At 47.8% G+C, this 139,613-nt stretch overlaps 1 protein-coding gene across 4 annotated transcripts; it reads right to left on the reverse strand.

The window, feature by feature from the left end:
• Positions 1–13,828: 13,828 nt before the first annotated feature.
• SEMA3F (semaphorin 3F) lies at positions 13,829–111,913 on the reverse strand. Of its 4 annotated transcripts, none has more exons than XM_040358776.1 (18): positions 111,780–111,913; positions 54,451–54,611; positions 52,354–52,416; positions 51,889–52,008; positions 45,140–45,223; positions 41,962–42,055; positions 36,067–36,186; positions 35,804–35,943; positions 32,385–32,499; positions 32,231–32,300; positions 32,004–32,148; positions 29,271–29,493; positions 25,750–25,838; positions 24,726–24,767; positions 19,576–19,733; positions 19,322–19,389; positions 16,938–17,071; positions 13,829–14,915 (listed from the first exon to the last, which is right to left on the reverse strand). In XM_040358776.1, the coding sequence occupies exons 1-18, from the start codon at positions 111,886–111,888 to the stop codon at positions 14,514–14,516; spliced, it is 2,337 nt and encodes a 778-aa protein (XP_040214710.1). In that variant the 5' UTR covers positions 111,889–111,913; the 3' UTR covers positions 13,829–14,513. The 4 variants fall into 4 exon arrangements, with proteins under 4 accessions (XP_040214710.1, XP_040214709.1, XP_040214712.1 ...); XM_040358775.1 differs by having other exon boundaries at positions 19,564–19,733; XM_040358778.1 differs by lacking the exon at positions 45,140–45,223.
• Between the last annotated feature and the right edge of the window lie 27,700 nt (positions 111,914–139,613).

The raw sequence follows: 139,613 nt of genomic DNA on the forward strand, positions 1-139,613 counted from the left end.
ATTACAGGGGGGGGGGGCTCCATCAATGGGGGCAAAATATGCAAGAAGTAGCCAAGGGATTTAAAAATCGATAAAAAAGAAATTGTATACAATATGTATTTAGAAGGTTGAATCCAATCATCTCAAAAATCACCGGATATATACATTTGTAACTTTTCTGGCAATTGCTACTAATGAAGGGCTACATTTTATAAATACCTCTGTCACTTAGTTTCCGGTAATGTTGACATTCTAAAATAAAAAAATAAATAAAAAACAAAGCAAAAAAAACATTTATTTCTTCAATATTGAAACAAAAATACTGTGATGAATCCTCTTTTACTTCAGAGTTAGCGCCGGTTTCTCGCACTGCATTCCGGTGTTGAGGGGCCCTAACAGCCCAAAAGGGAGCAAATAATGAGAAGTCCGTCATTGGCGTTTACAATCGGCCATGGCTACACCCCGCACAGCGCGGTAGAATAGAAGAACAATGAAATGTGGCCCTAATAATAATAATTCATTACTAAAGATCCAGGGGCAGATCCACAAAGATCTGCCCCGGCGCATCGTATCAGAGATACGCTACGCCGCCGTACCTTACCTGGCTTTAAATCAAATCCATAAAGAATTTGCGCCGTAAGTTACGACGGCGTAGTGTATCTCAAGCGGCGTAACGGCGCGGATTTCAAATCGCGATTAGGGTGTGTGTTTCATTTAAATGAAGCGCATCCCCGCGCCGAATGAACTGCGCATGCGCCGTCCCTAAATTTCCCGCCGTGCATTGCGCTAAATGACGTCGCAAGGAACTCATTTTTTTTAACATAGTGAATTACGTCCATCCCGATTCACAGACGACTTACGCAAACAAAAAAAAATAATTCAAAATAAACGCGGGAACGACGGCCATACTTAACATGGCAGGTCTAACTATACGCCACGAAATACCAGCTTTAACTATACGCCGGAAAAAGCCGACTAGAGACGACGTAAAGGAATGCGCCGGCCACTCGTACATTCGTGGATCGTCGGAAATAGCTAATTTGCATACTCGACGCGGAAAACGACGTGAACGCCACCCAGCGGACGCCGAAGAATTGCATCTTAGATCCGTAGGCGTACGAAGACGTAAGCCTGTCGGATCTAACCCAGATGCCGTCGTATCTTGTTTTGAGGATTCAAAACAACGATACGACGCGGGTGGATCTGCCCCTGTATCTGCGGAATTCTCGATGTATTTTCCGCCTCTCACGTCTGATAGATTCATCCATTTCCCGTCTCCCTTCCATAAAAAACGAGAACGTGACGGACACAAAGTTACTTTCCTTAGGTAATAGTTTACATTTTGTCAGCATATGGAAATCTGCGGCCAATATGTTTCCCTCCGGGGCGCCCGCGTTACTTTCTGCGTTTGATGTTCCAGATTTCCCTTCTTTCACCTCTTCCAAATCTGCTTCCCAACTGTCCGGAGGCGGTCCTCCTCCTTCGCCGGTGACTCGGCGCTCGGCGCTCGGCTTTGATGTGTGACGTGTACGGAGGGGCTTCATTCTCCTCTATTCCGAATCAGTCAGCTGTCAGAGCTTGCGGCATCTGTGGCCCCGCCGTTCCCCCGATCCCAGGGCGATCGTCAGGCTTTGTAGGACATCGTTTATAATTATCTCTTGTTGACCTTTTTGTTAATTAAAGTCAAGTTACCTCCCAAGGGGCATTGTGAAGGAACGCAGCGGTGGCACTGCGTCTATTGTTAGACGCCAGACTCTGCCGCTCGAGGACAGAAAATAATGATACAGAGATTCTTCAAGGGCCCGATTATTAGATACAGAGATTCTTCAAGGGCCCGATTATTAGATACAATACAGAGATTCTTCAAGGGCCCGATTATTAGATACAGAGATTCTTCAAGGGCCCGATTATTAGATCCGTTACAGAGATTCTTCAAGGGACCGATTATTAGATACAATACAGAGATTCTTCAAGGGCCCGATTATTAGATACAGAGATTCGTCAAGGGACCGATTATTAGATACAATACAGAGATTCTTCAAGGGGCCCGATTATTAGATACAATACAGAGATTCTTCAAGGGCCCGATTATTAGATACAATACAGAGATTCTTCAAGGGCCCGATTCTTAGATACAATACAGAGATTCTTCAAGGGCCCGATTATTAGATACAATACAGAGATTCTTCAAGGGCCCGATTATTAGATACAGAGATTCTTCAAGGGCCCGATTCTTAGATACAAGACAGAGATTCTTCAAGGGCCCGATTATTAGATACAGAGATTCTTCAAAGGGCCCGATTATTAGATACAATACAGAGATTCTTCAAGGGCCCGATTATTAGATACAATACAGAGATTCTTCAAGGGCCCGATTATTAGATACAATACAGAGATTCTTCAAGGGCCCGATTATTAGATACAATACAGAGATTCTTCAAGGGCCCGATTATTAGATACAATACAGAGATTCCTCAAGGGCCCGATTATTAGATACAATACAGAGATTCCTCAAGGGCCCGATTATAAGATACAATACAGAGATTCTTCAAGGGCCCAATTATTAGATACAATACAGAGATTCTTCAAGGGCCCGATTATTAGATACAATACAGAGATTCTTCAAGGGCCCGATTATTAGATACAGAGATTCTTCAAGGGCCCGATTCTTAGATACAAGACAGAGATTCTTCAAGGGCCCGATTATTAGATACAGAGATTCTTCAAAGGGCCCGATTATTAGATACAATACAGAGATTCTTCAAGGGCCCGATTATTAGATACAATACAGAGATTCTTCAAGGGCCCGATTATTAGATACAATACAGAGATTCTTCAAGGGCCCGATTATTAGATACAATACAGAGATTCTTCAAGGGCCCGATTATTAGATACAATACAGAGATTCCTCAAGGGCCCGATTATTAGATACAATACAGAGATTCCTCAAGGGCCCGATTATAAGATACAATACAGAGATTCTTCAAGGGCCCAATTATTAGATACAATACAGAGATTCTTCAAGGGCCCGATTATTAGATACAATACAGAGATTCTTCAAGGGCCCGATTATTAGATACAATACAGAGATTCTTCAAGGGCCCGATTATTAGATACAATACAAAGATTCTTTAAGGGCCCAATTATTAGATACAATACAGAGATTGTATTGTATTACAGAGTCACGTGACCACGGAAAAAAACCTTTGAAATGGTAGTTTGGTGGTTTGATTTGATTTTTATTATTATTCTCCTTTACACCTCAGCTCAATAAATTCCCACAGCGATAGGGTTTGCTGATCATATGGCGGACTCCGAGGATCAAAGAGTGGAGGTTTATTATGGAGATACACATGGGCACAGTATGGAGATCAGAGCCGTATTGTGGACACCGGGGCTCTCCGCACCTCATCCGCACTCCCAGCTGGTTATAATATATCCACAAAGCACAGACCTTCCGGCTATGACAAACATGTCCATTAGAGGTGACGGTGTGGGGGGGAGGGGGGGGGGTGGTTATGTCTCCAGTCCCTTATGACTCTCCTTGCTGGGGAGAAATGTGCCATAACTGGTTAGCAGTGATGGGTGAAGGGGGCGTACAATGGGAAAGGTGGTCACACTGATCCGGTACCGAGCCCCTATTCTTATACAGAATTTATATAGAGAGAGACAACGGTTTGCACAGCATTAACAAAGCAAAGGGATACAGTACAGTTGCAATACAAGACAGGGGGGGGCTGCTCCCAAGAGCTTACAACCAGATGGCGGTGAAGACCGGGACCCCCCCCCCCCGGCAGAAGACGTCGAAGAAACCCGGGCCCCCCCTCGCTAAAGAAGAGAGGGGGGTCCCGGCGGAAGAGAACGAGATGGCGGTGAAGACCGGGACCCCCCCCCCCCGGCAGAAGACGTCGAAGAAGCCCGGACCCCCCCTCGTAAAAGAGCTAAAGAGAGGGGGTTCCGGTGGAAGAGAACCAGACAGTGGTGAAGACCGGGACCCCCCCCCCCCCCCGGCAGAAGACGTCGAAGAAGCCCGGGCCCCCCTCGTAAAAGAGCTAAAGAAGAGAGGGGGGTCCCGGCGGAAGAGAACCAGACGGTGGTGAAGACCGGGCAGGAGACGTCGAAAAAGCCCGGGGGGGGGGGCGCTTGCACCTACCTCCCCATGTTGAGGGCATGCGGCCTGGCACGAGGCTCCGTCTTGGTGCTGCCTTCTGTACTGGTTCTAGTATACCATCTTGCCTGGCTGTTGCTGACCCAGCCTTTTCTGGACTCTGTCTTGGTACTGCCCACCATATTGGTATTAATATACCATCTTGGTTCTGACAACCATTAGTATACCGTCTTGCTTGGCTATTGCTGACCCTGGCCTGTCCTGAACTCTGTCTTGGTCCTTTCCATCATATTTGTATTAGTATACCATCTTGCCTGACTGTTGCTGACCCTGGCCTTTCCTGAACTCTGTGATGGTTCTGCCAACCATCAGTATACCATCTTGCTTGGCGGTTGCTGATGCGGCCTAGCCTGGTCTCTGTCTTGGTACTCCCTACTATATTGGTATTAGTATACCATCTTGCCTGGCTGTTGCTGACCCCGGCCTGTCCTGAACTCTGTCTTGGTTCTGACAACCATTAGTATACCATCTTGCCTGACTGTTGCTGACCCCGGTCTTTCCTGAACTCCGTCTTGGTTCTGCCAACCATTAGAATACCATCTTGCTTGGCAGTTGCTGATTCCGCCTAGCTTGGTCTCTGTCTTGGTACTCCCTACTGTATTGGTATTAGTATACCGTCTTGCCTGGCTGTTGCTGACCCCGGCCTGTCCTGAACTCTATCTTGACTCTGCCAACTATTAGTATACCATCTTGCCTGGCTATTGCTGATCCAGCCTAGAATGGTCTCCATCTTGGTACTGCCTAAAACATCGGTATTAGTATTTTATGACGCCAGCGGTGCTAGCAAGGGGGATCCAGCACAGCAGAATGGTGGGTGACGGGTCCAGACTGGGCTGTCAGTTGGTAGGGGGTGGGCATACTTCAAGGCACTGTAGCTGTGATGATGGGTGTGGCTGTTACTCAGCTCTGCCAGCACAGAGCCCTACAAGGGGAGGGCAGGAAAAAGTGTTTTCATTCCCGGCAAGAATCATCCACAGACAAGTAAGGTTAGTGGACTATATGTAGATAAAAAGGTCTAGGGGTTCACCCATACCGGAGACTACTGAGCCAATCTTTAAGCACTGAGAAGTGGAGAATGTCAGAGGTCCAGCCTATATAATGGTGATAATAGTGGAGGATCAGTTAAATCGGCGTCCTGATCCCGATAATTGCAACCTCAAATCCTTCCTTGAGTTGGAGCAAAATCCCGGAACTTTCATAAATAAGACGAAGGAAACAAAGTATCTGATGTCATATAGAGAGCTATGATTAGGGATACATTGTATATGTATTACATGATGATTAGGGATACATTGTATATATATTACATGATATATGATTAGGGATACACTGCAGTGGCGGCTGGTGCTCAAAATGTTTGGGAGGGGGGGGGGGGGGTGCAAACAAACTGAAAAAAAACATAAATTGCAGCCACTGAGCCCATCAAACGCAGCCACTGTGCCATCAATTTCTGCTACTGTGCCCATCAAACGCAGCCACTGTACCCATCAATTGCTGCCAGTGTGCTCATTAATTGCTGCCCGTGTGCCCATCAATTGCCACCACTGTGCCCATCAATTGCCACCACTGTGCCCATCAATTGCTGCCAGTGTGCCCATCAATTGCCACCACTGTAAGCATAAATTGCCGCCACTGTGCCATCAAACGCAGCCACTGTACCCATCAATTGCTGCCAGTGTGCTCATTAATTGCTGCCAGTGTGCCCATCAATTGCCGCCACTGTGCCCATCAATTGCCGCCACTGTGCCCATCAATTGCCGCCACTGTGCCCATCAATTGCTGACACTGTGCCCATCAATTGCCGGTACTGTGCCATCAATTGCTGACACTGTGCCCATCAATTGCCGCCACTGTACCCATAAATTGCCGCCACTGTGCTATAAAACGCAGCTACTGTACCCATCAATTGCTGCCAGTGTGCCCATCAATTGCCGCCACTTTGCCCATCAATTGCTGCCACTGTGCCTATCAATTGCCGCTACTGTGCCCATCAATTGCTGGCAGCGTGCCCATCAATTGCTGACACTGTGCCCATCAATTGCTGAAACTGTGCCCATCAATTGCTGCCAGTGTGCTCATCAATTGCCACTACTGTGCCCATCAGTTGCTGCCAGTTTGCCAATCAATTGCCACTACTGTGCCAATCAAATGCTGCCAGTGTGCATCCCCCGCCCGCCCGGCACTTTCCTGTCTCGGTGGGAAAGCGGGTCACGGCGGTGATGTCCTTCACGCTCCTCGATGTCTTCTCCCGTCCTCTCTTCCCGTCTTCTGCTATGATTGGACGCCTGATAGTCATTTCAGCCAATCAGGTGACAGGTAACACACCAGGGCACCTGATTGGCTGAGAGGTGGTTCAGTGTTATTCATTCACAACGCTCAGTGAACAGCGAACGCCCAGCATGGACCTTTTTGGGCGCCTACGACTCTAATCAGGTGCTTCCAAAAAATACCCTGCTGCTGTAATTCAGGTGCCCGGCGCCCGAAAAGGGGTTGGGCACCTGAATAGGGGTGGCAGCAGCGACCATAGAGAGATTCATGCAATGCATGAATCTATCTATGGTGATAGACAGGTGGGAGGAGAGAGGGGGCGGCGCCCTTGCGCCCTTTATGGATTCACCACCACTGATACACAGTATATATATATTGTATATAATTAGGGATACACTGTATATATTATATGATGTATGATTAGGAGGAATGGTTAATAATAATGGTTAATGATGGGTTAAGCCCCGCTTAAACAAAAGCAAATCGCCGCTAAAAGGCTATGGCTATACAGATACTTGAGGCGGATTGTTTGCCGTATTTCCTCAGATGCTCTTTAGAGTTATTTAAGTCCTAACCGTCCGTCCGCGCTCGGCTTTCAATGACGGCAGCAGATTGTTTGCGACTGCGATGACATGCGATGGCGCCCATACAAGCGCTGCCATATGTGTGAGTTCTTACATCCTACAAACGGCTTCCTCTCTACTATAATAAGGGCGATGAACGTTTTCCCCGCGTCTTATTCATCGGGTCGCACCCGTAGGATGTATATATATCTCCTTATGGCTGCAATAGAATTCTCCTCCCATCGCCCCGGCATGGCGTGTGACAACCTGGAGACTTTCCGTGGTCACCGATCTTCAGAGTCCAATTTCCTCTTTTTTGATCGTTTTCTTATAAAGGAAAGATTTCTAATTCAAATGAGCCGGGTAGGGGGCGTGGATCATTTAAAACCCTTGTTTTTCAGGGTTGGCCCCTTAGTTCCAGTGAAGGGAACTCTTGAGGCGTCGGCATAACAAGACATTTTGGACCATTTCATGCTCCCAACTTTGTGGGAGGAGTTTGGGGACGGCTCCTTCCTGTTCCAACATGACTGCGCACCAGTGCACAAAGCAAGGTCCATAAAGATTGGGCGCTCGCTGTTCACTCAGCATTGTGTTAGGAAAGCGAAGGAATTCGCTTTGCTATCACTGAACCGCCTCTCAGCCAATCAGGTGCTCGGGTCTGTTACCTGTCACCTTAAGGGCTGAAACGACAGGCGCTGTGATTGGACACCTTAGAGGTTGGGAGAAGACATCGAGGAGTGTGGAGGACACCACCGTGACCCGCTGCGAGACAGGTAAGTGCTGGGCGATGCACACTGGCAGCATTTGATGGGGCACAGTAGCGGCAATTAATGGGCACAGTAGCGGCAATTGATGGGCACACTGGCAGAAATTGATGGGTACACTGGCAGCAATTGATGGGTACACTGGCAGCAATTGATGGGTACAGTAGCTGCGTTTGATGGCACAGTGGCTGCAATTTATGGGTACAGTGGCTGTGCTTGATGGCACAGTGGCTGCGCTTGATGGCACAGGGGCTGCGCTTGATGGCACAGGGGCTGCGCTTGATGGCACAGTGGCTGCGCTCGATGGCAAAGGGGCTGCGCTTGATGGCACAGTGGCTGCGCTCAGGGCCGCTATCAGGGGGGTACAGGCAGTACACCTGTAAGGGGCCCGGAGGCCCCCAGGGGCCTGGAAGGCAACCCCCCTTTTTTTTTATAAATTTTATTTTTTTTTAATTATTTTTTTCTATATATTTTTTTATTTTATTTATTTTTTTTATTAAAGGGCCCGGAGGTCCCCAGGGCCCCGAATGCAACCCCCCCTTTTTTTATGAAAAAAATGTAATTACATTTTTTTAAATATTTTTTTTATATATATATATATAAATATATACCCGCCCCCCCCCGCCCAGGTTCTCTGCTCCAAGGGGCCATGCCTGAAGCTGTGTAAGGGGCCCCATAATTCCTAATGGCGGCCTTGGCTGCGCTTGATGGCACAGAGGCTGCGCTTGATGGCACAGGGGCTGCGCTTGATGGCACAGGGGCTGCGCTTGATGGCACAGGGGCTGCAATTGATGGTTTCTTTTTGGTTTGCGCCCCCCTCCCAAAAATTTTGGATCCCGCTGGTCTGGGATGATATGAAGAATCAGAAGGATTTGAGGCAACCACATCCACAGAAGATCTGTGCTTAGTTATCAGAGATGTCCATAGAACAACCTACCTGCCGAGTTCCTTCACCAACTGTGTGCAAGTCTACCTAGAAGAATTGATGCTGGTCTGAAGGCAAAGGATGGTCACCCCAAATATTAATTGGATTTCTCGTCTGTTTATTTACTTTTCATTTTGTTAATTGATAAAATTAAACTATTACCACTTTTTTTAGGTGGGGTTTTGTGCTACAGCTTGTTTGTAATTCTAAAGAAGATCAGCCGGAGATTGTACAATCCAAATGAATTCCATATTGTGTCTGTCCCTCCCTATTACAATCAAATCTTCGTCAACTCAACGCAACATTGTTTCCACTGAAACCAACTCGTCATTCTCTGACTTCCTGACTTCCTGGCCCTTCTCTGCTCTCACTAAGTCACGTTGGTGTGGTTTGTATGTTTAATTATTTTCTTTTATCTTTGAATGCCATTCGGGAACTGGAACTTCTCATTTTTATTTTTATTCTTTCTGTGGAAAAAAAAAACCGAGGCCAGCGAGGGGCCATTTTCTGGCACAATAACAGGACCAGGATAGGTCAGAGGAGCTTCCGCAACCCTCTCGAAATATTTTAAAGGCCAATGTACCATTGAGAACCACCCAATGCCAACCTAATTTCACCTTCTTTTTTTACTTCAATGAATTTTATCTAAATGGTGTAATCTTCTGATTTTTGCAAAAATTTGGGGGGAAGTGAAAACTCTCAATGTCGCTCATCCAACCAAGGGGGGGCTTCCAAACATTCCATAAGGAATGATCAAATCATGAGATGTAGATGAGGTGAGTAAATTTGCTTGAATTCATTATGAGAAGCCAAAGGGCCGGATTCACAGAAGAAGTACGCCGGCGTATCTACTGATACGCCGGCGTACTTTCAAATTTGCCGCGTCGTATCTTTAGTTTGAATCCTCAAACCAAGATACGACGGCTTCTGGCTTCGATCGGACAGGCGTACGGCTTCGTACGCCTTAGGATCGTAGGTGCAATACTTCGGCGCCCGCTGGGTGGAGTTTGCGTTGTTTTCCGCGTCAGGTATGCTAATTAGCTTTTTACAGCGATCCACGAAGCTACGCATGTCCGTCGCATTCTCTTACGTCGTCTCTAGTCGGCTTTTCCTGGCGTATAGTTAAACCTGCTATTCTGTGGCGTATAGATACACATGCCATGTTAAAGTATGGTCGTCGTTCCCGCGTCAAATTTCACATTTTTTTTTTTGCGTAAGTCGTCCGTGAATAGGAATGTACATAAGTCACGTCGAAGTTAAAAAAATTACGTCATTGCGACGTAATTTAGCGCAATGCACTGCGGGAAATTTAGGAACGACGCATGCGCAGTACGTTCAGCGCGGGAACGCACATAATTTAAATGATCCACGCCCCCTCCCCGGATCATTTGAATTAGACGGGCTTGCGCCGGGGGAATTTACGCTACGCCGCCGTAAATTTACAGGCAAGTGCTTTGTGAATCAAGCACTTGCCCGTAAAACTTGCGGCGGTGTAACGTAAATGCGATAAGTTACGCCGCCGCAGATTTGCACGATTTTACGTGAATCCGGCCCAAAGTCTTTTTTTCAGAATCCCCCTACATCAGGGTCTCCCATCGGAGTGTCCCCTTACATCATGTGCTCCTACCAGAGTGCCCCCATGCATCAGATTCCCCCCATCACAGTCTCATTATAGCTTAGCAGAGTCCATTAGAGCCATGTAGGCAGGGGACAGTAGCTGGTAGGAGAAGCGTTCTGCAGGAGGCAGGGCACGCACGTGACATCATTGGTTGCTATGACGCCGGCGGTCCTAGCAACCAATGACTGAAGCTTAGTGAGGATCCACCACCACAGAATGGTGGGCTGACCCCCCTACATTAGGGACCCCATTCGAGTCCACCCTTAGATCAGAAGTGGAGACCATAGATAGCCTCTGCTGACCATAACACTTAATCTGTGCACATTGAGACTACACCACTGACCCTAGCTATGGGCCAGATAAAATCTTAGACCCCTTTCACACTGGGGCGTTTTTCAGTCGCTTTAGCGCTAAAAAAAGTGCCTGTAAAGTGCCTGAAAGAAGCCTCATCTGCAATCCCAATGTGAAAGCACCGACAGCGGCCGAAAAAAAAACTAGCGGCGCTTTATCTGCGTTTTTCGAGCGCTAGCAGGGTGCTTTTATGAATAAAGGGTTAAAAGTGCCCACAAAGCGCTGCTGCCAAGGCGTTTTGCAGTCGCTTCCCATTGATTTCAATGGGAAGGGGCGCTTTAGGGGCTGTCCTGGAAGCTGCAAAGAAGCTGCTTGCAGGACTTTTTTTGACGCCCTGCCAGTGCAGCGCCTCAGCGTGCTTTCACATTGGGATTGCAGATGCGGCTTATTTGAGGCGTTTTACTTGCGCTTTTTTTAACGCTAAAGCGCCTGAAAAATGCCCCAGTGTGAAAGAGGCCTTATGGTAGGCTAGATGTGCCCACGGGTGGTAGTTTGGAGACCCCTGCCCTAGACTATATGTACTTTGCTTTTGAAAGTCATGGCCAACCCCTATTTGCAGGTTTTACACATTACTCTTTTATTTATGTTGTCTTCCAGCCCCGATGAAGGAGGAACTTCTGTTATCCCCGGAAACGTGTTGGATCTTTATCAGCCTTCCATTGGTTAATATAGGAACTTTTTATGTCCTGGGGAACGCAGCACTCCCATGCCGGCTGAAGTGTAGAAATAAGTGTAGGATGGCCTCAGCCAGCTCTGCTCCGCAAAGCACGCCCCCTGACGAGTTTCGCTCACCGAGGCCTAGTCATGACCTTGTTGGCTAAGCCCCTGGTGGGTGGGATAAAATGCATCAGGGGGGGCGCGGTTTGTGGAGGAGGCCGTCCTACTTCTGGATCTACACTTCAGTCGGGCTGGGAGAGCAGTGTTCCCCAGGCACATCGATCTTGTCAGTGCTGGATAGAGAGCCTCAATGCCGGCACCCCTAGGCCAAGCTGACCAATAATACTCCACCTGTTTAGTACATAGGGGGCTCGGAGCCAGCTCCATGTGACATTTTACCGGAGTCGGTATTAGGAAAATGATTAGGAACTTGCATGAAATAACGGAAGACAAAACACAACTTCTTCTCTCATAAAATAAATTAATTTTGGAAAAAAACGTTTCAGTGAATCAAAAGTAATAAAACAAAAATGGCGATAAATCAGATTTCACGTTCAGCATTGATAATGTAATAACAGAGGCCTGTCCCATTGTCTCCACACATGGAGCCATCCTACATTCCCCCTACAATGGCCGGAGCGCCGCGCAGAAGAGATCAGACGCTTCCGCGCTCCTCATACAGAAATCCCCCGAGTCACAATGTATAAAACAGGCCAGTGTTTATTATATCGATTCATCCACAGGAGAGAATTCACTGCACGTTTTGGGCGTAAACGCAGAGAGAAACATAGTTATATTGTCATTTACAGGTATATACAGGCGGACAATTTCTCTATATATGGGAAGAGCAAGTGGGCGACTTCCTAGTGATTTGGTTATTGATCTTATTTATTTCAGTTCTTCCTTATAGAGAGAGATCACCACAGAAAGCACTGAGTCCCCGGGGTGCAGAGACAGGGGAGCGGAGACAGGGGCGCAGAGACAGAAGTGCAGAGACATGGGGCGCAGAGACAGGAGCGCAGAGACAGGAGCGTAGGCACAGGGGCACTGCAGGAATGGGTGTAGAGATGGGCACAGTGGCACGGAGACAGGAGCACAAAGACAGGGGTGCAGATACAGGGGTGCAGAGACAGGGGCACAGGCACAGGGGCGCAGAGATGGGCACAGAGGCAGGGGTACAGAGACAGGGTCGCAGAGACAGGGTCGCAGAGACAGGGGCGCAGGCACAGGGGCACTGCAGGAATGGGTGCAGAGATGGGCACAGTGGCAGGGGTACGGAGACAGGAGCACAAAGACAGGGGTGCAGAGACAGGGGCGCAGATACAGGGGCGCAGAGACAGGGGCACTGCAGGAATGGGTGCAGAGATGGGCACGGAGGCAGGAGTACAGAGACAGGGGTGCAGAGACAGAAGTGCAGAGACAGGAGCGCAGAGACAAGGGGTGCATTTATGGGTGCAGAGGCAGGGGTGCAAAGACAGGGGTTCAGAGACAGAAGTGCAGAGACAGATACACAAAGACAGGGGTTCAGAGATGGGCGCAGAGGCCGGGGTGCAGAGACAGGAGCACAGAGACAAGGGTGCAGAGACAGAAGTGCAGAGACAGGAGCGCAAAGACGGGTGCGGGAATGGGTGCCGAAAAAGGGGCGCAGAGACATGGGTGCAGAGAGAGGGGAATAGAGACAGGAGTGCAGAGAAATGGACGCAGAGACAGGGGTACAGAGACAGGAGCACAGAGGCAGGGGTGCGGAGACAGGGGGACTGGAAGCACACAGACTCAATCCTCTATAAGTCCTCCCACATTATGGACTTCAGTACATGCTGGTCCCTTCTAATACACAGAGATAGAGATGCACTGACCTCTCCTCCTATAACACAGACATCAGAACATGCTGACCTCTCCTCCCCTCCTCCTTATACACAATATCACGACACACTTACCTCTCCTCCCCTCTTCCTAATATACAAATAGCATGACACACTTTCCTCTCCCCCTAATACACAGATATCAGGACTCACTGACCTCACTTACTGCTGTGGCAATCATGACCGGAACCCCCTCGCCCCCTTCCCTGACCCATATTAGAAATGTGTATCTTCTCCCTTGTACTATCCAAGCATAAAACTCAGTACATAGTCAATGCTTTTAAAGATCCAGCTATATATAAGAAAGGAAGACTGGTCTTGCGTAAGATTCCCCCCCCCATATTGCTCCTCCCACATAATGCACAGTCCCAGACGCACGCGCCCAGTCCGAGATTGGGCGCGTCCAGACGCCATGTAGCAGAAAACATCCAATTTTTGATAAAGTGCAGGCGCTCATCCATGCAACACTGACATCTGTAGCACATTTGCACAACGGCAGATCTTTTTTTTTTTTTAGGTAGGCCATTGAAAATATGTATTTTTTTTTACATGAATAATTCCTCTAAAACAAAATAAAATAATGGAAGCTTTCAAAATATGATATTTGTCACAAATGTCTGGAGCCGGGTCCGCGGCTCAGTCCGCTCAGTGCAGCTATCGTCCTTCCTTTTTCTTCGCAGTGCTGTCAGATATTCCGTCTAGTTCGGGAATTTATGTACAGAAAAACAGACGCAACTTTCTACCGCGTAAAAAGGGGCGTGGTAAAACTCACCAGGCGGGGTCATGATCTAACCACAGAATGTTTGTCAGCAATTTTTTTTTTTTTTTTTAAGGAATGTCCTGCAGAGCAGTGGTGATGGTGGTCAGCACGCTATGCAGTAGTTATAGGCGATGCTCTGCAGCGGTCACACCGCTGGTCATTCAGTCCGAAGTGGGTAGTAAAAGGTGCAGTGCGCAGCAGAGTATGGAAGCGGAGATGTTCTGCAGGCCGGTCAATCCATCGGGGGATGGGGTAATGAGCTCTCGGACTTGGGATACAGTATACAAGAGAGAAATTTGAAGAATAGCAAATACCCCCCGGAGAAGTCAGTCCTCGTCTTCTCCAAAACTGGGCATTTCCGCGCCTCCCAATAAATAAAGTCTGAGAGACCCGTGAAAAGGCAACCTCTCCATCTTTCCTTATATATATATTTATATATAAATTTATATTTATATATTTATAGTTTTTTTTCTCCTTGATAAAAACAAAAAAAAGGTTCAGGTGAAAATAAAATAGGGGTTAGTCTGAAGGAGATGCGATGTGTTTTGGAAGTAAGGGAATGGTAGAAAGGAAGTCCCAATTTGCCAAGGGGGGGTTCTCATGTCTGTAGCTCCTCTGTGGGTGGGTGGTTCCTTCGGTTCCTCGCTCGTTTCTGATCCTGAAGGTCTTTTGCTTCGCTGAGGGCGGACCCGGAGGGGCGCCAGTATCCCTGGCAGTACTGGTTGATGAGTCCCATCTCTGGCTGGGAGAGAAGTTGCACTAACTCGTCGTAAGCGCCCGGTGGCCCGGCGGGGTGGGACGCCAGGGCAGAGGGATTGTCCGAGTGAAGAAGAGCTGCCGTCACGGCCTCGCTGCTGAGGACATGGAGCCGCACTCTTATGACCGTGTGTTTGAAGCTGTTCTCGGTAGCCGTGCAGTGGTATACGCCGGTGTCGGAGAGCTGGAGGGAGCGGATGAGTAGACCCTGGTCGGTCTTCAAGAAGCGTCCTTCCGATCGCAACTAGAGGAATAAAAAAGGGTACTGTATCAGAATGAATGTCTAACTCATTTTTCCTGGCGTAATATTAGACTGTGCTATAACTGCATTCATGTGATATTGCTTTGATGACTGCTGGAATTTATTATTACAGATCCCGGACGAGCCCCCATTTGTTATGCTAATTCTTGCTTCTTCAAGGAAACAAACCAGGAGTATATTAATGAGCCTTCACTAAACAAGAATGCTGCATCTACAAACTATTTACAATAACAGGAATACAAAACAAGACATTTTCCTGCGGTCGCTTGAAATACCGCAGGTCCTGCTTGCCATGGTAATTTCAGACCAGCTATAACAGAATCAAACTGACTTTTAGTGTATCCCTGTTGCATACAGACTAGTGCATTTGTTAGAAAAGGAAAAGTAGCATGTCCATGTGCGTATGTGTGCACATTTGTAGCACTCTGTATGTCTTCTATAGTATTCCTGTAACCAGGGCTTTTTTTCTAAGAGAATAGGTGCAGGAACTCCCTACTTCTGAGTCACCTGCTGTGTCCACCCCCTACCCACCTCCGAGCACCATTCGTTGGTTCCACTTCCTTCACACCTCCGAGCACCATTCCCTGGTTCCACCCCCTACCTACCTTTGAGCACCATTTCTTGGTTCCTTTCCCTACCCACCTCCAAGTACCATTCCCTGGTTGCACTCCCTACCCACCTCTGAGCACCATTCTTTGTTTACACTTCCTACCCACTTCCGAGCACCATTTCTTGGTTCCACTCCCTACCCACCTCCGAGCACCACTCTTTGGTTGCACTCCCTACACACCTCCGAGCACCATTCCCTGGTTCCACCCCCTACCTACCTCTGAGCACCATTCCTTGGTTCCACTCCCTACCAAACTCTGAGCATCATTTTTTGTTTTCACTCCCTACCCAAATCCGAGCACCAATTCTTGGTTCCATTCCCTACCCACCTCTGAGCACCATTCCCTGTTTCCACTCCCTACCCACCTCTGAGCACCATTCTTGGGATCCACTCCCTACCCACCTCCTAACACCATTTCTTGCTTCCACTCCCTACCCACCTCCGATCATCATTCTTTGTTTCCACTCCCTACTCACCTCCGAGTACCAATTCTTGGTTCCACTCCCTACCCACCTCCGAGCACCACTCTTTGGTTCCACTCCCTAAACACCTCCGAGCACCATTCCCTGGTCCCACCCCCTACCTACCTCTGAGCATCGTTCCTTGGTTCCACTCCCTACCAAACTCTGAGCATCATTCTTTGTTTTCACTCCCTACCCACCTCCGAGCACCAATTCTTGGTTCCATTCCCTACCCACCTCCGAGCACCATTCCCTGTTTCCACTCCCTACCCACCTCTGAGCACCATTCTTTGGTTCCACTCCCTACCCTATACAGATGTCACCAGCACAGGGGCTTCCGCAGATTTTGAAGATTCCCCCTCACCTCTTGCTTTGATGACTGTTGGAATTTATTACAGATCCCGGACGAGCCCCCATTTGTTATGCTAATTCTTGCTTTTTCAAGGAAACAAACCAGGAGTATATTAAATGAGCCTTCACTAAACAAGAATGCTGCATCTACAAACTATTTACAATTACAGGAATACAAAACAAGACATTTTCATGCGGTAACTTGAAAAATACCTCAGGTCCTGTTTGCCACGGTCATTTCAGACCAGCTATAACAGAATCAAATTGACTTTTAGTGTATCCCTGTTGCATACAGACTAGTGCACTTGTTAGAAAAGGAAAAGTAGCGTGCCCGTGTGTGTATGTGTGCACATTTGCAGCACTTTGTATGCCTTGTATAGTATTCCTGCAACTGTAGTTTGTAGACACAGCAGTCTTGTTTACTCAAGGGACGCTAATATACTGGGTTGTTTCCTTATCTTTAGAGCTAGACAAAATAGCAAGAATTAGCAAAATTATTTGAATTTCCCCTTCACCCTTCTCAAATCAAGGTGTGAATCTCCCCAATACCATTTGCACCCTTTGATACAAGATGTGTCTCACCTCTTTCTTTCGGTCCGAGTTGTCTTTCTGGAAGATCCATTTTACGATGGCCTGGGGTGAGCGTGGTTGACATTCCAGGAAGGCAGAACTACCTTCCACTCCATACTGTGCCGAATCCATCCCATTCTTATTGGCTGTAACAAGCAATTAAGATAGTTGATGAGTTACATAGGCACCTTATACAAAAGCTGCATAGTAGGTTAGCTGAAAGCCGGTATTAGGCTTGCGGTGGAGTGCCTGCTTTTCAAGGTAATGGTTAGAAAAGGGGGTGGATGGAGGCTTACCAGAAAGCTGAAGGTGGGTGTAGCTAGTGAAGTGTTGGATCATTATTAGTAAAACATACAGGAAACGGGGCAGTGACACAAACTGCAGGACTGCTCAACTATGAATTTATTTACATCAACTTTTCCTCCAGAAAAGAAAAATAACAATCTGATAGTGAAAGATGTACAGCGGAATCTTGGATCCGTTCCAGGAGAATGCTCGTAATCCAAATCAAAGCGAGTTTCCCCAAAGAAGTCAATGGAAACCAAAATAATTTGTTCCCGCATTGACTTCTATGGCATGCAATACCGCATGTGGCCAGAGGTGGGGGGAGGGCGCCGGAGAGCCTTGGAAATACAGTGGAACCTTCGGATTACGAGCATAATCCGTTCCAGGAGAACGCTCGTAATCCAAGGTACTCGCATATCAAAGCGAGTTTCCCCATAGAAGTCAATGGAAAAGAAAATAATTTGTTCCGCATTGACTTCAATGGCATGCAATCAGGCCCGTCGCTACAGGACAGGCAAAACAAACAATTGCTTGGGGCCCCGAGCTGGCCTGGGGCCTCCAACTTCCCCTTCCCAGGCTGTAGCATGGCCGAGCTCCTCTTCCTTCTGACAGGAAGTGCACACTGAGTGCTCACTTCCATTCAGTCCGGCCGGGAATACAGGAAACTGAATCTCCTGTACCACGCGCGGTACCCGGCCCGACCCTGGCACTATCTGATAGGGGACTGGGGACCCATAATAATAGTACACCGGACTGACAGGAGGAAGAGGAGCTCAGCCACGCTACAGCTTGGGGCCCCCAAATTCCTTCAAACGGCCCTGCATGCAATACCGCATGTGGGGGGGGGGGGGCGCGGGAGAGCATCGGAAATGGCTGAAAAAGGCCAGAGGACAGTTCGGCTGACCTTGGCAAACCTCAGAAAGACTCAGTTCCCGAGCCTTTCCTAGGTTTGCTGAGGTCAGCCGAGCTCTCCTCGGGCCTTTCCGAATGGCGCCCCCCTACCTCAGGCCAAAAGCGGTACTGCGCACGGCTTTAGCCTGAATCCTGCTCGTTTTGCGAGAAAACTTTTGCAAACCAAGTTAGGATATTTTAAAATACAATGCTCGTATTACGAAACGCTCGTTAACCGCATTACTCTACGCAATCCGAGGTTCCACTGTACTCGGGACAGCTTGGCTGAACTCGGAAACCCTCTGAAAGGCACGGGAACAGAGTATTTCTGAACGGCTCCGGCACCCCCCCACCACCTCTGGCCAAATGCGGTACTGCACACCGCTGTGGCTTGAATCCTGCTTGTATTGTGAGACAACACTCGCAAACCCAAAAAAGGGGGGGGAGGGGGAATAACATATAAGCACTCACATTGGCCCACATCCGAAATAGTAGTTCAACATCACCAGGAGATTCTTTTTTCTCCTCTCATTGGGGTAGGTTTCCTGTCCAAGCCAGCACACTAGCATGCATCTATATATGCACATAATACCTGTATACATATATATACTTTATGATTATGTTTTTGGTTATTTATATTTGTCTTAACAGCTTACCAACGCATCACCTGGTACCTTTTTTACCTGTGATTCCAATGATTCGTGATGAACTGGATGGCCACCAACCTTTTGGTATTTTTTGAGTCTTTCGTTGCATGTTGGCTCTCAATATTTTTATTGGATTATGTTTCTATGTTGTTTGTATGTTAAAAATGTATATTTCTGTTCAGACATACAAGTAGCAATATCTTCTTGTCATAAAATCTCAAAGCTCGTCCCGAAGAAGCCGAAAGGCGAAACGCGTTGGCGAGATAAATATATTGCTTTATATGTATTTATGTATTTTTCTTAACATATATTGAAATTTATTTGTATATTTGTATTTTTGTAATTAAATTTATTTTTTATGAACTCTAAATGTCCCTGTGATTGCCCTTGAAAGTCCGCCATGTCACTACCTAGTGTAGTACAACCCCCTTCTTCTTGAACACTCGCAAACCGAGTCAGGGTTTAAAGAAAATAAACTCGCCGTGCATCGCAATATTAGCGAGTGGCAAAGAAAAGTGTTGTGGCCGATGATTTGATTTCTTAATTTCTGGTACTTTAATACCAAGACCTTACCATTGGAATTGTACCCTCTGCACTGCCTTATGGGGTTTCCATGTCTGACATCCTGACGGCGGCTTCGTCTGTTCAGGGTAAAAGAGCCGGAAGCAGACAGAGGAGAAGAAGAAGACGTGGCGGGGGGGGAGGGAAGAAAAATGGAGCAAGAGAAGATAAAAGATACATATGTTAGACTGGTAATTAAGAACGGGAGCTCTGTATATCATATTCTTCCCTGCCAGCCAATCCCCCTGGCTCACCCCTCTGCGTACCGCTTGGAGGATGCTGAATAGCGGGAGCACGTCTTCCCATCCCAGGCGCAGTACGGGTCTCTGGCGAGGCAACAATCGGCGCAAGCTTCTCCGTAGACGTCGCAGCGATGGAGGGCCAGGTGCGTCACGCCGGACTCGGATGACACATAGAGCTGTTGCTGTAAGATGAATAAAGAGGGTTCTAAGTGAGGTACAAAACAGCAGATTGGACTCGGCTACAACTAGTTATCAATTTCACTGATATACGTTACATTTGTGCTAGAAACGCCTAAATATCAAATAAAATTGCAAAACAGAGGAGCGCTCACCGATGTTCAAACAGAAAAAAAAAACATCTAAATACATGTACAGTGGAACCTCGGTTTACGAGTAACGCGGTTAACGAGCATTTTGAAAGACGAGCAACTTTTTTTTTTAACCACTTAAGACCCGGACCAAAAAATACCACCAAAAGAAAGCTCTATTTGTGAGAAAAAAAGGACGCCAATTTTATTTGGGAGCCACATCGCACGACCACGCAATTGTCAGTTAAAGCGACGCAGTGTCGATTCGTCACTGCGTCGCTTTAACTGACAATTGCGTGGTCGTGCGATGTGGCTCCCAAATAAAATTGGCGTCCTTTTTTTCTCACAAATAGAGCTTTCTTTTGGTGGTATTTGATCACCTCTGCGGTTTTTATTTTTTTTGCGCTATAAACAAAAATAGAAGCAAAATTTTTGAAAAAAATGCAATATTTTTTACTTTTAGCTGTAGTAAAATATCCCCAAAAAAATTAATAAAAAAAATGTTTTTTTTCCCTCAGTTTAGGCCGATACGTATTCTTCTACCTATTTTTGGTAAAAAATAAAAGCAATAAGCGTTTAACGATTGGTTTGCGCAAAATTTATAGCGTTTACAATATAGGGGATAGTTTTATGGCATTTTTATAAATATTTTTTTTTTACTAATAATGGCGGCGATCAGCGATTTTTTTTTCGTGACTGCGACATTATGGTGGACACATCGGACAATTTTGACAAATTTTTGGGACCATTGATATTTTCACAGCAAAAAGTGTTATAAAAATGCACTGATTACTGTAAACATGTCAATTGCAGTTCAGGAGTTAACCACTAGGGGGCGCTGTAGGGGTTAGGTGTGACCTCATATGTGTTCCTAACTGTAGGGGGCGGGGCTGGACTTGTGACGTCACTGATTGTCTTTCCCTATATCAGGGAACAGACGATCAGTGACACTGCCACTGAAGAACGGGGAAGCTGTGTTTACACTCCCCTCTTACCGTTCTTCAGCTCCTGTGACCGATCGCGGGACACCGGCGGTGATCGGGTCCCGCGGCCGCGGTCACGGAGCTTCGGACCAGGTCGCGGGTGCACGGGTTTGAAAAGTCGGTGCTCCCAAGGCCGTAGGTCCCCCAAACAGAAAACTTTGCACACTTATAAAGTGGGGCTACATGTGTGCCAAGTCTGGGGTCCAGGAGACTTACGGCCGGCCGGTACCGCGTCCCCAAATTTACCGGAGAAATTACCATTTAACATGGGAGTCTATGGAAGGGGTTTCCGGATTTGAAAAATGGGTGCTCCCCGGCCGTAGGTACCCCAAACAGAAAACTCTGCACACTTATAAAGGAAGAGTGGGGCTACGTGTGTACCACGTTTGGGGTCCAGGGGACCTACGGCCGGCTGGTACCGGATCCCCAAACTTACTGGAGAAATTACCATTTAACATGGGAGTCTATGGAAGGGGTTTCCAGATTTGAAAAATGGGTGCTCCCCGGCTGTAGGTCCCCCAAACAGAAAACTCTGCACACTTATAAAAAAAGAGTGGAGCTACGTGTGTGCCAAGTTTGGGGTCCAGGGGACCTACGGTCGGCCGGTACTGGATCCCCAAAGTTACAGGAGAAATTACCATTTAACATGGGAGTCTATGGAAGGGGTGCCGGCTTTGAAAAATCGGTGCTCCCCAGTCGTAGGTACCGGGTCCCCAAAGTCTGGGAGATCAGGCATAAAAAGGTGACTCGAGTATAAGGCCGAGGGGGGGCATTTTCAGCACCAAAAAATGTGCTGAAAAACTCAGCGTATACTCGAGTATATACGATAATTGCTACCTAGTCATTCCATAGTTTCATGGGACAATAAAAGTATCAATAATTCATCATATATAGACCAACAAAAATAAAAAAAATTTAACATCTGAAAATCGACAGACTTTAATTTCTGTTCACATAAAAGAATATTTAAATGAAATCCAAGTATAGAGAATGGCGTCCGTGTTACAAAGTTCTCGCTTTTCTGTACATATGTTTATCCCAAAATCCAGTGACCTCCAATCGTCCCAAACACCTCCGAGTCCCGCACATGAAGATTATCCATATATTACTGACAATAAACTTTCCCAGCTGACGGCCGCCGAGGGAATTGTCCTGGAATCAGATTCCATCACAACAGGAAGTATAATGTTCGGAGACGTTGGAACGTCGCTCCTTCTAAAATGAGGCTTAGAATAGAACTTCACCTTTGTATGAGTTTTGGTGGTAAATATATACAGGGAAATTCGGCTTTTCATTACATTTGTCCTCTTTCTTCAGACACTGATGGATTTCCTTTTTTTTTTGCATTTAGGAATTTTTAATATAGAGAATGTGTCTACTGAAGAAAGGTTTCCACCAATGGTTTCCTCAGAGATCACACTTCTTACTCCTGTCCACTATAGAGATTACTCCTGTCTGCTATAGAGATTACTATTGTCCACTATAGAGATTACTTCTGTCCGCTATAGAGATTACTCCTGTCTGCTATAGAGAGTACTCCTGTCCACTATAGAGATTACTCCTGTCCACTATAGAGAGTACTCCTGTCCACTATAGAGAGTACTCTTGTCCACTATAGAGAGTACTCCTGTCCACTATAGAGATTACTCCTGTCCACTATAGAGATTACTCCTGTCCACTATAGAGATTACTCCTGTCCACTATAGAGAGTACTCCTGTCCACTATAGAGAGTACTCCTGTCCACTATAGAGATTACTCCTGTCCACTATAGAGATAGCTCCTGTCCACTATAGAGATTACTCCTGTCCACTATAGAGATTACTCCTGTCCACTATAGAGATAGCTCCTGTCCACTATAGAGATAACTCCTGTCCACTATAGAGATAGCTCCTGCCCACTATAGAGATAACTCCTGTCCACTATAGAGATTACTCCTGTCCACTATAGAGATAACTCCTGTCCACTATAGAGATTACTCCTGTCCACTATAGAGATTACTCCTGTCCACTATAGAGAGTACTCCTGTCCACTATAGAGATTACTCCTGTCCACTATAGAGATTACTCCTGTCCACTATAGAGATTGCTCCTGTCCACTATAGAGAGTACTCCTGTCCACTATAGAGAGTACTCCTGTCCACTATAGAGATTACTCCTGTCCACTATAGAGATAGCTCCTGTCCACTATAGAGATTACTCCTGTCCACTATAGAGATTACTCCTGTCCACTATAGAGATAGCTCCTGTCCACTATAGAGATAACTCCTGTCCACTATAGAGATAGCTCCTGCCCACTATAGAGATAACTCCTGTCCACTATAGAGATTACTCCTGTCCACTATAGAGATTACTCCTGTCCACTATAGAGATTACTCCTGTCCACTATAGAGATTACTCCTGTCCACTATAGAGATTACTCCTGTCCACTATAGAGATAGCTCCTGTCCACTATAGAGATTACTCCTGTCCACTATAGAGATAGCTCCTGTCCACTATAGAGATAACTCCTGTCCACTATAGAGATAGCTCCTGCCCACTATAGAGATAACTCCTGTCCACTATAGAGATTACTCCTGTCCACTATAGAGATTGCTCCTGTCTACTATAGAGAGTACTCCTGTCCACTATAGAGAGTACTCCTGTCCACTATAGAGATTGCTCCTGTCCACTATATAGATTACTCCTGTCCACTATAGAGATTACTCCTGTCCACTATAGAGATAACTCCTGTCCACTATAGAGATTACTCCTGTCCACTATAGAGAGTACTCCTGTCCACTATAGAGATAACTCCTGTCCACTATAGAGATTACTCCTGTCCACTATAGAGAGTACTCCTGTCCACTATAGAGATTGCTCCTGTCTACTATAGAGAGTACTCCTGTCCACTATAGAGAGTACTCCTGTCCACTATAGAGATTGCTCCTGTCCACTATATAGATTACTCCTGTCCACTATAGAGAGTACTCCTGTCCACTATAGAGAGTACTCCTGTCCACTATAGAGAGTACTCCTGTCCACTATAGAGAGTACTCCTGTCCACTATAGAGAGTACTCCTGTCCACTATAGAGATTACTCCTGTCCACTATAGAGATTACTCCTGTCCACTATAGAGATAACTCCTGTCCACTATAGAGATTACTCCTGTCCACTATAGAGATAACTCCTGCCCACTATAGAGATAACTCCTGTCCACTATAGAGATTACTCCTGTCCACTATAGAGATTACTCCTGTCCACTATAGAGATTACTCCTGTCCACTATAGAGATTACTCCTGTCCACTATAGAGATTACTCCTGTCCACTATAGAGATAGCTCCTGTCCACTATAGAGATTACTCCTGTCCACTATAGAGAGTACTCCTGTCCACTATAGAGAGTACTCCTGTCCACTATAGAGAGTACTCCTGTCCACTATAGAGAGTACTCCTGTCCACTATAGAGAGTACTCCTGTCCACTATAGAGAGTACTCCTGTCCACTATAGAGAGTACTCCTGTCCACTATAGAGATTACTCCTGTCCACTAATTCTGGATGAGCACTTGGCTGTTGGTACATAAAGGAATGACGGCTCTGCCCGCGGTCCCCGAAATGCGGACTAATCCTCCTATTTTCGGCTATGAGATGGAATGCGACTTGTGAATATCTTTAGTTCTACGAAGCCTTGGATTTGGTTGGAGGACTTTTTGATTTCATTGGTCTCTTCCCACCATAAACTGTCTGGTTATATTGTGTCATTGCCAAACATTACAATGGTAAAATGTTGACTTTGTCAGGTTTGCAAAACATAAAAGGTTTACACATCAGAAGTACAGAAATCAAATATTACATTGCGAAGAATCAGCACTTTTGATAGAAAATGAATGCAGGAATGGACTTACCCGTTTCGAAGAAATTTTCATGGATCTTATTGGTTTTGGTTCCTAAAAGATAAAACTGGTAAGTTACATCAGTAGAAGGTAAAGTACAGAAAACTTACATAGTTACAATTCCTAGAATTCACTTTCCCCCTTTTTTAATAGTTACACAGTAAGCCCAAAGTAAACGTCGTAACTTTACTGCGTCGGCCGCGCGTACGTTCGGGAATTCGCGTATCTAGCTAATTTGCATACTCAACGTGGAATTCGACGGAATCGCCACCTAGCGGTCAAAAAAAAAATACAGTTTAGATCCGACGGCGAAAGAGACTTACGCCTGTCGGATCTAATGGATATCTGTGCGTAACTGATTCTAAGAATCAGGCGCATAGATACGACGGGTCAGATTAGGACTTACGACGGCGTACATGGCGCTGCGCCGTCGTAAGCCCTTTGAGAATCTGGGCCTATGTATCTAATGGTGCACATTTATAGAATATGTTTCTGTGTAGATGTGTCCCGTATGTATCATTTATTATATGATATTCTGTGTCTAGTTTTAAACAAACCAACTTGATACTTTTTTTTTTTTTTAATATATGGTGAAAATGGCAGCATGCCAAGCAGATTGAGTATCTTTGTAATTATACTCTTTGCAATTATGTAAGTTAATTGATCACAGCTGCTTTGGGTTCAGCCAAGTTGAGGACTTCTCCACCTGTTAATTCCTACTCAGTACGAACGAAATGCGTCAGTCTGCCTTGCACTGGACCATTCATTAAACTTTTAACTTGGAACGCAGCGACCTTTCCTTTCGCTAGCACTGAATCCTGTAATGGATCTGTCACACAGCTCTGCCTTGCTGTGCCGCAAAATTGATGAGCGCCCCCCCAGCGTCTATCCTAATTCAGACATTTATCTTGTCCCTCGCCCCTCAGGAGGAACTGCGCTATTCCGTTGCCAATAAAGTGCCAGACAAAAAAAAAAAAAAAAAAACTTTGATAAAGCTGGTAAAATTGAATGGAAGTCTCGAAACTTTATCTCATACCTTAAACACTTCCACCTCTTCCAGGATCAGCTCTTCCGTCTCCAGGTCGTCCTTCGGCAGGACAATCACCTTCTGCACTGTACCCAGATCTGAGGAGGAACAGCCGCCTTTAAAGTCTCTCTCACAATAATACATTTCTTTACTTTCATCAAAGAGATACTTCAATCAATCTCATGGACAATGCCCCATGCTGAGGACATCTCAATAAACACTTCTGCCATTCAGAGCCAGAAGTCAACACTTCGCTCAGCTGATGGCTCTCAATCCCAAAAGAAGGGAGAAGGGAGGAGAAGGGAGAAGAAGAGAGAAGAGAGAAGAAAAAGTAGAGAGAAGAAGAAGCGAGAAGAAGAGAGAAGAGAGAGAAGAAGAAGAAAAAAGAAGTTAGAAGAAGAAGAAGAGAAAATAAGAATAGAGAAGAAAAAGAAGAGAGAAGAAGAAGAGAGAAGAAAAAGAAGAGAGAAGAAAAAGAAGAGAGAAGAAGAAGAGAGAAGAAAAAGAAGAGAGAAGAGAAAAGAGGAAGAAGAAGAAGAAGAAGAGAAAAGAGGAAGAAGAAGAAGAGAAAAGAGGAAGAAGAAGAAGAAGAGAAAAGAGGAAGAAGAAGAAGAAGAGAAAAGAGGAAGAAGAAGAAGAAGAAGAGAAAAGAGGAGGAAGAAGAAGAAGAAGAAGAAGAAGAAGAAGAAGAAGAAGAAGAAGAAGAAGAAGAAGAAGAAGAAGAAGAAGAAGAAGAAGAAGAAGAAGAAGAAGAAGAGAATAAAAAAGAGAGAAGAAGAGAGAAGAGGTGAGAAGAAGAGAGAAGAAGAGAGAAGAGAGAAGATGAAGAAGAAGAGAGAAGAGGAGAGAAGAAGAAAGAAGAGGAGAGAATAAGAGAGAAGAAGAGAGAAGAGAGGAGAAGAAGAGAAAAGAAGTGAGAAGAAGAAGAGAGAATAAAGAAGAGAGAAAAAGGAGAAGAAGAAGAAGATAATAAAGAAGAAGAGAGAAGAAGAAGAGAAAAGAAGAGAGAAGAAGAGAAGTGAGAAGAAGAAGAAGAGAATAAAGAAGAGAGAAGAAGGAGAAGAAGAAGAAGACGAAGAAGAGAATAAAGAAGAAGAAGAAGAAGAAGAAGAAGAAGAAGAAGAAGAAGAAGAAGAAGAAGAAGAAGAAGAAGAAGAAGAAGAAACAAAAAAGACAAACCTTTAATATCACTTTAAATCTACTCCCCCCCCCCCCCAGACTGACAATTCTGCTGTCCGTTGTGCCTCCTGTGCTCCTTCATCCAGAGTGATATATCTCTAATACAGGAGGTGTGTTACTGGCCAGATCACCAGGTGAAAACAAAGAGAATAAAAGCAGAGAAAATAAAACTTATGCAGCCACCACATCTAATGACTGGTAAGCTGCAATTGATTACATTTTTGGTTTTGGGGTTAATGCCGCTTTAAACGGTGTAACAAATAAAAAAAGATATATTTTTAAAAATGTATAGAAATATTTTAGGTATGAAAATTAGTCACATAGTTATTAAAATAACTGGCACATGCTGACTCTGCTAGATGTGGCCCGGGCACAGGGAGTACAGCATGGATTCTGCTTACTTCTCCGGGAAGGCACAGACACTAAATTATTCAGACTGTCTGGTTCAGGAGAACACCTGATTTTTATATTAGCGGCTCTTCTTGCTTCTCAAACTGGGAAAGAATTTCTCAGTTTCTTAATATTTTTTTTTAACTATATGTTATTTCTTGAATAAAAAAAAATCTTAAATATATACCTTAAAAAATCTCAATATAAAACAAACGCATGAAAAAAATCAAAAACTATTTTTTTTTTTTATAAACGTATTAAACGCTCAACATTCTAGTTTATTCCAACCCTCTGGTCTAAAAACAGTCAAATCTTTTGAAATGTATTTAAAGGAAGAAGAAGATACCCCCCCCCCCCCCCTCGGTGAAATATGTACATTGCAGGGATTTTGACAAATTTTGTTGCAGATTCCTTCCTTTTGCTATTCTGGAGAAATAGCGGTTTGTTTCTCTGTGTCCATGTGCAAAGTGCAGGTGAATGGAAGTGACTTTATAATTATCAATCAGCTGCTGCACTTGCAGGGCTCTAATGGTAGGGTCTTCATCCCTTTAGACATCTTACCAACAATTACAACAGATTCAAGTAGATCTGCGCTTTATTTGCGCAGGCACAGGGCAACGATTTTGCCCTGCGCCCACGCAAATATTTTGCGCTGCCCTCGATTCACGGAGCAGTAGCTCCGTAAATTGCGAGGGCGCGCCGGCAAAATTGCCCGGCGTAAGCGCGCGCAATGTAAATGATCCCGCCGGGGGCGGGAATCATTTAAATTAGGCGCGTTCCCGCACCGAGCGTAGAGCGCATGCTCCGTCGGGAAACTTTCCCGACGTGCATTGCGGCAAATGACGTCGCAAGGACGTCATTTGCTTCAGAGTGAACGTGAATGGCGTCCAGCGCCATTCACGAATCACTTACGCAAACGACGTAGATTTTAAATCTCGCAACGCGGGAACGTGGGTATCCTATAGCATTGGCTGCGCCTGCTATTAGGATGTGTAACGTTACGCGAAACCTGACGTACGCAAACTACGTAATTTGCGTACGCAGGGCTCGCGCAACGTTGTGAATCAGTGTTAGTATGCAATTTGCATACTATACACAGATCACAATGGGAGCGCCCCCTAGCGGTCATCGCTAGAATGCAGCCTAAAATCTGCGTGGCATAAGAGCCTTATGCCACGCAGATTTTAGGCTGCAGTTGGCGTAGCGATGTTCCTGAATGAGGAGCATTCGCTACGCCGGAGCAAGTAAGCAATTGCGCCGTGTAACCTATGGTTACACAGGCGCAATTGCTTCTTGAATCTGGGCCAATGAAATTTTAGTTGCAGGGGATGCCCAATATCTTAGTGCAGACTTCTTGGGAAAATCAGTGAGCCAATCACACAAGCAGGAAATTACATTTTCAGGGGGCGTTCAGTATACCATCTTTGTACAGAGCGCCCCCATTATATTTTACAGCCAATTACAGCCCAGCAAATTGAAAGGAGAGGTCATTATATTAACATTCAATTACAATATTACCTGTGTAGTGATTGTATTTGCTATAGTCATTTTTTTTTTAATTTGTTATTTTTCCCCCCACAAAAGTGGAGTTACTCGTTAAGCCAGTGTTTGTGTACACCCCCCCCCCCCCCCCCCCTTCTGCAATTCTCTGATTTGCACGGTTTTCCATCTCCATTCCTTAGTGAGAATCACCTCCAATCTTCCGTCTGCTGCGGATCCGATTCCGGCATAGCCTCAATTCGGACTCATCAAATCAACAATCAGCTATCGGAGCCGCCAATCAGGAGACGGTGCCGACGGAGATCTCCGCACTGGCTCGTAATTTAACCTCCTTTGATACTCACAAATCACCATCAAAGATACAAGATGGCGAAGATGCCCCTTTGATTAAAGCGTCCTGATGAAGAGGGCACTTTGTAGAGTCGGATAATTACAGTGCTAGGAAAAAAAGAAAAAGTTACCTGTTCCTAAAAAGAGAACCTCGTATCTCCCGTCCGCCGCGTCCACCTGGTCCACCGCGATGGTGGTGAATCTGTAGTTGACGTTCGTTCGCACAAGCAGCGGCTGCCGGTGCACGGGGTACACGGGGTTGTACATGACCGGGTGGGTCCGCATGAAGTTGATGACTTCGTCAGGGTAGTCTTTGGTGGATTTCATGGAAGGTGTGAAAGTGCCTCCTGGACACTGCATGGGAAAATGTCCGAAAGATAGAAGAAAATTCAGCATGAGAAACATAAAAAAAAAAAGAAAAAGAAACAATGTTGCTCTTCTAATATCTCAAAACACCAACGCTGAAAATAAACATTTTATGCAAAACTGATAACTCAAATGTGATACAATGTGTAAAGCCCGTCTCCCATACAGGAAGTACAGTTTTTTTCACCAGTCTGAAGGTGATGGTCACTGATGTGCAGCTCTCTGCATGATGTCACCAGATCCTTAATGGTTCCAACAGGGATCAGGAGATTGGTGTTATCCTCATCCAATCCTACAGTTGGAACGCTAAGATGGATGGTGCCTGGGCCCAGCTACAATGAGATCGGAACAAACGTTTGGGTATTACCTGTAGTGCGACCTTCTGCCACTGGACACTGCGTATATGGAACTCTGTGCAATAATGACCAACCAAGGTGTTTCCAGTAGAGTGCTGTACAGGACCAGGGAAGGGCACCCCAAGAAAGGGGTATCGAGTCCCTGAGGGTCTACTTAGACATTGAACTGGACACTGCATATATGGAACTCTGTGCAATCATGACCAACCAAGGTGTTTCCAGGTCCAAGGAAGGGAACCCCAAGAAAGGGGTATCGAGTCCCCAAGGGTCTACTTAGACATTGCACTGGACACTGAGTATATGGAACTCTGTGCAATAATGACCAAGCAAGGTTTTTCCAGTATGGTGCTGCACAGATCCAGGGAAGGGAACCCCAAGAAAGGGCGACCGAGTCCCTGAGGGTCTACTTAGACATTGCACTGGACACTGAATATATGGAACTCTGTGCAATAATGACCAACCAAGGCTTTTCCAGTAGGGTTCTGCACAGATCCAGGGAAGGGAACCCCAAGAAAGGGCGACCGAGTCCCTGAGGGTCTACTTAAACATTGCACTGGACACTGCATATATGGAACTCTGTGCAATCATGACCAACCAAGGTGTTTCCAGGTCCAAGGAAGGGAACCCCAACCCCAAGGGAATCCCTGAGGGTCTACTTAGACATTGCATTCCATAATGAGTGAAGGGCTTGAAGACTGCATGTGGTTAAATAACGAAAAAAATCACCAGAATACGATAATTAAACCGTGATGTATAAAATACCTCCAGTTATTGAGCCATCATATCGTACATAGAGTCCCACTAAGTCTGGAAATATTTCATACATTACCAGTTAATTAATGTAACCCCCCCACATATCTGGACAGTGAAAGTGGGCCTACATAGAATGACATCATGCCACTCTCTTATCATCGCATGGAGGAAACCTTTTTCATTGGACCACACAACACCACGTTTTCAATGTGTCTGGCTGTAATGTATTTGAAAGTCACAGGGGTGTTTATATACATTCATAGTGTGGATGACCAGTAATACTACCTCCTTGAGTACCAGGGTGGTTGATCGGCAGCTGAAAGCCAGCTTCTTGGTTTGAGAGCGTTTTTTTTTTAAATTCTGACTCGGTTTGCGAGTGTTGTCTCGCAAGACGAGCAGAATTCAACCTAATAGGGCCTGACGTGCGGGGGTGCCAGAGCCAAGCAGAGCCAAACAGCAACGATTGTAGCCGATCGCTGCCGTTCGGCAATGCTCGGAAAGACACTGAAAAAACGGGAATACTCAGTTTCTGAGCCTTTTCGACGTTTGCCGAGGTCAGACGACGTGTCCTCGGGCCATTCCAGCCATTCTCCAAGGCTCTCCGGCGCCCCCCACACCTCTGGCCGCATGCGGTATTGCATCTCATTGAAGTCAATGTGGAACAAATTATTTTTGTTTCCATTGACTTCAATGGGAAAACTCGCTTTGATATGCGAGTACTTTGGATTACGAGCATTCTCCTAGAACAGATTATGCTCGGAATCCAGGCAGCCGCAGGCACCGGGCATCTGAGAAGCGGCAGGGATCGAGGCACCAAGCAGCATCAGGAATCGGGAATCTGAGGAGGGGCAGGGCACCAAGCAGCGGCAATAATCGGGCATCTGAGGAGTGGCAGGGATCGAGGCACCAAGCAGCGGCAGGAATCGGGAATCTGAGGAGGGGCAGGGCACCAAGCAGCGGCAATAATCGGGCATCTGAGGAGTGGCAGGGATCGAGGCACCAAGCAGCGGCAGGAATCGGGAATCTGAGGAGGGGCAGGGCACCAAGCAGCGGCAAGGATCGGGCATCTGAGGAGCGGCGGGGATCAGGGCACCAAGCAGCGGCAGGAATCGGGAATCTGAGGAGGGGCAGGGCACCAAGCAGCAGCAGGGATCAGGCATCTGAGGAGGGGCAGGGATCGGGGGAACCAAGCAGCGGCATGAATCGGGAATCTGAGGAGGGGCAGGGCACCAAGCAGCGGCAAGGATCGGGCATCTGAGGAGCGGAGGGGATCCGGGCACCAAGAAGCGGCAGGGATCGGGCATCTGAGGAGGGGCGGGGCACCAAGAGGTTCAACGGTATATGGGTTTTGTGGCGGGAAGAAGTAACTTATGGCGGAATCATGCTTACCGTGCCAGGGCGGGGGTAGGGGATCTTCCCTGTATACGGTATCCACTGATAGTTGGGGCCCTCCTTGTGAGCAAAGGGCCCATTGAACACCATCCGGATGTCGGCCATGGAATACACACACACCGCCGATCCCTTAAACACGGAGCTGAAGAGGGAAGGGACAATCAGAAAGGAAGGGACCTCTCAGACGAGAGGAAAGATCCATAAGGAGAGAATGGCGTGCTTACCCAGAACTCGAAAAGACGGCATAGATGACCGGATTCTTACTGTCCTGTGTCTGCTGGATGAAGACGTCCTCTGCAAAAGATTCAAATACATTTTATAAAGCAGAACACCAAATAGGAAAGAAAAACCCAACAGAAACCTTCACCCGCTACGTACGCAATTCATCGAAATGTGTCTCTATTCCGTCCGCACCGGGCACCGAGCAAATGAGCCGGGCTTTCAGGAACGTGCTCCATTTGTTCACCAGACAGCAGTGACCACCGTCGTCATTCTGTAAGAAGCGACACCATACAGAAACATAGAATCAGACTCAACATTTTAATGCAAGCTTGGGAGTAAACGCTGCGGCGTCTCGTCTATCCAATTCTTACGTCGTTTTTTTGGGGTTTCCGCTAAGAACAAATGGAGACCAGAGATGAGCAGAACTGTCCCTTTGCTAAAAATGAATTGGATTTGATGGGGAAGGCAGAATGAAGACAGTTTTGGGTGGTCTATGAGTATCCAGTGGCAGCTGGTGGTTTTTTGTTTTGGGGGGGCAGCAAACAACATTTTCTCCCGCGGAACCTCAAATCCCCCATCCCAACCCCCCCTCCGCTGTCTGGCGGTCGGTCCACCAGCACTTCCCATCTAGGCGGCGGGCATCGACGGGGATCGGGCATCGGCAGGTTTCCGAGGAGCTGCGGGGATCGGGGCACCAAGCAGCCGCAGGGACCGGGCATCTGAGGAGTGGCAGGGATCGAGGCACCAAGCAGCGGCAGGAATCGGGAATCTGAGGAGGGGCAGGGCACCAAGCAGCGGCAAGGATCGGGCCTCTGAAGAGCAGCGGGGATCAGGGCACCAAGCAGTGGCAGGGATCAGGCATCTGAGGAGGGGCAGGGCACCAAGCAGCGGCAAGGATCGGGCATCTGAGGAGCAGCGGGGATCAGGGCACCAAGCAGCGGCTGGGATCGGGCATCCAGGCATCAGCCTTTCTCCTCCTCGCTTCTGCTGTGCGTCTCCTCCTAGACGTCCAATAGGAGTGCCTGTCCTTTCAGACAATCAGGTGACAGGTATCATTCTCAGCACCCCAAGCCCACCCTATTTTGAAGCCTAATTGGTGCTTCAAAATACCACTCCCCCTGGTGTTTTTTTGCTTTGGGGGGGGGGGAGCGGCAGACAACCCCCCCACAGCACCTCAAATACCCCATCCCAACTCCCCCCGCTGCGTGCTGGTCGGTTCACGGGCATCGGTGGGCATCCGAGGAGTGGCAGGGATTGGACCACCAAGCAGCGGTAGGGATCGGGCATCTGAGGAGCGGCAGTGATGGGGGCATCAAGCAGTGGCAGGGATCGGGCAACTGAGGAGCGGCGGGGATTAGGGCACCAAACAGCGGCGGGGATCAGGCATCTGAGGAGGGATGGGGAACGGGGCACCAAGCAGTGGCAGGCTTCGGGCACCTGAGGAGTGGCGGGGATGGGGCATCTCCTCCCCTCCTCCTAGGCATCCAATAGTAGCGCCTGTCCTTTCAGACAATCGGGTGACGGGTATCATTCTGAGCGCCCCAAGCCCACCCTATTTTGAAGCCTATTGGAGCTTCTGGCTCTAACCGGTGCTTCAAAGAAACAGCCCCCCGCATTGAAATTCATGCGCCCGGCATCCTGACAGGGGGGGTGGCGGTAATGGATAGGGGAGGTGCCATTGGATGGATGGGCCGCCCCTGCTCTGATCTCCTTCCTGTCTCCTGTGGGGGGGGGGGCGGTCACCGCGTTCCTGTCTGTCCCCCACGCGGGGGAGATTACCGCCTTCCCGTCTGTCTCTCACATGAGGGGGATTGGCGTTGATTTGCCGCCCCCCGAAATATTGAGCACCAGCGGCCACTGCTGCACATGTCTATAACCCACCTTACAATGCCCCCCCCCCCTACTACCCCACAGTGACACCCGGTCCCACCCAGAGCTAGTCTCCAGCATTTCAATACATATTTTGCATTCCCATACATTTTTGTGTGAGTATAAACTTATTTCTTTATAGAAGACTTACTAGAAAGTATTGGTTATCAGAAATTCCCCGAAAACCCATCTCAGTTTATTAACCGGGGGGGGGGGGGGGGGGGTTCAGTCTGACAATGGAATACACGTATGCCATATTGAGTGAGGAAAATCTCTAAAGTGTGAAATGAGTGGAGAGAATTGATTATGGAGGAATAGAGACACCATTTGGCAGGAGAATGAAGAATTCTTTGTGAAATCGTGTTGGCGCATGAATGGCGATGGGCGGGGCAGCTAAGGTAATTGGGATGGAACTGGGGCACAATGGTGTGTGAAAGGGGCGGGTACGGGAGGAAGCAGATGTTACAAAGTTATTAGTGTCGTTTTAGGATTCTCACATTTTCTGCATACTCGGCAACACCGATACAAAGTATCTGAAGATCTTAAGATTTAAAGCTTAACTCCAGAAAAACAAACTAAATAAAGAGATAAAAACACATAAATTGGAGTTTGTTTTTAGCTGCCAGGAGATTATTCCTGAGATCTAATCCTGAGACTAACCGTACAATCCCTACCACATAGTACATGACTCTCCTCTCCTCTGCTGCTGTTAAAGTTATGGTAAAGCTTCGTTTTTTTTTTTGTTATACTTACCTCCTCTGAGCAAGGGTTTTTCTCCTCTTCTCGAGTGCCCCCACGGAGAGCCGCATTCCAAGGGGGCACTGGTGCGGCTGCATTTCAAGGGGACCCAGACAGCAGGACTTGGCCCCCCCTGGGCTCCTGTGTCTCCAGATTTGATTGACAGCAGCCGGGAGCCAATGGCTCCTGCTGCTATCAATCTATCCACTGAGGACCTGAGACAGCAGCTGGAGCTGCTATGCTTGTCCCCGTCACTGGAACGATCAGGTTCAGGCAAGAAAAATGGGGGTCTGGGGGGGGGGGGGGGTTAGGGTTAGGGGTTTAGGGTTTCCCATTGAAGAATATGGCTAGGACTCAGGAATTGGAACAGGGACCTCCCCCAGAGGTCAAAGGTCAGAAGGCGGGTTCCCAGAGGTCAAAGGTCACAGGTGTGGCTAACCCACCCCCACCAAAGTGTACCACCTACCCCAACTAAGTCGGGGAATGAAGGAATGAACAAGTCGGGGAATGAACAAGTCGGGGTAAGTCGGGGTCCTGGAGTCCAGCGATGTCGGGCGCTGCAGCTGATGTTTCCATCAGCTGTCGGGTGTTCTGCCACCATTGCGGGTATGGGAACCCGGCAGCGTAGCCTTTCGGTTTCACGCCGGGAACCCTACTGCGGATGCGCAAGGCCCCGCTCCTCTCTCCTATTGGCCCGGTGGCCGGGGGAGGATGAGGGAGCCCCGCTGTGACGTCACAGCTCTGCGGCAGGGACTCTCGGAAGTGGGAAAGGACAGGTGTCCTGTCCCCCCTCCACCCCGAAAGGTGGCAATTGTGGCACCGTAGCGGATTAGGAATAAGATGAGCGGAAGTTCCACTTTTTGATGGATTTTTTTTATATCTGCTTAGCGTTGGGTTGTACATTTGAGGGCCAAACCGAAACGTTTGGAGGTCAACCGAAGTTTGCCAGTAGATGCCTTCTTACTCACCAAGCAGACGCGCCCAATGCGGGAATGGATGGTGGGGCTGTGAGGAGCATCCGTAGACTTTTCCCGGAAGAAGAAATACAATTTGTCATCATTTCGCTCGGCGCTCTCCGGAATCAGCTGTACATGGACAAAAGCCGGGTCTAAAACGGAAAAAATAAGCGGCTTTTATGGAAAGACCAGAAGTCGGACTGCATATATATATATAACCCATCATAAGGTCACACCGTAGACTTGGAATGTCCCTGTATGAGGTATGAACTCACCATTAAGCCAGCGGGAGTTATACTGGTCGGTCCTCATGGCCGCCTTCTTGCCCATCGCTCTGAAAATGGCCGCATCTGTGCCCATAAAGTCGATGTAGACACCGGAGTAGAGTTCCTCATCTGTAGAAGGAGGTCAGATGTTATGTTCCAAGTTCAAAGTACCCAAAAACACGTCTGCGCGGGTCACAACTGTCGGGTCATGTTTAGATCCAGTCATGTAAAGTTTGACTTGTTGGGATCAGAGCGGAATATTAGCGAGCACGGCTCTGACCGACAGTTATCTGGCTGGCACTTGGCCCAACAGCTGCTCCTGATTAATTAGAGAGTCTCGACCTTAGATTGTAACGAAAGCCCCCTCAGGTGGAGGGTAAAGGGAGGGCTCACATGGGGGGGAGGGGGATTAGCAGGAATGAGTTCTGGCAGTCTTGTCTATTACTCCAGATGGACCTCCTCTTTAGAACCGGCAGCTGCTCCTAAGCTGTGTCTGTACATTAACCCGTCACTTCACCCGCTAGACATTATAGGACTCGATGGGTAGTATGCATTGAGCCAGGGACTGGTAATGGGGCTCTACTGCTATCTCATCAGTATGATGAACAACAGGCGTCAATAAACACCCATGCTGACAACTGCTGGACTCTTCCCTAATCTGGTGTCACGGGGGACATTCTAATTGAACACGGGAGGTCTTGTGTAGATACAACACTTTTTTGAGGTCAGTTTGAGAAGCCACTAAGATCCTTCAAAGGTGTTTCTGTCTCTTCGACCTCCATCTAAGCTGCCAGGAGCTGCTTTTGAATTTTCATTGGATGGAACCAAAAACCTGTGTGCACAAGTCCTTACAAGGTATAAAAATGAACATATGTGGGGATCGCAGGCTCAGTGGATAAGCTGGTTGGTTAATGTCATTTAAATATTCTGAAGCATGGCATGCAACATGTTGGTAGGAACCATCTCCCTAGAGCAGGGGGGTCAAACTCAATGTCTTCGCGGGCCACATCAGCACTATGGTTGCCCTCAAAGGGTCGGTTGTATCTGTAAGACTATGGCCCAGATTCTCAAAGGGCTTAGGACGGCGCAACGCAATGTACGCCGTCGTAAGTCCTAATCTGGGCCGTCGTATCTATGCGACTGATTCTTAGAATCAGTTACGCATAGATAACCATTAGATCCGACAGGCGTAGGGCTCTTACGCTGTCGGATCTTAAATGCAATTTTTTTTTTTCGCCGCTAGGTGTCGCCTCCGTCGTTTTCCCCGTCGCGTATGCAAATTAGCAAAATACGCGAATTCCCGAACGTACGCGCGGTCGACGCAGTAAAGTTACAACGTTTACGTTAGGCTTTTCCCGGCGTAAAGTTGCCCCTGGTATATGAGGCGCAGCCAATGTTAAGTATGGCCGTCGTTCCCGCGTCGAAATTTGAAAAAATTACGTTGTTTGCGTAAGTCGTCCGTGAATGGGGCTGGACGTCATTCACGTCGAAACCAATGACGTCTTTACGGCGTACTTTGGAGCAATGCACACTGGGAAATTCCAGTTCCGCAAAAACGTCAATCACATCGGGTCACAGTAGTTTTACATAAAACACGCCCCCATGATCCAAATTTGAATTAGGCGGGCTTACTCCGGCCGATTTACGCTACGCTGCCACAACTTACGGAGCAAGTGCTTTGAGAATACAGCACTTGCCCATCTAAGTTGCGGCGGCGTAACGTAAAACGGATACGTTACGTCACCGCAGAGATACGCCGCTGGACGTGAATCTGGGCCTAGGTGTTTTATCCATGCCCGGGCATGGTTCATCGCCTTAGTCCAGTTCATTTCTGTGGTGTGAGCGTACCAAACCATCTCGCTTTGGGCATAATTACCCTTAAATCTGGGCATGAACCCGATCACAAATGTCTCATAAAGATCATTGAGCACCCATGGAGCACAGAAGCAACATCGCTGTAGTCTGGTTGGCAGAGGTGACGATGTAATCATGCCCAAGAAGTGCACGGCGCACGCAACCCAGGAGGAGAGTTAAGCCGGCGATAGACGGTTCGGATCTGCGGAACCGGCCGAGATTCAAACCATGTATGGGCAGGCTGAATGCACCCAAGTTGATCGATTCGTGGTTGCAAGAAAGAAATGCGCTCCGTTTTATGGGTTGTCTTAGGAGGGGGGGGGCAGTCCTATTCAGACATGGTTCCAATCAACCGTCCCCAGTGGGAATTCGCCATTAAGTGGCGCTCTCAGTGCTTCCTGATGTTTCTCTATATCCTTGACAGGCCAAATTGTAACAAAGTACATCATCCGGCCGTCACAACGTGTCATTCCCAACTGACAGCGTGTTTACTGGAGGAACTGATAAGGATCTAAAGTAGTTTATTCCAAACAGGGCATGTTTTCTCTAGATGGGCAGATAAGAGGGTAGTGCAGGGGTCTCCAACTTTTCAAACCAAGGGCCGGTTTATTGTCCTTCAGACTTTAGGAGGTCCGGATTCGCTGCCTGAGGGGCAGAACATTTCCTGAGCCCAGCATCAGTGGGCTGGATTCAGGTAGATTTGCGCTTTTTTTACGGAGGCGCAGGGCAACGTTTTTGCCCTGCGCCCCCGCAAATTTACTGCGCTGCCCTTGATTCACGGAGCAGTAGCTCCGTAAATTGCGTGGGCGCGCCGGCAAAATGCCCGGCGTAAGCGCGCGCAATTTAAATGATCCCGTAGGGGGCGGGAATCATTTAAATTAGGCGCGTTCCCGAAACTTTCCCGACGTGCATTGCGGCAAATGACGTCCCAAGGACGTCATTTGCTTCAAAGTGAACGGCGTCCAGCGCCATTCATGAATCACTTACGCAAACTACATAAATTTCAAATTTCGCAACGCGGGAACGACGGGTATACATAACATTGGCTGCCCCTGCTAAAAGCAGGGGCAGCCTTACGCGAAAACCGCCGTACGGAAACTACGTAAATTGCGTACGCAGGGCTCGCGCAACGTTGTGAATCGCCGTAAGTATGCAATTTGCATACTATACGCTGAGCACAACGGGAACGCCACCTAGCAGCCAGCACAAGAATGCAGCCTAAGATATGCGGGCATAAGAGCCTTAAGCCGCGCATATCTTAGGCTGCAGTCGGCGTTACGATGTTCCTGAATCAGGAGCATTCGTTACGCCGGGGCAAGTAAGCACTTGCGCTGTGTAACTTATGGTTACACAGGCGCAATTGCTTCTTGAATCCAGGCCAGTGAGAATAAATATGGCCTCAAGGTTGGTGGTCAGTAATAGGAGGAGTAGTGCCCCTTAATAGTAAGAGGAATAGTATCCTATTATTGGTATCAGTGGAAGAAATAGTGCCCCCTTGTTGGTGTCAGTGGGAGGAATAATGCTCCAAGGGCCGGATAAAGGCTAGCAAAGGGCCACATCTGGCCCTCGGGACGCAGTTTGGAGACCCCTGGTGTAGTGCAATCCACCAGAAATGGGCAAAGAAAAGTACATGATAAAGAAGAAAAAAAAAAATACAAAAGTAACAGTTTCTGTCACTTCTAGTCCCGCTTCACACAGGGGCGACCTGTCAGGTGACTTAGCCGCGGGCCGCCTGACGAGTCGCACTTCCATGCAGTGCAATGGAACTGTTCTGATAGGAGCGACTCCAGCCGGTCCGACTTAGAAAAAGGTTCCTGTACGGCTTTGGGAGCGACTTCAGAGCATTGACTGCTATTAATCACTTCAGCCCCGGACCATTTGGCTGGCCAAAGATCAGGCCACTTTTTTTGCGATTCGGCGTCGCGTCGGCTTTGACAATTTGCGCGGTCGTGCGACGTGGCTCCCAAACAAAATTGACGTCCTTCCCCCCCCCCCCACAAATAGAGCTTTCTTTTGGCGGTATTGGATCACCTCTGCGGTTTTTATTTTTTTTGCGCAAAACAAAAATAGAGCGACAATTTTGAAAAAAATTCAATATTTTTTACTTTTTGCTCTAATAAATACCCCCCAAAAATATATATACAATTTTTTTTTCCTCAGTTTAGGCCGATACGCAAGCGCGCCTAATTCAAAATAGGCTGAGGGGGGCGTGTTTTATGATAATATGCTTTGACCTGACGTGATTGACGTTTTTTTGGAACGGCGCATGCGCCGTCCGCCTACATTTCCCAGTGTGCATTGCGGCTAAGTACGCCGCATGGTCCTATTGATTTCGACGTGGACGTAAATGACGTAAATCCCTATTTATGGACGACTTACGCAAACGACGTAAAATTTTCGAATTTCGGCGCGGGAACGGGCGGCCATACTTTAACATTACTATTCCAACTATTTGATGGAATAACTTTAGGCCTGATAAAGCGTCACGTAAACGGCGTATCTGTACTGCGTCGGCCGGGCGTACGTACGTGAATAGGCGTATCTAGTGATTTGCATATTCTACGCCGACCGCAATGGAAGCGCCACCTAGCGGCCAGCCTAAATATTGCACCCTAAGATAGGACGGCGCAAGCCTTCGTATCTTAGATAGGTTTAAGTGTATCTCTGTTTGAGAATACACTTAAACTTAGGTCGGCGCAGATTCAGAGTTAGGTCGGCTTATCTACTGAGGCCCAGATTCTCATACATTCGCGCTGCTCCTGGGCAGCGTAATGTATGAGCTCTACGTTACACTGCCGCAGGTCTACAGGTTTAAATCCTGATTCTCAGAACACTTACCTGTAAACTTGCGGCGGTGTAGCGTTAGATTGCTCGGCGCAAGCCCGCCCAATTCAAATGGGGCGGGCACCATTTAAATTAGGCGCGCTCCCGCGCCGAGCGTACTGCGCATGCTCCGTCGGGTAAATTACCCGACGTGCATTGCGCTAAATGACGTCGCCCCAACGTCATTTGCCTAGATGTATACGTAAATGGCGTCCAGCGCCATTCACGGACGTCTTACGCAAACGACGTAATTTTTATTCAATTCGACGCGGGAACGACGGCCATAGTTAACATTGGTTGCGCCTGCTAATAAGCAGGGGCAACCTTACGCGTCGGGTACGCTACGCAAACGACGTTAATTCGCTGCGTCGACCTCGCGTATGTTCGGGAATCGCCGTACTTACCTCATTTGCATAGACGACGGGGAAAAGCGACGATGCGACACCTAGCGGCGGGAAAAAAAATTACTTTTAAGATCTGACAGCGTAACAGCCTTACGCTTGTCAGATCTAATGGGTACCTATGCGCAACTGATTCTGAGAATCAGTCGCATAGATACCCGGGGCCAGATGAGGTGTTACGACGGCGCTAATGGTGTTGCGCCGTCGTAACGCCTTTGAGAATCTGGCCCTGATACTCTACTGATACGCCGACCTAACTCTACCTGAATCTAGCTATTCATTTCAAAAATTTTTTTTTTTTTTTAGTTGTTGCGCAAAAAATAAAAATCGCAGAGGTGATCAAATACCACCAAAAGAAAGCTCTATTTGTGGGAACAAAATGATACAAATTTCATTTGTGTACAGTGTAGCACGACCGCGCAATTGTCATTCAAATTGCGACAGCGCTGAAAGCTGAAAATTGGCTTGGGCGGGAAGGTGCGTAAGTGCCCCCCCGGTATGGAAGGGGTTAAAGTGTTATTATAAAATGTGTCTCTGAATGTGAAGGGTAGAGGAAGGACAGTCTGATACATTGTGCCTGAGGACTAAAAAGAACAAATTATCACTTAAAACATTTCCCACGGCAGAAGCATTCTGGCCAGAAGGGGTTAAATATTGTGAATAATATAATAAAGTTGGTGGTGTGGATGGGAGCGTCCCACCGGACACGCTGCTTTCTGCAGGAGCTCAGAAATAAAAGTATGTTTTGGCTGGAGAGGAGATACGGGAAAGGATTTACACCGTCTCAGCCTACAATCCAAGATGGGAATAGAAAAGTGTCACTTACTGATGAGCGCCGACACGCTATCCAGTTTGGGGTCGTAAGCACATTTGCCTTTGCCTGACTCCACACGATCGGGATCCAGGTAGAAGATATAATCCTGTGTGAAAAGACAAGAGGAAGAGAGATGAGGACACGTCCAGCCGCGTCACCACGCGCGCGGTGCGCTTCACCACAACAGCATTTAAGAATCTGGATTCTTGTCCGTTTTTATTGGAATGCGGAGGTAATGGATATTCTAGGATCTGGGAAGGATGTCCAACCCATGAAGACAAAAAAAAAAGCTCCTTCGAAGAGGTGGAATTGGAAACATAATGAAGGCTTACTGGTGGTGACCAGAAAGGACAATGGGGGACAAGCTGTGCTGATACACTTATGGTGAAGCACAGACAACAAAGCTCAATGGCAAAAGGGTTGCGTGTCCAGTTTACTTGCTTCACGTCGATTTTCCAGATCTTCTACAATTGTTGGCCCTCAAGCTGTTGCGGAACTACGAGTCCCATCATGCCTCTGCCTGAGGGGGTCATGCTTGTAACTGTCAGCCTTTGCAATGCCTCATGGGACTTGTAGTTTTGCAACAGCTGGAGGGCCGCCAGTTTGAGACCCCCTGTTCTACATGGTGGAGACATTGACTCTTGGCTAGTGTGTGCTGTAACCTCTAGCAACCAATCAGTGAGCAGTATTACTGTACAGTAATCTTTTGCAATCAATCAACAAGAAGAAATCCTGTGCTGTAACCTCTAGCAACTAATCAGTGAGCTGTAATGTGTGCTGTAACCTCTAGCAACCAATCAGTAAGTGGTAATGATATGTGGTAACCTCTGGCAACCAATCGCAATCACTGCCTGATCTGATACAGTAAACTGATTTTAAGTCTAGCTGATATTTATTGTGGTGGAGAGCAAAATTGCATAGGGGGGCCCCAAGAAATGTTTTGCCCAGGGTCCAATCAACATTAAAGACGGCCCTGCATTTCAACCTTGTGGTAACAGTTTGGTGAAGGCCCTTTTTCTGTTCCAGCACGACTGTGCCTAAAGGCAGCTCCATAAAGGCATGGCTTGACCAAGCTGGTGAGGAGGAACTCACGTGGCCTGAGCTCAACCCCGCTGAATACCTTTTGGGGTGAACTGGATCACCAATTGTTAGCCAGGTCTTCTCATCCAACACCAGAACCCGACCTCACAAATGGGCACAAATTCCCACAGAGACCCTTCAAAAATCTTGTGGAAAGCCTTCCAAGAAGACTGGAGGGTGCCATGGGGAAACAAGATATTAATGGCCATGAGGGTAAGGGGGGACATCTCCATATTAATGGCCAGGTCTTTGGGATAGGATGTCCAACAAGATCATATAGACGTGTTGGTTGAGTGGTCAGAAACCTTTGGCCATAGAGTCTACACTCCATGGCTGGTACCTCATAATGATGATGGTATGAGTAAAACAGAAGGATCTGGTGGGATGTGGCCTTTGAGAAACAAGATGAAGAGCCTTCACCAAACTGGAACAAGATCATATAGGCGTGAAGGTTGAGTGGTCAGAAACCTTTGGCCATATATAAGCGTACATATTAGCCAGCACACCATGGATCGACAACTTTTGTCCAAAAGTTTTTAATGACAGAGATCACATCACAAAGTAAAGTGCAACATTTCGGAGCCGAGCAGGGCCCCTTAGTCCGGCATGTGACATGCCTAACGAAGGGGCCCTGTGTGGCTCCGAAAGGTTGCACTTTACTTTGTGATGTGATCTCTGTCATTAAAAACTTTTGGACAAAAGTTGTCGATCCATGGTGTGCTGGCAAATATGTACGCTTGTTTGATGTTTCCAGGATCCAACTGGTAATCATTGCAGCACCCACCATTTTATGAGCCATATCTGCCAGGAACATGTGCGATAGAAATATTGATCAGACTTTGTCTACACTCCATGGCTGGTACCTCATAATGGTGATGGCATGAGTAAAACTACTGGAGGATCTGGTGGGATATGGCCTTTTAGAAGCAAAATGAAGAGCCTTCACCAAACTGAAGGTTGAGGGGTTAGAAACCTTTGGCCATATATAGTCTACACTCCATGGCTGGTACCTCATAAGGTGATGGTATGAGTAAAACAACTGGAGGATCTGCTGGCATGTGGCCTTTTAGAAACAAAATTAAGAGCCTTCACCAAACTGAAGGTTGAAGGGTCATAAACCTTCGCCCATATATAGTCTACACTCCATGGCTGGTACCTCATAATGGTGATGGCATGAGTAAAACAACTGGAGGATCTGGTGGCATGTGGCCTTTTAGAAACAAAATGAAGAGCCTTCACCAAACTGAAGGTTGAATGGTCAGAAACCTTCGGCCATATATAGTCTACGCTCCATGGCTGGTACCTCATAATGGTGATGGCATGAGTAAAACAACTGGAGGATCTGGCGGGATGTGGCCTTTTAGAAACAAAATGAATAGCCTTCACCAAACTGAAGGTTGAGTGGTCATAAACCTTTGGCCATATATAGTCTACACTCCATGGCTGGTACCGCATAATGGTGATGGCATGAGTAAAACAACTGGAGGATCTGGTGGGATGTGGCCTTTTAGAAACACGATGAAGAGCCTTCACCAAACTACAACAAGATCATATAGGCGTGACGGTTGAGTGGTCAGAAACCTTTGGCCATATACTGTATAGTCTACACTCCATGGGTGGTACCTCATAATGATGATGGCATGAGTAAAACAACAGAAGGATCTGGTGGGATGTGGCCTTTAAAAAACATAATTTAAGCAAATCTAGTGCCACATTTCAATATGAACACCACCATAACGTTTTGGGAATTCGGCAATATGTTTGTTGACAATGGTTCTTCGTGGTTGAATATTAAGGATATAGTGACCACACCGGCATCATATTGGGGCCCATTTATCAATATTTAAACTGTTGCATGGCCATTTGCATCTGAGTGCATATTAGAAAAGGTCTTGCTATAATAAGATGATTTCTAATGATGCAACTTATTTTATTGAACATTTAATGACTTGGCCTCCTGTGAGTTGTATGCTCAACCAGCCTGTTGGGGGGAAAGTCAAAATTTGCTTCATGTCACACTGAAAGGAGGAAAGTGGTCTAAATGTTGTCACTGCCCCAGAATCTGGATGGGGAAGAGGGCGGGCTCAAGGGCCCCTGGGAGTGGCCCCACCTTGTGTTCTGCTGGTGCTGGGCTGGGCGGGAAATCTGCTGCTCTGCTCCCTCGTCCTCCGGGAAGCGCCATGTGCTCTGAGGCCTGAAGAGAGGAGCACGGCAACAAGAGTTAGACCTGAAGAACTTTCAGGTAAAAGTTAGGAAGAGGAACACCGCCAGGAACGGAGGAGGGGGGTGACACACGACAACGGATGCTGGACACAACACGGCACAGATGGAGGCTCTAGCCCTAATCCTAGGTGTTAGTTCTGGGATGCACTGATGTAAACAGGGGTATGTGAGCCGCACAGAGTGTGCACACAGACACGGAACATGCATACATAGACACGGACTATATTCCTGGTAACGGGTCACATACATAGAACTGGTCATGCAGCACAGGGGGGGGTCACATTCAGAGAATAAATGTTAAAATGTACAGCGCATGAAAAACACAGAATCAATGATATGAGATAATCACCACAATATACAATATAGAATTAAACTCACCTGAAGTAGAAAAAACATTTTCACACACAAACAGAACACAATTATGGGGAGTAAAGTCACAAACCACCACACCAAGCCCACAGCGCTCATACACTGGCCATACACGCCACCTGACAACTCAATGTACACACTGGCCATACACACCACCTGACAACTCAATGTACACACTGGCCATACACACCACCTGACAACTCAATGTACACACTGGCCATACACACCACCTGCCAATGTACACACTGACCATACACACCACCTGCCAATGTACACACTGGCCATACACGCCACCTGACAACTCAATGTACACACTGGCCATACACGCCATCGGACAACTCAATGTACACACTGGCCATACACGCCACCTGACAACTCAATGTACACACTGGCCATACACACCACCTGCCAATGTACACACTTGGCCATACACACCACCTGACAACTCAATGTACACACTGGCCATACACACCACCTGCCAATGTACACACTGGCCATACACACCACCTGACAATGTACACACTGACCATACACGCCACCTGACAACTCAATGTACACACTGGCCATACACGCCATCTGACAACTCAATGTACACACTGGCCATACACGCCATCGGACAACTCAATGTAAACACTGGCCATACACGCCACCTGACAACTCAATGTACACACTGGCCATATACACCGCCTGCCAATGTACACACTGGCCATATACACCACCTGCCAATGTAAACACTGGGGGGTCATTTACTAAAGAGGTAGAGGCTGTACACTTTACAAAGTGGCTGTCGTTAAAAAAGAAATGAGCTTCAGCTGTTCGGGGGGTTCTAGCAATGCACCTTCTACCCATATTGATGAGATCCAAGGGCCTCTGCACCACAACCCTGGCCCGGTAATTGTGGGGGGGGGGGGGGGGGGGCTGCAGGCTTATCAAAATCTGGAAGTCCCCTATACAAAAATTGGGCCCACAGATACCAGCCCCTCTGGGTGAATGAGGAAGGGGAACATAGTACCTCTACTTTATCACAAACAAATGTAATTAAAAAAAAACAAAAAAAAGTTTTTTACAAAACAATTCAATAATAACAAAATACGTCTCATGATAACGAATGCCGCATTTAAACAAATGGAATGGAACAAATTAATAAGAAATAATAAAAATAATAATAATAATACAAAAAAAATTATTATTATTTATTATTATTAATTTGTCATGTTCAATTTGTTTAGATGCGGCATTCGTTATTTCAGATAATTTGTAACTTTGCATAAATTGAAATTCGTTCCGTTCACTAACTGCCAAATTTGAAATTAAATTCCAATACCTATAATTTAATAGTTATTATAAGTTAGGATTTCTTTTAAATTTTCAGAATTTCTTTCTTATTTTTGTATTTTCAAATTTTGAAATTTGCATAAATTTGTATTCGTTACGTTCACTAAGGGCCAAATTTGGAAGGAAATTCCAATAACAATAATTTAATAGTAAGTAATAGTTACGTTATTATTAGCGCCTACACACCATCGGTTAAAAAAACGATCGTGTCAGAACGCGGTGACGTAAAACACAACGACGTGCTGAAAAAAACGAAGTTCAATGCTTCCAAGCATGCGTCGACTTGATTCTGAGCATGCATGGATTTTTAACCGATGGTTGCGCCTACTAACGATCGTTTTTTTCCCATCGGTTAGAAATCCATCGGTTAAATTTAAAGCAAGTTGGCTTTTTTTTAACCGATGGTTAAATAACCTATGGGGCCCACACACGATCGGTTTTGACCGATGAAAACGGTCCTCTGTTTAACCTATCGTGTGTACGAGGCCTTAGAATCACTCCCTAGGACACACTTAACCCCTTCAGCGCCACCTAGTGGATAACCCCTTCACTGCCAGTGTCATTTTCACAGTAATCAGTGCATTTTTATAGCACTGATCGCTGTAAAAATGACAAAATTGTGTCAAAAGTGTCTGATTTGTCCGCCATAATGTCGCAGTCACGATAAAAAATCACAGATCGCCGCCATTACTAGTAAAAAAAAATGTATAATAATAAAAATGCCATAAAACTATCCCCTATTTTGTAGACGCTATAACTTTTGTGCAAACCAATCAATAAACGCATATTGCGATTTTTTTTTTTTTTACCAAAAATATGTAGAAGAATACGTATCGGCCTAAACTGAGGAAAAAAATTAGCTCTTTTTAAAAAAAATTGGGAATATTTATTATAGCAAAAAGTACAAAATATTGCATTTTTTTTTCAAAATTGTCGCTCTATTTTTGTTTATAGCGCAAAAAATAAAAACCGCAGAGGAGATCAAAGACCACCAAAAGAAAGCTCTATTTGTGGGGAAAAAAAGGACGTCAATTTTGTTTGGGAGCCACGACCGCACGACCCCGCAATTGTCAGTTAAATCAACGCAAAAAGTGCTCTGGTCTTTGGCTGAAATGGTTAAGGAGATTCACCATCTATCTCTATTTGTCCTGTTTACCATTATCATTGGAAGTGAAAGTTAAAGAATATCCCAACTTTTTGGTTTTCCCCAGAAAAGTAATGGGGGGGGGGGGATCTTCTAATGGGGACCTGGGGATCACCATAGACATTCCCTTAATTTCCAGGGACTTCCTCTCACTTCCTGTTTGGCTCTGGGACACGAAGTGGAGGAAAATCTCTCAAATGGGACACAGATGGCGAAGATAAAAACATGACAGGGGTTATAATTCTCCCTTACTCTACTTTCAGTTCTACTTTAATGTATAAATCTCTTATTGTTTCACGTATTACACTCACTTAGTGTTTTCTGAGTCGCTACCCCTGCTAGGCGTCTGAAGTATCAATTTCTGTTTTGGTAAAATAATACTTTCTAAGGTTAGTTTTGAACATGAGGTCATGACCCCGAAGTTCTTCATCTTCAGGGCTTCGGATTGATAATACGACCCTCCTGAACCTTATTCATGCCCTTCATGTATGTCAAAGGCTTCAGTCACGTCCCCCCTTTCCCTTCCTTCTACTCAACTGTTCATATTAAGTTCCTGCATTACTCAGGACGTCCCTTCTCCTGCTGGTGACCCCTCTAGTGATATAAAGATCTATATAAAGGGATCAGGACCTCCTTCCTCCTGCTGGTGACCACTCTAGTGATATAAAGATCTATATAGAGGGATCATGACCTCCTTCCTCCTGATGAAGACCCCTCTAGTGATATAAAGATCTATATAGAGGAATCAGGACCTCCTTCCTCCTGCTGGTGACCCCTCTAGTGATATAAAGATCTATATAGAGGAATCAGGACCTCCTTCCTCCTGATGAAGACCCCTCTAGTGATATAAAGATCTATATAGAGGAATCAGGACATCCTTCCTCCTGATGAAGACCCCTCTAGTGATATAAAGATCTATATAGAGGAATCAGGACCTCCTTCCTCCTGCTGGTGACCCCTCTAGTGATATAAAGATCTATATAGAGGGATCAGGACCTCCTTCCTCCTGATGAAGACCCCGCTAGTGATATAAAGATCTCTATAGAGGAATCAGGACCTCCTTTCTCCTGATGAAGACCCCTCTAGTGATATAAAGATCTCTATAGAGGAATCAGGACCTCCTTCCTCCTGATGAAGACCCCTCTAGTGATATAAAGATCTATATAGAGGAATCAGGACCTCCTTCCTCCTGATGAAGACCCCTCTAGTGATATAAAGATCTATATAGAGGAATCGGGACCTCCTTCCTCCTGCTGGTGATCCCTCTAGTGATATAAAGATCTATATAGAGGAATCAGAACCTCCTTCCTCCTGCTGGTGATCCCTCTAGTGATATAAAGATCTATATAGAGGGATCAGGACCTCCTTCCTCCTGCTGGTGACCCCTCTAGTGATATAAAGATCTATATAGAGGGATCGGGACCTCCTTCCTCCTGCTGGTGACCCCTCTAGTATGTATTTACCAGAATTGAAATAGCTGATTTTTGTGGCCCTCGACTTTTCCCCCTTTTCATTACATCTCATAGAAACCTTCTTCAGGATCATCTGCTTCCAATGTCAGGATCTTTAAGCTCTCACTTCCATATAGCAACAAAGAATAATTTTTTAGGCCAAAAAAAAAGGGGGGGGGGGGGATTAGGTACTTCTAGATTAACTCCGAGGAGCACAGCTTTGGAATATTATGACAGGACTTTCTTATATTTCACATCAAAGGCCTTCTAATGTGAACAGGTTATGGAAGCAATAGAAGGAAGTGGATGGATTGATTTCGAGTGCCCCCGATATAATGAATTCAAGCAGACGTTTTATTGCGTAACATCCAGTGCCACTGCGGGGGTCGTGGTCACCTTCTGAGAAAATTGTCAGACCCGGAGGGGGGGAATGTTCCCATAATTGGGTCTGTGTCTGCTTCGCAGCTGTGCGGACTGACATTTATCATCGCACGAAGAGACAGCGGCTCCCAAAAAGGACCTCTGAAGTTTCCTCCAGGTAGTAACCTCACCTGCGAGTTAGAACCCGCTCACCGCAGCCAACGCCGGCCACATCTTCATCTCAACACCACAACACCAAAGGCAATAATATGTAACGCAAGATAAAACACAAAAGCAGCGAGCGCACCACACTGCGCAGAACATCACTTTTTAATAGATCTTTTAACCACTTAAGACCCGGACTGCCTAAAGGAATCCGGCCAGTTTTTGCGAAATTCGGCGCTGCGTCGCTTTAACTGACAATTGCGCGGTCGTGCGACATGGCTCCCAAACAAAATTGGCGTCCTTTTTTTCCCCCACAAATAGAGATTTCTTTTGGTGGTATTTGATCACCTCTGCGGTTTTTATTTTTTGCGCTATAAACAAAAATAGAGCGACAATTTTGAAAAAAAATTCAATATTTTTTACTTTTTGCTATAATAAATATCCCCAAAAAATATATAAAAAAACATTTTTCCTCAGTTTAGGGCGATACGTATTCTTCTACCTATTTTTGGTAAAAAAAAAATCGCAATAAGCGTTTATCGATTGGTTTGCGCAAAATTTATAGCGTTTACAAAATAGGGGATAGTTTTATTGCATTTTCATAAATTTTTTTTTTTTTACTACTAATGGCGGCGATCAGCGATTTTGTTCGTGACTGCGACATTACGGCGGACCCTACGGACAATTTTGACACATTTATGGGACCGTTGTAATTTTTACAGCAAAAAATGCATTTAAAATGCATTCTTTATTATGAAAATGACAGTTGCAGTTTGGGAGTTAACCACAAGGGGGCGCTGAAGGGGTTAAGTGTGACCTCATCTGTGTTTCTAACTGTAGAGGGGTGTGGCTGTAGGTGTGACGTCATTGATTGTGATTCCCTATATAAGGGATCACACGATCGATGACCGCGCCACAGTGAAAAACTTGGAAGCTGTGTTTACACACGGCTCTCCCCGTTCTTCAGCTCCGGGGACCGATCGCGGGACTCCAGCGGCGATTGGGTCCGCGGGTCCCGCAGTCACGGTCACGGAGTTTCGGACTGGGTCCTGGGCGCGGCTGGGCACTTAAAGAGGACGTACCTGTACGTGCCTGTGCCCAGCCGTGCCATTCTGCCGACGTATATGTGCAGGAGGCGGTCCTTAAGCGGTTAAAGACTCAATTGCACTTACAATCCCAACAGATAAAACAGGCGCACATCAACAGGGCTGCTGTGAGAAATAATTTTTTTTTTTATTATTATAATTTTATTTTTATTACAATTTTAATGGGGCCCATTGACATCAATTAAGGGGCACAATTCCTCCCAATGGCACCAACAATGGGGTCCATTGACATCAATGAAGAGGCCCAATTCTTCCAACTGACACCAATGATGGGGGGTTTTCTTACTCCCACTGACGCTGGGACGTTTTGCACTCCAGTTGGCCACAGACAGGCCCCCCTAAAGCCTGAAGGACAGTAAACCGGCCCTTTGTTTAGGAAATGTGATTTGGAGACCCCTGATCTACATTGAGCTCCAGGTCCCCATGAATATGAAATAGCATTAGCTACAACAGGGTGCAATACAGGATATGCAATGAGCGGACCTCCAGCTGTTGCAAAACTACAAGTCCCATCATGCCTCTGCCTCTGGGTGTCATGCTTGTGGCTGCCAGAGTCTTGCTATGCCTCATGGGACTTGTAGTTCTGGAGGTTCCGCTAATTGCACATCCCTGCAATACAGTATCCTGCCACAAGGGGCCCTGAGTGGAAAGCGTCTAGTTAGGGGGTCAGTAAAGTATTTTTCGGTGCGGGGAGGGATTGCAGTACCTGCGCTTTGCGTCCGCGGTTGATGTACGTGCACACGGGGTTGTACGCTCCCGTCCCACAGGTGTAGAGGTGAGTCCTGTTCCAGGGTTGTATCAAACGGATGAAGTTTCCACATTCGTTCTGCGAGGGAGTCATATAGAGAGAGAATAAAAGCAGAATAATGATAAGAGATCAGAAACGAGAAAACAAAAGTAAAGGCAATCTACGAGTTAACGGCGTCCAGATCCTGCGCTCGCTCTAAAATCACGCACATTCTGCGCTCCTCACATCTTCTCTTTTTTGTGTCTACAACGGCTTTTCTTTTTCTTTTTTTTTTAGTAGAATTCCGAATAATAAAGACTCGTTTTATCTCCCTCCAGCATCGTCTACGTCTGACTTTGCTACTTTTTTATTTTTTGCAGCGTTCTCGATACTCAGATGTTACATTTGATGGTTGTTATTTCCTCTTTAGCTTTTTTTACTCACAGTGCTGTCTTTCCCGGCCAGAACGCATTCCTCTATTCTTTGCTGCTTTGCAGGCCAGTGAATCTGCAAAAATAAAAAGAGAGAGAGAAAAAGAGATACAAAGTTATCTCCGGAACATCTCTGCGCGGAATATCTCCGTCTCATCCCCGAGGGCTTCGGATTTGAAACGGCTCATTCAGAGATACATTAGAGAAAGAAAGAATAAAAAAATAAATAAAATAAAAACACCTATTATTCCTTTAAATTGCTTTGCATGCAGCATTCGGGTCTTGTCCTCATTAGAAAGCATCCGACTTATAACACACATCCGCATTAAGAAACCTTCTATTACCCCCCGAGCCAGGAGCGCTGCCATTGTTCTCATTTAAATGAGATGCAGATACATTATTTTCCCATCTCGGCGTTCATGGGAAAGAAACGGCTCCAAGAACTCTAATAGTTCTTTATGGAATATTCTATTTATCTGGGATTGCTTTTTTTTTCTCCCCCCCCCCCCCCCAGGGCCGTCTTAATAGCATCTTGGGCCCCTGGGAAAAGTAATGCTCTGGGGCCCCTACAATGATGACAGTGCAGGTAAACAGACATCAAGTAGGTAGGAGGCAGACTGCCCCCCCCCCCCTGTGTATCTATCACTTTTCGTGCTATCATGGGGCCCCCAATTTCGGGGAAGCGTGTGCTCAAGGACCAGCTGCTTTGGGCAAAGTGCAGGGGCCCCCCATGCAGCCGGGGCCCCTGGGCAGTGCCCTCTCATTAAGACAGCCCTGCCCCCCCCCCGGTGGATAACTCATTACGCAGGGTTTGACAAATTTGCTTGGAATCTAGGAGCCAGCTAAAAAAAGTTAGGAGCCAAAAAACGCACCCCCCGTCCCCAGGGCCGGATTTGCTCTCCCTGTCGCCCCAAGGCCAGGTTCCGCAATGCACCCCCTCCCCCAAATCAACGGAGAATGGCAACCGGATGGCAGGGGCGGTTAGTTCAAATATTTTTTTCTTTTTTTTTACTTTTTTATCACTTTTTTATTTTTATTTATTTGTAGCTTGTCGCTTTTTTTTATTTTTGTATAATTTTTTTATTATTTTTCTTATTCTTTACTTTTTAATTACTTTTTTATTTTATTAATTTAATTATTATTTCTTATTATTTTTTTATTTTTTTATCAATTTTTTTCACTTAACTTTTTTGCTATCATACAGGAGAAAACAATTCCCTCCCCAAATCAACGGAGAATGGCAACCGGATGGCAGGGGCGGCACGGTTAGTTCAAATATTTCTTTCTTTTTTTTTTTACTTTTTTATCACTTTTTTATTTTTATTTATTTGTAGCTTGTCGCTTACTTTTTTTTATTTTTGTATAATTTTCTTATTATTTTTCTTATTCTTTACTTTTTAATTACTTTTTTATTTTATTAATTTAATTATTATTTCTTATTATTTATTTATTTTTTTTTATCAATTTTTTTTCCACTTAACTTTTTTTGCTATCATACAGGAGAAAACAATTCCCTGTGTGATAGCAATTGGAGGTGACAGGTTCTCTTTATTGACCCTGTCACCTCCAAAAACAGGAGTCCTAGCGCTGTGCTAGAACTCCTGTCACAGCTGAGATGGGAAGAGCACAGCTCTCCCCTCTCACTGGGCTAGATTCAGATAGCCCGCCGTAAGTTTGTGCGGGCGTAGCGTATCTCAGATACGCTACGCCGCCGTAACTTAGTGAGGCTGGGGCTGGATTCACAAAGAACCTGCGCCCTAAGTTACGGCGGCGTATCGTAAATTTCCCTGCGTAAGCGCGCCGAATTCAAATTCTGAAGAGGTGGGCGTGTTTTATGTAAATAAAACACGACCCCACGTAAATGACGTCTCTAACGAACGGCGCATGCGCTGTCCGTGAACGTATCCCAGTGCGCATGCTTCTAATCACGTCGCAAATGGTCAATGCTTTCGACGTGAACGTAAGTAGGCGCCAGTTCACGATTTCTTGTCGAAATTGCGACCTGGCGCCTGGATTTTGTAGAGGCCTGTCATTACGGATGTTGGGGGGAGTTGAGGAACAGACAAGTTATGGCAGATGGGTTACTATGGGCGGCGGCGGCGGGTCTTACTATGAGCGGCTCTCGGTTGATGTCCTGCAGATCCAGAGACAAGATGTAGTCTTTGCTCCCCACGTACATCCGGTCGTGATCTTCATCTTTCAGCAGAATCCGATAATCGGTCGTGTTCAGAAGGAAGTTCAGGAAGTGCGCTGTATTGGAGGCTTTCAGCTCTGCAAGGACAAGGACAGAGATTGGCTCAGACAAGGTCCTATAAAATGGGGGGAAAAGTAGAACTATAAATCGTAGAGACACCAAATCCCGACATGTCATACCGACCATCACCGGGAGATGGAACACCGGAATACCGGAACACCGGGAGATTGAACACCGGGAGATGGAACACCGGAATACCGGAACACCGGGAGATGGAACACCGGGAGATGGAACACCGGGAGATGGAACACCGGGAGATGGAACACCAGGAGATGGAACACCGGAGCACCGGGAGATGGAACACCGGAACCATTCCATTACAGCAAAGGCTTTTTCATGGCAGGCATAGAAAGCTTGTTTACTTGCGTTCCAATGGAAGCCTCAATGCACTTAAGGCCCCTTTCACACTGGGGCGTTTTTACAGCGTTTTAGCGTTAAAAATAGCAATATTAAAACGCTCATAAAACGCTCTCCATGCATCTCAATGGGCCCTTTCACACTGAGTCCTGCAAGCAGCACCTTAAATAACGCTTGAAAAAACGATCGAAAAACGCTTGAATAACGCTCGAAAAACGCCCAAACGGCCCCTTTCACACTGGGGCATTTTTCGGGCATTATTCAAGTGTTATTTTCAGGCACTTTGGCGATAAAAAAAAGCCTGTAAAGCACTCGAAAAACGCTCGTAAAACGTTTTTCAGGCGCTTTGACGTTAAAAAAAAGCCTGTAAAGCGCTCGAAAAACGTTCGAATAACGCTCAAATAATGCTTGAAAAACACTCAGAAAGTGTTTTTCAGGCGCTTTTGGCGTAAAAAAAGCCTGTAAAGCGCTCGAAAAACGCTCGAATAACGCTCAAATAATGCTCGATAAAAACACTCGGAAATCGTTTTTCAGGCGCTTTGGCGTAAAAAAAAGCATGTAAAGCACTCGAAAAACGCTCAAAAAAAGCTCGAATAATGCTCGAATAATGCTCGGAAAACATTTTTCAGGTGCTTTGACGTTAAAAAAAAGCCTGTAAAGCGCTCGAAAAAACGATCGAATAACGCTCGAAAAACGCCCCAGTGTGTCACACTGGGGCGTTTTTCGGGCGGTATTCGTGCGTTTAAAAAAAAAAAGCCTGTAAAACACTCGAATACCACTCCAAAAACGCTTAAAAAACGCTCGAATAACGCTCCAAAAACGCTTGAATAACGCTCGAATAACACTCGAAAAACGCTCGAATAACGCTGAAAAAAACGCTTGAATAATGCTCAAAGAACACTCGGAAAATGCTCGAATAACCCCCCAAAAAACGCTCGAAAAAGTGGTAACTCCATTTTCATAGAAAAACGTTTAACAAATGATATACAATAATAATACATAAAACAAATACTGGCAATAAAAGAAAATTATAAATATATAAATGAATAACTAATAACAACAATAAAAACATCTCTTTCTCTCTCTCTCTCTCTAGATAGATATAGATATATATTATATGGATATCTCTCTCTCTCTCTCTCTCTCTCTCTCTCTCTCTCTCTCTCTCTAGATAGATATAGATATATATTATATGGATATCTCTCTCTCTCTCTCTCTTTCTCTCTCTCTCTCTCTCTAGATAGATATAGATATATATTATATGGATATCTCTCTCTCTCTCTCTCGCTCTCTCTCTCTCTCTCTAGATAGATATAGATATATATTATATGGATATCTCTCTCTCTCTCTCTCTCTCTCTCTCTCTCTCTCTCTCTCTCTCTCTCTAGATAGATATAGATATATATTATATGGATATCTCTCTCTCTCTCTCTCTCTCTCTCTCTCACTCTCTCTCTCTCTCTAGATAGATATAGATATATATTATATGGATATCTCTCTCTCTCTCTCTCTCTCTCTCTCTCTCTCTCTCTCTCTCTCTCTAGATAGATATAGATATATATTATATGGATCTCTCTCTCTCTCTCTCTCTCTCTCTCTCTCTCTCTCTCTCTCTCTCTCTCTCTCTCTCTAGATAGATATAGATATATATTATATGGATATCTCTCTCTCTCTCTCTCTCTCTCTCTCTCTCTCTCTCTCTCTCTCTCTCTCTAGATAGATATAGATATATATTATATGGATATCTCTCTCTCTCTCTCTCTCTCTCTCTCTCTCTCTCTCTCTCTCTCTCTCTCTCTAGATAGATATAGATATATATTATATGGATATCTCTCTCTCTCTCTCTCTCTCTCTCTCTCTCTCTCTCTCTCTCTCTCTCTAGATAGATATAGATATATATTATATGGATATCTCTCTCTCTCTCTCTCTCGCTCTCTCTCTCTCTCTCTAGATAGATATAGATATATATTATATGGATATCTCTCTCTCTCTCTCTCTCTCTCTCTCTCTCTCTCTCGCTCTCTCTCTCTCTCTCTAGATAGATATAGATATATATTATATGGATATCTCTCTCTCTCTCTCTCTCTCTCTCTCTCTCTCTCGCTCTCTCTCTCTCTCTCTATATAGATATATATATATATTATATATATCTCTCTCTCTCTCTCTCTCTCTCTCTCTCTCTCTCGCTCTCTCTCTCTCTCTCTAGATAGATATAGATATATATTATATGGATATCTCTCTCTCTCTCTCTCTCTCTCTCTCTCTCTCTCTCTCTCTCTCTCTCTAGATAGATATAGATATATATTATATGGATATCTCTCTTTCTCTCTGTATATATAGATATTTTACTTATGTTCCAAAGGGATTCTCAATGCTGGGGGGCAACAGGTAAGTCAATCTTGTGGAAATATATAAATATATATAAAAAAAACATACAAAAAAATACAGAATTGAAAAAAACAAAATGAAATAAAAAAAAAAATCAAATTAAAATTTAGCATATACAAAAAAAAAAAAAAAAAATCAAATTAAAATTTAGCATATACAAAAAAAAAAAAAAAAATGAACTAAAAAAAAATAATTGCAAATTAAAAAAAAATTGCATATACTAAAAAAAAAATGAAATAAAAGGATAGAACATCAGAACCATTCCACGACAGCAATGGCTATTTCATGACAGAGAAAGAAAGATATTTTACTTATGTTCCAAGAGGATTCTCAATGCGGGGGGGGGGGGGGGCTAGGGCAACAGGTAAGTTAATTTTGTGGAAATATATAGAGAAAAAAAATACTGAAAATAAAAAATCATATAACATACTGAAAAAAAAATGTTAAAAATAGCAAATAGCATATACTAAAAAGAATAATAATAATAATAAAAAAATTGTAAATAAAAAATGTAGCATATACTAAAACAAATTTGGGGGGGGGGCGTTGTGTTAGGATGGGGGATTTGGAGCAGGGGGGGGGGGAATTTGTGCTAAGAGGGGGACATTTTTTTGATAGGGGGGCATAAGAGGGAGAGAGAAGATTTTGACCTGCATATTTGTGCTGGGAGGCAGGAATTCAGCAGGGGGGAAGATTTGACGGGGGGGGGGGGGGGGGATTTAGGCTTGGGGGGGTAAGCATGTATGGTGGTCAATTATTATATTTTTTTGGGGGTGGGGGGAGATTTTTGCTGACACGTAATGCTCATACAGTACATATTGGGGGGGGGGGGGTGCGATTTGGCATGTCCCCCCCCCCGGACTCTAGATGACCCGGCACTGGATGGGGGTCAGTAGAACGCCGATCCTCCATGTTTATAGGTCACACTGTACGATGGAGAAGAAGGTGTTGGTAGCGTAGGCGGCAGATCCGGCGGTGGGGATTGCGGGGGCTTCACACCTCCAGGATTGCCCCCCCCGCCGCGCCGTGTAACTCCAGCCCTCTCTGGGGGCCGCCAGACATTCCAAACATCTTCATTAGACGTGTGAAGGGGCAGCGCGGGCGCGACAGCTGTGCCAGGGTGATGTCATGTGCAACGCCGCGGGCCGAAGATACCCTCCAAATCCCTCCAAGTCCCGGCTTAAGGCGCAATTAATTACACGGCCGAGTCTTCCATTACACCCGCGACACGGCGAAGACCCCCCCCCCCCAAATACCAACTGAGGAAATGAAACGCGTCGCACTCTGTAGAATATCCGGAGCGCCGTATATTTTACACTATATTACCAAAAGTATTGGGACGCCGGCCTTTACACACACATGAACTTTAATGGCATCCCAGTCTTAGTCAACGGCAATTGATGGGCACAGTGGCAGCAATTGATGGGGCACAGTAGTGTCAATCGATGGGCACAGTGGCAGCAATTGATGGGGCACAGTAGCGGCAATTTATGGGCATAGTGGCAGCAAATGATGGGCACAGTAGTGTCAATTGATGGGGCACAGTAGCGGCAAATTGATGGGCACAGTAGCGGCAATTGATGGGGCACAGTAGCGGCAATTGATGGGCACAGTAGCGGCAATTGATGGGGCACACTGGCGGCAATTGATGGGGCACAGTAGTGTCAATTGATGGGCACAGTGGCAGCAATTGATGGGGCACAGTAGCGGCAATTTATGGGCATAGTGGCAGCAAATGATGGGCACAGTGGCAGCAAATGATGGGCACAGTAGTGTCAATTGATGGGGCACAGTAGCGGCAATTGATGGGCACAGTAGCGGCAATTGATGGGGCACAGTAGCGGCAATTGATGGGCACAGTGGCAGCAATTGATGGGCACAGTAGTGTCAACTGATGGGGCACAGTAGAGGCTATTTATGGGCACAGTGGCAGCAATTGATGGGCACAGTAGCAGCAATTGATGGGCACAGTAGCGACAATTGATGGGGCACAGTGGCAGCGTTTGATGGCACAGTAGTGTCAATTGATGGGTACAGTAGCTGCAATTGATGGGGCACACTGATGGCAATTGATGGGGCACAGTAGTGTCAATTGATGGGGCACACTGGCAGCAATTGACAGGGCACAGTAGCGGCAATTGATGGGCACAGTGGCAGCAATTGATGGGGCACAGTAGTGTCAATTGATGGGGCACAGTAGCGGCGATTGATGGGCACAGTGGCGGCAATTGATGGGGCACACTGGCGGCAATTGATGGGGCACAGTAGTGTCAATCGATGGGCACAGTGGCAGCAATTGATGGGGCACAGTAGCGGCAATTTATGGGCATAGTGGCAGCAATTGATGGGCACAGTGGCAGCAAATGATGGGCACAGTAGTGTCAATTGATGGGGCACAGTAGCGGCAAATTGATGGGCACAGTAGCGGCAATTGATGGGGCACAGTAGCGGCAATTGATGGGCACAGTAGCGGCAATTGATGGGGCACACTGGCGGCAATTGATGGGGCACAGTAGTGTCAATTGATGGGCACAGTGGCAGCAATTGATGGGGCACAGTAGCGGCAATTTATGGGCATAGTGGCAGCAAATGATGGGCACAGTGGCAGCAAATGATGGGCACAGTAGTGTCAATTGATGGGGCACAGTAGCGGCAATTGATGGGCACAGTAGCGGCAATTGATGGGGCACAGTAGCGGCAATTGATGGGCACAGTGGCAGCAATTGATGGGCACAGTAGTGTCAATTGATGGGGCACAGTAGAGGCTATTTATGGGCACAGTGGCAGCAATTGATGGGCACAGTAGCAGCAATTGATGGGCACAGTAGCGACAATTGATGGGGCACAGTGGCAGCGTTTGATGGCACAGTAGTGTCAATTGATGGGTACAGTAGCTGCAATTGATGGGGCACACTGACGGCAATTGATGGGGCACAGTAGCGGCAATTGATGGGCACAGTAGCGGCAATTGATGGGGCACACTGGCGGCAATTGATGGGGCACAGTAGTGTCAATTGATGGGCACAGTGGCAGCAATTGATGGGGCACAGTAGCGGCAATTTATGGGCATAGTGGCAGCAAATGATGGGCACAGTGGCAGCAAATGATGGGCACAGTAGTGTCAATTGATGGGGCACAGTAGCAGCAATTGATGGGCACAGTAGCGGCAATTGATGGGGCACAGTAGCGGCAATTGATGGGCACAGTGGCAGCAATTGATGGGCACAGTAGTGTCAATTGATGGGGCACAGTAGAGGCTATTTATGGGCACAGTGGCAGCAATTGATGGGCACAGTAGCAGCAATTGATGGGCACAGTAGCGACAATTGATGGGGCACAGTGGCAGCGTTTGATGGCACAGTAGTGTCAATTGATGGGTACAGTAGCTGCAATTGATGGGGCACACTGACGGCAATTGATGGGGCACAGTAGTGTCAATTGATGGGGCACACTGGCAGCAATTGACAGGGCACAGTAGCGGCAATTGATGGGCACAGTGGCAGCAATTGATGGGGCACAGTAGTGTCAATTGATGGGGCACAGTAGCGGCGATTGATGGGCACAGTGGCGGCAATTGATGGGGCACACTGGCAGCAACTGATGGGTACAGTGGCGGCAATTGATGGGCACAGTGGCTGCGCTTGATGAGGTTTTTTTTTCAGTTTGAATGCACCCCCCCAAAAAAATGTGTGCACCAGCCGCCACTGGTGAGCAGACAGATCCTCTTTCCAATGAATGACCCACAGAGTCCAGAGATAAGTCAGGTCACGTGTCCCCCTGCCCAGACGTGTCACGTGTCCCCCTGCCCAGACGTGTCACGTGTCCCCCTGCCCAGACGTGTCACGTGTCCCCCTGCCCAGATGTGGGCTCGGCAGGTTTTAATTTGCGCGGTGCCGGCCTGTTTGCGGGATGTCGCAATCCCCGGCCTGCCTGTGATGATGAAATACGACTGCCGATCATTTAGTGATGAAAAGCATCGCGGGGTCCAAACCGTAACAGATGACTCCCCACCCCCGATGGCCGTCATTCCCGGCGCGCCTTTCATGGGGCCCTTTGATGTTCCATCGAAACGTTCCGCACGCCAAGCTCCTCGGGGCGCCAATAAAGAGGAGCCGCCGTTATGTCCTGTAATGTGCCTTTAAATCTCCCAAATGTTACAAAAACCTTTCATCTTCAGACGCTACAATGTGTCGTAAATGTCAGAAGATCGCAAAAAGATACGCGGAGTCATGTGACCAGAGCCGCGTATGAGGGGGGTCTATACATTGTTATTACATAATCCCAGAGCAGACCATCGTGTTCAGATACACGGCGCTGTGCGACACCCCCATCCCCCGCCCCCCCGGGGTCCGTCCTATTCTAGAACATCGTCCCCCAACATCATTTCATTCACTGACACCAATGATGGGACACTATTCCCCCCACTGACACCAATGATGGGACACTATTCCCCCCACTGACACCAATGATGGGGCACTATTCCCCCCACTGACACCAATGATGGGACACTATTCCCCCCACTGACACCAATGATGGGACACTATTCCTCCCACTGACACCAATGATGGGACACTATTCCCCCCACTGACACCAATGATGGGACACTATTCCCCCCACTGACACCAATGATGGGACACTATTCCTCCCACTGACACCAATGATGGGACACTATTCCTCCCACTGACACCAATGATGGGACACTATTCCTCCCACTGACACCAATGATGGGAAACTATTCCTCCCACTGACACCAATGATGGGACACTATTCCTCCCACTGACACCAATGATGGGACACTATTTCTCCCACTGACACCAATGATGGGGGGACTATTCCCTCCCACTGACACCAATGATGGGACACTATTTCCCCCACTGACACCAATGATGGGACACTATTCCTCCCACTGACACCAATGATGGGACACTATTCCCCCCACTGACACCAATGATGAGACACTATTCCTCCCACTGACACCAATGATGGGACACTATTCCCCCCACTGACACCAATGATGGGACACTATTCCTCCCACTGACACCAATGATGGGACACTATTCCTCCCACTGACACCAATGATGGGGCACTATTCCTCCCACTGATACCAATGATGGGACACTATTCCTCCCCACTGATACCAATGATGGGACACTATTCCCCCCACTGACACCAATGATGGGACACTATTCCTCCCACTGATACCAATGATGGGACACTATTCCTCCCACTGACACCAATGATGGGACACTATTCCTCCCACTGACACCAATGATGGGACACTATTCCCCCCACTGACACCAATGATGGGACACTATTCCTCCCACTGATACCAATGATGGGACACTATTCCTCCCACTGACACCAATGATGGGACACTATTCCTCCCACTGATACCAATGATGGGACACTATTCCTCCCACTGACACCAATGATGGGACACTATTCCCCCCACTGACACCAATGATGGGACACTATTCCTCCCACTGACACCAATGATGGGACACTATTCCTCCCACTGACACCAATGATGGGGCACTATTCCTCCCACTGATACCAATGATGGGACACTATTCCTCCCCACTGATACCAATGATGGGACACTATTCCCCCCCACTGACACCAATGATGGGACACTATTCCTCCCACTGATACCAATGATGGGACACTATTCCTCCCACTGACACCAATGATGGGACACTATTCCTCCCACTGACACCAATGATGGGACACTATTCCTCCCACTGACACCAATGATGGGGGACACTATTCCTCGCACTGACACCAATGATGGGGGACACTATTCCTCGCACTGACACCAATGATGGGACACTATTCCCCCCACTGACACCAATGATGGGACACTATTCCTCCCACTGATACCAATGATGGGACACTATTCCTCCCACTGACACCAATGATGGGACACTATTCCCCCCACTGACACCAATGATGGGACACTATTCCTCCCACTGACACCAATGATGGGACACTATTCCTCCCACTGACACCAATGATGGGACACTATTCCCCCCACTGACACCAATGATGGGACACTATTCCCACACTGACACCAATGATGGGACACTATTCCTCCCACTGATACCAATGATGGGACACTATTCCTCCCCACTGATACCAATGATGGGACACTATTCCCCCCACTGACACCAATGATGGGACACTATTCCTCCCACTGATACCAATGATGGGGTACTATTTGCACAAAGCAAGGTCCATAAAGACATGGATGAGCAAGTGTGGGGTGGAGGAACTTGGCTGGCCTGCACAGAGTCCTGACCTCAACCCAATAGAACACCATAGAGCGGAGACTGCTCTTCAGGAAGAACGGTCAAACATTCCCATAGACACACCCCTAAACCTTGTGGACGGCCTTCCCAGAAGAGGTGAAGCTGTTATAGCTGTAAAGGGGTGGGGCCAACTCAATATTGAACCCTACAGACTAAGACTGGGGGGCCGTCAGAGGTCATGTGCGTGTAAAGGAAGGCGTCCCAATACTTTTGACAATAGAGTGTACAAGAGCAGCTCAGCTTCCTTCCTCCGGAATGATAACAATTTAGGAACATTTCAGCTTCAATCTTTAATATAAAACTTTAATCGTCCAATTAAAAATGACAATTAAACGGGGAGCCCCTCCTCCATGTTTTATGGGCGGCGGCTCCTCCAGGAATTGATATGTATTGGGAAATGTTCTCCGGCGTATAAAACGCTCTGATATTCCGTGTTCTGCGTTTTGGATTTTTCCCGATCGCGCTGAGGAATTCGCCCCCCGCATCGCCCTCCGCAATGCTCTTCGCATTGCCCTCCGCATCCTTCGCATCGCCCCCCGCATTGCCCTTCGCATCGTCCTCCGCATCGCCCTTCGAATCGCCCTCCGCGCCCTTCGCATCGTCCTCCGCATTGCCCTCCGCATTGCCCTTCGCATCGCCCCCCGCGCCCTCGCATTGCCCTTCGCATCGCCCTTCGCATCGTCCTCCGCATCGCCCTTCGCATCGTCCTCCGCATTGCCCTCCGCAGCGCCCTTCGCATCGCCCCCCGCATTGCCCTTCGCATCGTCCTCCGCATTGCCCTTCGCATCGCCCTCCGCATCGCCCTCCGCATTGCCCTTCGCATCGCCCTCCGTGCCCTTCGCATCGTCCTCCGCATTGCCCTCCGCAGCGCCCTCCGCATTGCCCTCCGCAGCGCCCTCCGCATTGCCCTCCGCAGCGCCCTCCGCATTGCCCTTCGCATCGTCCTCCGCATCGCCCTTCGCATCGCCCTCCGCGCCCTTTGCATCGCCCCCTGCGCCCTTCGCAGCGCCCCCCGCATTGCCGATCGCATCGCCATCCGCGCCCTCCGCATCGCCCTCTGCATCGCCCTCCGCATTGCCGATCGCATCACCCTCCGCGCCCTTCGCATCGCCCCCCGCGACCTTCGCAGCGCCCCCCGATATCGATCACCATTAATGGGGGCGGCGTGTGAAGGAAAGTGACACATGGACCACGTCAGGCATTTTCGGGAGTAGAAATGACTGATAAGGGAGAAGAACTCGGAGGATGAACTGGAGGTTGTTCACCCCTCACGCCCCCCCTCCCCCCCATGGCGGGTGATACCACCAGGACGGGCGATGGGTTAATGGGTAGCCGTGGCTTCAAAGCGGGTCACATTCCTCCAGGAGACGCAGAGTCTGCAGTGAGGGGGAGAGGAGAGGCTGAAAGCATTTTTGGAAACCGTCTTGTCTGAGAACATGAAGTTCACAGAGATAGAGGCCGAGCGTGTCACCGAGATAGAGGCCGAGCGCATCACAGAGATAGAGGCCGAGCGTGTCACAGAGATGGAGGCCGAGCGTGTCACAGAGATGGAGGCCGAGCGTGTCACAGAGATGGAGGCCGAGCGTGTCACAGAGATGGAGGCCGAGCGTGTCACAGAGATGGAGGCCGAGCGTGTCACAGAGATAGAGGCCGAGCGTGTCACCAAAATAGAGGCCAAGTGTGTCACAGAGATAGAGGCCCAGCTTGTCACAGAGATGGAGGCCGAGCGTGTCACAGAGATGGAGGCCGAGCGTGTCACAGAGATGGAGGCCGAGCGTGTCACAGAGATGGAGGCCGAGCGTGTCACAGAGATGGAGGCCGAGCGTGTCACAGAGATGGAGGCCGAGCGTGTCACAGAGATAGAGGCCGAGCGTGTCACCAAAATAGAGGCCAAGTGTGTCACAGAGATGGAGGCCGAGCATGTCACAGAGATAGAGGCCGAGCGTGTCACCAAAATAGAGGCCAAGTGTGTCACAGAGATGGAGGCCGAGCATGTCACAGAGATAGAGGCCGAGCGTGTCACCAAAATAGAGGCCAAGTGTGTCACAGAGATGGAGGCCGAGCATCTCGGTGACACGCTCGGCCTCCATCTCTGTGACATGCTCGGCCTCTACCCCTGTGAACTTCATGTTCTCAGACAAGACGGTTTCCTCCGACTATCCTCAAATTCTACCTTGTGGGCACCTGGGGGGTGACCGACACACTGCCAGCGCCCAACCGGAGCCACCACTGCGCTCTACAGACCACACACACCCCCCCTCCCCCCCACCTCCCTCTCCTCTCTCGGGGGTCACCGGCGCTCACAGAGGACTCATTCATAGGACCCGGCCTGCAAGAAATCACAAACACACCAAACCGACCGCAGAACCGCCCGACGCCAAACTACAGAAGCCTCTCCGACTTCAACTTAACCCCTCGCTATACCGAGGAGGAGACCCGATGCTCCAAATACAAAGTGTAAAGCGCTGAGAAAACTGCTGGGACTAAATAAATATATAATAATAATAATAATAATAATAATAATAATGATGATAATAATAACAATAATAACAATAATAATAATAATAATGATGATAATAATAACAATAATAACAATAATAACAATAATAATAATAATAATAATAATAATAATAATAATAATAATAATGTACAACACACTTAGAGTGCCATTCATTCTTATTGGCACTCCAAACACAGCTAGCAAGCGTGCGTTACGCTGATAGGAGAGAGAGAGCAGAGTGACAGAGAGATGAGCTCATCACTGCGCTGCTTCTCCTTTCACTGTCCAATCACAGGTTGGGGGCTCGTCCGGGACAATCTTGGCTCAGAAGATGTGGGCTGACTGAGACTGAGGACATCTAGTGGCAAAAAAAAGTACTGCAGGGGAAATCTCTGGATTGAAGGTAAATATACAGGGCTAGATTCAGCAACCATCTCCAGATACGCCGCCGTAATTTCAAATCTGCGCCGTCGTATCTTTACGCCGATTCTCAAAGGCAGATACGTTGAAAAAATAGGCTTCCTCCGCCGACGTAACTTGAATACAGCAGCGTATAATTGTGTGCAATTTTACGCTGGCCGCTAGGTGGCGCTTCCGTTGTTTTCGTTGTAGAATATGCAAATGACCTTGATACGCCGATTCACAAACGTACGCGCGCCCGGCGCAATTTAGTTACGTCGTTTACGTTAGGCTTTTTCGGCGTCAGGTTACTCCTGCTATTAGGAGGCGCAGCCAATGTTAAGTATGGACGTCGTTCCCGCTTCGAATTTTGAATTTTTTTTTACGTCATTTGCGTAAGTCGTTCACGAATAGGGCTGGACGTAATTTACGTTCACGTCAAAAGCAATGACGATTTGCGGCGGAATTTCGAGCATGCGCACTGGGATCCTTTCACGAACGGCGCATGCGGCGTTCGTAAAAAACGTAAAATACGCGGGGTCAACATTAATTTAAACAAAACACGTCCCCCTCATCCTCATTTGAATTAAGCGCGCTTACGCCGGCAGATTTACGCTACGCCGCCGCAATTTACGAAGCAAGTGCTTTGTGAATACTGCATTTAGCCCATCTAAGTTGCGGAGGCGTAGCGTAAATAGGATACGCTACGCCCGCACAAACTTGCGTCCCCCCTACGTGAATCTAGCCCACAGTTTATGTTCATAGTCACTTCATGTGTTGACAAGCAGCATGCTGATAGGAGGAGAGAGAAGAGTGACAGAGAGATGAGCTCATCGCTGTGCTGCTTCTCCTTTCACTGTCCAATCACAGGTTGGGGGCTCGTCCGGGACAACTTTGGCTCAGAAGATGTGGGCTGACTGAGACTGAGGACATCTAGTGGCAGAAATAAAAGTAATTTCTGGATTGAAGGTGAATATTGCAGAAAAAGTTATTGTATCTTTTAATGGGCTATTTTTGGGGGGGGGAGTTCTGGCTGAACATTCTGCCCTGTATAGAACCTTTTACACGTCTGTAGTAGAGCGGTGTTGGTGCCGGTGTTGGTGTCAGTGTTGGTGCCGGTGTCGGAGTCGGTGTTGGTGTTGGTGTTGGTGTCGGTGTTGGTGTCGGAGTGGGTGTTGGTGTCAGTGTTGGTGTCAGTGTTGGTGTCGGAGTCGGTGTTGGTGTTGGTGCCGGTGTCGGAGTCGGTGTTGGTGTTGGTGTTGGTGTCGGTGTTGGTGTCGGAGTGGGTGTTGGTGTCAGTGTTGGTGTCAGTGTTGGTGTCGGAGTCGGTGTTGGTGTCGGTGTTGGTGTCGGTGTCAGTGTTGGTGTCAGTGTTGGTGTCAGTGTTGGTGTCAGTGTTGGTGTCAGTGTTGGTGTCGGAGTCGGAGTTGGTGCTGGTGCCGGTGTCGGAGTCGGTGTTGGTGTCAGTGCTGGTGCCGGTGTTGGTGTCGGTGCCGCTGCCGGTGTTATACATTTCCTGGGAAGAGTCGCGGCGGAACGCAGGGTAACCCCTAACCATGAATTTATGTCTATGTGTCCCCATCGGAAGGGGTCGGCGAGGTCAGGGGCCCGATGGACGTCCAATAAAGTGACTAAGGCCCGTGTGTCAGTATGACTGCGCAGATTACAGGGGAGCGAGCGCGGAGAGCGCGGGCGGGGGAGGGAGGGGAGGACGGCTCTTATTAGTGGAAGGGAAACTGGCAGAACAGCAGCGGAAATGAACAGTATAAGGAGTGATTCATAAAAGATTTTTATATTTTAATATGAAGCAGAAGGAAACGAGGCTTGGAGAAGTTATAGTCGCATCACGCTTTGCGTCACGGCGGCCAAGAATAACACGGGATATCCCAAAAGTATCGAGTGCTGGCAGGTTCATTTATTTGGGTGGAGGACAGGTGGAGGAGGGGAGGGGGGGATGGGGGGGGACGGAGTGCAAGACCTGCACTTCATTATAGGGCCCCCGACATACGGCGGAGCGTTCTCTATGTGGATGGGAAGAGCGGGAGATGAAGCTTTAGAAAGGATTGTTATCAGTTATTGGACTTTGTAAACAACGATACAAACATGAAACAATGTATCCATACAAGTCTCCGGATTCCAATCACCGACTTTTATGTTTCCCAACATGCACTGCCCTTTATGACCATGTGACCACTCTCCAACAGTCTCTTCTACGCTCTCCAACGGTCTCTTCTACACTCTCCAACAGTCTCTTCTACACTCTCCAACAGTCTATTCTACACTCTCCAACAGTCTCTTCTACACTCTCCAACGGCCTCTTCTACACTCGCCAACAGTCTCTTATACACTCTCCAACAGTCTCTTATACACTCTCCAACAGTCTCTTCTACACTCTCCAACGGTCTCGTCTAAACACTCTCCGACGGTCTCTTCTACGCTCTCCGACGGTCTCTTCTACACTCTCCAACAGTCTCTTCTACACTCTCCAACGGTCTCTTCTACACTCTCCAACGGTCTCTTCTACGCTCTCCGACGGTCTCTTCCACGCTCTCCGACGGTCTCTTCTACACTCTCCGACGGTCTCTTCTACACTCTCCAATGGTCTCTTCTACACTCTCCAAGAGTCTCTTCTACACTCTCCAACAGTCTCTTCTACACTCTCCGACGGTCTCTTCTACACTCTCCGACAGTCTCTTCTACACTCTCCGACGGTCTCTTCTACACTCTCCAACGGTCTCTTCTACACTCTCCAACGGTCTCTTCTACACTCTCCAACAGTCTCTTCTACACTCTCCAACAGTCTCTTCTACACTCTCCAACAGTCTCTTCTACACTCTGCAACGGTCTCTTCTACACTCTCCGACGGTCTCTTCTACACTCTCCGACGGTCTCTTCTACACTCTCCGACGGTCTCTTCTACACTCTCCAACAGTCTCTTCTACACTCTCCAACAGTCTCTTCTACACTCTCCGACGGTCTCTTCTACACTCTCCAACGGTCTCTTCTACACTCTCCAACGGTCTCTTCTACACTCTCCAACGGTCTCTTCTACACTCTCCAACAGTCTCTTGTATCTATGAACACTCTGAACTCTCTGACTGTCTCTTACTATCATGCTAGCAGTCTCTTAAAAAAAGACACCATTTTTTTCCCGCGGTTCTCCAGCGATCACTGCGCCTCTTATCAGACAGCAAATTCTGAGAGCAGTGCGGCCGGGAACCAGAGAAAGGAATGATTTTAGAGTGTCAGCTCTTCGGTACAGCCTAATAATGTCATTTTTATGAGCGCAGGCTCTTCCTGTTCTTTGTATTGGACGGCCCCCTGACCCCTCTGTATGGGTTGGACGGGTCGGGTGTTGGGTGTCTCTGTAGGACGGAGTCGATCGCTCTCTCAGTGATCGCTCTCTCGGTGATCGCTCTCTCGGTGATCGCTCTCTCGGTGATCGCTCTCTCGGTGATTGCTCTCTCGGTGATTGCTCTCTCGGTGATTGCTCTCTCAGTGATCGCGCGATCACTGAGAGAGCGATCACTGAGAGAGCGATCACTGAGAGAGCGATCACTGAGAGAGCGATCACTGAGAGCGATCACTGAGAGCGATCACTGAGAGCGACGACTGAGAGAGCGATCACTGAGAGCGACGACTGAGAGAGCGATCACTGAGAGCGATGACTGAGAGAGCGATGACTGAGAGCGCGATCACTGAGAGCGCGCTCAGTCATCGCTCTCTCAGTCATCGCTCTCAGTGATCGCTCTCTCAGTCGTCGCTCTCAGTGATCGCTCTCTCAGTCGTCGCTCTCAGTGATCGCTCTCAGTGATCGCTCTCTCAGTGATCGCTCTCAGTGATCGCTCTCTCAGTGATCGCTCTCTCAGTGATCTCGCTCTCTCGGTGATCGCTCTCTCGGTGATCGCTCTCTCAGTGATCGCTCTCTCAGTGATCGCTCTCAGTGATCGCTCTCTCAGTGATCGCTCTCTCAGTCGTCGCTCTCAGTGATCGCTCTCAGTGATCGCTCTCTCAGTGATCTCGCTCTCTCGGTGATCGCTCTCTCAGTGATCGCTCTCTCAGTGATCGCTCTCTCAGTGATCGCTCTCTCGGTGATCGCTCTCTCGGTGATCTCGCTCTCTCAGTGATCGCTCTCTCGGTGATCGCTCTCTCGGTGATCGCTCTCTCGGTGATCGCTCTCTCGGTGATCGCTCTCTCAGTGATCGCTCTCTCAGTGATCTCGCTCTCTCGGTGATCGCTCTCTCAGTGATCGCTCTCTCAGTGATCGCTCTCTCAGTGATCTCGCTCTCTCGGTGATCGCTCTCTCGGTGATCGCTCTCTCGGTGATCGCTCTCTCAGTGATCGCTCTCTCAGTGATCGCTCTCTCAGTGATCGCTCTCTCAGTGATCGCTCTCAGTGATCGCTCTCTCAGTGATCGCTCTCTCAGTGATCGCTCTCTCAGTCGTCGCTCTCAGTGATCGCTCTCAGTGATCGCTCTCTCAGTGATCTCGCTCTCTCGGTGATCGCTCTCTCGGTGATCGCTCTCTCGGTGATTGCTCTCTCGGTGATCGCTCTCTCGGTGATCGCTCTCTCGGTGATCTCGCTCTCTCGGTGATCTCGCTCTCTCGGTGATCGCTCTCTCGGTGATCGCTCTCTCGGTGATCGCTCTCTCGGTGATCGCTCTCTCGGTGATCTCGCTCTCTCGGTGATCGCTCTCTCAGTGATCGCTCTCTCAGTGATCGCTCTCTCGGTGATCTCGCTCTCTCGGTGATCGCTCTCTCGGTGATCGCTCTCTCGGTGATCGCTCTCTCAGTGATCGCTCTCTCAGTGATCGCTCTCTCAGTGATCGCTCTCTCAGTGATCGCTCTCAGTGATCGCTCTCTCAGTGATCGCTCTCTCAGTGATCGCTCTCTCAGTCGTCGCTCTCAGTGATCGCTCTCAGTGATCGCTCTCTCAGTGATCTCGCTCTCTCGGTGATCGCTCTCTCAGTGATTGCTCTCTCAGTGATCGCTCTCTCAGTGATCGCTCTCTCGGTGATCGCTCTCTCGGTGATCTCGCTCTCTCAGTGATCGCTCTCTCAGTGATCGCTCTCTCGGTGATCGCTCTCTCGGTGATCGCTCTCTCAGTGATCGCTCTCTCAGTGATCTCGCTCTCTCGGTGATCGCTCTCTCGGTGATCGCTCTCTCAGTGATCGCTCTCTCAGTGATCGCTCTCTCGGTGATCGCTCTCTCGGTGATCGCTCTCTCGGTGATCTCGCTCTCTCAGTGATCGCTCTCTCGGTGATTGCTCTCTCGGTGATCGCTCTCTCGGTGATCGCTCTCTCGGTGATCGCTCTCTCGGTGATCGCTCTCTCGGTGATCTCGCTCTCTCAGTGATCGCTCTCTCAGTGATTGCTCTCTCGGTGATCGCTCTCTCGGTGATCGCTCTCTCGGTGATCGCTCTCTCAGTGATCGCTCTCTCAGTGATCTCGCTCTCTCAGTGATCGCTCTCTCGGTGATCGCTCTCTCAGTGATCGCTCTCTCAGTGATCGCTCTCTCAGTGATCGCTCTCTCAGTGATCGCTCTCAGCCGTCGTTCTGCTCGGGCGCTGCAGTAAAGCGCTGTGTGGAGTTCAGCAGTAAGAGTTCACACTGATCTGTAATAACAAATTTCACGCTTTTCTGTGTTGTGTCAGCAGAGCGGCGATCCCATCGCAGGGCGATGACGCGATCTGTCAGCGAGATCCTCAGAACGTGACGATCGCCGCCCGCCGAACGTCTGCTCTTCACCAAGGACGTGCCGCCGCCTCTCCTGGGCTGAACCCACTTCCTCTGGTTTCTCTGCACACTGTGAGCTTCTCACCATGTGCATTAGAAGCTTCAGCAAGTCAGAGCCCCGCCCCCATTTCCTGGCTGGAGGACGTCCCCAGGCTGACTGCCCCCGGCCCCGCCCCTTTCATTCATTGGATTTAATTTATTTTAATCACGGAGGCTTAGACTCATATGTGGGTGTTACCTATGCAAAAAAAAACGCCCACTCCTCCAGACTGACACCCACCCAGCAAGGCAATTTGATATTTGCATAACTCCTCCCACTGCTTGTATCAGGACTGAGAGGAGTGCTGTGATGTCTACAGGAAGCAGGAACTCCCCCTTTCCAAGTCTCCGCCCTCTACCCACCCCTGAGCACCATTCCTTGGTTCCACCCCCTGCCCACCTCCGAAGACCGCCCCTTTTACAGAATACAGAAGAATGTAACTTTTGTGGCACAAAATCATTTGTATGGAACTTATTACTGATAACAATAAGATTCCCTGCAGCCAGCAACAATAGATCCCACCCCAGCAACAATAGATCCCACCCCAGCAAGAATAGATCCCACCCCAGCAAGAATAGATCCCACCCCAGCAACAATAGATCCCACCCCAGCAAGAATAGATCCCACCCCAGCAACAATAGATCCCCACCCCAGCAACAATAAATCCCCACCCCAGCAACAATAGATCTGACCCCAGCAACAATAGATCCCCACCCCAGCAACAATAGATCTCCATCCCAGCAACAACAGATCTCCATCCCAGCAACAACAGATCCCCAACACAGCAACAAAAGAGACCCATCCCAGCAACAACAGATCCCAATACCAGCAACAACAGATCCCCAACACAGCAACAAAAGAGACCCATCCCAGCAACAACAGAGCCCCAGCAACAGATCCCCACCCCAGCAACAACAGATCCCCACCCCAGCAACAATAGATCCCCACCCCAGCAACAACAGATCCCCAGCAACAACAGATCCCCACCCCAGCAACAATCGATCCCAATACCAGCAACAATAAATTCCTCATCCCAGCAACAACAGATCCCCACCCCAGCAACAATAGATCCCAATACCAGCAACAATAAATTCCTCATCCCAGCAACAACAGATCCCCACCCCAGCAACAATAGATCCCAATACCAGCAACAATAAATTCCTCATCCCAGCAACAACAGATCCCCACCCCAGCAACAATAGATCCCAATACCAGCAACAATAAATTCCTCATCCCAGCAACAATAGATCCCCATCCCAGCAACAATGGACCACCCGCAGCAACAACAGATCTCCCCCACAGCCAGCATCAATACAACCCCAGCAACAAAAGGTTCCCAAGCAACAGTGGATCATCCGCAACAAAATACCCCCCCCAGCAACAACAGACCCCTGCAGGAACAATAGATCCCCACAGCAACCATGGACCACCTGCAACAAAATATCCCCTCCCCAGCAACAATAGACCCCCCCTGCAGCAAAAACAGATCTCCCCGCAACCAGCACTGTTAGACCCCCAGGAACAATAGATTCCCCCAGCAACAATGAACCTACTGCAACAAAATAGCCCCCCAGCAACAGCAGATCTCCCCGCAGCCAGCATCAATAGACCCCTAGCAACAATAGATCCCCCCAGCAACAATAGACCCCCGGCAGGAACAAAAGACCTTCCCAGCAACAATGCACCACCCGCAACAAAATACGACCCTCCCCAGCAACATTAGACCCTCTGCAGCAACAACAGATCTCCCCGCAGCGAGTATCAATAGACCCCCAGAAACAATGGACCACCTTCAACAAAATTCCTCCCCCAACAACAACAATAGACCCCCAACAGCAGCAACAAATCTCCCCACAGCCAACAACAGACCCCTCCTTCAACAGCAGATTTCCCTAGCAACAACAGACACCCCACCCTTCAAAAAGAGGTCCCCTCCTGTGACAATAGATCCCCCAGCAGCCAACATCAACAGACCCTGCAGCACACCCCAGCACTTGCCATTACATACATTCAGTCCTGGAGATGCCGGAACTGCATTTCCTCTGCGTTCCCGCTGAAAAAAAAGCCCTGGTGGCGCCCTACTAGCCCCTCCCACCAGCCATGATCTGCCTGCATTGCATAGAGAAGCACAGAGACCTGGTGATGACATCACAGGGATGTAATGAAAACAGAAAAGGTTTTTATTGATAAATTTGATCAGAATTGGGGAAGGGGGTGGAGCCTCTATTTCTCATTCTACGCATTGGAAGGCCGATGCTCCCGGCAGTCATCAGTGCGAAGAGACGAAGGAATTTCACACGTCGATCTCCGAGGACGCCGATCCTCCGATGTTTACCAAACAAACATCCCAACTTCTCCGTTTCCTCTGGAAAGTCAAAGATTTATCCGCAGCTGAAGAGGAAGGAAACCGCAATCCGGGGATGAAAATATTTCTGCCGCATTCCGCAGACTCCTCCGTATCCTTCCCATAGAGATCCCTACCTTCCCACCGACCCGCACATCAGACGACAATCAGACACGAGACGCGGGACACAGACACGGGACACAGACACGGGACGCAGACACGGGACGCAGACACGGGACACGAGACGCGGGACACAGACTCCTCCGTATCCTTCCCATAGAGATCTCTACCTTCCCACCGACCCGCACATCAGACGACAATCAGACACGGGACGCGGGATGCGGGACACAGACACAGACATGGGACACAGACACGTGACAGGAGACGCGGGACACGAGACGCGGGACACAGACATGGGACACAGACACGGGACACGAGACGCGGGACACGAGACGTGGGACACAGACACGGGACACGGGACACGGGACACGAGACGCAGACACGGGACACGAAACGCAGACACGGGACGCGGACATGGGACACAGACACGGGACACAGACACGGGACACGAGACGCGGGACACAGACACGAGACGCGGGACACAGACACGTGACACGAGACGCGGGACACAGACTCCTCCGTATCCTTCCCATAGAGATCTCTACCTTCCCACCGACCCGCACATCAGACGACAATCAGACACGGGACGCGGGATGCGGGACACAGACACAGACATGGGACACAGACACGTGACAGGAGACGCGGGACACGAGACGCGGGACACAGACATGGGACACAGACACGGGACACGAGACGCGGGACACGAGACGTGGGACACAGACACGGGACACTGGACGCGGGACAGACACGGGACACGAGACGCAGACACGGGACACGAAACGCAGACACGGGACGCGGACATGGGACACAGACACGGGACACAGACACGGGACACGAGACGCGGGACACAGACACGAGACGCGGGACACAGACACGTGGCACGAGACGCGGGACACAGACACGTGACACGAGACGCGGGACACGAGAAGCGGGACACGAGACACAGACACGGGACATGAGACGCGGGACACGAGACGCGGGACACAGACATGGGACATGAGACGCGGGACACGAGACACAGGACACAGGCGTGGGACACGAGACACAGACATGGGACACAGACGCGGGACACAGGACACAGACACGGGACAGGAGACGCGGGACACAGACATGGGACACAGACACGGGAAACGAGACACGGGACACAGACACGGGACATGGGATACGAGGCACGGGACACGAGACTCGGGACACAGAAACAGGACACAGCCACGAGACATGGGGCACAGACACGGGAAACGAGACGCAGACACGGGACACAGACACGGGGCACCGACACGGGAAACGAGACACGGGAAACGAGACACGGGAAACGAGACACAGGAAACGAGACACGGGACATGGGATATGAGGCATGGGACACGAGACGCGGGACACAGACACGGGGCACAGACACAGGACACAGACACGAGACATGGGGCACAGACGCGGGAAACGAGACACGCGACACAGACACGGGACATGGGATACGAGGCATGGGACACGAGACACGGGACACAGACACAGGCACGGATACAGACAGGGGACACAGACATAAGACATTGAGCCGATCGGGTACACTGTGTGCTTATTATACACTGACACCCCTGCAGAGCAAAGGCGCTCCGAAAAGACAGAAATCAAACATATTATAAATTTGTGTACATTGTGACATGTCAGGGATTTATTCATAAAGACCTGCAATGCTATAGACAGGTCCTCTTTATAGGATCCCTCCGGGGCCGATAAGCTGGTGGATCTCCACCATCCCATAGAAGGTCTACACGGGATCCGGTCAGATTGGACACTTTTGGCCAGCTTGGGTCGTCCATAAATAAAATTCTCTCATGAGGTCAGAGGTCACACACGGTAGCCGCACACAGAAGCATTTCTCTTTTTTCCTGTCTGTTGTCATTGGCTTACCTTCTTTATCAGGACCCATTAGGGGCCCCGGGGAAGGTGTGGGGGGGGGGGGGGGGGATTTATCTCCACACATGACGGAATCCTTTCAACAAACACAATCCGGTGTGAGGAGCGGATTCCACAGATAAGGAGATTTGGAGGGTCTCATGTGGTCACATAATATGTAGGGGGCAGATCACAAGGTGCTAATCCCATGTAAGTGGACAATAAGAGGTCGGCGACCCCCGGAGGTGAGGCAGGAAGTGACAACCGGGAGCCGTCCATTGACCGTCTCCTTCATATCCAAGAACCGTCCGTCCCCGTCCATCCATGGTGACCTCACAGTAAAGATCTACATATTGGCCTTGTGACCGAACTCCGCGCACGTTCCCCACATCTCCGCCGACACTTAATAAAGAGCCTTGGAATAATCGGCCCCTCCCCGGTGGAGGAAATCCTGTAGCGGCTCTCTGGACCGGGCGGTACCGCTGGAAACACGGCATCCTCCAGGACAGGAAGTGACAGAACCATTAATCTGGATCCTGCCGCCAGGAGACGCCAACCCGTGGACAGTAACACCCATCTGGGAGGTTCTACCCGACAAATCGGACATCGGGAGGAATTCCCTGGACGTGGTGATAAATGTGGGCGCCGCCGGGCTCCCCGCCACTTAGAGCTGCGCGATTCTGGCTAAAATAAGAATCACAATTTTTTTGCTTAGAAGATAGATCACCATTCTCGCGTCGTAACGTCTTATTTTACATTAAAACCAAAAAAAAAATATTTATTTTTTATGGATTGAAGTGTATTTTTTCCCAAAAAACTGCGTTTGAAAGACCGCTGGGCAAATACCGTGTGACATAAAATATTGCAGCAATTGCCATTTTATTCTCTAGGGTCTCTGCTGAAATATATATAATGTTGGGGGGTTCCAAGTAATTTTCTAGCAAAAAAAAATATTGATTTTTAACTTAAGAAACAAGTGTCAGAAAAAGATTGATATCCAGATTCAGAGAGAGTTCCAGCGGCGTATCAGTAGATACGCCGTCGTAACTCTGAATCTGCGCCGTCGTAAATTTAAGTGTATTCTCAAACTGAGATACACTTAAATCTAGCTAAGATACGACCGCGGGCGCCGTCGTATCTTAGCTGTCTATTTAGGCCGGCCGCTAGGGGCGTGTACGCTGATTTACGCCTAGAATGCGTAAATCAGCGAGATACGCCTATTCACGAACGTACGCCTGACCGTCGCAGTAAAGATACGCCATTTACGTAAGGCGTTTTCAGGCCTAAAGATGTTCCACCAAAAAGATGGCGCAGCCAATGTTAAGTATGGACGTCGGAACCGCGTCGAATTTTTGAGTTTTTACGTTGTTTGCGTAAGTTGTCCGTGAATGAGGATGGGCGTAATTTACGTTCACGTCGAAACCAATAAGTCTTTGCGGCGTAATTTGGAGCATGCGCACTGGGATATGTAGTCCATAGGAGGGACAGAGGGGCTGGAGTCCATAGGAGGGATTGGGGGTCCTTAGAAGGGGCAAATAGATTGGGGTCCATAGGAGGGACAAAAGGGATTGGAGTCAACAGGAGGAAAGAGGGACTGGAGTCCATAGGAGGGACAGAGGGACTGGAGTCCATAGGAGGGACAGAGGGACTGGAGTCCAAAGGAGGGACTGGAGTCCAGAGGAGGGACAGAGGGACTGGAGTCCATAGGAGGGACAGAGGGACTGGAGTCCAAAGGAGGGACTGGAGTCCAGAGGAGGGACAGAGGGACTGGAGTCCATAGGAGGGACAGAGGGACTGGAGTCCAAAGGAGGGACTGGAGTCCATAGGAGGGACAGAGGGACTGGAGTCCATAGGAAGGACTGGAGTGCACGGGAGGCACAGAGGGACTGGAGTCAACATGAGGGACAGAGGGACTGGAGTCCATAGGAAAGACTGGAGTCCACAGGAGGGACAGAGGGGCTGGAGTCCACAGGAGGGACTGGAGTGCACAGGAGGGACAGAGGGGCTGGAGTCCACAGGAGGGACTGGAGTGCACAGGAGGGACAGAGGGAGACTACAGGCTGAACACATTGCTGTAGAGATCCTCGTACTCTGCTCCACCTCTCAGTTCTCTATGGACATATCTTGTATATTCCGGATGTTTTCTAACCAAGCTGTGAATATCAGAACTCATACAGACAAGTCCTTTTGACCCTTCGTTTCCCACAGGAAGCTATCAGTCCCCAGCAATGTACAATGCTGCACGGCTCGTATATACTGTATACTAATGATATATCCCCAGAATGGTGTTCTCCGGAATAGAGTAGAAGGACTGGGAGGGCCGTAGTATCCTACTAGTAACATTGTAGCAGCTTCAGATTTCTTCCCTTATTTTCTCTGCCAACTGGCTGGAGACAAAACTTCCCTATGCACCCACAATTCACCAATTCATGGGCCCGCCATTGGTTATTACCAGCCCCGCCATTGGGTATTACCAGCCCCGCCATTGGTTATTACCAGCCCCGCCATTAGTTATTACCAGCCCCGCCATTGGTTATTACCTGCCCCGCCATTGGTTATTACCAGCCCCGCCATTGGTTATTACCTGCCCCGCCATTGGTTATTACCAGCCCCGCCATTGGTTATTACCAGCCCCGCCATTGGTTATTACCAGCCCCGCCATTGGTTATTACCAGCCCCGCCATTAGTTATTACCAGCCCCGCCATTGGTTATTACCAGCCCCGCCATTGGTTATTACCAGCCCCGCCATTGGTTATTACCAGCTGTACTGGAACACGAGCCGCTACCGAAGATGATGATTCCGTAGCTCAAAAGTCAATTGCTCAGTGATGGACCCACAAATCGTTTGGAACGTCTGAGTTCCCCACCCCCTCTCTACAGTTGTCCAACAACGTGGCCAGCAAGGAGACAGCCGCTTGACACTGGGAGTGAGGTGACCCTGCACTCTGTACATAACGCACTCCTGAACTCTGTACTCTGTACACAACACACTCCTGAACGCTGCACTTTTTACGCAAAACACACTCCTGAACGCAGCACTTTGTATGTAACGCACTCCTGAACTCTGCACTCTGTACATAGCGCACTCCTGAACTCTGCACTTTGTACGCAACACACTCCTGAACACAGCACTTTTTATGTAACGCACTCCTGAACCCTGCACTCACTCTGTACATAGCGCACTCCTGAACTCTGCACTCTGTACACATCTCACTCCTGAACTCTGTACTCTGTACATAGCACACTCCGGAACTCTGCACTCTGTACCTAGCAAACTCCTGAACTCTGCACTCTGTACAAAATGCACTCCTGAACTCTGCACCCTGTACCTAGTGTACTCCTAAACTATACACTCTGTACCCAGCGCACGCCTGAACTATGCACTCTGTACTTAGCAAAATCCTGAACTTTGCACTCTGTATGCAGGGCACCCCAGATACGACTGGCCCCTCGAAGGCAACCATACTGATTATGCATCCTGCAATGAAATGGAGTTTGACATCCCTGTATTAGGAGAAATTGAGTAGATATCGTTTTTTTATTTTAATGATGAAGAGGTTAGAGGACAGTTTAGTACATCTATGGGCGAAGCGGATTTGGAACATCCACGGGCGAGGCGGATTGGTACATCTATGGGCGAGGCGGATACTCCTTTGGCTGAGGATCAAGCTAAATGCAATCTGGGAGCTCCGCTGGGTTTCTGACTTGTTTGCTTTAAAATAGAGCACTGCTGCCTGCAGAACAGCCGGGGAGCGATCAATACAGACCTAATCTAAAACTACAGGAGGCGGCCGGCTCCAGATACAAGCAATACACTCCGAACGTTCCTTTATCTCCCATGGAGCCTGAAAAGCCAAATCCTATTTTGTGCCGAACGCTCTACAATGACACATTGTGCTCCGGGGACTCGTCACACGCCGCCGAGGTGTACATTGTGCCTGCATGTAATTATAATGAGCATTGTCTCCCGGCATTACATAACATGTTACATAATACATATGTTCTGCACACACACACGTGTGGCTGCATGGTGGACGGGGCCCCCCCCCCCCCAGCCGTGCGCACACAGACCCAATCACACGCAGATTAGCACGCGCACGCTCCCCTGCACACCAACATTAACACACTCACGCTTCCTCGCGCACACAAACACAATCCCTCCTGGCAGGTAATTATCTTTTCAGGGCAAACTCACAGGGAGAGGGAGGGAGAGCGCCGAGGGGTAGACGAAACAGAGAATTAAATGGTGAATCGCTAAAGCAGGTAAATTGGGAGATAAGAAGGATTGGCGATGCCAAAAAAATACAGTAACGGGAGCAAGCCAAGAGATTTCAGGGAAAGAAAACAAAGAATGGAAAATAGAATTTCTTCTAGTAACGGAGGGGAACGTAAGACGGTAAATTCAATGGAAAGGCGTGAAAAAGATCCTCCATAACCAGCAAAGGGGGTCTGAGCAAGACCCATCAATAAAGCAGGTAAATTGGGAGATAAGGAGGATTGGCGATGGCAAAAAAATACAGTAACGGGAGAAAGCCAAGAGATTTCAGGAATAAAAAAGGAAGAATGAAAAAACAAATTTCTTCTAGTAAAGGAGGGGAACGTAAGACGGGAAATTCATTGGAAAGGCGTGAATTAAAATCCTACATAACCAGCAAAGGGGGTCTGAGCAAACCCCATCAATAAAGCAGGTAAATTGGGAGATAAGGAGGATTGGGGATGCCAAAAAATACAGTAACGGGAGCAAGCCAAGAGATTTCAGGAAAGAAAACAAAGAATTAAAAAATCTAATTTCTTCTAGTAAAGTAGGGGAACGTAAGACGGGAAATTCAATGGAAAGGCGTGAAAAAGATCCTCTATAACCAGCAAAGGGGGCCTGATCAAGACCCATCAATAAAGCAGGTAAATTGGGAGATAAGGAGGATTAGGGATGCCAAAAAAAAATACAGTAACGGGAGCAAGCCAAGAGATTTCAGGAAAGAAAACAAAGAATGGAAAATCTAATTTCTTCTAGTAAAAGAGGTGAACGCAAGCAAAGGGAAAAGGAGGTGAACCAGCAAAGGGGGTCTGAGCAAAGCCCATCAATAAAGCAGGTAAATTGGGAGATAAGGAGGATTGGGGATGCCACTACAATACAGTAACGTGAGCAAGCCAGGAGATTTCGGGAAAGAAAACAAATAATTAAAAAATCTAATTTCTTCTAGTAAAGGAGGGGAACGTAAGACAGGAAATTCATTGGAAAGGCGTGAAAAAAAATCCTCTATAACCAGCAAAGGGGGCCTGATCAAGACCCATCAATAAAGCAGGTAAATTGGGAGATAAGAAGGATTGGGGATGCCAAAAAATACAGTAAGGGGAGCAAGCCAAGAGAGTTCAGGATTAAAAAAGGAAGAATGAAAAATCTAATTTCTTCTAGTAAAGGAGGGGAACGTAAGACGGGAAATTCAATGGAAAGGCGTGAAAAAGATCCTCCATAACCAGCAAAAGGGGGTCTGAGCAAAGCCCATCAATAAAGCAGGTAAATTGGGAGATATAGAGGATTGGGGATGCCAAAAAAAAAAAACGAGAGCAAGCCAAGAGAATTCAGGAAAGAAAACAAAGAATGAAAAATCTTATTTCTTCTAGTAAAGGAGGTGAACGAAAGATGGGAAATTCAATGGAAAGGCATGAAAAGATCTTCCATAACAGCAAAGGGGGTCTGAGCAAAGCCCATCAATAAAGTAGGTAAATTGGGAGATAAGGAGGATTGGGGATGCCAAAAAAATACAGTAACGGGAGCAAGCCTAGAGATTTCAGGAAAAAAACAAAGAATGGGAAATAGAATTTCTTCTAGAAAAGGAGGGGAACGTAAGACGGGAAATTCAATGAAAAGGCGTGAAAAAGATCCTCCATAACCAGCAAAGGGGGTCTGAGCAAAGCCCATCAATAAAGCAGGTAAATTGGGAGATAAGGAGGATTGGCGATGCCAAAAAAAAAATACAGTAACGAGAGAAAGCCAAGAGATTTCGGGAAAGAAAACAAAGAATGGAAAATCTAATTTCTTCTAGTAAAGGAGGTGAACGCAAGCAAAGGGCAAAGGAGGTGAACCAGCAAAGGGGGTCTGAGCAAAGCCCATCAATAAAGCAGGTAAATTTGGAGATAAGGAGGATTGGGGATGCCACAACAATACAGTAACTGGAGCAAGCCAAGAGATTTCAGGAATGAAAACGAAAAATGAAAAATCAAATTTCTTCTAGTAAAGGAGGGGAACGTAAGACTTGGGAAATTCAATGGAATGGCGTGAATTAAAATCCTCCATAACCAGCAAAGGGGGTCTGAGCAAGACCCATCAATAAAGCAGGTAAATTGGGAGATAAGAAGAATTGGCGATGCCAAAAAAATACAGTAACGGGAGCAAGCCAAGAGAGTTCGGGAAAGAAAACAAAGAATGAAAAATCTAATTTCTTCTAGTAAAGGAGGGGAACGTAAGACGGGAAATTCAATAGAATGGCTTGAATTAAAATCCTCCATAACCAGCAAAGGGGGTCTGAGCAAGACCCATCAATAAAGCAGGTAAATTTGGAGATAAGGAAGATTGGCGATGCCAAAAAAAAATACAGTAACGGGAGCAAGCCAAGAGATTTCAGGAAAGAAAACAAAGAATGAAAAATCTTATTTCTTCTAGTAAAGGAGGTGAACGAAAGATGGGAAATTCAATGGAAAGGCATGAAAAGATCTTCCATAACAGCAAAGGGGGTCTGAGCAAAGCCCATCAATAAAGTAGGTAAATTGGGAGAAAAGGAGGATTGGGGATGCCAAAAAAAAATACAGTAACGAGAGCAAGCCAAGAGAGTACTGGAAAGAAAACAAAGAATGGAAAATAGAATTTCTTCTAGAAAAGGAGGGAAACGTAAGATGGGAAATTCAATGGAAAGGCGTGAAAAAGATCCTCCATAACCAGCAAAGGGGGTCTGAGCAAAGCCCATCAATAAAGCAGGTAAATTGGGAGATAAGGAGGATTGGCAATGCCAAAAAAAAAATACAGTAACGAGAGAAAGCCAAGAGATTTCGGGAAAGAAAACAAAGAATGAAAAATCTTATTTCTTCTAGTAAAGGAGGGGAACGTAAGATGGGAAATTCATTGGAAAGGCGTGAAAAAAATCCTCCATAACCAGCAAAGGGGGTTTGAGCAAACCCCATCAATAAAGCAGGTAAATTGGGAGATATAGAGGATTGGGGATGCCAAAAAAAAAAAACGAGAGCAAGCCAAGAGAATTCAGGAAAGAAAACAAAGAATGGAAAATAGAATTTCTTCTAGTAAAGGAGGGGAACGTAAGACGGGAAATTCAATGGAAAGGCGTGAATTAAAATCCTTCATAACCAGCAAAGGGGGTGTGAGCAAAGCCCATCAATAAAGCAGGTAAATTGGGAGATAAGGAGGATTGGGGATGCCACAACAATACAGTAACAGGAGCAAGCCTAGAGATTTCAGGAAAGAAAACAAAGAATGAAAAATATAATTTCTTCTAGTAAAGGAGGGGAACGCAAGACGGGAAATTCATTGGAAAGGTGTGAAAAAGATCCTCCATAACCAGCAAAGTGGGTCTGAGCAAGACCCATTAATAAAGCAGGTAAATTGGGAGATAAGGAGGATTGGGGATGCCAAAAAAAATACAGTAACGAGAGCAAGCCAAGAGAGTTCGGGAAAGAAAACAAAGAATGAAAAATCTCATTTCTTCTAGTAAAGGAGGGGAGCGTAAGACGGGAAATTCAATGGAAAGGCATGAAAAAGATCCTCCATAACCAGCAAAGGGGGTCTGAGCAAAGTCCATCAATAAAACAGGTAAATTGGGAGATAAGAAGGATTGGGGATGCCAAAAAAAAAAAATACAGTAACGAGAGAAAGCCAAGAGATTTCAGGAAAGAAAACAAAGAATTCAAAAATCTAATTTCTTCTAGTAAAGGAGGTGAACGAAAGATGGGAAATTCATTGATAAGGCGTGAAAAAGATCCTCCATAAATCCTCTATAACCAGCAAAGGGGGCCTGAGCAAAGCCCATTAATAAAGCAGGTACATTGGGAGATAAGGAGGATTGGGGATGCCACTACAATACAGTAACGATAGAAAGCAAAGAGATTTCGGGGAAAGAAAACAAAGAATGAAAAATCTAATTTCTTCTAGTAAAGGAGGGGAACGCAAGACGGGAAATTCAATGGAATGACGTGAATTAAAATCCTCCATAACCAGCAAAGGGGGCCTGAGCAAGACCCATCAATAAAGCAGGTAAATTGGGAGATAAAAAGGATTGGGGATGCCAAAAAATTACAGTAATGGGAACAAGCCAGGAGATTTCATGAAAGAAAACAAAGAATGAAAAATCAAATTTCTTCTACTAAAGGAGGGGAACGTAAGACGGGAAATTCAATGGAATGGCGTGAATTAAAATCCTCCATAACCAGCAAAGGGGGTCTGAGCAAGACCCATCAATAAAGCAGGTAAATTGGGAGATAAGGAGGATTGGGATGCCACTATAATACAGTAACGAGAGAAAGCCAAGAGATTCCGGGGAAAGAAAACAAAGAATGAAAAATCTAATTTTTTCTAGTAAAGGAGGTGAACGAAAGATGGGAAATTCAATGGAAAGGCGTGAATTAAGATCCTCCATAACCAGAAAAGGGGGCCTGAGCAAAGCCCATCAATAAAGCAGGTAAATTGGGAGATAAGGAGGATTGGGGATGCCACTACAATACAGTAACGGGAGCAAGCCAAGAGATTTCAGGAAAGAAAACAAAGAATGAAAAATCGAATTTCTTCTAGTAAAGGAGGGGAACGTAAGATGGGAAATTCAATGAAAAGGCGTGAAAAAGATCCTCCATAACCAGCAAAGAGGGTCTGAGCAAAGCCCATCAATAAAACAGGTAAATTGGGAGATAAAAAGGATTGGGGATGCCAAAAAAAAAATACAGTAACGAGAGAAAGTCAATAGATTTCGGGAAAGAAAACAAAGAATGAAAAATATAATTTCTTCTAGTAAAGGAGGGGAACGTAAGACGGGAAATTCATTGGAAAGGCGTGAATTAAAATCCTCCATAACCAGCAAAGGGGGTCTGAGCAAAGCCCATCAATAAAACAGGTAAATTGGGAGATAAGAAGGATTGGCAATGCCAAAAAAATACAGTAACGGGAGCAAGCCAAGAGATTTCAGGAAAAAAAAACAAAGAATGGAAAATAGATTTTCTTCTAGTAAAGGAGGGGAACGTAAGACGGGAAATTCAATGGAATGGCATGAATTAAAATCCTCCATAACCAGCAAAGGGGGTCTGAGCAAGACCCATCAATAAAGCAGGTAAATTGGGAGATAAGGAGGATTGGGGATGCCACTACAATACAGTAACGGGAGCAAGCCAAGAGATTTCAGGAAAAAAAAACAAAAAAAGGAAAATAGATTTTCTTCTAGTAAAGGAGGGGAACGTAAGACGGGAATATCATTGAAAAGGCGTGAATTAAAATCCTCCATAACCAGCAAAGGGAGCCTGAGCAAAGCCCATCAATAAAACAGGTAAATTGGGAGATAAGAAGGATTGGGGATGCCAAAGAAAAATACAGTAACGGGAGCAAGCCAAGAGATTTCAGGAAAGAAAACAAAGAATGAAAAATCGAATTTCTTCTAGTAAAGGAGGGGAACGTAAGATCGGAAATTCAATGGAAAGGCGTGAAAAAGATCCTCCATAATCAGCAAAGGGGGTCTTAGCAAAGCCCATCAATAAAGCAGGTAAATTGGGAGATAAGGAGGATTGGCAATGCCAAAAAAAAAATACAGTAACGGGAACAAGCCAGGAGATTTCATGAAAGAAAACAAAGAATGAAAAATCAAATTTCTTCTAGTAAAGGAGGGGAACGTAAGACGGGAAATTCAATGGAAAGGCATGAAAAAAAATCCTCTATAACCGGCCTGAGCAAGACTCATCAATACAAATGATTACAAATAGGAGCCATGCAGGGCAGTGACCTACTATGCATGAGAATATTGCCATTGGGACTTGAGATCGGAACAAGAACAAATACAGATCTATGCTAAGACAAAAAAGGGGGGGGAAAAACAACAAAAACACCAACAAAATACAAAAATTAAGGGAAGACTCTACGAAGGAATTTGTATTTTTCTGCTATCACTCTTCTATATTTTCTACGACCCAAAAGACCCATGTGTGAGCCGCTCGGGCTCTCAAACGGGTGCAAATCCTCACTGTCCACCTCTATGAGGGCCAGTCGGGGAAGAGAGCTCGTCCCGCCTCCTGTAATCGTTCTGGGAGACTTTTTTCATATGCTTCTATTTCTCTAGCTTCTTGTTATTTTACCACAAAAATGGCAGATTAACAAAATGTTACTAATAACTGATAAGCTGAACTCAACCACCATGGTGGAAGATTTGGAACCACTGTTCATAAAAGGCTGCGCTGTCTATGGTGGTGTTACCTGGTCCAAAACCAATTTAACCGCCATGCTGGGAAATCTAGAACCACTGTCCATAAAATTGAATTGTCATGCTGTCTATAGCGGTGTTACCAGGTCCAGAATAGACTCAAATGCCATGGTGGGAGACCTGGAACTCTGTCCATTAATTGTCATGCTGTCTATAGTGGTGTTACCAGGTCCAGAATGAACTCAACTGCCATGCTGAGAAAGCTGGAACCATTGTCCACAAAATGCAACACTGTCCATAGTGGTTGTACCAGGTCTAGGACCAACTCAGCCACCATAGTGGGAAATCTGGATCTCTGCGCATAAAATGCAATGCTGTCTATAGTGGTGTTACCAGGTCCAGATTCGGCTCAAACGCCATGGTGGGAAATCTGTCCATAAAATGCAATGCTGTCTATTGTGGTGTTATTAGGTCCAGAACCAATCAAAGGCCATAGTGGGAAATCTGGAACCACTGTCTATAAAATGCAATGCTGTCTTGCTGTCTATTGTGGTGTTATCAGGTCCATAACCAATCAACGGCCATAGTGGGAAATTTGGAACCACTGTCTATAGAATGCAATGCTGTCTATAGTGGTGTTACCAGGTTCAGAATCAACTCAACCACCATGGTGGGAAATCTGGAACTCTGTCCATAAAATTCAATGCTGTCTATAGTGGTGTTATCAGGTCCATAACCAATCAAAGGCCATAGTGGTAAATCTGGAACCACTGTCTATAAAATGCAAGGCTGTCTATAGTGGTGTTACCAGGTCCAGAATCAACTCAACTACTATGGTGGTAAATCTGGAACTCTATTCATAAAATGCAATGCTGTCTATAGTGGTGTTATCAGGTCTAGAACCAATTACCGGCCATGGTGGGAACTAACTCAACCTCCACGGTGGGAAAGCTGCAACTATCATCCATAAAATGCAATTCTGTTTATTTGATATTACCAGGTCCAGAACCAGCTCAACCGTCACATTGGGAAATCTGGAACCTTTGTCCATAAAACACAACACTGTCTATAGTGGTTTTACCAGGTCCAGAACAACCTCAACCACCTTGGTGGGCAATCCAGAACAATTGCCCAGGTCTAGAACATAAAGCAGGCCTTCACCATTTACATAACGTTCTCTCACCTGTCCCCCCCCCCCCTTCCTCTTACACAATTGCAGATTTTATTATTTATTGTAAATACCTTCTTTCTAATTCTTACACGTTCATCTCCTGAACCCTCTCCTAGGTGGCGATGATGTATCTGGCCTCTACTACCTCCTGGGTTGTCTACGTCATATTCCAAAAAAGGAAGTTTGTGAAAGCTTACAGGGGAACTGGGGCATGAACAGACATGCCAGTGGTCTCTGCCATGTCTATAGGACCTAGTAGAGACCAACAGCATGCCTGCGCATGCGCTGGATTTTGTTTAAACATGGACTATTATTTATTTTTTATTTTCTGACAGAGACAAATATTACAGATTTGAAATGTAATGTAGGATGGATAGGGCGAGGTTCCAACATTTTTGACTGAAGGGAATTTAATTTTATACATTTTAATGGCTTGTCCATTTTTTAGACAACGACATGCAGCTGTCCTTTACTGCACGCGTTTTTCTTGCTAATGTGGTTTCACAGGCAGACATATTTTATGTCTTAGATTTGCGATGCAAATCCAGTGCTTGGCCATTAACAGGGGCCGTGTACACAAAAAAAAAATTCCAATACACAAAACCCATATGTTGTAATTATTTATACATACTTGATGTATACACTGACTACATAGAGTTCCAGTTACGAGCTTGGGCCACAGTAAAATTAAACCACGTATATCGAGGCAGTGTAAGAGTTAATAGGGGTGCTATTCAAACACTACTCTTGCTGAACCTTCTTCCGTTATGTTGAGACTTCGAATCCCTAAGATGTGACCCGCACAGCGGGAAAGGGGGCCACATCCCAGACAAGTACACTAAATAAACATCATTATTTATACACCGCAGTGCACAGCTAGACCCTGAGCCCAGCTGAAAATCCACTCACCAGCTCAGGATCCCAACGCCTCAAAAATAACATAGAGGGAGGGAGCTCTGTGATCAAGGACAAAACCAAACCAGAAATTCACACAAAGGCTGAACGGAATCCAGAAATCTCCCGCAGTACAAAACACCAGAAATACAGCTAACATTACTGTCCAGTGGCTGCATCTGCTGCAACAAGGCCATCCAAATAATTACCGAATACAATATGTACAAGCAGTCCTCTTAAGGAGCAAATAATTGTTAAGGGACAATTTCGGATTAACAGCTAAACACACAGCCAAGGCAGAGAGGGCCAAAGAAAGTCAGAGAGGATCGTAGAATATCCGAGAGAGTCAGGGAATGTCAAAGTGGGTCAAAGAAGACCACAGAGCGCTAGAGAAGACTACAGAAGGTCATAGGAGACCAAAAAGGGACATGAAGGTCTAGAGAAGACCAGAGAGGTCCAAGAATCTAGGGGGACTAGGGAGGTCTGGAGAAGCCCAGGAAAGTCCACAGAGGGCCAAAGAGAGTAAGTCCAATTTAGAGAAGACCAGACGGAGTCAGAGAGAAGCAAAGAGGGTCAGAGAAGACCACAGAAGGCCAAAGAGGTTTAAGGGAGACCAGAGAGGTCCAGAAAGAGCCACACAGGGCTAGAAAAGACCAGAGAGGTCCAAGGAGCTAAACTGGTCTAGAGAGGATCAGGAAGGTCGTAAAAAGCCCAGGAAAGTCTAGGGAGGGCCAAAGAGAGTGAATCCAATTTAGAGAGAAGCAAATAGGTTGAGAGAAGACCACAGAAGGCCAAAGAGGTTTAGGGAAGACCAGAGAGGTCCAGAAAGAGCCACACAGTGCTAGAGAAGACCAGAGAGGTTCAAGAAACTAAACTGGACTAGAGAAGATCAGGAAGGTCTGGAAAAGCCCAGGAAAGTCCAGAAAGGGCCAAACAGAGTAAGTCCAATTTATAGAAAAGCAAATAGGATCAGAGAAGACCACAGAAAGGCAAAAAGGTTTAGAGAAGACCAGAGAGGTCCATAAAGAGCCACACGGGACTATAGAAGACCAGGGAGGCCAAGAAGTGTAAGTGCAATTTAGAAAAGATCAGACAGGGCCAGAGAGAACCAAAAGGGATTATAGGAGACCACAGAGAGGTTTAGAGAAGACTAGAGAGGTCCATAGAGAGCCATATAGGAATAGAGAAGATCATGCAGCACTGAAGAAGGCCAGAAAAGTCCAGAGAGGGCCAAGAAGCGTAAGTGCAATTTAGGGAAGATCAGACAGGGCCAGAGAGAAGAAAATAGGATCAGAGAAGACCACACAAGGCCAAAGAGGTTTAGGGAAGACCAGAGAGGTCCAGAAAAAGCCAAATAGGGCTAGATAAGACCAGGGAGGTCTAGGGAATATCAGGAAAGTCCAGAGGGGCCAACAGAGAGTAAGTGCAAGTTAGAGAAGACCGGACAGGCTCAGAGAGAACCCAAAAAAATAAGAGGAGACCACGGAGGGCCAGAGAGGTCTGGAGAAGACTAGAGAAGTTCAGAGAGAGCCATGTATGGCTATAGAAGGTTAGGGAGGTCTATAGAAGTCAAGGAAAGTTCAGAGAGAGCCAAGTAGCGTAAGTGTGATTTAGAGAAGATCAGATAGGGAAGGAATATCTTTCCCAGATCTTGTAAGAGCTGACTAATGTCTATGGCTGGTGTCAATGAATTAAAAAAATTAACTTATGTGTATAAATAATTGTAAGCTTGCATGAGGGCCAACATCTCTCCTATCACATTTATACTTATAACTCGGATACAAGGAGTAAATATATCTGATATGGCTTCTGTCTTCAGTTCCTAAACACCAGATGACACAAAATAACCCCCCCCCCCCCACCTTCCAAAGAAGGAGTCAAATGCTAATTTTTCTCTGAAAGAAGCTTACCTAGTTCATCAATTGTGACCCAGAGGCATTTCCTGAGGGGTCACTTGCAAAATACACTGACATCCCACCTACTTCATCTCCAAGACCTCCACTCTAAGCCTCCATAGAATGCCCCTTGACAGCCTCTGACAGATGGGGCAACACCCACTTGCTTAACCCTATCTCGGCCCTCATCCCTTCAAAGACGAACGGCTGAGCAGACACAAAAGGAAAGGCATTGATCATGGGACGCCTGACTGGCAGCTGTCACTCCCACCCGTTCCCTTATTAAATCACGCATTGGCTACTGGGTGGAGATTAGGCGCTTGTTGATGAATGGCAGATAAACCCGAATCGTGATCTTTGACCTCTCCCAGGTGCTAATCCACCCCAGGCCCACAACACAGCGGGACGATTGTCCAGCACGTCGGGAGAGCGTGAGCTACATTCCTTCAAACATTCACATGCAGAATAAAAAAAAATGCCTTTATTTTGGTTTTGGATGGAGTAGGAAAGAGAGAGACCCCTGTTGGGTTTTTATGTACTGTTTAATTGGGGAAATAATACTGGTGACTCCATTGGAAGATTCCCCCCCACACCTCCTCTTCCCATGACCACTCCAAAATGTAGTTCCTGTCCTGTGGTCAATGGTCACCAGGACAAATAGAGATAGTAAATATCCACATCGGGGAAGGGGGGGGGGGGGTATGGTTTTTATCACTTTCCCATTCCGTCCAAACTTTGAGTAAAATTTTTTGGCTTTCTATACACTTTAATTTTCTCTTGAATCTGCTGTAAACTGGGACTTGGCTTCTTGTCAGCAATGTGTAATGTAGTTGTTCCCACTTGGAAAGACGGAGCTGAAATATATTGTATTTGTATTATATTTTTATGTTTCCACCAGAATTTTATACATGTACTTATTATGTAACATCGTGCATAGCAGCGGTTTGAAAGAACCCATCACAGCTTCCATAGGTCCATGCACTCTGAGCTTCAAAAAATCTACTTACAATTGTTAAAAGGACAATTTCAGGTTAAAGGGGTTGTAAAGCTTCGTGTTTTTTTCACCTCAATGCATCCTATGAAAATAGGATCAGAGAAGACCACAGAAGGCCAAAGAGGTTTAGGGAAGACCAGAGAGGTCCGAAAAGAGCCAAATAGGGCTAGATAAGACCAGGGAGGTCTAAGGAATACCAGGAAAGTCCAGAGGGGCCAACAGAGAGTAAGTGCAATTTAGAAAAAACCGGACAGGCTTAGAGAGAACCCCAAAAAAATCAGAGGAGACCACGGAGGGCCAGAGAGGTCCGGAGAAGACTAGAGAAGTTCAGAGAGAGCCATAGAGGGCTATAGAAGGTTAGGGAGGTCTATAGAAGCCAAGGAAAGTCCAGAGAGAACCAAGTAGCATAAGTGTGATTTAGAGAAGATCCGACAGGGAAGGAATATCTTTCCCAGATCTTGTAAGAGCTGACTAATGTCTATGGCTGGTGTAATGCATCCAATGCATTAAGGTGAAAAAACACCTTGCACTCTCGGGCCCCCCCACCCCCCCCCCCCCCCGTTTTACTTACCTAAGCCACAAAACTCATGGGCTCGTAACCGCAACGGTTCCCCCCTGCTTTCATTCATTTAATTATTTTCCGGGTGATTCGTTTCGTTTATTCGTTTTCGAATCGATTTAGTCTAGTTTTCGAATTAGAAACGTTTTTTCGATTTGAAACGTTTTCGAAATCGAATAGGTTTCAAATTCAAATTGCTTTCCAATTTCCATAAAGAATAAAATAGAATAGAAAACAAAGGAAAAGAATAGAAAAAAATATTTTTTTTTTCGATTCTATTCCTTTATTTTCTTTTCTATTTTATTCTCTTTGGAAATTGGAAAACCATTTGAATTCGAAATGTTTTTGAATTTGAAAACGATTAGAAAAGTTTTCGAATTTCATTACTTTGGATTGGTTTAAATTTGTTACTATTCTAATTTGGAAATTCGTATACATCTGAATTTCCGAATAACCTAAATTCATCCAAATTTTAATTCGGAACGAAACGAACACATGTCTACTAAACACACAGCCAAGGCAGAGATGGCCAAGCAGAGTCAGAGGGGATCATAATATACCCCAGGGAGTCAGAGATAGCCAAAGAGGGTCAAAGAAGACCACAAAGGACCAGAAGGGTCAAGGAGCTCAGTAAAAGTTCAGAGAGGGCCAAAGCGAATTAGTGCAATTTAGAGAAGACCAGACAGAGTCAGAGAGAACCAAAGAGGATCAGAGGAGACCACAGAAGACCAGAGAGGTCTAGAGGAGATCCAAGAGGTCCAGAGAGCCTTAGAGGGCTAGAGAAGATCAGAGCAGCCAAGAGAAGCCCAGAAAGGTCCAGAGAGGGCCAAAGAGAGTCATGCCGCGTAGACACGGTCGGAATTTCCGACAGAAAAGGTCCGATGGGAGAAGGTTCCCTTTGTCGGAAATTCCGACGGAGGTTTGCCCGGTCAAAAGTCCAACCGTGTGTATGCGGCAGAAGAGAGGTTTAAAGATCTTTCTGATCAATGGAAATGTAAATCAGTCTGATCAATTGAAATAAATCTAAATCAATCTAACCAATGCATCATTTAAACCATCTGGCTAATCAATCAAATCAAATCAGATCCATCAATCAAACCATCGGATCAATCGAATTAAATGTAAATCAATCCGATCACTGGAATGTAAATCAATACGATCAATGGAATGTAAATCAATCCGATCAATGGAATGTAAATCAATCCGATCAATGGAATGTAAATCAATCCGAGCACTGGAATGTAAATCAATCCGATTAATGGAATGTAAATCAATCCGATCAATGGAATGTAAATCAATCCGATCAATGGCTCAACCAAGTGATCTGTTCAATCAATCAAATCAAATTCATCAATTACCCCATCTGATCAGTCAAATTAAATATACATCAATCTGATCAATTGACATACATGTAAATCAATCAGATTAACAGATCTATCAATCAAATACAATAAAACCCATCAATCAAACCATCTGATCCATCAAAATAAATGTAAATCAATCTGATTAGTGGATCAATCAAATCAAATAGAATCCATCAATCAAGCTGTCTGATCAGTCAAATTAAATGTAAATCAATCCGATCAATGGAATGTAAATCAATACGATCAATGGAATGTAAATCAATCCGATCAATGGCTCAACCAAGTGATCTGATCAATCAATCAAATCAAATCAAATCCATCAATTAACCCATCTGATCAATCAAATTAAACATACATCAAACTGATCAATGGACATAAATGTAATTAAATCCGATTAATGGATCGATCAATCAAATACAGTAAAACTCATCAATCAAACCATCTGATCCATCAAAATAAATGTAAATCAATCTGATTAATGGATCAATCAATTCAAATAGGAATCCATCAATCAAGCTGTCTGATCAGTCAAATCAGTGTAAATCAATCTGATGAATGGATCAATTAATCAAATAAAATAAAATACATTAATAAAACCATCTGATCCATTAAATAAATGTAAATCAATCGGATCGATGGAATGTAAATCAATTCAATTAATGGAATGTAAATCAATCGGATCAATGGCTCAATCAAATCACGAAGAGGAATGGCATTGGCATTGCACGCGGCGCAATGGGCGCCTGTCAACAGCGTTTTGGGTGGCAATAACATTGGCACGTTTTTAAAAATATGCAACAAAACACACTTTTTTTTTTGGTCAATCAATCAAATGAAATTAGATCCACCAATCAAACCATCTGATGTGTCAAATAAAATGTACATTGATCTGATCAATTGACATACATGTAAATCAATATGTGTAATCGATCAATCATTCAAATCAAATCAGATCTATCAATCAAACCATGTGATCAGTCAAATTCAATGCAAATCAAGCTGATCAATGGCTCAATCAATCAAATCAAAGAATCTCTATCAATCAAATGATCTGATCAACCAAATAAAAATGTAAAGCAATCCGATCAATGGACATGAATGAATCAATCTGATTAATTAATTAATCAAATAAAATAAGATCCATTAAAAAAATGTAAATCAATGTGATCAAAGGAATGTAAATCAATAGAATGTGAATCAATCAGATCGATGGCTCATTCAAATCAACTGGTCAATCAATCAAATGAAATCAGATCCCTCAATCAAACCATCTGATCATTCAAATAAAATGTACATTGATCTGATCAATGGACATAAATGTAAATCAATATGAGTAATCGATCAATCATTCAAATCAAAATCAGACCCATCAATCAAACCATTCGATCAGTCAAATTAAATTTAAATCAATCTGATCAATGGCTCAATCAATCAAACAAAAATAAAAATCCTTCAATCAAATGATCTGATCCATTAAATGAATGTAAATCAATGTGATTAAAGGATCAATCAAACCAAATCCATCAACTAAACAGTCTGATCCGTCCAAATAAATGTAAACCAATCTGAATAATGGATCAATCAATCAAATCAAAGTCCTTCAATCAAATGATCTGATCAACCAAATTAAAAGGAAAGCAATCCGATCAATGGACATTAATCAGATTAATCAATCAAATCAAATGAGATCCATCAATCAAACCACTCGATCCATAAAATTAAATGCAAATCAATCCGATTGATGGATTTTATTTTATTTGACCGACTGATCCAATAATCATATTGATTTACATTTAATTTTATGGATCAAGTCGTTTAATTGATGGAGCTGATTTGATTGGATTGATTAATCAGATTGATTTATATTTAATTTGCCTGATCAGATGGTTTGATTGATGGATCTGATTTGAATGATTGATCCATCTATTATGTCCATTGATCAGATCGATTTGATTGATCAGATCGATTGAAGGATCTGATTTTGATTTGATTAATCGATCCATTAATCAGATTGATTTACATTGGTGGGTTTTATTTTATTTTATTGATTGATCCATTAATCAGAATGATATATGTTAAATTTGAATCATCCGATGGTTTGATTGATGGATCTGATTTGATTGATTGAAAGATAGATCCCTTAATCTGATTGATTTACATTTATTTGATGGATCATATGGTTTGATTGATGGATTTTATTTTATTGATTTATCCATTAATAAGATTGATTTACATTTATTTTGATAGATCAGATGTTTTGATTGATGGATCTTATTTTATTTTATTGATTGATCATTAATCAGAATGATTTACATTTAATTTGACCGATCGGATGGTTTAATTGAAGGATCTGATTTGATCGGTTGATCCATTAATCAGATTGATTTACATTTATTTTTATTGATGGGTTTTATTTGACTGACTGATCCATTAATCAAACCATCTGATCAATCAAATGAAATGCCACTCAACCCGATCAATGGAAATGTAACTTTCTGCTAAAAGAGAAGAGGGGAGGCCAAGGTTAGCCAATCAGACGGGAGATTTGTCTCTTTGGGGCTCGGTAAAGGCCCGCCGTTTGATAACGACCTTGATCGTTCAGGTGCCTGGGCGATAACGGGTTAAGGAGCGGCGCAGGACCCCCTCCCCCTCCCGCCGGTACCCCTAGGAAATCAGTGTGCCAGGGAAACCCATTACATCCTGTCTGTGTCAATTAGCTTCTAATTATGGGCTTGTAATGCTCGGGAGATAATTAACATGTAAATGACATTACAGTGTTTATAGTCAATAAAGTCTCGCTGGGACATCTCGTGTCACCTGACGTGCGCCGCATCAGAGAGGAGAGGGGATGAGAGGAGGAGGGGGGGGGGATAAATCCCAGAAAGGGGGATGATAGGTCCCAGAAAAGGGGGGTGATAAATCCCAGAAAGGGGGATGATAAATCCCAGAAAGGGGGGTGATAAATCCCAGAAAGGGGGATGATAGGTCCCAGAAAGGGGGGGGGGGGCGGATGATAAATCCCAGAAGGGGGAGGGGGATAATAAATCCCAGAAAGGGAGGGTGATAAATCCCAGAAGGGGGATGATAAATCCCAGAAGGGGGGGTGATAAATCCCAGAAGGGGGGGTGATAAATCCCAGGAAGGGGGGGATGATAAATCCCAGGAAGGGGGGGATGATAAATCCCAGAAAGAGGGGGGATGGTAAATCCCAGAAAGAGGCGGGATGATTAATCCCAGAAAGAGGGGGGATGATTAATCCCAGAAGGGGGGGATGATAAATCCCAGGAAGGGGGGGATGATTAATCCCAGAAAGAGGGGGGATGATTAATCCCAGAAGGGGGGGTGATAAATCCCAGAAAGAGGGGGGATGATAAATCCCAGAAAGAGGGGGGATGATTAATCCCAGAAGGGGGGGATGATAAATCCCAGAAAGGGGGAGGGGGATTGAATCTCAGAAAGGGGGAGGGGGATGAATCCCATAAAGGGGGACTGATTGGCACCAGTATGAAATACATGCTGGGCATCACAGTATTCAATGCCACGCATCAGTGTCACCAGCAGGGCCGCCATCAGGGGGGTACATGCATTACACCTGTAAGGGGCCTGATGGCCACCAGGGGCCCGGCTGGCCCCCCTCCCATTTTTTTTTTTTTCGCAGTACACCTGAAAGGGGCCTGATGGTCCCCAGGGCCTCTTACAGGCCAGCTGGCCCCCCTCCTGTTTTTTTTTCTTTTTTGCATTACACTTTTAAGGGGCCCGTTAGTCACCAGCCCCCCCCCGCTTATTATCTCGCGTCAGGAGAGAAGAGATTACACTTGTTTTTTTTCGTCAGCACCCCCCCCTCCCTCCCCGGTTCTCTGCTCCAGGGGGGCCCTGCCTAAAGCTGTGTAAGGGGCCCCAAAATTTGTGATGGCTGCCCTGGTCATCAGTGCCACCCATCAGTGCCTATCCGTGTCCATCTGTGCTCATTCATGCCACCCATCAGTGCCACCCATAAGTACCAATCAGTGCCGCCTATTGGTGCCCATCAGTGCCGCCTATTGGTGCCCATCATTGCCGCATACCAATGCCACCTGTCAGTGCCCATCAGTGCCGCCTATCAGTGCCCATGAGTGCCGTCTATCAGTGCTCATCATCAGTGCCACCTCATCGGTGCCGCCTTATCAGTGCCCGTCAGTATAGCCATATTAGTGCCAGTCATTGAAGTAGAAAACGTACTTATTTACAAAAAAAAATACAGACACAAAGAAAATGTTCGGTCTTTTTTTTTTTTTTTTTGCGCAAAAAAATAAAACGCAGAGGTGATCAAATATCAGCAAAAGAAAGCTCTATTTGTGGGAACAAAATGATAAAAAATGTGTTTGGGTACAGTGTAGCACGACCGCGCAATCGTCATTCAAATTGCGACAGCGCTGAAAGCTAAAAATTGGCCTGGGCAGGAAGGTGTATAAGTGCCCCCCCCCCCCCGGTACTGAAATGGTTAACCCTTCTCGCAGAGATCGCAGTCCTCGGCCCTGACAATCCCTTCATCTGCTTTTCTCTCTCTTACATTGTAATATATCCGATGACAGGTCCACTTTGAGCGCCCCCAGGACCTCCATGCCAACCGCAAGGCCGCTGCGCCCGCCCGCTGCCGTATTTGTTGCCATCGGTTGTCGCTTTAAGGAATCCTCCGGCATGTGCAGCTGATTTCCGCCCCTCCATATCACACCATATGTGGAGTATTAAGTCTCTCAATATTACACCATATGCCGGGGATTACCCCCAGGAACAGGATTCCATATGTGAAGTATTACAGCGCAGCCGCCACCGCGCCCGAGGTACGCCGCCATATGTGTAACGTTACGGAAAACACATGCACCGTATTACCTGCGGATACAATGTTACCTCCAGGAATATCCCTTTTTTATTGCCGATCACTGGAAGGTTTAATGATCGGGAGGGAGAAGCTGACAATCTGGGAGGGGGGGAGGGGAAGCGATTGTCGGATTCAATCGTTCTGTAGTGACGGCAATTTAAAAGCAATTTTGGAAGTGGACCAAAAAAAGAAACACGGCGAAGCTTTCTGGGTGGTTCCTGATTTCTGGGGGGATGTTTACTCTGTATAATGAGGGTGATGTCATTCGTATTGGCGAGGACGCAATGACGTCGGCGGTAACATAAATGAGCGACGAATCGAGGTTAACGGGACTGGGAAGCGGTCACCCTTATCCCAGGGAATGTTTTTTTTTTATTCGTAGATCTCTCTGTGGTCTGTGTTACCTGTGGGCGCGGCAGAGAGCAGACGGGGAGAAGGGAAGGGGGGGGGGGGCTTGATTTGCCTAATATCAGGTTGGTGAGCCACAAGCCGCTCTTAGTGGGAGAAGTGAAAGCCCTGAGATTGGCAGATAATTATAACCGCTCGTACCGCGGCTGTCATGGGACCCCCTACACTCGCTTATTACCGGAGAGGAGGAAAGGGAGGAGGAGGGGGGGTGGGGAATACAAAAAGGGGGGGGGCAAACACCTTGCCATTGTAAGGGTGGAGGGAAAAGACAATGCAGCCGGGAAAGAGAAGGAGCAAATGAGAATTCTACAGAACTGGCAATTTGGGGGCCCCTGTGCTCCTTCTCTGTGGCCCTTGAGGATAAAGTGAATTAGCTCCACCCCCCCCCCCCCCAGAAGATACGTTACGCTTTATGACGTCGTTTACAGCCAAACGGTTCCAGAAATGTTTTATAACCCCCTTTAGATGTTGCAAATTGCAAGTTTTTACTGTAATGTTAAAGGAACAGTCCAATAAGAAAATGTGCATTTGTTACATTATTGCATTCAAGTCTGCAGAGCATTGCAACTGCGATCATTACATCACCGCCCCCCGCATCGTTCACCCCCCCAGGTCTGTACAGAGGAAGCAAACATTGGACTACAACTGCGTCACTTTCCTGCTGCCAGCTGCAAAGGCTGATGGGACTTGTAGTCCTCTTATTCGCATGATTGCATTCAAGCCTGCAGAGCATTGCAACTGCGATCATTACGTCACAGGATCTCGCATTATTTTCCCCTAGGTCTGTATGGGAGAAGCAAACATTGGACTACAAGTGCGTCACGGTCCTGCTGCCAGCGCAATCTGCCGAGTCCCTGTGCTGCGATGGCAGATGGGATTTGTAGTCCTCTTATTCACAGATCTCTCAGGATGATGGGACTGTAGTGTTAGGGTCAGGGACAGGTACACTAAATTCAAATTCCATCAATCCGGAGGAGCGCTTTAAGGGTTGGAGAATTTGATTATGCTTTATATTGCACCCTAAGGCACTGTGGAGACTGAGGGCTCTCCATGGCCATGGAGGCATTGGAGGCCACTATAGGAAGTTGGGGAACACTATGGGAGCTGGGAGATACTGTGTGAGGTTGGGGGGTACTGTGGAGGCTCAGGGCTCTGGAGGCTGCTATGAGAGGTTGGGAAACACTATAGGACCCAGGAGGCACTGTGTGAGGTTGGGGGGGGGGGCTACTGTGGAGGCTAAGGGCTCTCAGGGGTACTGGAGGCTGCTATGAGAGGTTGGGAAACACTATAGGAGCCAGGAGGCACTATGTGAGGTTGGGGGGTACTGTGGAAGCTGAGGGCTCTCAGGGGCCCTGGAGGCTGCTATGGGAGGTTGAGGAACACTTTAGGAGCTGGGAGGCACTGTGTGAGATTGAGGGGTATGGTGGAAGCTGAAGGCTCTCAGGGGCCCTGGAGGCTGCTATGGGAGGTTGAGGAACACTATAGGAGCTGGGAGGTACAATGTAAGGTTGGAGGGGGGGGGGGGGGTTACTGTGGAGGCTGAGGGTAGGTTGGAGAACACTAAAGTGGCTGGGAGGCAGTGTGCGAGGTTGGGGGGTACTGTTGAGGCTGAGGGGTCTCAGGGGCCCTGGAGGCTGCTATGGGAGGTTGAGGGACACTATAGGAGCTGGGGGCAATGTGTGAGGTTGGATGGGGGGGGGGGGTACTGTAGGAGGCTGAGAGCTCTCAGGGGCCCTGGAAACTGCTCTGGGAGGTTGGGGAACACTAAAGTTGCTGGGAGATACTGTGTGAGGTTGGGGGGGTACTGTGGAGGCTGAGGGCTCTCAGGGGTCCTGGAGGCTGCTATGGGAGGTTAGAAAACACTATAGGAGCTGGGAGGTACTGTTAGAGGTTGGGGGTACTGTAGAGGCTGAGGGCTCTCAGGGGTCCTGGAGGCTGCTATAGGAGGTTGGGGAACACTAAAGTTGCTGGGAGGTACTGTGTGAGGTTGAGGGGTACTGTGGAGGCTGAGGGCTCTCAGGAGCCCTGGAAGCTGCTATAGGATGTTGGGGAACACTATAGGAGCTGAGAGGTACTGTGTGAGGTTGGGGAGTACTGTGGAGGCTTAGGGCTCTCAGGGCTCCTGGAGGCTTTTATTGGAGGTTGGGGAACACTATAGGAGCTGGGAGAAACTTTGTGAGGTTGGGGGGTACTGTGGAGGCTTAGGGCTCTCAGGGGCCCTGGAGGCTGCTATGGGAGTTTGGGGAACACTATGAGAGCCGGGGAGGTTTGGGGGTCTGCAGCTGACTGGAGGCTTGGGAGAGAGGAGGCCCAACAGTGGCCACGATACTACTGCTATAAAGAATGAATTCTACCAGAGAGTAAATCAGGCGATGAGGAGACACAAATATAGCAGAAAAGTAATGGAGCGACCCGGAAGATTCCGCGTTTCTCTCAGAAAATACGAAATGGTTATTTTACAACACCGGAGAGATAAGCTTGGTGACGGATCGCTCGCCCGCCAGCCGGAGGCCCTCAGAAAATTCTCCGCCGAGCGGAGTGTCATTATTTCATACTTAACGCCGCCGTTCTGCAATATTTGCGTTTCTGGGGAAAGCCGCCTGGCGGGCCGCGTGGGGTTTAGCGATAATGCTTCATTTCATTGCTTCCATGTAAGATTTATTATCCTCAATCTCCATGTAATTGTTCACAATTCCGCTCGGCGCGGAGAACGGTTTGAATGGGTTTATTGTTCTGTCTTTTTTTTTTTTTTTTAATAAGAGCAGCAACATCGGAGGAAACCTGAAATCACAATATGAATATTACATCGCCTGCATAGGCAGCGGCTGTGCGCACGCACCGAGCCTTCGAGGTCACGTTTAAAATGGAACTCCGAGCAAACAAGGGAAAGCGCCCTGAAATCTGTGTGTGTTGCAAAATGTTGCATTTGTTTTACAATATTCTGATACAAATGATCTTCCCGTAATGATCTGTATACTGGGAACAGGGGGCAGACTGACCATTCGGGCACATGGGCACTGCCCGAGGGCCCCATGCCACTAGGGGGCCCCCCATCAGGGTTGCCAGCCTCAGTATTCTGTGTGTGTATTCTGTGTGTATGTATATTGTGTGTCTGTGTGTGTATACTGTGTGGCCCCATAATCTATTGCCTGGGGGCCCCATAATCTCCTATTGCCCGTGGGCCCCATGAGTTGTCAGTCCGCCCCCTGACTGGGAATGAGGCTCAGACAGGGCCGTGGAAAGGGTGGTGTAACGGGAGTCCTTTTTGGGCATAGGATGACTGAGAAATGATATCTCGGAATTACATGAAATGGGACATTAATGATAATTCAGGTATTTCAGGATATCTTGACATATTACAGGTGGTTTATTCTGACCCCAACAGGTCAATAAGAGTGTCTCATTCAATGTGTAACCTAGACTGTGGAGCTGCTAATTAAGTCCACCTGGCTGTGGTGATGGGGCTTGCTGTGATTGCATTCTGTTATCCATTGTGCTAATTAGGTCTGCTCCTAAGATATTTCATTGTGTGATGCTAATGACACTGTTTTGTGTGAAAATACTATTGATAATAGATGTGGAATGTGACTTGTCAGCTGTAGTAATTAACTCCTCTAGATTCGGTGCCAGAATGTCTGTCTGGGATGTGGATTGAGGGGGGACTCGTTAAGCACCCATTGTGTGATGTTTTGGGTGGAGAGTGTCATTGTCCCTGTGATTACTGTTGCATGCTTGTAACTCTATATAACAAGGCTGAGTTACCATTAAAGCATTCATTCGTTTTTGAACCAGAGACAGAGCTTGTGTGTGTCTAGTCCTTCTGGGGAATTCTAATGGATCGTGTCTGCTGGATTGTTGGAGTGTCGGATAAGCTGTCGTGGGTTGGTGGAATCGAATATCGTAAATGGTGTTAACCCCCAGGGCAGCCATCACAAATTTTGGGGCCCCTTACACAGCTTTAGGCATGGCCCCCCCCCCTGGAGCAGAACCGGGGGGTGCTGCTGAAAATCGAAAGTGTCAGCTCACCTCTCTCCTTCTCGCCTGCCGCAAGCAGAGAACGGGGTCCTGACGAAAATTTGAAAGTGTCAGCTGACCTCTCTCCTACTCTCCTGCTGCGAGCAGAGAACGGGGGGCACTGCCGAAAATCTGAAAGTTCAGATTCACCACTCTCCTGTGGACCCCTGGGTACATTCGGGCCCCTTACTAGTGCAATGCCTGTACCCCCCTGATGGCGGCCCTGTTAACCCCTGATCGTTACAGGGGGGTACCACCCGTCCTCCTGTATGGGGCCCAGGGCAGCAGGGCAGTAGAAGATTTGGTTGTTAGCTGGAGGCAGGATAGGCCTTCCTGAAGAGATGAGTTTTCAGGGATTACCTTAAAAGTGGACAGAGTAGGAGATAACCTGACAGATTGGGGTAGTGAGTTCCAGAGGATGGGAGAGGCTCTGGAGAAGTCCTGGAGATGATCATGGGAGGAGGAGACAACGGAGCTGGAGAGCAGAAGGTCTTGGGAGGAGCAGAGAGGACGGGTTGGGTGATATTCGGAGATAAGATGGTGATGTAGCTTGGGGCAGAATTGTGAATGTCTTCACAAAAAGCAGGTCCTATGTTTGCTTGGATCGCCTAGGCCAGTGATGGAGAACCTCGGCACCCCAGATGTTTTGTAACTACATTTCCCATGCTGCTCATGCACTCTGCAGCGTAGCAGAGCATCATGGGAAATGCAGTTCCAAAGCATCCGGGGTGTCGAGGTTCTCCATCACTACCCTAGGCGATCTGAGCTGAAGTGGGAGTGGCTACCGATCAAAACTATTTAATTTATGTGCCAAAAGAGGGCCGGGGGAGGGGATGAGAAACCCAGAAAAAATGTCCCTGGCTCTTTTCCAAACACACACCACACCACGGAGCTGCAAAAACAATGAATGGCACCGCCAAGGACGGCGCATTTCTCTCCTGGTCGGGGAAAGCTTGCGATTTTGCGCAGATTCCTGGCATGCAAAGATCTGAACCTGTCCTAAGGAAATGAAGAGAAAGGCAATTTGCAATACATACATTTTTAGTTTTTCAGGGGTTTACACACAATTACAGTCCAATGGGCACGTCGGTGACACCGGGTTAGAGCGGCACGATTCTGGCTAAAATGAGAATCACAATTTTTTTGCTTAGAACTTGAAGATAGATCACGATTCTCGTGGCGTAACATCATCTTTCACATAAAAAAAAAGGGGGCTAACTTTACTGTTGTTTTTTTTTTTTTTATTCATTGAATTGTATTTTTTCCCCAAAAATTGCATTTGAAAGACCGCTGGGCAAATACAGTGCGACATAACATATTGCAGCAATTGCCATTTTATTCCCATGGGTCTCTGCTAAAACCTATATAATGTTTGGGGTTCCAAGTAATTTTCTAAGCAAAAAATATTGGTCCAGATTCACAGAGAGCAAGGCGCACATTACGCCGCCGTAGAGCAAACACTGTACACTACGCCAACGCAGCGCAGAGAGGCAAGCAATGAATTCAGCAAGCCAGTGCTCCCAACGCGTGCCGTGGGTTTCGAAGGCGTACGCCGGCGTAGGTGGAAGTGGGCGTGACCCCATGCAAATGAGGCGTGACCCCATTCAAATGATGGTCCGAGCGCCAGACAGGTATGTATCACGAACTGCGCAGGCGCCGTGACGTGGACGCATCCCCCTGCGCCTGCTCATACCCACGCCGGCACAACTGCCTAAGCTACGCCGGATCACCATGTACGGCGTGAACGTAACCTACGCCCAGCCAGACACACGTCCAACGTAAAATACGCCGGCTTGTGTTCCCTGGTGCAGACCTTTGCATGTCTGTTGCCGGGTTGCACCTCCTTTATGGGGAATAACTTTATGCCGGACGTACAACTTACGCGCATCTCGTGAAACCTGCGTCGGGCGCACGCAGTTTCGTGAATCGCCGTATTTCCCTCATTTGCACGTTTGAATGGCTAATCAATGGGAGCGGCACCATGCACCCAGCCTAAATGTGCGACCACCCTACGCCGGCGTGTGCAAGCTACGTCGGCGGGGTGTAGCCTGGTTTTAGGCGCATATCTGTTTGTGGGTCTGGCGCACAGATACGACGGCGCACATTTGCACTTACATCTGCGTAACTTGTTATACGTCGGCGTAAGTGCTTTGTGAATCTGGGCCTTGGACTTAAAGTGGTTAAACTTCCTGCATTTACACAGAAGTTTGATCTAAGAAGGAAGTTGGTTACAATGGTTCATGTTGTTACAAACTTGGCAGACTGCCGGGATTTTTTCTTGACACACACAGAAGTTTATCCCTTTGATCTAAGAAGGAAGCCTTAGTTACAATGTTTCCTGTTAAAAACTTGGGGATATTTTCTTTTGACAGCTGAGTGAGCAGATAAAGTCTCTCCACTTGTTATATGAAAGAATTGTCAAACTCTGCATTGGAGATCGTCAGAGGGGATGAATCGAGATCACGATTTTTTAACGATTAATTGTGCAGCGCTTCACCGGATGGTACAATTCTTCGATACCGGTCAGCGGTGTCACCTTCCTGCCTGTGCAGTGGCCGAGATTGTTTGAATTATGGAACAAAATGACAAATATTTTGGGGGATAAAACGTCCCCCCACATGGCTTTTAAAATGTGTTCTTAGCCGTTTAGCCGGAGCTCCACTTAAAGGAACGCATGCAGGCGGCCAATGTTTATCTCCACTTTGTAAAAAGCTCCCTTTCCCGTCACGCTGATCTGACCGTTTCAATACTTTGCGTCACTGACCCGGAACAAGTATGCAGAGCAGGTGTCCTGACCCCAATCCGCCTTTCCTTTCAGATGGAATATACCAGAGGAAGCATTTTCAGGAGCTCAGCAAAAAGGCCTTCGCAGTTCTACCGGTCTGGGTTTCCTTTTCAATGAGCTCAGCGATTCCAAAAAAAAGACTAATGTAGGCGCTCTTCCTTTCACCGGAGTGCCCCTACGTTCAATGCAGTGTTTGTAGATAGGGTGTAGCCAGCTTGAGCTTTGTTCATGTTATCTGGGATCGTTGGGTTTCTCCTGAACTCGAGGATATTGTTTGCTTCTGCCTGCTGCTGGGGAGTGTTCCCCGATTGGGTGAGAAGATGCAAGGGGGGCTGATTTACTAAAACTGAAGCGCTTAGGCTTCATTTCCATGGACGTTTTAAAAAATGGGCTGTAACGCTAGTACGGACGCCAGGCGTTTTGCATTGAATTCAATGCACGTTTTGCAGCGCTAGTTTTCAGCCACGTTTTTCTGTTTCTATTCAAAATCAATGGTTCCCTATGGGAGCCCATTGATTTGAATAGAGGTCCACCTCTTTTAAGGGGACCACCTACGCCGAAAAAAAGGCGTGGCGGTTCCCCCAAAATCCATACCAGACCCTTACCTGAGCATGCCGCCCGTACCAGGCCGCATGCCCTCAACATGGGGGGGTGGGTGCATGTTGATGGGGACAAGGGTCTCTTCCCGACAACCCTGGCCGTTGGGTGATTTGATATGTCATGGGGGTTGATTGACCCCATTCTAATTACCCCCCATATCACAACTTATATAAGGCAGAGAAATGTTAGGGGGAGGAGGGGAGGCAACAATTTTATCACGAAAAAACTGGGAAAACTTATTGACTCGAATATAAGCCTAGGGTGTCCATGACTAGACTGACGTTTAACATGGGAGTCTATGAAAGGGGGGTCCGGCTTTGAAAAATCGGTGCTCCCCGGCCGTAGGTCCCCCAGACAACAAGCTTCGCACACTTGTAGAGGAAGAGTGGGGTTACATGTGCGGCACGCGAGTTTATATACGTCGACAGAATGGCACGGCTGCGCAAATGGGCGTATATATACATCCCCTTTAATTTGCCGCCGTGTGGTCACACGAGCTCCGTGACCGTGCCCGCGAGACCCGCAGGACTCAATGTCCTCCGGTGTCCCGCGATCGGGTCAGAGAGCTGAAGAACGGGGAGAAGACAGTGTAAACACAACATCTCCCCATTCTGCCTAGTGACATGTCACTGATCGTCTGTTCCCTGTCATCGGGAACAGCGATCAGTGACATGTCACGGCAAGCCACGCCCCCCTAACAGTTAGAATCACTCCCTAAGACACACTTAACCCCTTCAGCACCCCCTACAAGTTAACCCCTTCACTGCCAGTGTCCTTTTTTTACAGTAATCAGTGCATTTTTATAGCACCGATCGCTGTATAAATGACAATGGTCCCAAAATGGTGTCAAAAGTGTGTGATGTGTCCGCCATAATGTCGCAGTCACGATAAAAATTGCTGATCGCCGCCATTACTAGTAAAAAAAAAAAATATTAATAAAAATGCCATAAAACTATCCTCTATTTTGTAGACGCTATGACTTTTGCGCAAACCAATCACTGTACGCTTATTGCGTTTTTTTTACCAAAAATATGTAGAAAAATACGTATCGGCCTAAACTGAGGAAAAAAATATTTTTTTTATATATTTTTGGGGATATTTATTATAGCAAAAAGTAAAAAATATTTATTTTTTTTCAAAATTGTCGCTCTATTTTTGTTTATAGCGCAAAAAAATAAGAACCGCAGAGGTGATCAAATACCACCAAAAGAAAGCTCTATTTGTGGGGAATAAAGGTTGTCAGACGCAGTGCCGAATCGCAAAAAGTGGCCCGGTCTTTGGCCAGCCAAATGGTCCGGGGCTGAAGTGGTTAATAAAGTAATAATGCGCTAAAATCAACCTTCCAATATTACATAAACGCATACAAATTTCAAAGGCGTAAAAACATTGGGTGTACAAATTGCACAGCCATCGTTTTTACGCCATTGGAATTTGTATGCGTTTATGTAATATTGGAAGGTTGATTTTAGCGCATTATTACTTTATTACCTCGGCAGATATCGCTCCCTGGCTGCCCTCATTCCCTGGACCCCACAGCCAGACGGAGGTGGCCGCCGGTGGTCTCGGGGCCTCCAGTTGGGCGCCAACATCTGGAAAGATCCCTCAACTCCAGTCAGAGCGGAACATGTGCGCCGATTGTTCACGAAGTTGGAAAGTTTACAGCAAATAATAAACATGAAAAGATATATTTCAAAATACTGCCGAGCGTTTCCTCAGAACTTATTTATAACAATCAAATTTTGTTTAGTTGATGTTTTCCAATGATAAACTCCAATTCCGCACACATGGGAGCGTGGCGTAAACATAAAACCCGCATACACAAAAAAAAAACGTGACGGCTAGAAGACATACACCGCCTCGCGTGACATTCACCGGTATATCTGTACACAGGGCTTTTCCTCAGAGAATAGGTGCAGGAACTCGCCCCTTCTGAGTCCCCCCCCCCCTTCCCCTGTTTCTGCCCCTACCCACCTCCAAGCCCGTCCCTTGATTCCACTCCCTACCCACCTCCAAGCCCGTCCCTTGATTCCACTCTCTACCCACCTTCAAGCACCGTCCCTTGATTCCACTCTCTACCCACCTCCAAAGCACCGTCCCTTGATTCCACTCCCTACCCACCTCCAAGCACCGTCCCTTGATTCCACTCTCTACCCAACTCCAAGCACCGTCCCTTGATTCCACTCCCTACCCACCTCCAAAGCACTGTCCCTTGATTCCACTCCCTACCCACCTCCAAGCACCGTCCCTTGATTCCACTCCCTACCCACCTCCAAGCACCGTCCCTTGATTCCACTCCCTACCCACCTCCAAGCCCGTCCCTTGATTCCACTCCCTACCCACCTCCAAGCACCGTCCCTTGATTCCACTCCCTACCCACCTCCAAGCACCGTCCCTTGATTCAACTCCCAACCCACCTCCCAGTACTGCCCCAAGTATCATTTGCTAAATGGTTTGTATATAATTTGTTCTCGTCTATAGATGCATTGGAACCAGCGACAATAGACCCCACCCCAGTAATAATAGATCCTTCCGAGCAACAATAGATTCCCCTCCCACCAATAATAGACCCCACCCCCGACAACAATAGGTCCTCCCACGCAACGAAAAATTCCCCTCCCAGCAATAATAGACCCCACCAGGGCTCGAGTCCTGCAGGAACGCGTGGGAACGGCGTCCCTGCACTTTTTTTCACAGCAGGAACGCCGTTCCCTTTGCAGGACTAGAGCAGCCTCGAGCAGCATCGCTGCATAGTGAAGGACTCGACTCACTGTGAGGGGAAGGCGAGCTGAGCCAAGCAGACCCGGAGCTCCTCCTCCAGATTCCGACCTCGCCTGCCACCTGTCCTTCGGTATGCGGCCGGTTGTGTGTGACATCACGCAGAGGCGGAGTCACACAGCAACACTACCCGTGTCTCCTCTCTTCACACCGTCACACGCACTCTGCCCTGACACTGACACACTGACACTGTGTGTGCAGTGAGCTGTAAAAAAAGCCCTTTTTGTACCCTGCTATAATATATATTTATATATATATATAGATTGACCAGCCAACACCCTGAGACCAGCCAGGCCAGCACTGAGACCAGCCAGGCCAGCACTGAGACCAGCCAGGCCAGCACTGAGACTAGCCAGGCCAGCACCATGTACGCTGAGGCCAGCCAGCCAGCCAGCACTCTGAGACCAGCCAGGCCAGCACCAAGTACGCTGAGGCCAGCCAGCCAGCCAGCACTCTGAGACCAGCCAGTCCAGCACTGAGACCAGCCAGCCAGCACTGAGACCAGCCAGGCCAGCACTGAGACCAGCCAGTCCAGCACTGAGACCAGCCAGCCAGCACTGAGACCAGCCAGGCCAGCACTGAGACCAGCCAGGCCAGCACTGAGACCAGCCAGCCAGCCAGCACTCTGAGACCAGCCAGGCCAGCACCAAGTACGCTGAGGCCAGCCAGCCAGCCAGCACTCTGAGACCAGCCAGTCCAGCACTGAGACCAGCCAGCCAGCACTGAGACCAGCCAGGCCAGCACTGAGACCAGCCAGTCTAGCACTGAGACCAGCCAGCCAGCACTCTGAGACCAGCCAGTCTAGCACTGAGACCAGCCAGTCCAGCACTGAGACCAGCCAGTTCAGCACTGAGACCAGCCAGGCCAGCACCAAGTACGCTGAGGCCAGCCAGCCAGCCAGCACCCTGAGACCAGCCAGGCCAGCACCAAGTACGCTGAGGCCAGCCAGCCAGCCAGCACTCTGAGACCAGCCAGTCCAGCACTGAGACCAGCCAGGCCAGCACTGAGACCAGCCAGGCCAGCACTGAGACCAGCCAGGCCAGCACCAAGTACGCTGAGGCCAGCCAGCCAGCCAGCACTCTGAGACCAGCCAGTCTAGCACTGAGACCAGCCAGTCCAGCACTGAGACCAGCCAGGCCAGCACTGAGACCAGCCAGGCCAGCACTGAGTACCCTGAGGCCAGCCAGCCAGCACCCTGAGACCAGCCAGCCAGCACCCTGAGACCAGCCAGGCCAGCACTGAGACCAGCCAGGCCAGCACTGAGACCAGCCAGGCCAGCACTGAGGCCAGCCATGCCAGCACTGAGGCCAGCCATGCCAGCACCGAATACCCTGAGGCCAGCCAGCCAGCACCCTGAGACCAGCCAGGCCAGCACCCTGAGACCAGCCAGGCCAGCACCAAGACTATTCAGGCCAGCACTGAGACCAGCCAGGCCAGCACCCTGAGACCAGCCAGGCCAGCACCAAGACTATTCAGGCCAGCACTGAGACCAGCCAGGCCAGCACTGAGACCAGCCAGGCCAGCACTGAGGCCAGCCATGCCAGCACTGAGACCAGCCATGCCAGCACTGAGACCAGCCAGGCCAGCACTGAGACCAGCCAGGCCAGCACTGAGACCAGCCAGGCCAGCACTGAGACCAGTCAGGCCAGCACTGAGACCAGCCAGGCCAGCACCAGTATTTTCTGTGAAATATATATGCATATGAGCGTATAATTTTTTTGGGTGGGGGAGTGGATCTTGGGTGGGAGTTCCCACACTTTTTCCCCACAGGACTTGACCCCCTGAACCCCAACCCAGCAACAATAGATCTCTCATACAATAATAGACTCCCCCAGCAACAATGGTCCCCACCCCAGTAACAGTTGTCCCCCCCCCCCCTCAGCAACAATAGACCCCACACAGAATAAATGGACCATCCACAACAAAATACCACCCTCAGCAACAAAAGATCCACCCCAGCAACATTAGATCCCCCACCAGTGACCATACATCCCCCAGCAGACAGCATTAATAGACCCTCCAGCACACCCCTTGCTATTACATACATTTGGTGCTGGAGGTGCCGGAACTGCGTTCCCCCACGTCCCCGCTGAAAAAAAAAAGCCCTGTCTGTACATCACAACTCAGGAGAGCCAACGGGGGAGGTCGATCGGTCTTGCAGGTTAGATAAGAAAATAATTTTATTTCCCCCAGCACATGAGGGGTTAACGCCGAGCTGCCTGATCTATGATAGGCTGGATGACCCGCATTGATCGCGCCAACCCTCCTTCCACAACTTCCTCCTCTCCTCCGGGAAAAGATCCCACAGGCTGGCTGAGGGACGGGCAGAACAAAACGTCAGATTAACCCCTTCAGCTCAGCGGCGTTGAATTCCAGGAAAACATTCTTACCTCTGAAGGAGAGCTGCACCCGCGGGGTCGGCGGGGAGAATTCCTTGGCAGTGGCGTAGTACAAGGATAGCAGGGCGCCGGCCAAGACTAGCAGGTCCCGGGGTTGCATGGCGCGGGGAATGGACAATCCGGGGGAACCTGGGAGGAGAGGAGAAACAACGCGTCAGTAATCAGAAAATACAAATAGTAACATTTTTATTTAGAAAATATGGAAAAAAAATCACATTTGGATACGTTATAGCAGGGGGGGGGGGGGGGTGGGTGCACAAACTTTCTAAACAAAGGGCCAGTTTTCTGTCCTTTCGACTTTCGGGGGGCTGGACTGTCGCCAGTGGGGGGTAGAAAAGGTCCCAACATCAGTAGGAATAAACAATGCCCTATCGTTGGCGTCAGTGGAAAGAATTGTGCCCAATTGTTGGTGTCAGTGGGAGGAATTGTGCCCCATCGTTGGTGTCAGTGGGAGGAATAGTGCCCCATCGTTGGTGTCAGTGGGAGGAATTGTGGCCCATTGTTGGTGTCAGTGGGAGGAATTGTGCCCCATCGTTGGTGTCAGTGGGAGGAATTGTGCCCCATCGTTGGTGTCAGTGGGAGGAATTGTGCCCCATTGTTGGTGTCAGTGGGAGGAATAGTGCCCCATCGTTGGTGTCAGTGGGAGGAATTGTGGCCCATTGTTGGTGTCAGTGGGAGGAATTGTGCCCCATCGTTGGTGTCAGTGGGAGGAATTGTGCCCCATTGTTGGTGTCACTGGGAGGAATTGTGCCCCATTGTTGGTGTCAGTGGGAGGAATTGTGCCCCGTTGTTGGTGTCAGTGGGAGGAATTGTGGCCCATTGTTGGTGTCAGTGGGAGGAATTGTGCACCATCATTGGGGTCAGTGTGGGGAATTATGCCTCATAATTGGTGTCATTGAGAGAAATTGTGGCCCATTGTTGGTGTAACTGGGGGGAATTGTGCCCCATCGTCTGAGTCAGTGGGAAGAATAGTGCCTCATAATTGGTACCATTGGGAGAAATCGTGCCCCATCATTGGTTTCATTGGGAGGATTTGTGCCCCATTGGGAGGAATTGTGCACCCTCCTTTGTGTCAGTGGGGGGGGGGGGGGGGATTATGCTCCATTGTTGTTATCTGTGGAAGAAATAGTGCCACAAGGGCCAGATAACAGGAAAGGGCCACATCTGGCCCTCGGGCCGCAGTTTGGAGACCCCTGTGTTATAGGACAAGAAGATACAGACAGCAAAATAGAAGTCTTATGCCCCGTACACACGATCGGAATTTCTGATGGAAAAAGTCAGACAGAGTTTTTTCATCGGATATTCCGACCGTGTGTTTGCCCCATCGGACTTTTCCCATTGGGAATTCCGTCGGAGTTTAGAGAGAGAACATGTTCTCTTTTCCTCCGATGGAATGCCGTCGGAATTCCGATGTGATTTTGGCCGGTCGAAAGTCCGACCGCGTGTACGGGGCTTTAGTAGTCCGTTCTGATCGGCTGGTCCTCTGATCTGATGGACAACCTCTCTGATCACTAAGGAGGTTCGAATGGTGGAAAGTGTCTTTGGAATTTCCGGTGATTTTGGCGTGCCGGCGTCACCCCTGACCAGGCGTATATCAGGATTATTTGCCTTTAAGGGTCTCAGAATGCAGGTTTGTAAATAGGTTTCTTGGTCCCTTTTTTTGTGGAATGCTTTATAGGAGGCGAAAGACTCGGAAATGTATTTCGGGGGAATTCCTGACCAGAATGGCGGATAATTGGAGTATGAAGAAGAACAGGACAGTTCCCGGGGCAAATACTAAAGGACTAGATTCAACTAGATCTCTGCGCATTCTGCTCTAATCTATCAATTGGATTGGAGAAATATTTGACAAACGCCTTTGGGTAATGGATGACTGTGACTTTGCAGGTAAAAATTCTTCCCTTTAGATAAAGTTTGAAAAGCGGAAAGACGTGTCTGTACCACCACAGGTAACAGAAAACGCCGTTCTGCAGTTCCTCCCATCCGTCAGCTTTTACAGACAGTTTTGTGTTTTGCTTTGAAGGTACAATGCATTCAGGCCAACATCAAGGGAGGGGGAACCATGGACATCAGATTAGGAGGGCCCATGGACATCAATTAGGAGGGCCCATGGACATCAGATTAGGAGGGGCCATGGACATCAGATTAGGAGGGGCCATGGACATCAGATTAGGAGGGGCCATGGACATCAGATTAGGAGGGGCCATGGACATCAGATTAGGAGGGGCCATGGACTTTAGATTAGGAGGGGCCATGGACATCAGATGAGAGTGGGCCATGGATATCAGATGAGAGTGGGCCATGGACATCAGATGAGGGTGTGTCATAGACATCATGTGAGTATGAGCCATAGACATCAGATAAGGGTGAGCCTTGAACATCCTACAAGGGTGAGCCATTTAGATCAGAGGAGGGTGTGTTATAGACATCATATGAGTATGAACCATGGACATCAGATAAGAGTGAACCGTAGACATCCTACAAACGGGAGCCATGGACATCAGAGTAAGCAATGGACACCATATGAGGGCGAACCATGGAGATCATATGAAGGTGAACCATAGACATCATATGAGGGTGAACCATGGACATCATATGAGGGTCAACCATAGACATCATATGAGGGTCAACCATAGACATCATATGAGGGTGGACCATAGACATCATATGAGGGTCAACCATAGACATCATATGAGGGTCAACCATAGACATCATATGAGAGTGAACCATGGACATCATATGAAGGTCAACCATGGACATCATATGAGGGTGGACCATAGACACCATATGAGGGTGAACCATAGACATTTAATGAGAGTGTACCATGGACCTCTAATGAGAATGAACCATGGACATCTAATGAGAGTGAACCATGGACATCATATGAGAGTAAACCATGAACATCATATGAGGGTGAACCATAGACATCTAATGAGAGTGAACCATGGACATCATATGAGGGTGAACCATGGACATCATATGAGGGTGAACCATGGACATCATATGAGGGTGAACTATGGACATCATATAAGGGTGAACCATGGACACCATATGAGGGCGAACCATAGACACCATATGAGGGTGAACCATAGACATTTAATGAGAGTGAACCATGAACATCAAGTGAGGGTGAGCCATGAACATAATTTCAAGGATGAGACATCGTACATGAGTGAAACATGGACATAAGGTGAGGAGGAGCTATGGATATCATTCCTGAGTAAGCCATGGACATCATACGTGGGTGAGCCATGGACATTTTACGAGGGTGGGTCGTGGACATTGAGGTGAGCTATGGAAATCAGGTGAGGGTGAGAAATGGACACTAAACGAGGGTGAACCATGGACATTATACAAGGGGGGGGGGACATGGTTATTATACAAGGGGGGGACATGGTTATTATACAAGGGGGGGGACATGGTTATTATACAAGGGGGGACATGGACATCAGGTGAGGGTGACCCATGGACATCAGGTGAGGGTGACCCATGAACATCAGATGAGGGTGAGCCATGGACATCAGGTGAGGGTGAGCCATGGACATCAGGTGAGGGTGACCCATGGACATCAGGTGAGGGTGACTCATGGACATCAGGTGAGGGTGACCCATGAACATCAGGTGAGGGTGACCCATGGAGAACAGGTGAGGGTGACCCATGGACATCAGGTGAGGGTGACCCATGGACATCAGGTGAGGGTGACTCATGGACATCAGGTGAGGGTGACCCATGGACATCAGGTGAGGGTGACCCATGGACATCAGGTGAGGGTGACTCATGGACATCAGGTGAGGGTGACCCATGGACATCAGATGAGGGTGACCCATGGACATCAGGTGAGGGTGACCCATGGACATCAGGTGAGGGTGACCCATGGACATCAGGTGAGGGTGACCCATGGACATCAGGTGAGGGTGACCCATCAATGTCTGATGAGGATGGGCTCAGCACTGGGCAACGACCAACAAAAGGTTGCGCCACGAATCAGAAGAACTGCTCTTTTATTTATCCAAGGATGCAAAGTGTTCCCGGCGCACAAACAGAAGTCGTGTTTTCTTTTTCTTTACCAGGAGAACGTTTTAGAAAAGCTGTCTGTATTCTGAGGAGCAAACAAAGCCCTCGGCATGCAGATCGGCACAATAAAAAGCTGTATAATTAAAAGCTTAAAACATAAGAGACACGTGAATGACATTCAGACCTTGTTCCGCTCACTCCCATGCGCTTTTTCATTACAATGTGAATCAAAACAAGCCGCTAACTAAACCCGTATTATGCTAACTGCCGTATCCATCTTTTATGTGTCTGCCGGCAGTTATCGGTGGAGATTGAATTTCCTTCTTTTTTTACAGCGCTGACATTTCCTCAGCACTTTACAAAGATCTACTCAGCTACTTGCATCTGTTTCGACCCCCAAAGGAGCTTACACTCTAGTTGGTCTAACACATACAATGATCTACGTACTAAATTGCCCCATAGAGGAGATGATATCCACATCCTAAAGAGGACCTGCCATTGGTACTATTGCCAAGCCCAATGGTTTGCCATGGAAATCAAGTGAGGGTAAACCGTGGATATTATACAAGGATGGGCCATGGTCGCAAGGTAGGGGTAAGCCATGGACATCAGATGAGGGTGAGCCATGGACATCAGATGAAGGTGAGCCATGGACATCAGATGAAGGTGAGCCATGGACATCAGATGAGGGTGAGCCATGAACATCAGATGAGGGTGAGCCATGGACATCAGATGAAGGTGAGCCATGGACATCAGATGAAGGTGAGCCATGGACATCAGATGAGGGTAAGCCATGGACATCAGATGAGGGTAAGCCATGGACATCAGATGAGGGTAAGCCATGGACATCAGATGAGGGTGAGCCATGGACATCAGATGAGGGTAAGCCATGGACATCAGATGAAGGTGGGACATCAGATGAGGGTGAGCCATGGACATCAGATGAGGGTGAGCCATGGACATCAGATGAGGGTGAGCCATGGACATCAGATGAGGGTGAGCCATGGACATCAGATGAGGGTGAGCCACGGACATCAGATGAGGGTGAGCCACGGACATCAGATGAGGGTGAGCCATGGACATCAGATGAGGGTGAGCCATGGACATCAGATGAGGGCGAGCCATGGACATCAGATGAGGGCGAGCCATGGACATCAGATGAGGGCGAGCCATGGACATCAGATGAAGGTGAGCCATGGACATCAGATGAGGGTGAGCCATGGACATCAGATAAGGGTGAGCCATGGACATCAGATGAAGGTGAGCCATGGACATCAGATGAGGGTGAGCCATGGACATCAGATGAGGGTGAGCCATGGACATCAGATGAGGGTGAGCCATGGACATCAGATGAAGGTGAGCCATGGACATCAGATGAAGGTGAGCCATGGACATCAGATGAGGGTGAGCCATGGACATCAGATGAGGGTGAGCCATGGACATCAGATGAAGGTGAGCCATGGACATCAGATGAGGGTGAGCCATGGACATCAGATGAAGGTGAGCCATGGACATCAGATAAGGGCGAGCCATGGACATCAGATGAGGGTGAGCCATGGACATCAGATGAGGGTAAGCCATGGACATCAGATGAGGGTAAGCCATGGACATCAGATAAGGGCGAGCCATGGACATCAGATGAAGGTGAGACATGGACATCAGATGAAGGTGAGACATGGACATCAGATGAAGGTGAGCCATGGACATCAGATGAGGGTGAGCCATGGACATCAGATGAAGGTGAGCCATGGACATCAGATGAAGGTGAGCCATGGACATCAGATGAGGGTGAGCCATGGACATCAGATGAGGGTGAGCCATGGACATCAGATGAGGGTGAGCCATGGACATCAGATGAGGGGGAGCCATGGACATCAGATGAGGGTGAGCCATGGACATCAGATGAAGGTGCCCCCACCCTTCTGAAGAGAGAAGCAGATCAAGGCATTGTTGGGGGGATTACTGTGGTCTCTGTGAGAGGTATAAATACCTGGAAGGATTACTGAGCACTTATTACGAAAAAAAAGAAAAAAGGTCTGATGAGAGGTCCACGTCAGGACGATGGTTCTGTCTCTCTGCTGCTGGGAGGGTAGTAAAAGGTGACTAGTGGTTAGTAGGAGTTTATTATTCCTCAGGATTCTATTTCACTTAAGAGGCGCCATGTTTAGTCTTGTTCCCACTGACCCCCTCCCCCGACATCTGTCACCCGGTTGCCATTACCACTTGACGCGACCCCCCTCCGCGCCCCCGCGCGTTCCGTTCTCAGACCCTTCTTGTCACTCGTTCTGAATACAATGTCCACTTCCCTCGTGTCACCTACATAATGGAGCGCCAATTTAAAGAGAAGACAAGGGGGAAGGCGTCCGGCGACCCTCCACGTGCGGCGGACGCGGCGTGCAGCCCCCGCTTTCTTTCCCTGCTCGCTTTGGCTTTTTCCTGGGAAGCGGCCACGCGGTTACTAGAAGTGACAGAAATTAGGCGAACGCATAAACAAACAAAGTCTGCCAGCGCCATCCGTCTTCATCAATCATCCCCCCCCCCCACCAATCCATTTCCCTTTCTCCGCTTATCTTCACCAACAATTCCCCTTCTGGGGGGGGGGGACACACAAAGCGCAGAAATGTGTGCCTGTCTCTTTAAATGTCTGCAGAAATTCCGGGGGCCACCCTTTCGCTGCCGAACGCACGGCGAGCCCTGGCGGAACAAAAAGAAAAAGAAGTCTGAATATGGATTGTACGGTTCCACCGTGCGCTCGGGGAAACGGCTTCAATACTCGCAACAAAGAATCCCTTTTATTGCGCCTGTCACTTAATTGATACTTTGTATGAAGTCCTTTATAATAGAGCGGGATGGGGGGGGGGGGGGGGGAGTGCGACGGGAGGAATAAAAGGAGAAATGGAATTTCTAGAGAGAACGCGGACGCATGTGACAGACTGGAGGCGACACCTGACAAGACAAGGTGACACCCAGGTGAGGGGAGTGACAGACGCCCCGTTGGAGTGGCTGGTGTCAGATCGGAGCCGGGGGAGGGGAGAGGAGGGAGGGGGATTCTCTCAGCTGAGCGCGGCGGTGCATCTCGACTCAGAAAAGGTTTTAGGGCCGGTTCACGTCACAGCGGTTTTCAGCGGCCCATTCATTCCAATGGGCTGACGAAACGCGTAAAATTGTGGGGAAAAAAACGCACGTTACTGCATTCAAAATGGTTTCTGAACCGATTTGATGCAGCCGTCCACCCCCTCTCCCTTCACACCCTCTCCCCCCCCTTTACACCCGCTCTGCCCCCCCTTCCCTTCACACCCACCCCCCCACACCCGCTCCCCCCTCCCTTCACACCCTAGCCCCCCTTCACACCCGCTCCCCCCTCCCTTCACACCCACCCGCCCCACACCCGCTCCCCCCCTCCCTTCACACCTGCCCCCCCCCCCACAGCCGTCCAGCCCCTCTCCCTTCACACCCTCTCCCCCCCTCCCTTCACAGCCGCCCCCCACACTCGCTCCCCCCTCCCTTCACACCCGCCCCCCCACACCCGCTTCCCCCCCTCCCTTCACACCTGCTCCCCCACACCCGCTCCCCCCCTCCCTTCACACCCGCCCCCCCTTCACACCCGCTCCCCCCCTCCCTTCACACCCGCCCCCCCCACCCTTTACAAATGCCCCCCCCCCACACCCGCTCCCCCCCTCCCTTCACACCCGCTCTCGGTTTCTCTTCCATTCTGCGGATTTTCTTGCTAAAACAAATATGAAAGGGAGAGTGCGGGGGAGGGAGGCCTGGCCAGGCTGGAAAGGATGAGTCAATGTGGGGGGGGGGGGGAGTGGAGAAGAACCTGCCGGGGTGGAGGAGAAGGTCGGAGACGATTGGACAACCTCAGGTGACTTCTGGGTGTAATGCGGAGAACTTGATATAGGATGTTAAAGGGGAACCCCGGGGGGAATATTCAGAGAATGGCTAAAACTGACCTCCAGGCAGAACTCAGTAATCACTAATACATCAATAATGTGAGTTTAAGTACCTGAATGTGACTTGTTGCTATTCCTGTACAGCAGAGCTCAGACTGGGTGAGGGAGAAGCTCACGTACCAGGACGGAGCGCTATTCCCAATGTAGGGGGTAGTTGGGGGGACGCACGTATCAGGACGAAGCGCTATTCCCAACGTAGGGGGAAGGACGTACCAGGACGAAGCGCTATTCCCAATGTAGGGGGAAGTTGGGGGGGCGCACGTACCAGGACGGAGCGCTATTCCCAATGTAGGGGGAAGTTGGGGGGGCGCACATACCAGGACGGAGCGCTATTCCCAATGTAGGGGGAAGTTGGGGGCGCACGTACCAGGACGGAGCGCTATTCCCAATGTAGGGGGAAGTTGGGGGGCGAACGTACCAGGACGGAGCTCTATTCCCAATGTAGGGGGAAGTTGGGGGGCGCACGTACCAGGACGGAGCGCTATTCCCAATGTAGGTGGAAGTTGGGGGGGCGCACGTACCAGGACAGAGCGCTATTCCCAATGTAGGGGGAAGTTGGGGGGCGCACGTACCAGGACGGAGCGCTATTCCCAATGTAGGGGGAAGTTGGGGGGCGCACGTACCAGGACGGAGCGCTATTCCCAATGTAGGGGGAAGTTGGGGGGCGCACGTACCAGGACGAATCGCTATTCCCAATGTAGGGGGAAGTTGGGGGGGCGCACGTACCAGGACGGAGCTCTATTCCCAATGTAGGGGGAAGTTGGGGGGCGCACGTACCAGGACGGAGCGCTATTCCCAATGTAGGTGGAAGTTGGGGGGGCGCACGTACCAGGACGGAGCGCTATTCCCAATGTAGGGGGAAGTTGGGGGGCGCACGTACCAGGACGGAGCGCTATTCCCAATGTAGGGGGAAGTTGGGGGGCGCACGTACCAGGACGGATCGCAATTCCCAATGTAGGGGGAAGTTGGGGGGGCGCACGTACCAGGACGGATCGCTATTCCCAATGTAGGTGGAAGTTGGGGGGCTCACGTACCGGGACGGAGCGCTATTCCCAATGTAGGGGGAAGTTAGGGGGCGCACGTACCAGGACGGATCGCTATTCCCAATGTAGGGGGAAGTTAGGGGGCGCACGTACCAGGACCAGGCACTATTCCCAATGTAGGGGGAAGTTGGGGGGCGCACGTACCAGGACGAAGCGCTATTCCCAATGTAGGGGGAAGTTAGGGGGCGCACGTACCAGGACGAAGCGCTATTCCCAATGTAGGGGGAAGTTGGGGGGGCGCACGTACCAGGACGAAGCGCTATTCCCAATGTAGGGGGAAGTTAGGGGGCGCACGTACCAGGACAGATTGCTATTCCCGATGTAGGGGGAAGTTAGGGGGCGCACGTACCAGGACGGAGTGCTATTCCCAATGTAGGGGGAAGTTGGGGGGGCGCACGTACCAGGACGGAGCGCTATTCCCAATGTAGGGGAAGTTGGGGGGCGCACGTACCAGGACGGAGCGATATTCCCAATGTAGGGGGAAGTTGGGGGGCGCACGTACCAGGACAAAGCGCTATTCCCAATGTAGGGGGAAGTTGATCTTCCAGACGCACGCAGCGTGAAGAATAAAGGACTCCGGGGTCCATCTATTACAGTTAAGTCATTTTGCAGTCATATGCGTTCCCGGTGGGTGAGGGATGACAGAGGTGATGGATGACAGAGGTGATGGATGACTCGGGGTGAGAGGTCTCCCCATAGATAATAAATAGAGAGGAATGAAGTGAGAGGGATAAAGTCCCCGATGTGTGAAGAGTGAGCGGAGCCGATGAATGAGCCCCCCCCCCCCCCCTCCCAGGCTTCCTATGTAATGTTTTCTTTTTCAGCATCCTGGGGGGCCAGGAAAGCCAAATGTGACAGAGGGAAGCGGGCAGGCGGAGGGGCACAGATGTACTGGGGGGGGGGGGTCGGGGGGCATTCGCATCTGATGAAGCTGAGGGAACGCTGTCTGGATCAGACCGGTGATCTGTAGTCATATGAAAGTTCCAATGAATTCTGACCAAAGAAGGGGCAGGTATGGCCAGAGAGGGGGCAAGTCTGACAGAGAGGGGTGTGTCTCCCCAGAGAGGGGGTGTGTCTGATCAGAGAGGGGTGTGTCTCCCCAGAGAGGGGGTGTGTCTGATCAGAGAGGGGGCAGGCTGACCAAAGAGGGGGCAAGTCTGACAGAGTGGGGTGGTGTCTCCCCAGAGAGGGGATGTGTCTGATCAGAGAGGGGGTGTATCTGATCAGAGAGGGGGCATGTATGGCCAGAGAGGGGGCAGGCTGACCAAAGAGGGGGCAAGTCTGACAGAGTGGGGTGGTGTCTCCCCAGAGAGGGGATGTGTCTGATCAGAGAGGGGGTGTATCTGATCAGAGAGGGGGCATGTATGGCCAGAGAGGGGGCAGGTATGGCCAGAGAGGGGGCAGGCTGACCAAAGAGGGGGCAAGTCTGACAGAGAGGGGGTGTGTCTCCCCAGAGAGGGGATGTGTCTCCCCAGAAAGGGGATGTGTCTGATCAGAGAGGGGGTGTGTCTGATCAGAGAGGGGAGTGTCTCCCTAGAGAAGGGATGTGTCTGATCAGAGAGGGGGTGTGTCTGATCAGAGAGGGGGTGTGTCTGATCAGAGAGGGGAGTGTCTCCCTAGAGAGGGGATGTGTCTGATCAGAGAGGGGGTGTGTCTGATCAGAGAGGGGGTGTGTCTGATCAGAGAGGGGGTGTGTCTGATCAGGGAGGGGGTGTAGAGAGGGGGGTGTGTCTCACCAGAGAGGGGGTGTGTCTCACCAGAGAGGGGGCATGTCTGATCAGAGAGGGGGTGTACATATCCCAGTGTGCATTGCTCCCGAGTACGCCGCAACGACGTATTGGTTTCGGCGTGAACGTAAATTACGTCCAGCCCTATTCGCTAACGACTTACGCAAACGATGTAAAAAATTCAAATTTCGAAGCGGGAACGACGTCCATACTTAACATTGGCTGCGCCACCTAATAGCAGGAGCAGCCTTACGCCGAACAAGCCTAACGTAAACAACGTAAATAAATTGCGCCGGCCGTACGTACGTTTGTGAATCGGCGTATCTAGGTAATTTGCAAATTATACGCCGAAAACAACGGAAGCGCCACCTAGCGGCCAGCGTAATATTGCACACAATTCTACGCCGCCGCATTCAAGTTACGTCGGCGGAGGAAGCCTATTTTTAAAGCGCGTCTGCCTTTGAGAATCGGCGTAACGATACGCCGGCGCAGATTTGAAATTACGGCGGCGTATCTCAGCTACCTGATTCTACCCCAGTTGGTTCTTGTATAGTATGGACAGTTGTGAGTATATCATGCAGCCCGTCAGGGAAGATGCAGTGACAGTTGTGATGTGTGGGAACTGTCGGTCGGTCGGCGGAGACGCTCAGGTATCCCGGGTCTGGAATTACACTCATTATCCGCGCTCTCTCTCGGAATGGGCCTCATGAATTATTGAGTGGCGATCTGTGGGATCACCTTTCAGCAGGAGGGGGTCACATCCAATCCACGTCTGTATGCAGCGCACACCACATGTGGCACGTAACCCCTTCCTGGAACGACAGGCGGATAAAGGAACGCGCCGAGAACTGCGGGAGAGCAGAGAGAGCGCCCAACCTAATGTTATGTGAGAAAATAAGGAAGATGATTCACCGGGAAACAACACGCCGTCAGCGGAGAGTAACAACCCGGCGCCATCAGTTGTAGCCGGCGATACATTAACATGCAGAGCTAATATATGGAGCGATGAGATTCCTAGTACAAAACTATTACATTTACAGCGATGGAGCGACTCCCAGCGACTCCCATTGACTCCCATTGACTCCCAGCCCGACCATAAAGAGCTGACTTATCTCCGGCACCGCTGGTAACACGCCGGCCATTAGAACGCATATTTACGCTGGCCGCTAGGTGGCGCTTCCGTCGATTTACGCAAGGAATATGCCAATTAGGTAGATCCGCCGATTCACAAACGTACGTACGTCCGCCCGGCGCTATTTTGTTACGTCGTTTATGTTAGGCTTTATCGGCGTAAGGTTACTCCTGCTCTTATGAGGCGTACGCAATGTTAAGTATGGACGTCGTTCCCGCGTTGAAATTTTTACGTCGTTTGCGTAAGTCGTACGCGAATGGGGCTGTACGGAAGTTACGACGTTCACGTCTAAAGCATTGACGATTTGCGGCGGAATTCCGAGCATGCGCACTGGGATTTTTTCACGAACGGCGCATGCGCCGTTCACAAAAAAACGTAAAATACGCGGGGTCATGTTAAATTTAAATAAAAAACGCCCACAACATCCCCATTTGAATTAGGCGGGCTTACGCCGGCCCACATACGTTACGCCGCCGTAACTTAGGGCGCAAGTTCTTTCTGAATACGGAACTTGCACCCAAATTTACGGCGGCATAACGTATCTGAGATACGTTACGCCCGCAGAAAGATCCGCTGATCTTTCTGAATCCAGCCCCATGTGTGTAAACCCCCCCAACCACCATCCCCCCCTCACCAGCGCCCATCAAATGCAGCCTCACCAGCGCCCATCAAATGCAGCCTCACCAGCCCCCATCAAATGCAGCCTCACCAGCGCCCATCAAATGCAGCCTCACCAGCGCCCATCAAATGCAGCCTCACCAGCGCCCATCCAATGCAGACTCACCAGCGCCCATCAAATGCAGCCTCACCAGCGCCCATCAAATGCAGCCTCACCAGCGCCCATCCAATGCAGCCTCACCAGCCCCCATCAAATGCAGCCTCACCAGCGCCCATCAAATGCAGCCTCACCAGCGCCCATCCAATGCAGACTCACCAGCGCCCATCAAATGCAGCCTCACCAGCGCCCATCCAATGCAGACTCACCAGCGCCCATCAAATGCAGCCTCACCAGTGCCCATCAATGAATGTTTGCTTGCTTCCATTCATTCGGGAGTCGGGACACAGACACAGTCCTCCGCCGCCGCCGCTGTGCCTCTGACACTATGGAGTGGCAGCTGATGCTGAAACTTAGCTCCTTGCTGCAGAGAGAAGAGAGTAGGAACACCAGTGGCCTGGGCGCCCTAGGCAGCAGTGTGCCCCTAGGCGGCTGCCTAGTTTGCCTAGTGGTAGCACCGGCCCTGAATTTATCCCCCACTCGGAGGCTCATCATCAGTAGAGACACCACAAGACCCGATGGCGCAGCCAATGTTAAGTATGGACGTCGTTCCCGCGTCGCGATTTCAAAATTTTACGTCGTTTGCGTAAGTCGTCTGTGAATGGCGCCGGACGCCATTTACGTTCACGTCGATACCAACGACGTCCTTGCGACGTCAATTACCGCAAGGCACGTCGGGAAATTTTAGGGACGGCGCATGCGCAGTACGTTCGGCGCGGGAGCGCGCCTAAATTAAATGACCCACGCCCCCTACGGGATCATTTGAATTACGCGCGCTTACTCCGGCCCCTTTTACGCTACGCCGCCTCCGCAACTTTACAGGCAAGTGCTTTGTGAATCAAGCACTTGCCTGTAAAACTTGCGGCCGCGTAACGTAAATGTCATACGTTACGCCGCTGCAGTTTTGCGCGCCCCTACCTGAATCTGGGCCAGTGCTTAATCACGGGGTGGAGGCACCTGGAAGTCGCACTAGCGCAGGTTTCCCCGTCAGCTTAATAATTAATAACGAGGCGAGAACATTTTCAACGAGGGGAGAAAAAAAAAGCGAACCAGCTTCTGCGCCATGTGCCGCGCTCAGCTATTCGCCGAATGAGTCTCATACATAACAAACCCCGTATAGCGGGAAGTGTCGGGGCGTAGGATGCGCAGCGGCCTCATTACCACCCCGCCCCCCCCCCCCATACACATCATCTGCAACCACCCCACACACACCATACGGCCGCCAGACAGGATTATCCCAACTTAATTGGATTTTCAGTCATGTTCAATTCCCCATCTACATGCCAGAAAAAAAAAAAAAAATTCAGGCCGAACGGCTCCGGAGTATTCCATTCATGTGCGCGAGAACATGCAAACGCCGCTTATGTATGCGCGAGGCGTGAACACGCCATGAAATATGCATGATATTAACCGTTCTCCTCTCTGGCGGGGCCTAAGTGCGGATTAATTATGACAATCCTGCGGGGAGCGCGCAATGATTGATTGCATTCGGTGCCGTCGGAGATAACACCTATTTAGCATCCAGCAAGGCCCTTCAGAGTACAGAAGAGCCTGCGCCGCGGCCTGCGCGCGTTACAATGGAGATCCTCCCCCCCCCCCCTTTACATTCAGTTCTTCTCATTCTTCTTTTTTACGGAAAAGCTTCTAAAGAAAAGAAAAAAAGGATTACACAACTCAAATTTAATAAAAAAAAAAAGAAAAGAAAACACACCCGCCGAGCACGGGGGGGGGGGCTGCAAAATGCAACACAGAAGGGCGAACGCGTTTGAGAAGAAGCCACGTCAGTAGGGCTCAGAGGGGGGGGGGCTGAATGGCATTGCGATAGGCTGACATCAAGGCGGCTCGCTTCTCGGAAACGCCGCCGCGGTTATCACCAGCCGTGGGCCGCGTTCGTTATAGAAGCAAGACGGGCCCCAAAAAAAAAAAAAAAAGGAAGAAAAGACAGGTTTTTCTATACAATGTAAAAATCAAGCCATGGCCAAGTCAAGGGGGGGCAGAAGGAACGGCGGCTTTGGGTGCTTCAACAGGACAGGGGGTGCAAAAAAAAGAAAAGACACGTTTTGCTGTACAATGTAAAATTCAAGCCATGACCAGGTCAAGGGGGGGGGGGGGCAGAAGGGACGGCGGCCTTGGGCGCTACAACCCAGGGGGTGCAAAAAAAAAGAAAAGACACAAGGGGGGGGCATAAGGGGGGGGGCATAAGGGACGGCGGCTTTGGGTGCTTCAACAGGACAGGGGGTGCAAAAAAAAGACACGTTTTGCTGTACAATGTAAAAATCAAGTCATGGCCAGGTCAAGATTGAGGTGGGGCAGAAGGGACGGCCGCCTTGGATGCTACAACCCAGGGGGTGCAAAAAAAAACAAAAAAAAAACACGTTTTGCTGTACAATGTAAAATTCAAGCCATGGCCAGGTCAGGGGGGGGGGCAGAAATAAGACAACAGTAAAGTTAGCCCAATTTTTTTATATTGTGAAAGATGATGTTACACCGAGTAAATTGATACCCAACATGTCACGCTTCAAAATTTGCGCCCGCTCGTGGAATGGCGACAAATTTTTACCCTTAAAAATCTCCATTGGCGACGTTTAAAAAAATTCTACAGGTTGCCTGTTTTGAGTTACTGGCTCTGTTTTTTTATAAGCAAAACAATAAGTTTATTTATAATCAGTCACAATATTTAAAGTTGAGTTTTGTCCAGAGAAAAAAAGAAAGAAAAAGAAAAAGGATAATCTGAGCACCGGGTGTCAAAGGTTGCCTGCCCATAGACATCAGTGAGGAGATCTCATTTAGAATACTGCGTCCCGTTCTGGAGACCCCACTTACAGATATCGATGGAATAACGTGCGGGACGCGGGATCTGGACGGCAGACATACAGATCAAACGGGCGGCATGAGGTACAGGGGGCTTCAGGACAGCGCTGTACATGGAGGAGAACAGAACGTCTATTGTGTTCTTATATCCACCACTTCCTCCGCCTCAAACACCCTCATTTATCAAAATGTCTCCAAAAGAATTCCGTGATCCCACAACGGCGAGATTCCAAATGTCTATTTCCTCCTGAGAGTCTGAAACACAAAACTAGAGGGGTCACCAGCAGGAGGAAGGTGGTCCTTATCCCTCTATAGAGATCTTTATATCACTAGAGGGATCACCAGCAGGAGGAAGGAGGTCCTGATTCCTCTATATAGATCCTTATATCACTAGAGGGATCACCAGCAGGAGGAAGGGGGTCCTGATCCCTCTATATAGATCTTTATATCACTAGAGGGGTCTTCATCAGGAGGAAGGAGGTCCTGATTCCTCTATATAGATCTTTATATCACTAGAGTTGTCTTCATCAGGAGGAAGGAGGTCCTGATTCCTCTATAGAGATCTTTATATCACTAGAGGGGTCACCAGCAGGAGGAATGAGGTCCTGATCCCTCTATATATATCTTTATATCACTAGAGGGGTCACCAGCAGGAGGAAGGAGGTCCTGATTCCTCTATATAGATCTTTATATCACTAGAGGGGTCACCAGCAGGAGGAAGGAGGTCCTGATTTCTCTATATAGATCTTTATATCACTAGAGGGGTCACCAGCAGGAGGAAGGAGGTCCTGATTCCTCTATATAGATCTTTATATCACTAGAGGGATCACCAGCAGGAGGAAGGAGGTCCTGATTTCTCTATATAGATCTTTATATCACTAGAGGGGTCACCAGCAGGAGGAAGGAGGTCCTGATTCCTCTATATAGATCTTTATATCACTAGAGGGATCAGCAGCAGGAGGAAGGAGGTCCTGATCCCTCTATATAGATCTTTATATCACTAGAGGGGTCTTCATCAGGAGGAAGGGGGTCCTGATCCCTCTAAAGAGATCTTTATATCATATAGAGGGATCACAAAATAAAAAAAAATCTTCAGAGAGTCTTGTGTCGCTCTGAGCCTGCCCAGTAAACCGTTACCCATCGGTTTCCGTCGAACTCGCACTTGACTTCGTAGCGGCGTCCTTTGATTCGTCTTTGATGGCGGATCGGCGGATCGGAGAGCACAGAGAAGCCCCTTGTCTGACATTTCTCACAATTTTTTTTTTCCTGTGGTTAACCAGAATCTAATTCAGCGTTCCCACGAGCCGCGCAACATGTGCGAGAGGTCCTATCAGTCAACGGCGTGAACGCGAAAAAAATAACTACCGCGTCATTTGTTATCTTACGCAAAACAGCTGAATGACGAGCCCCGCGTCCAAAAACTCTATTCTAATTACAGAAGAACGCCGCTAACCAATCTCTCAATCAGGGAGCCCATTGACAGACGTCTCGCTTGATTTCACGCAGCCGACCGACAAGCTCTAATCACGCGCAAGCGTGAGCTGGGAGACGATCCCCGTCTAAAACACCGTCCCAGAAATAAACAGGAGACGTTCTTCAGCCGCAGAGGAACCCGCCAATCCCACGACGCTCTGTACTACGGGGGGGGGGGGGTAACAAGCCGCTCTTCACATCCAAGAATATCTCTGGAATGGAAGAAACGCTGAATCCTCACCAATATTAAATGGCATGTACGGCGCACAACGACGCGGGCGGATCGTTAACTGATTGGACGTTTTTTTTTTCTTAGTTAGAGTTTCAACCGCAACTCACTCTTGTGTTTCGTAAAGGCTGGATAAAAATGTGAAACCCTCTAACTGCACTATAAAAAAACGTAATCGCGGGAATAAAACCGGATAAATCGCCCACCGGGCGGTAAAACGGACGCTAATTTCTCCTCCTCCGCTGACTCTCCTCGCTGTACTGGGGGCCGGTGACTTTCAGCGCAGGTCAGCCCCCGGCAGTTGCATTCAGGCCAATTCTGACACTTCTCTCCTACATGTAAAAACCGCGGGGCAGATCCACGAAGAAGTAACGACGGCGTATCTATTGATACGCCGCGTAACTTCTAGTTTTCTCCGGCGTATCTTTGTTTTGTATCCACAAAACAAGATACGCCTGAAGCTGGGCTAGATCCGACTGGCGTACGTCTTAGTACGCCATCGGATCTAAGGTGCATATTTACGCTGGCCGCTAGGTGGCGCTTCCGTCGAATTCCGCGTGGAGTATGCAAATTAGCTAGATACGCGAATCCACAAACGTACATCTGGCCGGCGCATTTTTTTTACGTCGTTTCCGTAAGACTTTTTTCGGCGTAAAGTTACCCCTGCTATATGAGGCGTACTCAATGTTAAGTATGGACGTCGTTCCCGCGTCGAATTTTGAAAATTTTACGTCGTTTGCTTAAGTCGTTCGCGAATAGGGCTTTGCGTAGAATGACGTTTACGTCGTAAGCATTGGCTTGCTGCGGGTTAATTTCGAGCATGCGCACTGGGATACCCCCACGGACGGCGAATGCGCCGTTAAAAAAAACGTCATTTACGTCGGGTCAAGACGTATTAACATAAAACACGCCCCCATCACATCCATTTGAATTGCGCGCCCTTACGCCGACGAAGTTACACTACGCCGCCGTAACTTACGGCGCAAATTCTTTCAGGATAAGGAAAATACGCTGTAAGTTACGGCGGCGTAGTATATCAGAGATACGCTACGCCGGAACAATGCGCCACGGTACGTGGATCTGGCCCCGTCATTTTTTGCTATAAAATTACACAGAACCCCCAAACATTATATACGGTATGTTTTTTTTAGCAGAGACCCTAGAGAATACAATGGCGGTCATTTCAACTTTTTATCTTACACGGTATTTGCGAAGCAAAAAACAGTTTCATGCTTTAAAAAAAAACAGTAAAGTTAGCCCAATTCTTTTGCATAATGTGAAAGACGAAGTTACGCCGAGTAAATAGATACCCAACACGTCACGCTTCAAAATTGCACACGCTCGTGGAATGGCGCCAAACTTCAGTACTTAAAAATCGTCATAGGCGACGCTTTAAAAATGTTTTACCGGTTACATGTTTTGAGTTACAGAGGAGGTCCAGGGCTATAATTATTGCTCTCGCTCTAACGTTCGCGGCGACACCTCACATGTGAGGTTTGAAGACCGTTTTCATATCTGGGCGGGACTTACGTATGCGTTCGCTTCTGCGTGCGAGCGCACGGGGACAGGGGCCCTTTAAAGATAATTTTTTTTTTATTGTTTACATCGACAAATCGTAACAGAACGCGGAATATTCAGACATTATCGCACTGCGCCGGTCTGCGTTCGGTTCCCGGGTTTATTTTTATTTTCTATATTTGTTTGCTTTGCTACAAAATAACAAGATCCCGGCTCATCGTGGATCTCGGAGATTTAAAGACGGTTTTATGAGTTCTCAGATGAGAGGAATGCTCAGAATTTGTGAGAACTCTCCAGTTAATCAGAGAATTCCCTCAATATTGTTTTAGGCAGAAGGCCGCCGAGAGATAAAAATAGGCGATTATGCGCGGCCCGGAGGAGAGGAGCGGCTCTCAGCACAAGATCTGTACGTCCCGCTCTGGAAGATCGGATCTGTGTGTGAATGTCATTCAATCAGGACCATCTCCGGTGTTATACACACTGACCCTGACCACTAGTCCTGACCCTGACCACTAATCCTGACCCTGACCCCTAATCCTGACGCCTAATCCTGACCCTGACCCTGACCCCTAATCCTGACCCTGACCCCTAATCCTGACCCTGACCCCTAATCATGACCCTGACCCCTAATCCTGCCCCTATGTACTGACCCCTAACCCCTAATTCTGACCCTGTATACCAACCCCTAATCCTGACCCCTATCCCTGACTCTATCCCCTAATCCTGTCTCTATATACTGACCCTAACCCCTAATTCTGACCCTGTATACCAACCCCTATTCCTGATCCTAACCCTGACCCCTAACCCTAACTCTATCCCCTAGTCCTGTCCTTATATACTGACCCCAACCCCTAATCCTGACCCTAACCCCTAATTCTGACCCTGTATACTAGCCCTAACCCCTAATCCTGACCCATAACCCTTACTCTATATGCTAACCCATAATCCTGACCCTATATACTGGCCCTACCCCTAATCTTGTCCCTATATACTGACCCTAACCCCTAATCCTGACCCTAACCCCTAATATTGACCCTATATATTAACCCTGACCCCTAATCCTGACCCCTAATTCTGTCCCTATGTACTGACCCCTAACCCCTAATTCTGACCCTGTATACCAACCCCTAATCCTGACCCATAACCCTTACTCTATATGCTAACCCATAATCCTGACCCTATATACTGGCCCTACCCCTAATCTTGTCCCTATATACTGACCCTAACCCCTAATCCTGACCCCTAATCTTGACCCTAACCCCTAATCCTGACCCTATATATTAACCCTAACCCCTAATCCTGACCCTATATACTAACCCTAACCCTAATCCCGATCCTATATATTGAGCCTAACCCCTAATCCTGACCCTATATACTAACCCTGACCCCTAATCCTATATACTGACCCTAACCCTATATATGGACCCTAATCCTAACCCTATATACTATCCCTAACCTCTAATCCTGATCCAATATACAGTACTAACCCTAAAACTTAATCCTGACCCTATATACTAACCCTGACCCCTAATCCTATATACTGACCCTAACCCTGACCCTATATATGGACCTTAACCCCTAATCCTAGCCCTATATACTAACCATAGCCTCTAATCCTGACCCAATATACATTACTAACCCTAACTCCTAATCCTGACCTTATATACTAACCCTAACCCCTAATCCTATATACTGACCCTAACCCTGACCTTATATATGGACCCTAACTCCTAATCCTAGCCCTAGATACTAACCCTAGCCTCTAATCCTGACCCAATATACAGTACAAGCCCTAACCCCTAATCCTGACCCTATATACGGACCCTAATCTTTGCCCTATATACTAATCCCAACCCCTAATCCTGACCCTTTATACTAACTCTAACCCTAATCCAGGCGATATATACTAACCCTCTAACTCCTAATCCTGACCCTATATATTAACCCTCTAATCCTAGCCCTATATACTAATCCTAACCCCTAATACTGACCCTCTATACTAACCCTATATACTAATCCTAACCCCTAATCCTGACCCTTTATACTAACTCTAACCCTAATTCTGACCCTATATACTAATTCTCTAACCCTAATCCAGGCGATATATACTAACCCTCTAACCCCTAAAATCCTGACCCTATATATTAACCCTCTAACCCTAATCCTAGCCCTATATACTAATCCTAACCCCTAATCCTGACCCTCTCTACTAACCCTCCAACTCCTAATTCTAACCCTTTACACTAAGCTTCTAGCCCTAAAATGTTATAAATGCACACTAACCCCAAACATTGTAACCCTAAACACTAACCTTAAAAAGTTAAACACATACTAACCCTAACCCCTACAGGGGCTGCAGATCGGGACAGAAAGCGGAAGTCTTTTCATATTAAAGTGGTAGTAGACTCCGTTTTACCTCTTCTATCTACAGGTAAGTCTATAATAAGGCCTATAATAAGACTCACCTGTAGGCACAGTGAATATTATATAATAAACTTGCACTGCTTAGGAGATATTCACACTCTGAAGGTCTGGCATACCGTGCACAGGGGTCGATTGACCAAAACCAGAGAAGGCAAAATCTGGTGCAGTTCTGCATAGGAACCAATCAGCTTCCAGGTTTTATTGTCAAAGCTTCATTGAACAAGCTGAAGGTAGAAGCTGATTGGCTGCCATGCACAGTTGCACCAGATTTCCAACTCTCCAGTTTTAGTAAATCCCCCCCCCCTGTATACTTTACATTACACACCAGCAGATGGACCCCCGGATGATATTAAATCCTAGAACCACTTCCATCCAGCATCCAATCGTTTGCAGGGATCGGTTTTCATTGTCAATTTGTATCACATTTTTCTCTCGCAGATCAAATTCTTTTATTATCGATTACCTCCTATGTTACTTTTATACTTAGTCAAAATGATAAATGATTTTTTAACGACTTAGTAAACGGACGTATCAGTTAAAGGGCCCCTTTTACTACACTGTGCAAAGGCAGGACGAACCCCAGGGGGCCCAGGCAGCCAATGACAGTTGGCGTCTGACTTCTGTTTTTTTTTTCTGGTTGTTGTCAATGGAGCCGAATCCTACAAAGAATCCCGCTGGTTCCTGGATGGGACAGACTGGCTCCTGAGCTCCACATCAAGGCTGGGTGTAGACTTGCGTCCAAAAGAGCGATTCGTGCTCAGATCGCTTTTTAGAGCCATTTAACCGCTTGCCGACCATCGCACAAGTTTTTACGTCGACAGAATGGCACGGCTGCGCAAATGCCCGTATATATATACGTCCCTTTTAATTTGCCGCCATGTGGTCGCAAGCTCCGTGCCCGCAGACTCGATGTCCGCCGGTGTCCCGCGATCGGGTCACGGAGCTGAAGAACGGCCGTAAACACAACGGCCCAGATTCTCGTAGATGGGCGTAATAAAGCGGCGGCGTAACGTATCTCATTTACGTTACGCCGCCGCAAGTTTTACGGGCAAGTGCTTAATTCACAAAGCACTTGCCTGCAAAGTTGCGGCGGTGTAGCATAAATCCTCCGGCGCAAGCCCGCCTAATTCAAATGATCCGGGTAGGGGGCGTGGATCTTTTAAATTAGGCGCGTTCCCGCGCCGATCGTACTGCGCATGCGCCGTCCCTAAAATTTCCCGACGTGCATTGCGCTAAATGACGTTGCAAGGACGTCATTGGTTTTTACGTTAAAGTAAATGGCGTCCAGCAGCATTCACGGACGACTTACGCAAACTACATAAATTTTTAAATTTTGACGCGGGAACGACGGCCATACTTAACATTGGTTGCCCCTCATATAGCAGGGGCAACTTTACGCGTCGCAAAAGATACGGAAACGTCGTAACTTCACTGCGTCGACCGCGCGTACGTTCGGGGATTTCGTGTAAATAGCTAATTTGCATAGACGATGGGGAAAACGACGGAGGCGACACCTAGCGGCGGAAAAAAAAATTGCATTTAAGATCTGACAGCGTAAAAGCCTTACGCATGTCGGATCTAATGGATATCTATGCGTAACTGATTCTAAGAATCAGTCGCATAGATACGACGGCCCAGATTAGGACTTACGACGGCGCAAATGGCGTTGCGCCGTCGTAAGCCCTTTAAGAATCTGGGCCAACATCTCCCCGTTCTTCCTAGTGACATGTCACTGATCGTCTGTTCCCTGTCACCGGGAGCGGCGATCAGTGTCGTGTCACGGCAAGCCACGCCCCCTAACAGTTAGAATCACTCCCTAGGACACACTTAACCCCTTCAGTGCCCCCCTACAGGTTAACCCCCTTCACTACCAGTGTCATTTACACAGTAATCAGTAAATTTTTATAGCACTGATCGCTGTATAAATGACACTGGTCCCAAAATAGCGTCAAAAGTGTCCGATGTGTCCGCCATAATGTCGCAGTCAAGATAAAAATCGCTGATCGCCGTCATTGCTAGTAAAAAATTTTAATTAATAATAAAAATGCCATAAAACTATCCCCTATTTTGTAATTGCTATAACTTTTGCGCAAACCAATTAATAAACGCTTATTGCGTGTTTTTTTTTTTTTTTTACCAGAAACATGTAGAAGAATACGTATCGGACTAAATTGAGGAAAAAAAATGTTTTTATATATATTTTTGGCGGATATTTATTATAGCAAAAAGTAAAAACCGCAGAGGTGATCAAATACCACCAAAATAAAGCTCTATTCGTGGGGAAAAAAGGACGCCAATTTTGTTTGGGTACAACGTCGCACGACCGCGCAATTGTCAGTTAAAGCGACGCAGCGCCAAATTGCAAAAAGTGGCCTGGTATTTGGGCAGCCAAATGGCCTGGGGCAGAAGTGGTTAACAGGCAGTAAGGAGGCGACCTGACACTTCCGCGAGCGCACCACAACCGCAGTTGCGCAGAGTTTGTGCCGCTTCTCCACCTCAGATCGCTTTTTTGTCACAGCATCACAAACGCGGCATTTGAACTCCCCCGTCCGCTCCCATTACAGCTTTGGGGGGGGGGGGCACAAATCTAAAGCGCCCCCCCCCCCCCCCCCCCATCCCGGACTGTGGGGTTGATTTACTAAAGGAGTAGAGGATGTTTCTTTTAAAAAGTAAATTTTCCCTACTTTTAGTAAATGAGGGGAAGCTGTGCCGGCTTCATCCAATCCTGTTTCGTTTTTTTGTTGTTTTTTTTGCATAGGATCCGGTATTCTTTACAAAGTAAACTTTCACTCAACTTTACCTCATTTACTAAGCTTTAGTAAATCGACCCCAATGATTCTCACTGAGATCCAATACCCAATCAGAATCCAAGCAGAACACTGGTTGGCTAGATTGTAAGCTCTTTAGAACAAAGTTCTCATTCATGGCCATTCTTGTGTTAAGGTTTATTATTGTTCTCTTCATACAGTTTATTGTTGTAGCCCTTACTTTGTACAGCACCAGGGAATATGTTGGCGCTATATACAAAGCCACGCTGGTAGGTTAATGGGCTCCCGTCCCAAACTGACCGTGTTATGTGTTTGATTTGTGTCCGCATGTAACACAGGGACCTACCGCCGGGAAGCACCGATTTTTCAAACCCGGGCACCTCTTCCAAAGACTTTTAATGTGAAACGTCAGTCTAGTCATGGGCACAGTGAGGCATGCAGATGGACACCCTAGGCTTATACTCAAGTCAATACGTTTTCCCATTTTTTTGTGGTAAAATTCCTCGGCTTATATTCGGGTCGGTTTATACTCGAGTATATACGGTAGATTGTAAGCTCCTTGTATCTAATATAGGGACCTTGTATCTAATATAGGGAAAAAAATACATACATAAATAAAAATATAAAATATGGAGTAAGCTAAGCTACGGCAAACACATGCATTTTGGTAAATCAAATTTATATATATACATATATATTCATATACATATATATATATATATAACATTTATTTAATATTATCATAATATCTCGTTTGCCTTCTCAAGAACTAAGGGGTTGATTTACTAAAGAAAAATTGACTTTGCACTTTTGCAAGTGCAGTTGCTCCTGAGCTTAGTAAATGAGGGGAAGCTCTGCTGACTTCCATCGTCCAATCATGTGCAAGCAAATATGCTGTTTTGTTTTTTTTTCCCTTGAAGGTGATTGTCTATTTTTTGTAATGTCAAGCTTTTCTCTCATTTACTAAGCTTTGGAGCAACTGCAAAGTGCACAGTCATAGGCGCAGGGCCGATCCGCCCTGTAGGCTCACTATGCAAGCCGCTTAGGGCCCCGCAAAGCTGTGAAGGGCCCCCCCAAATTACTAGAGGCCCCGCCTGGTGAGAAGTCATTTTCGCCCCCTCACCCCACTTTTCAACTCGCTGGCTGCATGGGAGAAGAGGTAAGAAGTCAGCACCCCCCCCCCCGCTTCTCAATTTAATGTAAGATTTCATTTCCGACAGCAGAACACCCCCCCCCCCCCCCGCATCTCAACCTCCTTTAATGTGACATGTCACTGTCGTCAGCGCCCCCCGCTTCTCATTTTGCTTAGGGCCCCAGGGAGGTCAGGATCGGCACTGCATAGGCGTGTGCACAGGGTGTGCCAGTTGTGCCTGGGCACACCCTAATCACCCCATTGGGTGCAGATTCCCCCTGTTTAGACCCCTGATATTTCAGCAAAGCCCCCTAACGGGGCCCCAAAAAAATTGCAAAAAAACAGATAATAATAACAAAAAATAATAATAAAAATAATAATAATAATAATAATAATAATAATAAAAAGTAAAATAATCAAAATAAAAAACGACCAAAACTGCCCACTGCCCTACTGACACCAATCTCAGACCTTATGACACCGTCCACTGCTCTACTGACACGGCATATGTGTTTGAGCTTTGGGGTGCACACCCTAATGCAGGGGTCTTCAAACTACGGCCCTCCAGTTGTTCAGGAACTACAATTCCCATCATGCCTAGTCATGTCTGTGAATGTCAATGTGTTACCATGCCTCATGGGATGTGTAGTTCCGCCACAGCTGGAGGGCCGTAGTTTGAGGATCCCTGCCCTAATGCAATAGGCTGGGCACACCTACGCGCACAGACTACAACCCCAAAGGGTTAAAGTTTCCCCGCACCAAGCTGCGCGGTTATTATAAGTTCCCGGGTTTTTATAGGTGAGACTCGCGGCTGGCAGGTCCTTATAACATTTTATGGATAATAATTGTACAAGCGAAATATTTCTATTTTATTCATCGCGCTCATTCCGCTTCTGCGAGAAATATTATTGTGGGGGAAGGGCGCACTGCTATACATGGTAGCTGCAGAAATTGAAAGGTGTTAAATGATGGGATAAATACAGGTTTGGAGCTCGGGAAGTCCTCAGGGCCTCCATTAAGTAAAAAAAAAAAAAGATGCAGCAGAATGTGAAGGGAAAGAGGTGGGGGGGGGGCAGCCTGTCACTCCAAGCAGAGAACAGCTGAGTTGGAGGCTTCCTGGGATTTGTAGTTCCCCAGATAAAGGGGAAGAAGAATAGAGCTCTGCAGAGAAGATGACCATTATTCAGCACAATCCAGGGAACAAGCTGCTGGCAGACAGAGTTTTTTTTTTACACAAAGTAAAAATGGAGTCATTGAGCAAAGTCTTAATTTGCCTGAACAGCAGCAGGGTGCGTTGGAGGGGCGTCTCGTCTCGCACATTGGGGGGGCAGTGTAACCCACCGCAAGCCCCCCTCTCCCCCCCCCCCACCCTCATCCAGAGCTGTACATGACAATGAGCTGCCTGAGCCTCAGGACCTCAACTTCTCCATTGTTGGCGGTGAAATGTCCACACTTGACCCTTTCTTTGTGGCAGCCCACTGTGCCCATTCACCCCCCCCTACCCCTCAGCCACGTGCAACTAAACAGGTTATTTCACAGCATGAGCCAGGAATGAAAGGAAGGGAAAAAAAGCCTTTTATTAGCAGCCGGTGGCAGGGGGACCTGACTTCACCTGATGTTTGTTTGGTAACAAGGACCCTCAAAAGACCCCTTTTTACATGTGACTTAAGGAGAACAATGATTGGCGGGTGGGGAGGAGGGACGCGCCCCGGGGGCTGCCACATCAAACATGGCTCAATTTGTACAATAATCTTGTTAATGTGTTTTAGTAGTGAAATTCCCCAACCTGTCTTTCCCTGTCCAATATATAGGATGACATGGGGGGGGGGGGGGAGCATCATGACAAGACAGAGCCACAGGGTACTGGACTGGGGAGCTTTCTGCTTCACTGTACTCAGGTGAGGGGGTCTTTCTGCTTCACTGGACTGGGGGGGGGGGGGTTCTGTTTCACTGTACTGAGGGCTTTCTGCTTCACTGGACTGGGGGGCTCTCTGCTTTACTGTACTCAGGTGAGGGGGTCTTTCTGCTTCACTGGACTGGGGGGGGGGGGGGTTCTGTTTCACTGTACTGAGGGCTTTCTGCTTCACTGGACTGGGGGCTTTCTGCTTCACTGGACTGGGGGGTTCTGTTTCACTGTACTGGGGGGCTTTCTGCTTTACTGTACTCAGGTGAGGGGGTCTTTCTGCTTCACTGGACTGGGGGCTTTCTGCTTCACTGGACTGGGGGGGGTTCTGTTTCACTGTATTGGGAGGCTTTCTGCTTTACTGTACTCAGGTGAGGGGGGCTTTCTGCTTCACTGGACTGGGGGGCTTTCTGCTTTACTGTACTCAGGTGAGGGGGGCTTTCTGCGTCACTGTACTGGGGGCCTTCTGCTTCACTGGACTGGGGGGGGGGGTTCTGTTTCACTGGACTAGGGGGGCTTTCTGCTTCACTGTACTGGGGGCTTTCTGCTTAACTGTACTGGGGGCTTTCTGCTGCACTAGACTGGGGGGCCTTCTGGTTCGAAGGACTGGGGGGCATTCCACTTCACTGTACTGGGGGGCTTTCTGCTGTACTGTACTGGCGAAAGAGGTTTTCTGCTTCGCTGTACTCAGGGAGGGGGGGCAGGCTGTGTGCTTCACAGTACTGGGGTTCTTTCTGCTTCACTGTACTGGGGGGCTTTCTGATTTACTGGACTAGGGGGCTTTCTGCTACATTGAGCTGGGGGGGGGGTCTGCTTCACTGTATGGGATGGGGTGCTTTCTGCTTCACTGTACTTGTGAGGGGGGCTTTCTGCTTAACTGTACTAAGGAGGATTTCTTCTTCATTAGACTGGGGGGCTAT

The sequence above is a fragment of the Rana temporaria genome, chromosome 7 (genome assembly GCF_905171775.1).
Source record: "Rana temporaria chromosome 7, aRanTem1.1, whole genome shotgun sequence".
Classification (NCBI taxonomy): domain Eukaryota; kingdom Metazoa; phylum Chordata; class Amphibia; order Anura; family Ranidae; genus Rana; species Rana temporaria.

Bases quoted from the DNA above. Each gene is read 5' to 3' on its own strand.
- SEMA3F (XM_040358775.1), bottom strand. From the start codon at position 111,888: ATGCAACCCCGGGACCTGCTAGTCTTGGCCGGCGCCCTGCTATCCTTG. The intron at 52,417-54,450 runs GTAAGACCCGCC...TTATTTTTGCAG, and splicing joins TCAACCGAGAGCCGCTCATA to ATTCACTGGCCTGCAAAGCA. The intron at 35,944-36,066 runs GTGAGTTCATAC...TTTCCGTTTTAG, and splicing joins TAACTCCCGCTGGCTTAATG to ACCCGGCTTTTGTCCATGTA.